The sequence below is a fragment of the Haliotis rubra genome, unplaced genomic scaffold, assembly GCF_003918875.1.
Source record: "Haliotis rubra isolate DU_JTF1 unplaced genomic scaffold, ASM391887v1 Scf186, whole genome shotgun sequence".
Classification (NCBI taxonomy): Eukaryota; Metazoa; Mollusca; class Gastropoda; order Lepetellida; family Haliotidae; genus Haliotis; species Haliotis rubra.
In genome coordinates, this window is record NW_025765847.1 from 1,506,957 (window position 1) to 1,632,302 (window position 125,346).

The following is a 125,346-nucleotide window of genomic DNA, read 5'->3' on the forward strand; positions in this document are numbered from 1 at the left end:
AGATAATGTACAAACCCGAACGAGAGATTTACACATGGGACAAACGTCCACGTGACCAGAGAACCAGTTAACCGTAAACAGGAGTCATGGGGAAATGTGGTCAACCGCTTCTTTCCTTTTGCATGACAAAGCAACGTCTTTAAGTTTAAATTTAAGTCCTTATCAATTGTTAATCATTTGTTTAACAGCTAACTGCTTCATTGTACGAACAGGGCGACTTTTGTTTCATCTGCTTCAGCTATAATTTACCAATCTCCTACTGCATGTCGATTTGCATCTTAGCGCGCATCAAACCTATTCATTTTGTCTTCCCTCTCTGTGGGGTAATGCACGTCTTTTACAACACACATTAGGCTCATGGATATTCATGTTTATTAAACACACTGAACGTTAAAAGTAATGATGGAAGCACGGAATGAATATCATTGAAAAAAATACAAGTTGTCAAATACATTTTTTTTCAAGAACATATAAAAAAATGTCCACAAGTAAATTGATTAAATCAGGTACTTGGAGCACGATCGTGACGTGTAAGTCGTGACGTGTAAGTCTCGGGCAATTTATTTTGTAAGATCACAGTATAACTGTCACACATTTTGTCAATATCGTATGTTCTCACCACCACTTCGAGAAAGCGATAACACGAGACGAGAAAGCGATATGCTCGTCTTGTAGTTTCGCTTTCTCACGGCCGTAACTGAGGGCCACCACTCAATCAAAGTGTTACGTAGGATTAAGTAGAAACATATTTCGTCTTGCATTCTTTCAATGTAGTCGTTTATATCTTCGTGTATGTAAACCTACACTCACCCTTTCGGGTCACTTGATAGTGGATCAACACTTACACGGTATAGATTTTAAACTCAGTACATTCCCAGAAGACATATCTTCGTATTTTCTCTGATTCTTCAATGCAGTCATGATAACGCAACCACAGGAACTCGTAACACTAAACACTGTCATCAAGTTATACAATGTATACTGTTATTGACGGGGTCATTTAGTATCCTTTTATGGGCATCATTTCTACTGTGTGATTCACCAGGGAGAATAGAAGACTGCTGTAGATCATCCCTGGTTTCACGTAGCCACCAATTTCTGGACATGGGTGGGTCGGTAGGGAAAAAAACAACAACGAAAAACTTAATTAAAACAAAATTATCTGAATAATGCTCTTGATTCTCATTTATTGTAGAAGCGCATTTCTGGTGTCCCCCGCCGTGATGTTGCTGGAATATTGCTAAAAGCGGCGTAAAACCAAACTCAGTCAGTCAGTCATTTATTGTAATTCCTATCACAATTTCTAGCGTTCTTTGGACTTGTGGCAGCGACTGATTATCAGAAAAGTATTTCATATGACGAGGCGGTACGTGTTAAGTTCGAGCAGTGATAATCTACTACGTTATATAGTCTCCCTGGTTTGAGTCGGCGGTGGGGGGTGGTGGTGTTGCAATAAAATTAGAAATGTCGGTAGGGCGATGAGAAACACAGAACATAAAATGCTAACTTGTCCTCTCAACTTGGCCAGATTCTGTCAAAACAGGTCTCTCACATAGCCAGAGTGGGATTCGGCTGACTCGGGTCAGTGTTTTGATAACACTTGGTCATAGTCTGTATCAACAATGTTCAATAAGTGAATGTTTGGGGAGGATTTGAGGAAGTGCTCAATTAGTGAGATTGGTGAAATTTATATTAAAGTGAGATACATTCATATGGTAATATTTGATTTTTTGAATTTTTTGAATGCTGCCCTATATACAGTAGTTCTAAAACCCCGCCAGTGACAGTATATAACTTGATGCCAATGTTTAGCGTTACAAGCAGTGTGCGAAATAGCCACTGGCTCGCTAGCCCGTGGCTAGAAAAATTCCAGGCGGGCTAGTAAATCACCATAGTCACTACTGGCCCAACTGGCTAGTGAATTTTCATGGGGTCATTTTGTACATATATCACTCTCTCCGACTTGTTAAGTTGTAATACACTTTTAAATCATGCAAGATTATGGCCTGATGAAAATGTTCATCATATTAGCAGCTTAATGATGAAACCCGTGTCTACATTCAAATTTCGGACTAGTGAATTGTTTTGTGGGTTAGTAACTTTCAGGCATAGCTACCCCGACTGGCTAGCAAAATTTGGAAACTATTTCGCACACTGGTTACAAGCCCCTGTGAACGTAACTTTAATGGGTAAAGTGTTCCCCGCTGACAATGCTGAAATATGACAGAAATAAAACAATCCACACTCACTCGCTGAATGCATGATTATGTGTCACTCAAGGACTGTCAAATAAATAAATCCTTATTCGGTCGAAAGTAGAGCCAATGTTATTTTTAACAAAACCAACCGAATGGCGCATGCGTATGACACGTGGAATAACAACTTCCGATGTACACATGTCGGCTGCTTCAAATGTGAGGTTCCTCGTCTAACACATATTTTCTGCATTGTGTGTCTTTCTGGGGGAGTCGTTTAGGTAAGGATATGCGATGAATCCAACAGTAAAACAGGTCGGTGTAGATGCCATTCATTTTGGATAGAACAATGATGATCTTCAGTTGAAGATGGAATGGTTAGCTGTAGGCAGTGGCACTCGGTTCTACCCAGCCCCCCCGACAGATAAGTCAAATGGGCTGCCGAGCCGGTGGTTTCGATTTGACTGGAGCATTCTATTTCCGTGTGATTTCACCAGTTGTTCCGTTAACTCAGGTAATTTCTGAAGCCGATTTCTAATAAAGTAGGGGAACCAAAGTAGTATATCTATTGATATAAGAGTTTGCAGTTATTGTTACCAACTATAGTTACCATGTTTTGAATACATCCTACATGCAGGAATAAATATATACGATCAGTATTGTCGGAGTACAATGTTTCCGGATATCATACGTTTTTGGACGGCAGTAGTTACTTGCGCTAGCCTATAACGAGTTTGCGTCACATAGACTAAGTACTCGCATGATGTCTTTGAAGATAAAGTTGCCTTTTGGAAGTTTGTGATCATATCATATTGAGAAAACAACCAATGTTCTCAAAGAGAAACAAAACTCCAACTGTTAGTCGTCCAGATGGCACCATTTTAATCAGCTTGTACATCATCATGATCATTATGATAAGAACTAATGCACATTTTCACACACTTGAGACACCTCTGTTATTATTTTTCTAGTCACACGAATGATATAAAACATCCTACTAACATATAAAAGATAACTTTATCCTAAACACAAGCCATTTTTAATTTTTTTTTATCAGACGATAATGTCATAACCACTTTGTGTATTCATCTCAAACTGTAACTCTTGGTTAAAATTTATTGCCAGGTTAACAAAAGAATCTCCATGCTTGAAAACAAACTTACACTGAACAAATGGAGTAAAATTAATTTACAATATTGTGTTATGATGGAATGAGCTGATACGAATTAAACCAGGGATAGAAAACAACCTGATTCACAAAACACGACTTAGGGAAAAGAAAACCACCAGGTTATGAGTTGACAAAATGGATATGAAACTACTGCGTCACATAACTAACAGGATACAAAATGACTTGTTATTGTGCATTTCCTGGGCTCAACTGTGTCCATTGGAGGTAGGCAGTCCCGTTCACATTCAAGGACATTACTATCATCCAAGATATTACATGTAACAATTATCAATGATGAAGAAGCTGGACTTAAGAAATCAAGGTAACATTCCAAAATGTCCTAATGACTGTTATTTTCTTTTGTAGTTAGGTGGTCGCATGCACAACTTTTGCACAAGGTGTCTGCTTTTAATTGGGTCCAAGCAGTGCAGCCTTGGCTCAGCTACTATTGTTCTGGCTTTTTAGAAGTTTTTTGTACTTGTTGCCTATTCAGAACACTCAGTAAGTTATGAGTTCAGTATGTGGTGGACCCGTGAAGGTCCGGGTTAGAATATTGGCCTTCAGTAACCCATGCTTGTCGTAAGAGGCGACTAACGGGATCGGGTGGTCAGGCTCGCTGACTTGGTTGACACATGTCATTGGTTCCCAGTTGAGCAGATTGATTCTCATACTGTTGATCACTCATTCATTGGATTGTCTGGTCCAGACTCGATTATTTACAGACCGCCGCCATATAGCTGGAATATTGCTGAGTGCGGTTTAAAACTAAACTCACTCACTCACTCACTCAATCAGTATGTGGTGCTGATAAGAGTAGGCATTGCATATCACAAAGTCGCAACAGGTTAGTCAGTTATATGCCACTGAAGGATTGACTGTAATGTAGACAAAATCATAATAGCATGAATTGATTTACTGATATAATGTGAATCAATTCATGCCGTCATGTTTTGCTTCTCATATTCTGTATGCATACCTTGGATTGATGACAAAAATTACCTTATTGTGCTCAGAAATTAGAAAATGTAGGTGCCAGGGCCTAAAGCCTTTTCAACTGAATGAGCAATTGCATGCTATTTAGAGCAATATTGATGTTTCAGAAGATAAATGGGCTGGCATTTAGTTCATCAGGGTTTGGCTAAGGCTTTATGATCAAGAATTTCATACTAAACTGTACTCAAAATGTTCTATCCTATTTTCGAATCCTCCATTTGTAACCAATCACATATAAACATATTTGTAATCAATATTCATCCAATTATGTATTTATTCATTTTTGTGCAATAATCAGTTTTCACTTGCAGTTTCTAGAGATTTCAGAGAAGAAAAAATAACTGAAAATTATATCAGCTGTAACAGACTGATTATAATCAGTGATAAAGTCCCACTCTTGGGGTGATTTACCTGTATATTAGAGACAACCCATCACTGCTATTTGTCAAGTTTTATGTACAGTTGGGACCTTGGTAACTGAGAAAAAACAAAAAATGTTATACAAATCAATACAACGTACTGCAAAGTAACTACATGTACAGAACACAATAGAGTGGCATTACACAATTCAGTGTCAGTACAATTACAATGGCAGCTTAAACTATAAGATGTTTAAAATATAATAGCAATGTAATAGCAATAGTATCAGTGATAATTAGAGCTGCGTAATATAACCGGTTTACCGGTATAAACCGGTTCAGACATGAAAACGATACGTATTGCGATACACTGATCGAAAACCGGTATTTTGACATGCATTCGGAAAACTTCGTAATACTAGGAAACCTTGATGATCGTGGTAATGGTGATGGGAATGATCGTGGTGAAAATTACATGAACTGAGAAAAGCAATATTTATGGATGTCAACTTCTATATTGTGAATGAAGTTGACATCCATAAATCTTGCTTTTCTTATGCATTCCACTTCTACATGCCCTTTAAAGATTTTACATTTAACTGGTTTGTTAAGTTTGGTTTTAAGTTGTGTTCTTAATTTTTGTTCAAGTGTATGCAATGTTTTGGATCAGAATGTTTTAAATATTTACTCATTAATGACCAATGATCACTGATATGCCCTGACCAGGTGAAGTTGCTGTCTAAACTCTCAGGGCTTTTTTTAGAGTGGAGAAAGTAGTTCAAACTAGTAACCACTCTGTTGTTGTTAAATTATTCTTTTCCTTGTTTCATTTGTGCCAGATATTATTTATATTCTTATTTTGTCATGATTGAAAGTTTTTATTAAAGCTTAATCAAGCATAGTGATTTTGTTGTGTATTTGCTTTATAAATAAGGCGTTAACTCGATTATAAGTAGTTTATTGTTAAAAAAACCCTTCTTGCAATATATTGCAATACATATCGCTATATATGCTTTTGCATCGCAATATATCGCAATTTGAAAATTCTCTGCAATACCCACCCCTAGTGATAATAATCTTCACCTTGCAGCAGCAGTGGTTAAAATAATCCAATACTGAACATTGGAAATGAAAATACAACCACTGGTCTTGGCAGAGGCATACACATGTCCCCATACATAGTCTTAAAAACCTTGGAAGTTATACACTATGACAGATTAATCAATGCTATTCTTGAAGATTCCAGACCCTCCGTGACCCCAAAAGTGTCTAACTATAGCAGCGCCCACATCACTGCCTTCATCAGATAGTAATACATTACTGACAAATAACTATTGTTAAACCCCAGCGTAATGAACTTCTGAATCTTAACAAGTATTCTGTCATACAATTACAACATTGTTTTCCTACCAAGTGCACTGCCAAATAACATACATAGAAGAAAATCTAAAGTTATGTCAGCTGTGAGTGTGTGAGTGAGTATGGATTTGTGCCGCTTTTAGCAATATTCCAGCAATATCACCTTGGACATCAGAAATGGGTTTCCCACATTGTACCATGTCTGAAAATGAACCCAGATCTTCAGTGTGACGAGCGGCCGCTTTAAGCATTAGAGCATTAGGCTACCCCACCACCCCTGTCAGCTGTGAAAGTTGAATTAAAGTCTAATTATATTTTAAAAGTTTCAACCTATTCCAAATAAGAATCTGAGGTTTTCTTCCTTAAATGGCACTTGTCAAGGCATTCACATTGTTCTGATATTGTTAGTGACAAGTGTTATATTTCCTGGCGCACATCTACATGTAACCGTTTGTCCTGGTGAAAAGTTAAAATAGCAGTACAAGAGGACCCTTTGTCTTTTAAGTGTTATCTATTGTTGTACACAAGTGTTCGAATGTCATGATGCTTTCATTGCATGTTCATATACCATCCTTAGCAACTGGCACAGGTGCATAGTAAATCAATAAATTACGTATTCTAAAATTACAGAAGGTAAGTAGATAGAGTGCAGACAAGCATTAATGTTGCAAATGAGTATAAGCATGATAAGTAGTGAATATTGTGTGTACAGTTTAGTGGTGTAACAATTCATCGATAGTATCGATGTTTGCATCATCAACTACGCGATACAAGTGCATCGATACAAAACACATTTAGGCAATATATCAGGATATTTATATCGCAAGGGTCCATGTTACATCGATGTGTCGCCACAAGAGACGATATATCCCGATACTACTTAAATACTTCTTAAAGTTGTAAGGAGTATTGCATTAGGATTAGGAACTTTTAAGGAAGGGATTCTCTTTGAAATACTTCTAAATTTTAAACACAAACTGAACCTTATAGGAATTTGTTTGTGAACATAAACCACGGAGTTGGTGTATCAGTGAAAGAATGTGAACATTTTTCAATCTCTGTGAACTGTAAAAGACTTGTCTTTAAGTAATTGAAACATGTTTTAGTTGTTTGACAACTAACACCATGTATTAACAACTATGAATGATGTCTTAGCTTTGTTATCAAATAGAAGATAAATTAAGAAACCATACTTAAGAGTTTTTTTCAGTGATTCTGGGATAAATAACCTTGTATTGTCTGTGAAAGCATTGGTGCAGAAACACGACTTTCCAAGGGAAACCTAGATCAAGGTATGCTGAATATGTTTGATTGTAAGTTCTTAAGCATTAAATGCTGAAACTTTATTAGATGAACAGCCTTTTAAGTGTGTGTGAATGTAACACATGTTCTACTGTATAACAAATTAAGATTCAGTCATTTTGTCTATCATATGTGTCTTGCTTTTAGAATCGTAAAGTATTGGGATACGTATCGTATCGCCATCACTGTATCGTGATGATAATCGTCTCGCAGTTTCATTGCCAATACTTTCATGATATATCGTCTCGCCTCATTAAACTGGTATCAGGAAATATCGTCTCGCCACTTAGGCACCGATACACAGCTCTAGTACAGTTTGTTCATTTTTAATTCTTTTCTTTGATTTGGTAAGGAGTACATTAATAATTATCACCAGGAAGTGTTAAATGTACTGATGTTTAAAGGTGGCCTCAGCACCATGACCTACTGGTGATTACCAGTGAATGACAGATATTGTAAATATTACTGGCCTCTGTGGAACTTGAGACATCACACGTGAATGTGTGAGTGAGTTTAGTTTTACGTCGCTTTTAGCAATATTCCAGCAATATCACAGCGAGGGACATCAGAAATAGGCTTCACATATTGTACACATGTGGGGAATCGAACCAAGGTCTGAAGAGCGAACATTATGTCCACTAGGGTACCTCACCGCCCCAACACTTGAGAAATTAAAGTAATTTTTACTGCTGACCTGACATACATCTTACACATGAGCAGGAATTTCCATGTTTACAGATCTGTGGTATATTTGGTCAGGACTATTTGCAGACTACTGTCTTACAGCTGGAATAATACCCACTGCATTTAGATAACAAACAACCAAAACAAAGCATTCAGTTAATCAAATTTGAGTTTTATTTACAAAGTGAGTTTTGAATGACTTGAACACACTAGGACTGCCAACAATTGGCCTCAGCAAGATCCTTATATAATGTGGCCATGATAACTTTCATTTATGGCCTCTGTGCGGGTTATATACTAGGCACATAAAGAAACTGTGCATACAAAAATTGAAAATCTAAATTTATCAAACCTGTGTAGACACATAAGGATTTAAACTTGGAGATTAGTGACATGTATCCAACATGCATGCACCTGCCATGTTCCGTGACGTCAGTGGGTTCGTCCTTGAAACGTGCAATACGTTGTTGCACGTGCATTCCGGGAAAGAGAAACAGAGCAAATGAATGCCACACAATACTGTCACTTTGGAAAGCTCAACCCCTGCCCTTGCGATCGTTCCAAAAATTAAACGCCTATTGAAACGCATAGCATGCCAAGGCTCACGTCTGCACAACGTCATGAGGCCATTGGGATGGTCCGTGGGGGAATGTCTCAACGACAAGTGGTTGCACATTTCCACTGCCACCGGAACACCATTTCTGCACTGGTGAGACGCTACCAGAACACAAATGACGTCATCGATTGGCCACGTGTTGGACGTCCACGTGTAACCACGCCAAGACAGGACAGATAGATAAGGGTTAAGGGTGACCCATCTTCCCCACAGGTTTCAGACTGCAGTGATGACTGCCTGAACCAACCCAGGACTTCGCCGTATCCACCCCAACACAGTTCGACAACGTTTATGTCATCACGGGATCAGACCACGCCGTCCCGCCATACGGCCTATCCTGACACGTCATTAACAAGCTCGCCGAATGTGGTGCCGAAATCATGTCCGCAGACCCTTGTTTTGGTGGAGAATTGTTGTTTTTACAGATGAGTCCAGGTTTAACATTTCACATAGTGATGGACGTCAACGTGCCTATAGAGGCGTGGGAGAATGTTATGCACTGGCCTGTGTCTTGGACAGGAATCGCTTTGGTGGTGGTTCCGTAATGACTTGGGGTGAAATAACAGCACGCCAAAGAACTCCTTTGGTGATTGTTCAGGGCAACTTAACTGGTGTGGGCTACAGGGATCAGATTCTTCGACCTGTGGCAATTCCTTTTCTGCAACGTCATGGCCCTGGGTTAACATTCCAACAGGACAATGCCCGCCCTCATACGGCAAGGGTTGCTATGGATTTCTTGCACCACAACACCACAACGTTGACGTATTGCCTTGGCCTGCAAATTCACCGGGTCTCTCCCCGATAGAGCATGTTTGGGACGAGATGGATCGACGTCTACGCCGTCTTCCTCATCCGCCAGATAACGTCCTTGACCTTGCAACAGAACTTGAGAGAATCTGGCGTGACATCCCACAAGCCTTCCTTGCACGTTTGATAGGCTCTATGCGTCGTTGATGCACTGCTGTTCTCAATGCCGATGGTGGACATACCCGTTATTGAGCTTGTGACATGGTCATTTGACCCCTGTCCCGCTTGTGGACTCGTGACGTCATTGTCATTGACTTTTCAATTGAGATTCTCCCGACTTGTTATGGTCTCATGATCCCTCCATTAAAGTTTATATGTACCTTTGACATTGCTATCGTTCTTATCAACTGGGATAATATTTTGACAATGCACAGTTTCTTTATGTGGCTAGTATATATTGCCAAACAAAACACATATTCATAGCGTTGTATCACATATTTCAATTTTTTATTCATTCTTTTTGCAATTTTTGTTTCAATTTGAGATTCTGGTTTGATGCTCCAGGCGACGAGACCTTGAAACAGAACCCAGTTCCACTGTGCCTTAACCAGGACCGATGGATGTGTCTCCTCTGTGTGTTTGGCTACAAGTTTGGCTTGTAGCTACTCTTGCTTTTGTCGACACAGTAACAGCAGAGGACTTCTATGAGCTGTTGGGAGTTGGCCGAAGTGCCAACACTAAGGAGATCAGGAAGGCATTCAAGAAAATTGCAGTTAAAGAACATCCAGACAAAAATGCTGTAAGTTTCCACATTGACTTGTTGGACCTGTAGTGCTTTGGGCCTAGCCTTTGGCTGAGACAATATGACTGAATTGGCATTATAGGGCTAAATCTTTTGAGACATTCAGGTATATGAGAGTTTATTATAGGCAGTGTTGAAATCCACATACGTGTACATACCAGATCAGGTCTTTGAGTGGCATTTAGAAGTGATACACATAAGGAAGAGAGTTTTTCATTGGAGTCCACCGCTATATATATCAGGAACCCACCTGCCCAGTGCCTGGGACTTATTGCTTTCATAATTGTTTGATTGTTATCGGTACTTATTGCTAATTATTTTGCTCTGGTTTTTCTATTTGTTCATTCTGGCCTCAATTTGTCAATCTCCATTGTGTTTATCTATTGGTGCTATTCCCTATCAGTTAATCCTGGCTTTAGCTGTCTACTGTTCATACACTATATAACTGTTACATGTTGGCTTCTTTTCAGAGCTAATTACCATTTGAGTTTGGTATCCATTCAGTACTAATTAACTGGTAGTACAGGCTTCCAATTGTTCCATTGTTTAACCTGCATCTTTGTTGTCTTATTACTTTTGTTGTCATTACATGTACATGTATATGCTCTCTTCCTCGTACTTTTCATTCACCTGATGAAGGAATAAGGATATACTCAGAAACGTTGTGTTCCTCATAATAAAGAAGTTGACATCCATACCAGATCAATGTAGTTCTTGGCATGCTTGTAAACAATGTGTGGAACTCTAGCACATTAGCAGAGTAAATGTGTTTGTTTGCCTTGTCCAGTACTGTTACAATCCAGCTTAAAGTTAATGGAGGTTAATGATTGTTATTGTCATGATAATGAGCAATGATCCCCGATGCCAGGGTACAAAGACACACAATCCTGACATTGCCGGATCTGTTATTTTGTTACCTTGTCCGTTATGGCAACCATTTGTTTCTTGTCACCAATTCTGAACTAGAATTCCCAGCAAAGTGAGTTGGTAAGGAATATTAATATTTCAGGATAGGATGTATAAACTGTCAGGGTAGGTTCTAAGTTGCTTCTGGCTGGTAACTTTGATATATATACTACTCACACTTTGCTAAGGATCACAAAAATTCACAACTTTACTTAAATGTAGATTTATATTTTGAAATTGTATCCATTTAAAACTGGGTAAATAATGATATGGTAACCCCTCTTTAGGCAAACATTCACTTTAATCTAACCTTATACACTTGATACATCAGTAACCATAAAAATGGTTTTCATGGCACCAATCAACCATTTTCCATATCATGGAACAAGTCATTGACAAGTACACAACACCTGTCAATAGCAGGTATTGGATCCACAAGATGAAATGACATACTGAAACCAGTGTTTAAAACTCCCTAAATTCCAAGCCAGACAGCCGGACGGTTAACTCTAATAAAATATAGTTGCAGGCAACGATGAGGGCTCCTTGGCTGTAGTTCTATCTATTGTATCTGAGGGCTAGAAATCATCGTCCAAAGCGGAGCCAGAACACGTTTTTGACAGGCGAGCGGATCTTCCAAATATAGCCGGGGTCGCGGGGGGTCATGCACCTTTTAAGAAGTTCCGGAGAAGAAATAGTTCCCTCTTTAAAAGGCTGTATCTCACTTGTTCTTGGGTCTACGGTCAAAACAATTAGTGTTCTGGAATCACCAAGACATCATCTATCATACTGGCACTTTTTGTGCAGAATTTGCACATTTGGGGAGCAAACTACTCAGAAAACTGCTGAAAAACATGGCCAAAAACTAAAAATAACTGCCAATCGGTACGTTTTAGCGACTTGACCCGTCCAGGCATAATTGTTGGGAATTCGATTGTGCATCTGTACAAGAGATTTGGAAGTGTTGGAACAATTAGTTCTTGAGATATTTGCTGTCAAACTTTGAAATTTTGGAATTAATTTTAAACTATCTCCCCTTTGCTATTGGGCCTAGAGCCTAGAGATTTTTAAGGGGAATATCTACACCTCGGTGCACATCTGTTTGATTTTTTTTGTAAGCGATTCGGAGCATTGGTTTAGGAGTTATGTTTGGTACAAAAATCAGCGGAATAATAAATAATGATAATAATCTGAACGATTACAATAGGTCTCCTGCCTAGAGGCAAGGAGCCCTAATTACCAGTCTGGATACAAACTTGCCTGTCCAGTTTTCAACAATAAAAAACTTTGACTGCTATTTCCAAGCTCCATTCACTGTTTGTAGGCATCGCAATGAACTACATAGCACTAACAGGCAATGCACCGAGTATAGATAAACTGAAAGTACATGATTGTGATTGGTTATCGTAACATGAACTTTCCAATCATAAGTAGTTTAACATAATTTTCATAATACCTTAAACACCTCAAACTGATGACAAGAGATCCTGTCTGATATTATGAATATTTACTGTTAGGGGTAAAAATATCTACCAGACCACCGGACAGGCTAATTTTGAAATTTGACCGTCCGAGATGAAAATAGACCGTTCCGGATGGTCGGGCAGGCGGGAATTTTAAACGCTGCTGAAACTTAGGATCCATGCTTACAATAAGCTTAGATACTTAAACCAAGTTTGACCCCAGATCATAGTTTTCTGTTGAATCCATGATTTAATCCTTAGCAAAGTGTGAATAGTTTATTTATAAGATCAGTTTCCACAGCTGTTGATACTTTTTAGTAGCTACCTATCTATATGAACTAGGGAACATTTTGTTTTTGAATTTTATTATATTTATTATGAATTTGTCCTTAAGTGGTGGGCACGTGGTCCTGTGCATAGCGCTCAGGTCACAAATCAGTTGAAGTTAAGCAACGTTGGGCTCGGACAGCCCTTGGATGGGTGACCGTATTGGCAGCTTAACTCCTGAGAGTTTCTAGGACTTCAGTCCTGCCCCACAACGAAGCACATGTGATACATGTGGTCTCACCTTAGGCAAGTGAGTTTGTTCACAATTGCCTTTGTTCACCCAGCAGGAAATGGGTACCCGGTGAAATAAGTCGTGAGACTATTAACCTTCTAGCGCCTAACAGGCACCTTGGGTTATCTGGGGTAATAATGATCAGACTGTGCGCTTTGAGCAGGATATCTAGCCTGGGAAAGGCGCGTTATAAATATTCTCATTATTATTAAGTCAATGAACTTAATCCTTATCTTTTTTCCCAATGAAGACCTTTGCTGGAATGTTTTTTCACGACCTTATTGCTAGCCATGAGAGCAGAACAAGTTTGAAACCTTCAGAGATTACGGATTAGAATTAAAAGAAACAACGTTGATAGATTGCATGGTCAGTCTTGATGACCTGGTTGATAGTATGATTCCCCAACTGTATTGTCTTGCTCAGGCTCCAGCTTGTACAGGCCACTGTCATATCTCGTATATTTTGTCATGCTGTTCGTTATATATATAAAGGGTCCTTAGGGAAAAAATGTGTCATAATTGTTACTAATATATGACATCTTGGCAAGGGATAGTTTTTCCTTGAAATGAATGACATTAGGCAATGTGCCTAAGCCAGTAATAGTATGTTTGGAGATATACCCATTTCTGTCCAGGATGATCCAAAGGCCCATGAAAGGTTTCTGCGGATCAACAGGGCATATGAGGTGTTGAAGGATGATGAACTACGGAAGAAGTATGACATGCATGGGGAGGAAGGTTTGGAGGACAAGCAGCAGGGCCGTCACTATGAGAGCTGGCAGTGGTACCAGGATAACTTTGGTCAGACTTACTTCCATTTCACACAGTCCGATAAACTAGTTGTGATCATAGGGTCTACAATTGTCCCCCAAAGAATTTATCACGATGATGTATAATTGTCTGCAAACACAAAACATTTTGGTACTATCTGGTATGATGCTAAATCAAAATTTTGTTCAACCTGTCGTCTATCTGCTCATCTAATAATTATTAAGGCGACTTGTAATAAGAGCTGAGTTTGGGGCTGTTGAAGGTTTGGGCTTACTTCCTTGTTTCACTTTGACTGTCCAGTATTAGTCACACCTCTAAACAACATTCCTCATTTTATATGTAACTTCCTATACAACAATGCAATGTACATTTTCATCACAGGTATCTATGATGATGATCCTGAAATAATCACTCTCAGCCGTACCGATTTTGGTAAGTATCGTGACTACATATTACACTGTATTACCAATACAGCAGTATATTGCAATACACAATACATACTGTCATACTGTGTTACTGTAGATTGGATGTTACACCGTGTTCCTGTAGATTGGATGTTACACCGTGTTGCTGTAGATTGGGTGTTACCCTGTGTTGCTGTAGATTGGGTGTTACACCGTGTTGCTGTAGATTGGGTGTTACACCGTGTTGCTGTAGATTGGGTGTTACACCGTGTTGCTGTAGATTGGGTGTTACACTGTGTTGCTGTAGATTGGGTGTGACACTGTGTTGCTGTAGATTGGGTGTTACACCATGTTGCTGTAGATTGGGTGTTACACCGTGTTGCTGTAGATTGGGTGTTACACCGTGTTGCTGTAGATTGGGTGTTACACCGTGTTGCTGTAGATTGGGTGTTACACTGTGTTGCTGTAGATTGGGTGTTACCCTGTGTTGCTGTAGATTGGGTGTTACACCGTGTGTTGCTGTAGATTGGGTGTTACCCTGTGTTGCTGTAGATTGGGTGTTACACTGTGTTGCTGTAGATTGGGTGTTACACTGTGTTGCTGTAGATTGGGTGTTACCCTGTGTTGCTGTAGATTGGGTGTTACCCTGTGTTGCTGTAGATTGGGTGTTACACTGTGTTGCTGTAGATTGGGTGTTACCCTGTGTGTTGCTGTAGATTGGGTGTTACACCGTGTTGCTGTAGATTGTGGTGTTACCCTGTGTTGCTGTAGATTGGGTGTTACCCTGTGTTGCTGTAGATTGGGTGTTACACCGTGTTGCTGTAGATTGGGTGTTACACTGTGTTGCTGTAGATTGGGTGTTACACCGTGTTGCTGTAGATTGGGTGTTACACCGTGTTGCTGTAGATTGGGTGTTACCCTGTGTTGCTGTAGATTGGGTGTTACCCTGTGTTGCTGTAGATTGGGTGTTACACTGTGTTGCTGTAGATTGGGTGTTACACTGTGTTGCTGTAGATTGGGTGTTACACCGTGTTGCTGTAGATTGGGTGTTACACCGTGTTGCTGTAGATTGGGTGTTACACTGTGTTGCTGTAGATTGGGTGTTACACTGTGTTGCTGTAGATTGGGTGTTACACCGTGTTGCTGTAGATTGGGTGTTACCCTGTGTTGCTGTAGATTGGGTGTTACACTGTGTTGCTGTAGATTGGGTGTTACACTGTGTTGCTGTAGATTGGGTGTTACCCTGTGTTGCTGTAGATTGGGTGTTACCCTGTGTTGCTGTAGATTGGGTGTTACACTGTGTTGCTGTAGATTGGGTGTTACACCGTGTTGCTGTAGATTGGGTGTTACACCGTGTTGCTGTAGATTGGGTGTTACCCTGTGTTGCTGTAGATTGGGTGTTACCCTGTGTTGCTGTAGATTGGGTGTTACACTGTGTTGCTGTAGATTGGGTGTTACACTGTGTTGCTGTAGATTAGGTGTTACCCTGTGTTGCTGTAGATTGGGTGTTACACTGTGTTGCTGTAGATTGGGTGTTACACTGTGTTGCTGTAGATTGGGTGTTACACCGTGTTGCTGTAGATTGGGTGTTACACCGTGTTGCTGTAGATTGGGTGTTACACTGTGTTGCTGTACATTGGGTGTTACACCGTGTTGCTGTAGATTGGATGTTACACCGTGTTGCTGTAGATTGGGTTAGAGAGAATAATAGGTTTGGTTATTATTTGTATCGGTTTACCTAAATGTTTCAGAAACTCAGTCGCAAGGGATAATTCCCTTTGAGATTCATTGCCATAACAAGAATCTGCTCTCATGTTGTTATCTCCCCTGCATCCATGCAAATGAACAATCCTAATAGTATTTACTTTGGTGTGTAGAAAATAGGATTTGTAAATGATCTGCATGTACAATCAGTGTCAATCACTGTTAGGTACTTAATAATACAGGTAACAATTCAGGTATACATCTGTATGACAATACATTGCAGTAAGTCTTTTGCCAATACACAGCCTTAATAGGTAAGTATTAAGTATAATGCCCTTGATTCTTGCTAATGTAATATTTGAAGCAAAGACACCAAATTATTTACCTTAAAACTCTGTCTCTTGACTACAATGCAGTACCCAGTGTTCCTGAGGGTTGAGGGGCACAGCCTGTAGGATGCATGGTCTTCTGTGTGGGAAATCTGCTGTGTTTGATGGTTTGGCAGTATGTCCTCCTTGATGGCTGTTTGAATTCCGGTTTACACTTATAATCTTTCAGCACAGTACCCATCCTTGTTAAATATCTGCACCCTATCACTATCATAGTGATTTAATTTGAGTTCTGTTGGAAGCAGATGTAAACCCAACTCACTCACTCATTTGGGAAAGTGACAAGGCTGTTTTCTATACTCATAACAATAGACCTACCTGAGCTTGACTTTGACAGTTAAACAGAGGTAAATGAGAGACTGTTTCAACAAGTACACAAATAACAGCTTTATGTAGATATGGAAATAATGACAATGGTGTAAGTAGTTGTGGAGGTAAAACTGTTCATGTGTATGTATCCTCCCTCTATTTCAGAGCAGTCAGTGGCTGGCACAGAAGACATCTGGTTCATCAACTACTATTCAACACACTGCTCCCACTGTCATGATTTGGCACCCACAGTAAGTACACCCCTATTACTGGACATGAATAGACTCTCAGTGACTGCTGCACATGACTCAGGCTTGCAGTCGCAGTACATTTTCATAATTCCCCAGTTGGAAAACAGGGTTTATTACCTACGAGGGCAAATATATTGGGGTTCATATTTTTCATACGATGCCCTAGGGCAAAATATCACTTGTCATGGTGACGTGATGTCATGAACAAGGCTATGACATCACCTTTCTTCTGTGACGTTGTGTTCTACATGCGGCGACAGTGGCGGTTAGCCTGTGTTAGAAAGTAGATTTGGTTTTATTTTCCTCAATTTGACAACTTCGGTAATAAACAGAATATTATGTTCGTGCCCATATCATACTATGTTTACGACACGAGTGCCTAAATGTTGTTATTTCCCAAGCACTCCTACATGGGCACTCATATAATATCCTCTATATATAGCACTCAGGATGTCAGTCCTTCCATCTATCTGTCTCTCCATGGTCTTTCCCATTTCCAGAGCAAAATTCCTAAACCAGTGAATCCAGCCCTATGTGAGGCTAATGGTGATCTGGATCCATATTTTAGTATTTAATTTTTGTATTTTATTTTTCATGACATGAACTTGAAGTTATACTAAAAATGGGGGTTGTGCTTGTTTCTCGATAAAATCTCCTAAACTGTTGAATATTTCTTATAGAAACATGCTACACAGATCAATTTTGTGGTGAAGTGTTTTCGTCACTGAACTGAAGGTATCGAATTCCAGTGAACCAAACATGGCCATGTGTAGCCATGCTGTAGTTGTGAATTGCACAGGACTGTGGGGATGTGTCATCTCATGATGACTCTTCTTTTGATGGTGTTTTCAGTTTTGCTGCTATTTCTCTCCTTAGTTTTCAAACTTATTGACATATAGCTTGAAGGCCTGATAAAGCAATTAATTATGCAATAAATTCATAAGTACCTAACATGTTCTTTAGTCTGTGAAAATTTCCATTTAGTGATAAATGAGAAGACTATGGTGCAATATTTCAAAATAGCTATTTACAAATAAGAATCGCCTTCCAAGTTGGTCCTTGTTAAAAAATACATAATGTAAATCTTGCATCCTTATCTACTATGCCATTTTAATTAGTTAAATCTGCTAGTACAATTATGTATCTCTTCTATTTTATGTATGCACTGAAAATGTTTTTTATGAATCTGTTTGTTCATAATAACATGACATTTAGTATAGTGAAACTGATATATTGTATTCCATTGGTGCCTTTGTTCTTGTTGTATGGTGAACATTCATATTTGTGCTTCAGATGTTGTTGCAGCACAGATTCTGACAATATTTGTGTGTTGTAGTGGCGAGATGTTGCCAGGCAACTGGAAGGCGTCATCCGCATCGGGGCTGTGAACTGTGAGGATGACTGGCAACTCTGCCGCATGCAGGGTGTCAGTAGCTACCCATCACTCATCATGTACCCACAGGTGAGTCTGTCAGTAGCTACCCATCACTCATGTACTCACAGGTGAGTCTGTCAGTAGTTACCCATCACTCATCATGTACTCACAGGTGAGTCTGTCAGTAGCTACCCATCACTCATCATGTACCCACAGGTGAGTCTGTCAGTACTACCCATCACTCATCATGTACACACAGGTGAGTCTGTCAGTACTACCCATCACTCATCATGTACTCACAGGTGAGTCTGTCAGTACTACCCATCACTCATCATGTACCCACAGGTGAGTCTGTCAGTAGCTACCAATCACTCATGTACTCACAGATGCGTCTGTCAGTACTACCCGTCACTCATCATGTACCTACAGGTGAGTCTGTCAGTAGCTACCAATCACTCATGTACTCACATGTGAGTCTGTCAGTAGCTACCCATCACTCATCATGTACCCACAGGTGAGTCTGTCAGTACTACCCATCCCTCATCATGTACCCACAGGTGAGTCTGTCAGTAGCTACCCACCACTCATCGTGTACTCACAGGTGAGTCTGTCAGTACTACCCATCACTCATCATGTACCCACAGGTGAGTCTGTCAGTAGCTACCCATCACTCATCATGTACTCACAGGTGAGTCTGTCAGTAGCTACCCATCACTCATCATGTACCTACAGGTGAATATGTCAGCAGTTACCCATCGCTCATGTACCCACAGGTGAGTCTGTCAGTACTACCTATCACTCATCATGTACCCACAGGTGGGTCTGTCAGTAGCTACCCATCACTTATGTACCCACAGGTGAGTCTGTCAGTAGCTACCCATAACTCATCATCTACTCATAGGTGAGTCTGTCAGTAGCTACCAGTCACTCATCATGTACCCACAGGTGAGTCTGTCTGTAGCTACCAATCACTCATCATGTACTCACAGGTGTGTCTGTCAGTAGTTACCCATCACTCAACACGTACCTAAAGGTGAGTCTGTCTGTAGCTACCTATCACTCATCATGTACCCACAGGTGAGGCCATTTGTAACAGGAAATACTTGATGCGTTTGTTCAAACTCGACTTATAATGTAATGGTTGTGTCAAATGTCAAGGTCACAGTGAAAGTCACAGACGTAATCTGTAAATAGTTTCATAAGTTAGTACAGTCAGTAATGAAATTTCATATTTATGACAAGGTTATTGTGAATTTGTTGTGAAAAAAGAATTGTGTACATTGGTTTTTATTATAGAAAATTGACAAAAGTTTAAGTGCATGATCCCTAGTCTGTCCTCATGGACATCAGCTGTAGGTAGGACTTGATTTGCAAGTTTTCTTGTTTGTGCAGCGCGAGAAGTATCATGGTGACCGCAGCACCAAGGTTCTTGTGAAGTATGCGATGCAGCAGCTCAGGGTGAAGGTTGTTGAGCTCTGGGAAGGAAATTTCAAGGCAGAGGTGGAAGACGATGAGAGTGGTCTCCCTTGGGTCATTACCTTTTGTGGAGAAGGGGGAGGTAGGCGTCTGTGTATTATGTCTCCGTTAACAATATTATTACATGTTCCCAGCTCTTGACAAAGTGTTTTCATTATTTTCAAGTAACAAACTTAATGTCTGTAATCAACTTTCAAAATATGTATTTCTTGCTTTGAAAAGACTTAAACCTGTTGTTTAGCAACATCATGTATAGATTGCATTGTCTTGCCATATTCTGTCATATGATGTATCAGTGACATGAATGATGATATTGATATGATGCCTGTAGTGTTTTTGTAAATCATAAGATATTAACAAATTAAAAAAATGATAATTCAAAGGACTCCTGACATTTTACAAAGTTGAATGTCAATAATTCAATTTTCAAACACTGTATTTGCAAATCAGGCACAATCAGTGTGCCACCAGCTGTCAAAAGCTAATATCGACTTACATCAGTAAGTTGTCACAGGTGGACAGCCAATTAGCTTATGCACCGTATGTTCCATAATATGAAATATTATATGGATTGGGAGTTCATAGATAATTATCACTTTTAATTATCAATAAATATTTTCTCATATCAATATGCGAATATTGTGAAAATGAAACATGGAACATTATGTATTTGCAGATTGCTTGGAGGAAAAAACCAGTTTGAAGTTGGCTGCCATGTTGGTAAGCAAGCTGGAAAATGATAGGCATTCCTTACATTCTGGGATTCAAGTGTATTTTGCTAATGATACAGGGATGAGAATTTTTCGAGGAACTGCAGAATTCTGGGAATTTCATAAGGCCAAGAGTCATTTTTGTGAATCGTCTAAATCCGATAGATGCTAGTTTTCAGATTTTTTCTCAAAACTTCATTCTCATCCCTGAATGATACCATGATGAGATGTAGGCACTATCTCTACGCAAACAATTAATCTAACATATGTATTTTTTGGGATTACACTTTCTTAGTAAAGTACAAATTCTAATACTATTTTGAGTCAAACTCATACCCTCAGAGTCAGGCACCTAATCGCCAGCACACAAAGTCAGCCGCCTAACCCGCTCAGCTACCGCGATTTCCACAAAAATGGAAGTCGGACAACTGGTAGTCTAGACGGCGGGCTTTGTGTACCTCCCACGGCCCAAAGCTGTGAGTTAGAATCCCGGATAGGGCTCAACTAAAAATAGTACTAGAATTTGTACTTTACTAAGAAAGTGTAATCCCAAATATAACATATGTTGCATTTAACCACTTTCTAAATTTCATTGTGTAATCACAAACAATTAATCCATTGGAAATGTCCATCCGTCTGTGAATGAGATTTTAATAAAGAGTGGGTTTCAATAGTTTTTGTGTTGAGGTACAGATATAAACAAATTGTGCTTACACTGTTAATCTTCAATTCTTGTTTGCACAAAGTGTGCACTTCAGTTGTTTTTACGTTTATGCTTCCTTAGAAAGATGTAATGAAGTCAGTTCTTACAAAATACAAAGTACATGATAATGCTAACTTCACTGACTGTATCTTATATGTTTAACACTCAAAGTATCAGTGACATCGTTCAGTGCAATAATACAACACAAGCCTCACCTACTCCATCAGCCGATCAGAAAACATTAGTCAGCTGGCGAGTGTGACCTATTCTTTTCGCTTTATAGAATCTTACATGCAATACAATGCTCAGATGCTTGATGGGCATTTAGAAGTTGGATGGTAACATAACAACATATGGTATGTATTTACAACTTCTTTATTATTTATAACACAATGTTTCTTGGCTACTTCTTGCCCACCTGATGAAGGGACAAGAAGTAGCCCAGAAATGATGTGTTGTAAATAATACAGAAGTTGTAAATCCATACCATACGTTATAATGTTACAATACAAAGCTGTTGTTCATGTTCTTGCAAAGTAATATCATGAGAACACTTAGCTGACTTCAATGTTTTTCTCCCAAGGCTACACTTCATAAATTTCCTATATTTTCCAAACTTAAAATGACAGATGGTAATATATAAAAGAGCTAACTTAAAATATTATGAGAAAATCACTTATTATGATGGTTATATAGGTCTAGCCAATATGAAGAAATGTTTTCAAATGCTTGCCAAACATTCATATTGATGATGAGTGAACAGGACAAAGGCACACACACATAGAGAAACAGAGACCCACAATCTGCAGGCACTTCAGTGCACAGTAGACACCACTTGGCCTTACTGTACCTGACCTTGGTAAGTCAGCTATTGACTCATCTCCCTCTTCATTGCCAGGAAGAACTAGTGAGGGTCGGCAGCATCAACTGCCACACAAGTGCGGATCTGTGTGGGAGTTTGGACCATGAGTACGGCACCTACTTCTATGAGGCAAACAATGTTGACATTAGCCAAGGGCTGGTGAGTACAACAGGCAAACAATGTTGACATTAGCCAAGGGCTGATAGGTACAACAGGGAAACATTGTTGACATTGGTCGGGGGCTGGTGAGTACAACAGGGAAACAATGTTGACATTAGCAAAGGGCTGGTAGGTACAACAGGGAAACAATGTTGACATTGGTCGGGGGCTGGTGAGTACAACAGGGAAACATTGTTGACATTGGTCGGGGGCTGGTGAGTACGACAGGGAAACAATGTTGACATTAGCCAAGGGCTGGTAGGTACAACAGGGAAACAATGTTGACATTGGTCGGGGGCTGGTGAGTACAACGGGCAAACAATGTTGACATTGGTCGGGGGCTGGTGAGTACAACAGGCAAACAATGTTGACATTGGTCGGGGGCTGGTAGGTACAACAGGCAAACATTGTTTACATTAGCCAAGGGCTGGTAGGTACAACAGGCAAACAATGTTGACATTGGTCGGGGGCTGGTGAGTACAACAGGGAAACATTGTTGTCATTGGTCGGGGGCTGGTAGGTACAACAGGCAAACAATGTTGACATTGGTCGGGGGCTGGTGAGTACAACAGGCAAACAATGTTGACATTGGTCGGGGGCTGGTGAGTACAACAGGGAAACATTGTTGACATTGGTTGGGGGCTGGTGAGTACAACAGGGAAACAATGTTGACATTGGTCGGGGGCTGGTGAGTACAACAGGCAAACATTGTTGACATTGGTCGGGGGCTGGTGAGTACAACAGGGAAACATTGTTGACATTGGTTGGGGGCTGGTAGGTACAACAGGGAAACATTGTTGACATTGGTCGGGGGCTGGTAGGTACAACAGGCAAACATTGTTGACATTGGTCGGGGGCTGGTGAGTACAACAGGGAAACATTGTTGACATTGGTCGGGGGCTGGTAGGTACAACAGGCAAAAAATGTTGACATTGGTCGGGGGCTGGTGAGTACAACAGGGAAACAATGTTGACATTGGTCGGGGGCTGGTGAGTACAACAGGCAAACAATGTTGACATTAGCCAAGGGCTGGTAGGTACAACAGGGAAACAATGTTGACATTGGTCAGGGGCTGGTAGGTACAACAGGCAAACATTGTTGACATTGGTCGGGGGCTGGTGAGTACAACAGGGAAACAATGTTGACATTGGTCGGGGGCTGGTGAGTACAACAGGGAAACAATGTTGACATTGGTCGGGGGCTGGTAGGTACAACAGGCAAACAATGTTGACATTGGTCGGGGGCTGGTGAGTACAACAGGCAAACAATGTTGACATTGGTCGGGGGCTGGTGAGTACAACAGGCAAACATTTTTGACATTGGTCGGAGTCACGCTGCAACGAGTAGGAGGGTCTCCGAGGTGAGCGTGGAAGTTTGGGGCACGAGTCTGAGTGGAGTGTAGTGATATTTCAGAAAATGTTCATGAAATTGAAAGTAATTGCGTGCAGACAATCTCTCCATGCTAAAATCATACTGTGTTTAACCTCAGACAATTGTTTTGTTGTGTCCAGGAACTGACTAGTCTGGTGGCACAGGAGTTGGCCCAGGATATCCTGTCTCAACTCCCCGATGTCACGCCGCTTGATGAGGAGACCTTCAAGGTGAGGAAGCAGCTTCAATGAAACATGAGATCTTTAGATAGTTTGTCTCTTGCTTGATTCATGAACATATCATAAGAGTTCAGATCTTAATGTCTGATGTGACCAAGAGGAGAATCCAACTTCTCAACTAGCATTAAATAGTCACAAGATGATAATCAAGTCATTGTGGCCAACCTAGATCCTGTATCTCCTGGCATCCAGTCTTTTCATTCTTTCTCTCTTTTCAGTATATTATATGTAAGCTGTACCCGACAATCTTTGCTGAGACAACGCTCATAATAAGCGTCTCAGGATAGCCTCAGTGTTGTCTTGTGACACAATATCATGATATTTAGATGATACATGAAGGTTAATGATTAATGGCATATCCCTTGGATATCTTCAGGGCTTCTGTGACCAAAAATATTAACCATGTGTACTACTCCATAAATGTTAAGGATCAAATTTTCATATTACTATAATTACTCAGTTGTGCTGTGATTCTTCCATATTACAACAGTTAGTATGAAATTCTTCAAAGGCATTTAGAAGTTGGTGTAGTAATACAAGACAAATCTTAATGATAACAACTTCTTGATTTATTTTACACAACGTTTCTGGGCTGGTTCTTGCCCCTTCGTCAGGTGGATAATGATCATAGTGAACAATACAGTATATATATATATTGATGTACAGGAAGCCAGATATGTAAATATGTATATACAAGCGCAAGGGGGGAAGGAGATATAATTAAGTATGTACAAACAATGCAGTGGGATGAAAGAGAAGAATACAATGATAGGGTATGTTTTTACAATAAGAACGAGTATGTTTTCACAGCAGAGTGGTTTGAGAGTCTATGATTTCTTGGTGATACACCAGGCGTTAGGGAGGTAAACCCCTTGATCCCTGTTGATCTCGGGTACTTATCTTCTTATTAATTGATTGATTCAAGAAGTTACTGATGGATTTCAGTGTGTTGCCAGTTGATGGACTGATTTGGATTTTTAATGATGTGTTCTGAGAGGGCAGATTTGAGATCAGATTTTTCAACTGAAGTTTTATGTTCTTTTAGCCTTATGTTGAACGGCCGGCAAGTTTCTCCAATATAGCTGCTTCCACAATCACAACAAATTTTGTAGATGCATCCTCTGGGATTGGGTTCGATCTGGTTGCTGCCACCTCTTCCAATCGCTCTCAGGATTGATTTCAAAGTTTTATCAGAATAAAATGTCACATAAACACTGGCAGTTTTTCTAAGAAGTCGGCTGATGTGATGACTAATCTGGCAGTTAGTATGTTTTGCCATGACACTTTCATATAGGTATAGCATACTATATATATGCTGTATGCTGTAGATATGCTATACTACCGGTATATCACAGAGTATAGTTTGTAGTATGAAAGAATCTGTTGGTTCTTTACTTCTTCCTAGTGCTATGCATGTTGTGCAGAGTATTCATGACAGGATGATCATTATGATCTGTGGTTTGTCAGCGTTATATTCATGTTCTTTTCAATGTCGCAAGGGTCCACCTTGGTCACTGAAGCCCTGAAGATCTCCAAGGGATCTGTCAACAAACATGTAATTTTTCAAGTAAAATTGATATTTTGATACTTATCCTGACTCATGATCTTTTGCTTATCTCCCTTTCCTTTTCGAATGGTAGTGGAACACTTGAATCCCTTGAAGTTCCTGAAGCGGATGTAAAAATACACTCACCCACGAGTTACCTCCCTTTTGCCCTTTTCCCGTGCAAACAGTCATGTGACCAGCCTTACTTGTCACTCTCTCATGATTTTCTGCCCATGCACTTGGATCTGCTGTGAAATTCAAAGTGTCTTCAGCGGGGAGGTTGGGAGGGCTTCTCGTCATGAGTCAGGATAAGTATAAAAATATCAAATTTACTTGAAAAATTACATATTTTTTTCTTATCCTGACTCATGATCTCTTGCTTATAGAATCTGACGGATTGGTGGTGGGTCAAGCCACTTCGTGGATTCATCAGCTGTCCTTAGATAGGTCCTGTATCCCCCCCATGGGAACTGCGAAACGGCATTTCCGTGATCCTATTCTTCCAACTTCCATTATGACTCGGGGGGACCACTTTCTTGTCTTACTTCAGTCTCAGACAAGTTGAATCATGTTGATTCATGTGGCTACAGATAAACTAGTATCTTCTTATTACTAGATATCTTATAACAATCGGGGCGGTGGGGTAGCCTAGTGGTTAAAGCGTTGGCTCGTCACGCCGAAGGCCCGGGTTCGATTCCCCACATGGGCACAATGTGTTAAGCCCATTTCTGGTGTCCCCCACCGTGATATTGCTGGAATATTGCTAAAAGCGGCGTAAAACTAAACTCAGTCAGTCAGTCTTATAACAATCCATAGATTATGATAAGATCTTTATCATAAATAAGTTGCGACCCCTTCACATACAGGTAAGATTTTTACCGGTACAGGATCTTTAATCACTCATGCCAGCCTGTCCTAGACTGTGCGCATGGACTTTCAAACTAATACTTTTCCCTTAGTAAAAGTTATCAACAAGCCAACGTGATAAAGGGTGAGATTTTCCAACTCAGTGCCATTGAGGAACGGTTAGTTGCTGTGCTACAACGAGAGGCCCAAATTGGTGAATGCCTGAGACGTCTTCAGTGGCTATGTCTCGGAGGTAGTGGTTGGCAAGCACTGTGTCTGACTTCCAAAAGCAGCCCTCAATAATTGTTGGTATAGAGCAATTTCCGTGCAGAGCCAGTGTTGACGCCAGTGCTCTGACTTCGTGTGGGTTGGAAGCTCTAGGAGGTTCTAGTCCTGCTGCTTTATAGGCTCTCAATATGACAGCTCTCATCAAGAACGATCGTCGTTCGTGAGACTTCTGCTGATGTCTCTGTTGATAATGGGATGAATAGGCGCTTGAATTTTTGTCTCCTTGTCTCAGTCTTTTGAAGATATATCTTCAGGGCTCTGACCAGACACAAGGATAGGTCTTCTATATCCTCTGGGCCGAGCATTGTAGATAGCGCTGGTACGTGGAACTGTCTATCTGGCTGACCAGGTAGTTGGTTCTTGGCAATGAAGTCCCATCTAAGTCCTAGATGAACTGCAGCATGTTGCCCCGTGTCGAATCGGTTCGACCAAAGTCCAGTGCATGTATCTCTGATATTCGAGCTGCCGTGGCTAGCGCAAGCAGGAACAGTCTTCTGTGTCAGCAGCTCGAAGGTAGTCTGGTCTAGAGGTTCGTAGGCATCACTCGTAAGATGACGTAGAATTACATTCAGATCCCAGAGCTCTGAACTTCTTTTGCTGGTCCTCCAGTTTAAAAGATCTCAGCAGAGCAAGTAATTCTGGTACTTTCGTCAACTTGATGCCTGTTTTCATGGTAATCACTGTACTGATGGCGGCGAGGTATATAGATAATGTCGTACCTTTCAGATGTCTGGTCTGTCTAAGATGACACAGGTATTCCACCACTTGAGGATGAGTAGCTTTCATCGCAGTGAAGCCTTTCCGCCTTCCATAAGTCTCAAACTTCAGCCACTTGTCATCATACAGGTTACGTGTAGATCTGCGTAACGCTATTGTTACTGCCTTGGCTGGCCTGGCGAAGTATCCTCTTTTCTTCAAACATGTTTTGATACAGTCCACACGTGTAGCTGGAACGCTGTCGGGTTCCCATGGACTTGCTTGGTGTGCAGATGTATGAGTAGGTTCGGCCAATCTGGTAACTTGATTGTTGGACTTCTGAGATCTTCTATTTGGTCTAGGAACCATACTCTTGCTGGCCAGTATGGCGCGACCAAGGTCAGTTGTAGCGCCTGTGTCTGTTTGATCTTCAACAGTACTTCTGGTAGTAATATCGGGGGTGGAAACGCATAAGTGTTTAGTCCTTCCCAAGATATGCTCAGTGCATCTGTTGCCCAGGCTTGAGGATCTGGAAACGGTGAGACAAACGTCTGTAGTTGTTTGTTGAACCTTGTGGCAAACAGGTCTATGCAAGGGATCCAATTTCCCTTATGATGAGCCAGAATGCTTCTGGATGGAGCATCCATTCCGTAGGTGACGGGTGCAGTGGTCGGGAGAGAGCGTCTGCAAGTACGTTCTTGGCTCCGGGTATGTGACACGCCTTTATCCAGATGTTTGCTTACTCCATGATATGGAACAACTGGAATGTGAGCTGTAGCAGGCTTGGAGACCTTGTGGATCCTTGCTGATTTATGGAGAATGCCACTGTAGAGTTGACCGTGTGGACCATCAGCATTTTGTTTAGCGAGCTCGACCATAGTTGTAAGGCGTTGATCACGGCATTCATCTCCAGCAGATTGATGTGAAGATGCTGCTCTATTTTGGACCACCTTCCTGATGCAACTTGATTGTTGAGATGCGCACCCCAGCCTTGTATCAAAGCGTCTACGTAGAGATGTGAGTCGAAGGCTGTCTCTTGTAAATAGGTCCCTCTGCAAACATTCGACCTGTGTGTCCACCATAGTAGATACCTCTTGAGGTTGTCTGGCAGCAAGATAAGGTCGACGCTGTCTAGATGTTTTGTCAGGAACCATTGCAGCGGTCTTAGTTGTAACCTTCCTGTGCGAGTCAAGTCCTGCGTCGAGGTTAGTAGACCGAGTAGAACTTGCTATGATCGTAGTGTTAACGGAGAGATGACTGCTGGTGGAATCATGGCTTGTTTCTTGACCCAACGATCTTCTGGGACGACAATACAATTCTGTGTTGTGATAAACCTTATCCCCAGAAGTTGCAGATCTTGTTTTGGTTCCAACTCTGACTTCATAAGGTTCACCAGCCATCCTAGTTGAGTGAGCAACTTGATCGTGAAGTTCAGCTGTAGTCTGAGTTGACTGGCATCTTGGTGAACCTGAATTCTGTTGTCCAAGTAGAAGGCATTACGTAGACCTCGATGATGTAGATATGCGTCTATAGGCTTGGTTACTCGCATGAATAGCCACGGAGCCGAAGATATTCCAAATGGTAGGACGTTCCATTGGAAGTGCTGCCCTCTGAATAGGAATCGTAGATACTTTCTTGATTTTGGATGTATGGGGATGTGTAGATACGCATCCTGTAGGTCTATGCTGGCCATGTAATCTGCTGGACGGACGAGTAGTCTGAGTTGAGGTAGGTGGATCATTGTGAACCTCTCTGGTTTCAGTAGATAGTCTTTGTTGAATTTGAGCATGTTGTAAATCGGTCTGAACTTCTCCTTGGAGTTGTTCTTGGGTACTAGAAATATTGGGGAGTAGATTCCTGGAGTGAGATGATGCTGATCTATTATCTCTAGCACCTCCTTCATAAGTAGTGAGTTGATGGCTTCTTGTAGTTTGTCTGCCTGCTCCTCTGCATAGTCGAAGACCATTGGGCTGAGGGTTAGCGGAGGTGTGGCCTTGAGTTGTACTCTGTATCCTTCTCTTTGTACTTGGGAGACGTAGTCGTCCTCTAGTATTCCCCAAATTTTCCAGTACCTTTGTAGACGTCCACCCACTGTCGACGGTTTTACAGGAACGGCTGGGGGTGGAAGACTCCAGTCGATCCAAACCTTGATATCAATGTCTAGTTCCTCTGGATCCTCTGGAAGTGCGTCCTCTCCCTGAGTTTACTCTGTAATTTCCGGATGGTCGACGAAAAGATCCTGTGCCGCCTCTGAAGCTGGAGTACTTCTTCTCCTTTACCTCCTGTATGCCGGAATATTTGGACTTTCTGTTATACTTTTGCAAAGTATGACGGATGACGTTGGCCAGAGTGTCTATGGATTTATCATCATAACTTCTCTAGAGTCGTGCGTAGCTTCCTTAGCTACATCGTCTATTTGTCCTCCAAAGATAGTAGGAGCCTCCCTTGTCTGCGTAGTAAAGTGAAACCTGTCGATATAGATGCCAGATGGTCCGATAAAAAGTATTGGTCCTTCTTCTGTGTTATGAGGGCCGAATTTATCATTCTATCCTCTTCCGAACTTGAGTTCTGGAATTTATTGATCAATGCTTCATTGATGGCTCTGGACCTGGCCAACCCAAAGAAGGATCTCCTTGTAGCAATATCCAGTTGATATAACTTTTTATCTTCCACTTTATACATCTTGTTTTGGGAGTCGTTGACTAACTTTATGTTATCATCCCATTCAGGCGTCTTTGTAAATGGATCCATATGATGTAAGGGGAATCTCTTCACATTAAATGATGGAAGATGCTGACTCTTTTTCTTGGATGCTTTTGCGAAAGCTGTGCGTAGGTTAGAGGGTACCTTGGATAAAGGTTCAATCGGCGGGATGGTGAAGGAGTCAAAGTCGTCGTTACGCATCATATAAGTGTAGATTTCATCTTTATCTTTAGAAGGAGACTTCAAGTTCAACCCGTTGGCAATCCACGCTGTAACCTCTGAGTCTGGGTGAAGTCTGCTTGCTGATCCAGAGTTTCCTGATTATTAGAGCTAGGCCTCTGCGACTCATCCATCTGCGAACCTGTATCCCTTCTCGAACCTTCATCATCCTTTCACGAACCTCTATCTGAAGATTCCTCCCTATGCGATCGTCTATCTTGAGAGTGCTCTCTTCGCGAACCTTTATCTGTAGATTCATCTCTTTGCGAACCTCTGTGATGTGAGCTATCTCTTCGCGTACGTCTGTTGCTAGATGTATCCCTTCGCGAGCTTCTTCGATGTGAGCCTTCTCTTTGCGAACCTCTGTCTCGTGATGAGTGACTTTGCGAACGTCTGTGAGAGATATGAGATCTCGATCTAGAGGGGCTAGGTGTAGGAGATGGATCCTTCCATGTTCTCGAACGTTGAGGGTTCGCGAATGTAGAACTGTGAGTAGGCATCTCATCTCTTCTATCCTCCTCTAAGATGACAGAGTCGTCTGACTGTGGAGATCTTCGCAAAGGTGTACGTTCGCCAACCTTTCTCTTGAGGCGTAGTTCTATGAGGAGTAGGTTCACGCAGGTCCGTAGGTTTGCACATGGTGTAGGTAGATGAGAGGCTTCGCCAAGCCTTTGCTTCTTCCTCGAACCTACGTTCCATCATGGCCATCATCTGGTTGGTGAATTGTCTCATAAATTCGCCCGGGTCGAAGTTCTGCGTTGATTGAAGCTGCTGCGGTGTAGACGAAGCGTTCTCGAATGCTGATGTGTTCTGCAACTCAACTTCGTTGAGAAGTAGGTGGTAGTTCGTTAAACAGCTGGCCTGCTGTGATCGTTGCAGGGGACGATCTAGTAGGTGTAGAAGTCGATTGAGTCGCTGATCTCGTAGGTACTTCGGGTAGAAGTAACGGGGGGTCATCAAAAACGTCTACTTCATGTGGAGGTAATATCTCTTTGTTGAAGGATTTCTGCTGCATTGACTTACTAGCATGCGTAGATTTACCCTCCGATCTGGTAACAGATGCTTTCTTCTGCGACGTAGAAGAAGATGACGTCTTTTTCTTAGCTTGAGTCGGAGTCAACTGCGTTGTAGCCGATCTCTTCTTGGCCCCCGTACCAGCAGACTGCCGGTTTGAAGATTTGAAGATTTGATAACTCAACACAATAAGTACAGCGCAAGCTGGAAGAACATGGTTTTCTGCATGAAGGGCACTGGGGGTGAGAATCAGCCACAGATAACCTGTGCCTGCAAACACTGCAAGATTTCATGAAATGTAAACAAAGTTACATTACGATGAATTTATGACATAAATACAAATATTTTACAAATAATACATAGTAGTTATTGCCAAATCCATATACAGCGTAATTTTGAAGAATAGGACCTAAATAAAAAGGATATAAAGCCGTATAAGGGACTCCAGTGCTCGCCCAACCATTCGCTTTGGCGAAAAGGTAGAGAATGACAAGTAAGGCTGGTCACATGACTGTTTGCGCGGGAAAAGGGCAAAAGGGAGGTAACTCGTGGGTGAGTGTATTTTTACGTCCGCTTCAGGAACTTCAAGGGATTCAAGTGTTCCACTACCATTCGAAAAGGGAAGGGAGATAAGCAAAAGATCATGAGTCAGGATAAGAAAAAATTCATACATTAATATTAAAATTGTGTTCAAAACAGCTTTAAATAACGGATTCACTAAGGGTGTTGAAGAGATATTTGTTACTGCTTACTAGGTTATCTTGCTTCAAGTTGCTATTGACCTTTAAGGAAATACGAGAGAAGTTGGAGACTGGGCAGGACCGGGCGTGGCTGATCCACTTCGTGGACCGAGAGGGACATCAGGATCTGGACCTGAGGAAGCTTCCGGCGATGTTGGCGGACTTCCATGTAGGTTTACATGTATGTCAGTCAGAGAACGTAGAGGCACTGCAAAACAAATACACGGAATCCTAGAAATGAATTGCTTTATTATTTTTAAGGAAGTTTGTAATAATAGGAGCACTATTGTCTACTTTTACTTTGGTTATGTTATTGTGGACTACAAGTGGTACATTACTGCAGTTATTGATGAGTAATAGAATTTATTCCACACATTGTACTTATTAAATAGTCTAATTACAAAGTCTACAATTATTTTCAACAATGAAAAGTTAAAACAACAATTTTACAACAATTTATGAACCTGCAGTTTGATACATTGTATATGCAAGTTGGCTGTTTTGAATATATGCAAGTTGACTGCCATTTGTTGACTACCTCTAATATATGCAAGTTGACTGCCATTTGTTGATTACCTCTAATATATGCAAGTTGACTAACCTAGTTGACTACATCCAGTATATGCAAGTTGACTGCCTCCAATATATGCAAGTTGACTACCCCTAGTTGACTACATCCAATATATGCAAGTTGCCTGCCTCCAATATATGCAGGTCAGTGTGTACTTTTTATGTGTAACAGATAGGGCGAGTGAACTGTGAGGTGATGAGGGAGGCCTGTAGGAAGCTGCACATCGTCAAGCGGCCCACCTTCATGGTGTTCAAGGAGAGCGGGGGATCCGAGATGTATTATGGTATGCATGGGTTGTACTTTTGATGTAGTAAACTTTGTGATTTTCCAACTTCGTTAGCTTGTGATGGCTGGTTTGATTCATGCTCTTATTTGGATCCTGTTTACACTAATGACCTGAGGGTGGCATGAGCGACCCATCCATCCAGGGTGAAGCAATATGCCCTGCTGAGTGGAGTCCTCAAAGGAATGCCAGAAACATGTGATCTGATGACTTGGTATAAAACAACATTCACTCTCAATCTGGAGTTGGTAGTGGAATATCATTATGTGTTAAAGGATGTCACTGGTATCACATTGTTCTGTTCTGGTTTGGGCGATGACATGACATTCATAGTGTGTGAGTTTAGATTTGCGTCGCTTTTAGAAATGCTCATCAATGTCACGGTGATGAACACCCATGTGCGGATTGTCTCTGGTTTGGAATGACGAGTGAACGCGTAATCCACTAGCTCACCCCACCACCTCATAATGTTCTTAACCTGAATTACTCCACCATGATGTGGTGGTATACTCAGACAAATAGATGAAAGACTGTTTTGTGACAGGTCGACTAACAGCACATGACCTGGCTGCCTTTGCCCGAGACAGTGCCGTCACAAAGTTGGAAGCCTTGGGGCCCCAAGACTTCCCTCAGAGAGTCGTGCTCAGCCAAGATCCCTGGTTTGTCGACTTCTTTGCACCTGTAAGTTTTTGTTACTTGTGATACAATGTGTAAAATGTGATTCCATATCATTGTCATACTGCAAATGATTATGTCGACCTTTAAGTTCATCATATCATGGAATGCTTTATGTGCTTGATGTGCATGGGTAACACACATTTGTTGTTAATTGTCTTATTGAAATACAGCAGTACATAGATCAATCCACAACTCATGAATAATGTATTTTCATGACTGAAATGACCACTCCATGTCTGTCAAACCCAGAAGAGAGGTGTGTAAAGGGAACACACATCATCTAACTTGTCAGTCCATGAAATAATATCCTGTTCCTTCTACCCTGTTCTTCCTTCTATTTTGCTGTTCCTTTAAACCTGTGCTTACTTCAACCCTGTTCTTCCAGTGGTGTCCACCATGTATGAAACTGCTGCCAGAGTTCAGGAAAGCAGCCAAGTCATTTAGTGAGAATGTGAACTTTGGCACCGTCGACTGCACCGTACATTCCCAACTCTGCAACAATGTAAGTGATAATTCAACAATTAATGTACACAATGATAAAGAAAATTTCAAAAACAATTTGTTAAGAATGAGGCCTTGTTATTTTCTCTCTATAACAGATTTGAATTATTTTTCTAATTCTCACTCCTGACTATTTGCTTCTCTCTCGCATTTTCCGAGATACAGTGGAAACATTCTGTGTTATATTCCCCCAAACAGTAAAAACATCTCACCTGAAGGCACCCCTCCACCACGCAGGTGCACCCACTGCCACATGACCAGCTGGGATGGTTGGGGAGACAATAAAAACATCTCACCCAAGGCACCCTCCACCACGCGCAGATGCCTGCCACATGACCAGCTGGGATGGTTGGGGAGACAATAAAAACATCTCACCCCGCCACATGACCAGCTGGGATGGTTGGGGAGACCTAAAAACACCTTCCACCACGCAGGTGCACCCCACTGCCACATGACCAGCTGGGATGGTTGGGGAGACAATAAAAACATCTCTGTAAGGCACCCTCCACCACGCAGGTGCACCCACTGCCACATGACCAGCCGGGATGGTTGGGGAAACAGTAAACACATCTCACCCGAAGGCACCCCTCCACCGTGCATGTGCACCAGCCCGCCACATGTCCAGCCGGGATGGTTGAGGAAATATTTTGTTATTCTATACTCCAAGCTGTCCTATCAAGATTATGAAGTTTGAAAAAAAATGGACTTGTATTATCTCTTTTGGTTTTTTATGCATCATATCTAACGATTGTTTTTCAATTTGATGTTTAATGTCAAGTCGAATACCTGTGGAGGAACTTAGTAAACAAGAGCCAGTTTACGACCTACACTTCAACACAGAAGTGACAGAAAGGCAGTGGTCTGATGAAGAGAAGTCTCTTCACTTCAACCAGCCTGGATTTAATGTGGTAATCAGAGCCCAAATCTCCCTGGGCTCAACAACTCAAGAACAAGTTCCTGATGATCCACACAGACAACACAGTTGTGGCCTTGTACATCAACCTACAAAGCACAACAAGGTCGGCTAATATGCGGTTGACTTCTCAACTGTATGAACTGACAGACAGTCTCAACTGAACAGCAAGAGCAAGACACATTCCAGGAGCTACAAATGTGATAGCAGCTGCGCTGTGCAGGACAAACAAGCTATTGCCAACAGAATGGATGTTACATCCATAAGTAGCTGTTGTCCACTGATAGACCTGTTTGCAACGAGATTCAACAACCCTCGTATCTCAAGTTCCTCATCCATTGGCATGGTCGGTCGATGCACTAGTGATATTCTGGGAAGGCATTCTCTCCATGAGTGCTCATTCCAAGAGTCACACCAAAGATTGCACAAACTGACTTTAGTTCCCAAGTCTGATGGCATCATCAGAAAAAACCAAGTCTAAAGCTTCCAAACTAGCCAAACTCATCCTTGAATGTTATATTTGGGATTACACTTTCTTAGTAAAGTACAGATTCTAGAACTTTTGTTGGGTTGAGTCCCATCCGGGATTCAAACCCACACCCTCAGAGTCAGGCACCCAATCGCCAGCACACAAAGTCAGTCACCTAACCCGCTCTGGGTGCCTGACTCTGAGGGTGTGGGTTCGAATCCCGGATGGGACTTAACCAAACAGAAGTACTAGAATCTGTTTTTTACTAAGAAAGTGTTATCCCAAATATAACATACGTTACATTTGACTACTTTCTAAATGGCATTGTGGTTTCAAAACTCATCCTCGCTCAAGGCAACCTCACTTAAGACATGAGCTCTTCGAACTTCATGTATGGACCATATCAAGAACTGTCAGAAGAGAATACTCACCTTGAGCTGACAAGGCTGTCTCTTTAGCCCTCAAAAGGTCTACTAGAAGTCTTTATGATTATAACTAGAAGAATTTTGACCAGTTCACAAGATTGAAGGGGTTCATAGCAACAAAGGGTACTCATCCTCAAGTTGCAGAATAGTTTTGTAACAGGGCGTGGAGTCATCCCACAGATGACATCTTTACCTTGTCAGCTTGCTGACGGGGTTAAACTCTTTGGTCATGCGGACAAGGCGTCAATCTTCAGATCAGAAGGTCCGTGGTTCGAATCCCAGCATGGGACTTGGAAATTTTATGGCCGTTACATTGGCGCCCGCCCAACGTGGGGCTGAGCACATTCATATCAAATTTGAGCAAAATAAGTCTCAGTACCCAACTATGCGGCTCTGGACGTGCCTTCTGTTAATGGGGGAGTATGTAGCAGGGCGTGGAATCATCCCACAGATGACATCCTTACCTTGTCAGCTTGCTGACGGGGTTAACCTCTTTGGTCATGAGGACAAGGTGTCCGACTTCGGATCAGAAGGTCCGAGGTTCAAATCCCAGCACGGGACTCGGAAAATTTATGGCTGCTACATTTTTGTCATCTGAGAAGTACAAGACATCTCAAAGGTTCTACTTTAGCCACTTCTTTAGTGGTTATTATTCAGCCTTGATGATAGATAGAGGACTTAAATATAGTCCTTCAACCTCTTCAGCAAGTTTTTAACTCAGAAGACTCTAATTCTTGTGGCGTTTGATATAGCAGCAGAATGTCAGAATTCTTTTTCAGAAGAAGTCCTCCTTGGGGTACATATAAGCATTAAAATGTCCATTTTAAATCCTACGACAGTTGTAACTATATTTTTAATAAAATATTTACAAAACAAAAAACTCGTTTTGTCTTGTGAGACCACCCCTACAGGGCCCCACCGGACCAACACAGCCAAGAGCAGGTAACTCTCGCCGTCTACCTCGTACCTCACTTTTCATGCTGTCGTTCTGTTGAATAGACGTGCGTGGTGTTCGTTTCGAGTTTGCTCTCCTACCGATACGATGAGTGTAAAAGAGTCTCAATCTGTATGTATGGTTCCTTTCTCTACGCACGGGCGTTAGATGGACGTCATATGTGGATATTTTCATTCATCTTTTGTTGTAACTTTGCCGTGGGTTCTCTGTTTTCCAGCCATGTGGCAGGCAAAATGGCGGACCGCGCGATCGTGGTTTCCTTGCTATATGTTCTTGGTAGCTTGTAGTAGGGAGTTCATATATTATGTTTGCATATTATATGGTAGGCTTGCCTAAATTCTCTTTCTTTTCAGCGAATTTGTGGTAAGTCGTTGTTGAGTAATTTTGATAGTGTTCGTTTCGTATCACTCAACTTTACTCTATCACTAGTACACGCAGGGGTGGCTAGCCTTTTTTCTGCTTTGCATTGTATGTTTAGTATTTAAATGGCTGTAGCTTGTAGCATTTATATATCGCCCGTGCGGATTATTCTTGCTATTACTTGTGTTTATGTGTTTGCTGCTTCACAGTTCCTGCTAGTAACACTGGCGTGGTTCTGTTTGTTGCAGTTTAAGCCCTGTGCGTTGTGCCATGCACACTACCGCCACAGGATGGTTATAAAGTGTGCCTCCGGTGTTTAGCCGAGGACGCTCACGACGATCAAGGATGCTCATAATAAACGCCCTTGCGTCAATATTCCTGTTACATTATGTTGTATTATGATACATATTTCATACGTTTACACACAACGTGGCTCATAGGCCGAGGTTGTGGTTTTTGTCTGGGTTTCTGCGCCTCACGCGCATTCTTTCCGACACGCAGATTTTATGTTTTTCACTAATCTGCTTCAGGCGGGGGATAATATTTGATAAAAGGTTTCTAAGGAAATCCCTTTATCGTTTCCCCCGCAAACAATGTTGCTGACTTAAATATGACTCAATTTGCTTCACTATTGCAGCAACATATTCTTCAACATAATGTCAATTCGATGATTGATAGCGCGATGTCCGGGCTCCGTAAGGAGCTCGGCTCGCAAAGTGTTGATCTCGAAGGTAAGTTCACCAGGTGTCGTCTGTGGTGAAATTCCCGCCCCGATTGACACGGTGCTGTCTGGGTTCCGCAAGGAGCTCAGCACGCCTGTCGTCGGGGGTGGATCGGACGCATCTGGGGGGGGGTTGGCTGCGGCCCGAGCTCTGGCTCGGAGAACGCGCCTCCTCCCAGGCAGCTTGATCCTGGCTTCGGCTCAGGTGATGGTGTGCCTTCGGCACCTTGTGGCGACCTAGCTTCGGGCTCAGGTTCGTCACGGGCGCCTGGCGCCGGCGATGCAGGTTTTGCCCTGTCTTCGCCTGGTGCCCTGACTGGCGGTCGCCTAGGCGCAGACCAGCTCGGGGACACCTCGGCGCCACGTGGGCTCGAGGACACCTCGGCGCCCGGCACCTTGTGGCGACCTAGCTTCGGGCTCAGGTTCGTCACGAGCGCCTGGCGCCGGCGATGCAGGTTTCGCCCTGCAGGTTTTGCCCTGGTGCCCTGACTGGCGGTCGCCTAGGCGCCGACCAGCTCGGGGACACCTCGGCGCCACGTGGTCAGTCGGGGTTGCCCGGGAAACCTGTATATCGGCAGGTTCCTCTCGGCGCCCCGGTCTGGGTTCCACTGAGCTGCCGATCACCTCGGCGCTCCTAGGTCTACCTGTGTCCACCAGGGGCAACCTGCATTGCCAGGCTACTCCCTTGTGTCTCGGGACTGCAGATCGGACTAGCACCGACCTGGGCTTCGGCCCCGGTACGGAGCAGATCCCCGGCGCTGTTAGCTCAGGTCTCGGCCTGATGTCTATCGATGCCCTGGCCAAGCGGCCGTTGAGTGTGACGAGCTGCCGATCACCTCGACGCGCCGAGGTCTACCCGTGCACTTACACCAGGGGAGCCCTGCATTGTCAGGCCACTCCCATGTGTTGGGGATCGGGGTTCGATCTCGAACCGCCGACCCGAGCACTGACGTACATACATGTGTGTATGTATGGGTATTTATATAGCGCTATAGGCTATGTTTGACTATACGCTCAGTGCGCTTTTGGAGAGCTGAACAAGTTTATAGAGGTACTGTCCTTCAAGATGGAGACACCGCGCTCGGTGATCTCATCTGCCGAGACAGGGGATTGGCGCACGTCAATCGACCTCGAGGTCGCGTACCTCCTTGTTCCATTGCACCCTGATTTCAAGATTTACCTTCGGTTTCTTGTTTGACGGGACGTGCTACCAGTTTCGTGTGCTCTCCTTAGGCTACATTACGGTGCCAAGGGTGTTCACCAAATTGAGGTTTATTACAGCTCAGATAGCCAGATCGCAGTGCCGGTGTTGTCACCCGTACATAGGCGACTGACTCATCGTGGTTTCAGATAACTGTTGAGTCTCGGGACCTCACGATCAGTTACGAAACTGGGCGGAATTGTCAACCTCACGCAGTCAGATGGACAGACGTCAGGCGTCTCTCCGAGGGTCCCCACCCCTGGAGACACCGTCGCTCTCAGTCCAGCCAGATACATCCCTACCGGGTTAGGGCGATGTTCTGGGTGACCGGCAGCCTCTTGAGACGAAGTCACAACCTGCACATCAATGTGCTGGATTTGACAGCAGTCAGGTTGGTGTTCGATCCCGCACGCCGGGATTCGAATTACCTCTTCGGCCAGACATTCTCACTCTGCACGGGGCGCCACACCCGAATCCTCGGATTCACTGGGTGGCTTGGCCTCTGTCGGGTATAACACACGGAATTCCTGCAACCGTTGCAGACACAATTCTGCCTTGGATTCGACACCCGTTCAGTGTGTTGATAGGTGGGGCGCGCTGGTGTGCAGATAGGGGGATTTCATAATCCCTATTCTGCGGACTTAGTTCGGATATTGGAGTTACTATAACCTCGTTTTGGTTGAGAGCCTTATGACCTCCACCATTGCCGGGTACTCCATGGCTATTTCCACGTTTCACACCTCGTTCGATGGTGCTCTGCCTAGGCAGCATCCTCTCGTACATCGCGTCGTAGCTGGCATGAACAGGGTTCGACCGCCTCGTCGGCGACCCCAGCCCACCTTAAAATTGCCACTTATTCACAATTGGCTGTCTGGCCCTAATTTTTCAAGTATATCGTCTCTCTCACTTCACTTGTTGACGTGGAAGACGACTTTACTTGTTGTGGTGAACTCTGGTAGAAGGGTCGGGTACATCCATGCGATTCCCACTGACCCGACACTGACAGTATTTTATACTGATCATGTCCGTATTCGACTCCCGGATACCTACCACTCTCAGTGCGATATTGCTTTCCACGTGACTGCTCATATCGCACTTCCACCCCTTACCCAGCCTTCCGCACTGGGGACCAATCTTTCGATTGCTCACCCGTGCCTGTCACGAACGAACGAACAAAAGGGATCCGTACGGGTACCCATGTGTGCTGTTTGGTGGCGGGAAGACTGGGGAGTCTGCTAGCAAGCGCACTTTATCTCGTTGGCTTGTTTCCGTAATTGTATGGTTACAATGATACGGTTTACCTCCCCCCGAGGGGTTGAAGGCAGACTGGGTAGGGCAGATGCCGCTTTGTTGACAATACACAGCGGCACTGCTCAATGAAGAGATCGGTTCTGTCGCTCTTTGGAGCCAGCAGAACGCCTTCATTCGCCATTACCAACTTGACACGCATTCTAAGGATCGTGCTCGGTTCGGTCTTTCGGTTCTCTCCAGTGGAGAGTGACCTGCCACCCTGACCAAGTTAGTAACTGGTCATTGGTATCGGTTCTGTGTTCAATGTCGATATATTTCATATCACTACATCGTATTAGCCTTACCATCCTTTCGGGTTGGGTCGGGTTTGGGTGTACATACGTCCCTTACGTCCCCTTCAAGAGGGCGGGGTCCGTTTTGAACGCTTTAACCAGTCATATGCTATTAACCCGTCTTGCGACGGAATTGGGTGCGAACCCCCCACGGGGCACTGTTTGGTATGCCTCTCTTCGAGCCGCATGTCACGTGACCAGGTTAGTGTAATGGTGAGCCAACATATGTTCGGCTACGCTTTTCGCTATTCAGGGGATTTTTGTACGCTTACAGTTTTTCCCTCTTCCCGAGCCTTCGGTATTTGGGAGTCTGTGTTAATCAGCTTTGTGGGATGGTGGCCTACACTTACCCTCCTCACGCCGAGAGTGTTTGGTGGGGGTGTTTTTCACTCGTACAATGCATGGCGTTTGTACTCGTTCGATTTCCTCAGAAAGTTTTAGCGAGGCTAATAATTTCTCTGGGTTTTATCGAGGTCCCGGCTAGCCCTCTTCCAAACAGGGGCTGCATTCGAGCATTAGTTTGCAGTACTTATTAGCTCGACTCCTGGGTTATTGGCTTTGTAGCGTTTAAATTTTTTTACGCTTTCCCTACCCTTATACCTCTCGCCACGATTGTCTGGCTGGGGCTATATTAGGGTTGGGAGTTGTTTCGACATGTCCCCATACATTCCTTCCATTGTAATGGTTGGGGGCGGGGTTTTATGTCATTGATATTGAGCCAATTGACATATAAGCTTGGGCTCTCTAGTTCCCGCCCCCGTCTGATTGACATCAGCGGTCAGGTGGCTCGGTGTTTTCTATTTCCGTATCGGTTGTAGATTTCACTCCACCACGGGTTTAGTTGTTGCCAGACAGAATGCCACTCCCGTCTCAAATATCTTTGGGAGTCTGTCATATGCTTATATGTACCCCAAGGAGGACTTCTTCTGAAAAAGAATTATACAAACCTGTAGAGGTTATGAATTCTTTGAAGAAAGTCCTCCTTGGGGTAAGGCCACCCGCCTCCCCTCATTCTGTCTGACACGTTCAGCATGAAAAGTGAGGTACGAGGTAGACGGCGAGAGTTACCTGCTCTTGGCTGTGTTGGTCCGGTGGGGCCCTGTAGGGGTGGTCTCACAAGACAAAACGAGTTTTTTGTTTTGTAAATATTTTATTAAAAATATAGTTACAACTGTCGTAGGATTTAAAATGGACATTTTAATGCTTATATGTACCCCAAGGAGGACTTTCTTCAAAGAATTCATAACCTCTACAGGTTTGTATAAATCATCTGGCCATGTGGGAGGCTGGTGCACTGTAGAGGTGCATTCAGGTGAGATGTTTTTACTATTTTGGGGAACACAGAATATTTCCCCTGTATCTGGGGTTAAGGGAGAGAAGAGCAAATAGTATGAGTCAGGGTTTGTCTGTTTCAGTACAACATCAGGTCGTACCCTACCACCATCTTGTACAACCAGAGCAGGCCACACCAGTACCATGGCCACCACAGTGCAGACTCCATTGTAGAGTTCCTACAGGTCACTACCCACTTCAGGCTGTCCTCAACAGTGTTAGACCTTCATATGCAGTGTTGCCTTATCAGAATGCTCTTCTAGCCCTGTTTTAGCAACTCTGGTTGTGGTTGTGTAAAGTAGTCTCTGTATACTAAATAGAAAATAGGTAACTTTATGAAAAATTAGAGAAAGACATTAACGCAGACATTTTCATTACTTTTATGTCATCGAGTTTTCTTCCAAATTTAACCGTGAACAAGCAATGGTTTTGAATAATATTATTTTTTCTTATCCTGACTCATGATCTTTTGCTTATCTCCCTTTCCTTTTCGAATGGTAGTGGAACACTTGAATCCCTTGAAGTTCCCGAAGCAGACGTAAAAACACACTCACCCACGAATTACCTCCCTTTTGCCCTCTTCCCGCGCAAACAGTCATGTGACCAGCCTTACTTGTCACTCTCTCCCTTTTCACCCAAGCGGATGGTTGGGCGAGCACTGGAGTCCCTTATACGACTTTATATCCTTTTTATTTAGGTCCTATATAAGGATTTAGCAATAACTACTATGTATTATTTGTAAAAAAATTGTAAAAATTATTTGTATTTATGTCATAAATTCATTGTAATGTAACTTTATTTACATTTAATGAAATCTTGCAGTGTTCGCAGGCATAGGTTATCCGTGGCTGATCCTCTCCCCATTGCAATTCGTGCACAAAACCATGTTCTTCCAGCTTGCGCTGTACTTATTGTGTTGATTTATTTCAAATCTTCAATTTAATCAATATTTGTCTTATATCTGTAGACGTGCCATGGATCGGGTGAGGAAGTCATCTCAGGTCACGGCTGATAAAACAGGAGATCAGCCTACAAGCCGTATGTTGCTTGCTACTGCTGAAGTTCATAATACTGGTGCTATGTTAAGTACGTTGCAGGGGCAGTCGGCTGGTACGGGGGCCAAGAAGAGATCGGCTACAACGTAGTTGACTCCGACTCAAGCTAAGAAAAAGACGTCATCTTCTTCCACGTCGCAGAAGAAAGCATCTGTTACCAGATCGGAGGGTAAATCTTCGCGTGCTAGTAAGTCAACGCAGCAGAAATCCGTCAACGAAGAGATATTACCGTCACATGAAGTAGACGTTTTTGATGACCCCTCATTACTTCTACCCGAAGTACCTACGAGATCAGCGACTCAGTCGACTTCTACAACTACTAGATCGTCCCCTGCAATGGTCACAGCAGACCAGCTGTTTGATGAACTACCACCTACGACGACTTTGACTCCTTCACCATCCCGCCGATTGAACCTATATCCAAGGTACCCTCTAACCTACGCACAGCTTTCGCAAAAGCATCCAAGTACCAGAGTCAGCATCTGCCATCATTTAATGTTACATCATATGGATCAATTTACAAAGGCGCCTGAATGGGATGATAACATAAAGTTAGTCAATGACTCCCAAAACAAGATGTATAAAGTGGAAGATAAAAAGTTATCTCAACTGGATATTGCTACAAGGAGATCCTTCTTTGGGTTGGCCAGGTCCAGAGCCATCAATGAAGCATTGATCAATAAATTCCAGAACACAAGTTCGGAAGAGGAATAGAATGATATATTCGGCCCTCATAACACAGAAGAAGGACCAATACTTTTTATCGGACCATCTGGCATCTATATCTGCAGGTCTCACTTTACTACGCAGACAAGGACTACTTGCATCCTGTTCATGGAGTGACAGATTCACCCAACCGCTACTGAGAGCTCCATGGTAGGCGCCTACTATCTTTGGAGGACAAATAGACGATGCAGCTAAGGAAGCTATGCACGACTCTAGAGAAGTTATGATGATAAAATCCATAGATACTCTGGCCATCGTCATCCGTCATACTTTGCAAAAGTATAACAGCAAGTCCAAATATTCCGGCATACAGGAGGTAAAGGAGAAGAAGTACTCCAGCTTCAGAGGCGGCAAAGGATCTTTTCGTCGCCCATACGGAAATTACAGAGGAAACTCAGGGAGAGGACGCACTTCCAGAGGATCCAGAGGAACTAGACGTTGATATCAAGGTTCGGAACGACTGGAGTCTTCCACCCCTAGCCGTTCCTGTAAAACCGTCGACAGTGGGTGGACGTCTACAAAGGTACTGGAAAAACTGGGGAATACTAGAGGACGACTACATCTCCCAAGTACAAAGAGAAGGATACAGAGTACAACTCAAGGCCACACCTCCGCTAACCCTCAGCCCAATGGTCTTCGACTATGCAGAGGAACAGACAGACAAACTACAAGAATCGATCAACTCACTACTTATGAAGGAGGCGGTAGAGATAATAGATCAGCATCATGTCACTCCAGGCTTCTACTTTCCAATTTTTCTAGTACCCAATAAGAACTCCAAGGAGAAGTTCAGACTGATTTACAACATGTCCAAATTCAACAAAGACTATCTACTGAAACCAGAGAGGTTCACAATGATCCACCTACCTCAACCCAGACAACTTGTCCGTCCAGCAGATTACATGGCCAGCATAGACCTACAGGATGCGTATCTACACATCCCCATACATCCAGAATCAAGAAAGTATCTACGATTCCTATTCAGAGGGCAGCACTTCCAATGGAACGTCCTACCTGGAATATCTTCGGCTCCGTGGCTATTCACACGAGTAACCAAGACTATAGTCGCATATCTACATCATCGAAGTCTATGCAATGCCTTCTACTTGGACGACAGAATTCAGGTTCACCAAGATGCCAGTCAACTCAGACTACAGCTGAACTTCACGATCAAGTTGCTCACTCAACTAGGATGGCTGGTGAACCTTATGAAGTCAGAGTTGGAACCAAAACAAGATCTGCAATTTCTGGGGATAAGGTTTATCACAACACAGAATTGTATTGTCGTCCCAGAAGATCGTTGGGTCAAGATACAAGCCATGATTCCACCAGCAGTCATCACTCCGTTAACACTACGATCATAGCAAGGTCTACTCGGTCTACTAACCTCGGCACAGGACTTGACTCGCACAGGAAGGTTACAACTAAGACCGCTGCAACGGTTCTTGACGAAACATCTAGACAGCGTCGATCCTATCTTCCTGCCAGACAACCTCAAGAGGTATCTACTATGGTGGACACACAGGTCGAACGTTTGCGGAGGGACCTATTTACAAGAGCCAGCCTTCGACTCACATCTCTACGTAGACACTACGATACAAGGCTGGGGTGCGCATCTCAACAATCAAGTTGCATCAGGAAGGTGGTCCAAAATAGAGCAGCATCTTCACATCAATCTGCTGGAGATGAATGCCGTGATCAACGCCTTACAACTATGGTCGAGCACGCTGAACAACAAAATGCTGATGGTCCACATGGACAACTCTACAGTGGTATTCTCCATAAATCGGCAAGGATCCACAAGGTCTCCAAACCTGCTACAGCTCACATTCCAGTTGTTCCACATCACAGAGGAAGCAAACATCTGGATAAAGGCGTGTCACATACCCGGAGCCAAGAACGTACTTGCAGACGCTCTCTCCCGACCACTGCACCCGTCACCTACGGAATGGATGCTCCATCCAGAAGCGTTCAGCTCATCATCCAGCTCATCATAAGGGAAATAGGATCCCCTTGCATAGACCTGTTTGCCATGAGGTTCAACAAACAACTACAGACGTTTGTCTCACCGGTTCCAGATCCTCAAGCCTGGGCAACAGATGCACTGAGCATATCTTGGGAAGGACTAAACGCTCACGCGTTTCCACCCCAGATAACTACCGGAAGTACTGTTGAAGATCAAACAGACACAGGCGCTACAACTGACTTTGGTCGCACCATACTGGCCAGCGGGAGTATGGTTCCTAGACCTAAAAGTCCAACAATTAAGTTACCAGATTGGCTGAACCTACTCATACATCCACACACCAAGCAAGTCCACGGGAACCCGACAGCGTTCCAGCTACACGTGTGGACCGTATCAAACATATTTAAAGAAAAGAGGATACTCCGCCAGGGCAGCCAAGGCAGTAATGCTAGCGTTACGCAGATGTACTCGTAACCTGTTTGATGACAAATGGCTGAAGTTTGAGACTTATGCAAGGCGGAAAGGCTTCACTGCGATGAAAGCTACTCATCCTCAAGTGGCGGGATACCTGTGTCATCTTAGACAGACCAGACATCTGAAATCGACATTATCTACATACCTCGCCGCCATCAGTACAGTGATTACCATGAAAACAGGCATCAAGTTGATGAAGGTACCAGAATTACTTGCTCTGCTGAGATCTTTTAAACTGGAGGACCAGCAAAAGAATTTCAGAGCTCCGGCCTGGGATCTGAATGTAATTCTACGTCATCTTACGAGTGATGCCTACGAACCTCTAGACCAGACTACCTTCGAGCTGCTGACACAGAAGACTCTGTTCCTGCTTGCGCTAGCCACGGCAGTTCGAATATCAGAGATTTATGCGCTGGACTTTGGTTGAACCAGATTCGACACGGGGCAACATGCTGCAGTTCATCTAGGACTTAGATGGGACTTCATTGCCAAGAACCAACTACCTGGTCAGCCAGATAGACAGTTCCACGTACCAGCGCTATCTACAATGCTCGGCCCAGAGGATATAGAAGACCTATCCTTGTGTCTGGTCAGAGCCCTGAAGATATATCTTCAAAAGACTGAGACAAGGAGACAAAAATTCAAGCCTATTCATCCCATTATCAACAGAGACATCAGCAGAAGTCTCAAGAACGATGATATCGTTCTTGATGAGAGCCGTCATATTGAGAGCCTATAAAGCAGCAGGACTAGAACCTCCTAGAACTTCCAACCCACACGAAGTCAGAGCACTGGTGTCAACACTGGCTCTGCACGAGAAATTGCTCTATACCAACAATTATTGAGGGCTGCTTTTGGAAGTCGTACACGGTGTTTGCCAACCACTACCTCCGAGACATAGCCACTGAAGACTTCTCAGTCATTCACCAATTTGGGCCTCTCGTTGTAGCACAGCAACTAACCGTTCCTCAAAGTTGAGTTGGAAAATCTCACCTTTTATCACGTTGACTTGTTAATAACTTTTACTAAGGGAAAAGTATTAGTTTGAAAGTCCATGCGCACAGTCTAGGACAGGCTAGCATGAGTGATTAAAGATCCTGTACGGGTAAAGATCTTACCTGTACGTGAAGGGGTCGCAACTCATTTATGATTAAGATCTTATCATAATCTATGGGTTGTTATAAGATATCTAGTAATAAGAAGATACTAGTTTATCTGTAGCCACATGAATCAACATGATTCAACTTGTCTGAGACTGAAGTAAGACAAGAAAGTGGTCCCCCCGAGTTATAACGGAAGTTGGAAAAATAGGATCACGGAAATGCCGTTTTGCAGTTCCCATGGGGGGGGATACAGGACGTATCTAAGGACAGCTGATGAATCCACGAAGTGGCTTGACCCACCACCAATCTGTCAGATTCTATAAGCAAATATCATGAGTCAGGATAAGAAAAAATATGTAATTTTTCAAGTAAAATTGATATTTTTATACTTATCCTGACTCATGACGAGAAGCCCTCCCAACTCTCCGCTGAAGACACTTTGAATTTCACAGCAGATCCAAGTGCATGGGTGGAAAATCAGGAGAGAGTGACAAGTAAGGCTGGTCACATGACTGTTTGCGCGGGAAGAGGGCAAAAGGGAGGTAACTCATGGGTGAGTGTATTTTTACGTCCACGCGGGAACTTCAAGAGATTCAAGTGTTCCACTACCATTCGAAGAGGAAAGGGAGATAAGCAAAAGATCATGAGTCAGGATAAGTATAAAAATATCAATTTTACTTGAAAAATTACATTAACATTCCCACTTAAATGAATCCCAAAGTGTATATTTCCATGTCAAACTCTGTCAAAAAAGTTTGATTTTGAACTAATTATGGTCTATTCAGTTCAATGTAGTTTTTATGTCAGTGATATATTAGTGTTCTGTGTTAAAAAGAAATACCTTGGTATTTTATAGATGTTCTGATTTGTCACTAGGAAGGCAGCCCTTGTCTGTTTGATAGTGAGAAGAAATAAGATTGGAAACACAATAAACTGAAAGTGATGATAGAGATTTGGTAGTTAATTAAAGGAAATGAAAATATTTTGGGATAACAACTGTTCACAGTTTGTAATATTTCCTATTCCTAACTTGTTGCCTATTGTTGAAAAACAATAAAAAACAATAAAAAGGTTATCTTCAATTAACTTCTCTATTTTGAATTACAGGATATTTCTTTACTTCTAATGACCAATTTTGAAGTTTGAATTTTTTTCGTTCTATTCCACATTTTTAGATTTGTCTGTCGTTCATAACCAAGTTTTAAAAACCTGACAAACACCTAACTAGTGTTCCATCTGTGTAGGACACACTGAACCCTCCTGTGATGCAGCTGAACCAGCAACAGTTCAGGGAACATGTGGCCCAGAAGAAGGTGAACGAGGTGGTTCTGGTTGACTTCTTTGCCCCCTGGTGCGGCCCTTGTCAGCAGCTGGCCCCAGAGTGGAGGAGACTCGCGAAGGTTAGTGAGGAAGTGGGTGTGTCATGTGTAATTGTGTTTGTGTGATGACAGTAGCTGGCCACAGAGTGGAAGAGGCTCACAAAGGTTGATAAGGAAGTGGGCGTGTCATGTGTTTTTTCGTGAAAGTGCGACAGATGGCATATATCACATGCAGTTTTAGTTTAGTTTATACCAAACTGATAGGAGAGAGACAGGGAGACACAGGTTCTCAATTTCATTGGGTGGTCCGGCTCTCTGACTAAACTCACTCACTTACTCACACTCAATTTCATATCGGTCCAGATGACATATTTCCTCTGTAACAGAGTGAGCATTTATTGATAGATCACACCCCGTATTTCACAGGGTATTTTTCAGTATACTGCACTCGCACTTAAGCATCCCTGTTGCATGTGTAATGAGTCAGTTTGTTTGCAGATGGTGAAGAATGTGAATAACCTCAAAGTGGCCCAGGTTGACTGTGTGGAAAACAAGGGCCTTTGCCAGCAGGAAAGTATCACCTCCTACCCCACCATGAGGCTGTACCCAGCAGGGACGTCTGGGTCAGGCAGCTTCCAGTAAGTTCAGTCAGATCCCATCCTGATTAGAGTAAGATCAGTCATCTCCCATCCAGCATCCAGTAAGATCAGTCAGCTCCCATCCAGCATCCAGTAAGATCAGTCAGCTCCCATCCAGCATCCAGTAAGATCAGTCAGCTCCCATCCAGCATCCAGTAAGATCAGTCAGCTCCCATCCAGCATCCAGTAAGATCAGTCAGTCTCCCATCCAGCATCCAGCTCCCATCCAGCATCAGTAAGATCAGTCAGCTCCCATCCAGCATCCAGTAGAGATCAGTATGATCAGTCAGCTCCCATCCAGCATCCAGTAAGATCAGTCACTTCCCATCCCATCCAGTAAGATCAGTCAGCTCCCATCCAATCCAGTAAGATCAGTCAGTTCCATCCAGCATCAGTATGATCAGTCAGTTCCCATCCAGTAAGATCAGTCAGTAAGATCAGTCAGTTCCCATCCAGCATCCAGTATGATCAGTCATCTTCCATCCAGCATCCAGTAAGATCAGTCAGTTCCCATCCAGCATCAGATCAGTCAGTTCCCATCCAGCATCCAGTAAGATCAGTCAGCTCCCCATCCAGCATCCAGTATGATCAGTCAGTCCCATCCAGCATCCAGCATCCAGTAAGATCAGTCAGCTCCCATCCAGCATCCAGTATCCAGATCAGTCATCTCCCATCCAGCATCCAGTAAGATCAGTCAGTTCCCATCCATCCAGCATCCAGTAAGATCAGTCAGTTCCCATCCAGCATCCAGTAAGATCAGTCATCTTCCCATCCAGCATCAGTAGATCATCAGTTCCCATCCAGCATCCAGTATGATCAGTCAGCTCCCATCCAGTAAGATCAGTCATAAGATCCAGCATCCAGTAAGATCAGTCAGTTCCCATCCAGCATCCAGATCAGTCAGTTCCCATCCAGCATCCAGTAAGATCAGTCAGCTCCATCCAGCATCCAGTAAGATCAGTCAGTTCCCATCCAGCATCCAGTAAGATCATCCCCATCCAGCATCCAGTAAGATCAGTCAGTTCCCATCCAGCATCCAGTATGATCAGTCAGCTCCCATCCAGCATCCAGTAAGATCAGTCAGCTCCCATCCCATCCAGCATCCAGTAAGATCAGTCAGCTCCCATCCAGTCCAGTAAGATCAGTCAGTTCCATCCAGCATCCAGTAAGATCAGTCAGTTCCCATCCAGCATCCAGTAAGATCAGTCAGTCTCCCATCCAGCATCCAGCATCCAGTAAGATCAGTCAGCTCCCATCCAGCATCCAGTAAGATCAGTCAGCTCCCATCCAGCATCCAGTAAGATCAGTCAGCTCCCATCCAGCATCCAGTATGATCAGTCAGTCCCAGTTCCATCCAGTAAGATCAGTCCCATCCAGCATCCAGTCAGCTCCCATCCAGCATCCAGTAAGATCAGTCAGCTCCCATCCAGCATCCAGTAAGATCAGTCAGTTCCCATCCAGCATCCAGTAAGATCAGTCAGTTCCCATCCAGCATCCAGTAAGATCAGTCAAGCTCCATCCAGCATCCAGTAAGATCAGTCATCCATCCAGCATCCAGTAAGATCAGTCATCTCCCATCCAGCATCCAGTATGATCAGTCAGTTCCCATCCAGCATCCAGTATGATCAGTCAGCTCCCATCCAGCATCCAGTAAGATCAGTCAGCTCCCATCCAGCATCCAGTAAGATCAGTCAGCTCCCATCCAGCATCCAGTAAGATCAGTCAGCTCCCATCCAGCATCCAGTAAGATCAGTCAGTTCCCATCCAGCATCCAGTAAGATCAGTCAGCTCCCATCCAGCATCCAAGATCAGTCAGTTCCCATCCAGCATCCAGTAAGATCAGTCAGCTCCCATCCAGCATCCAGTAAGATCAGTCAGTTCCCATCCAGCATCCAGTAAGATCAGTCAGTTCCCATCCAGCATCCAGTAAGATCAGTCATCTCCCATCCAGCATCCAGTAAGATCAGTCAGTTCCCATCCAGCATCCAGTAAGATCAGTCAGTTCCCATCCAGCATCCAGTAAGATCAGTCAGTTCCCATCCAGCATCCAGTAAGATCAGTCATCTCCCATCCAGCATCCAGTATGATCAGTCAGTTCCCATCCAGCATCCAGTAAGATCAGTCAGCTCCCATCCAGCATCCAGTAAGATCAGTCATCCAGCATCCAGTAAGATCAGTCAGTTCCCATCCAGCATCCAGTAAGATCAGTCATCTCCCATCCCATGATCAGCATCCATCCAGCATCCAGTAAGATCAGTCATCTTCCATCCCATCCAGCATCAGTCAGTAAGATCAGTCAGTTCCCATCCAGCATCCAGTAAGAAGATCAGTCAGATCAGTCAGCTCCCATCCAGCATCCAGTAAGATCAGTCAGTCATCCAGCATCCAGTAAGATCAGTCAGCTCCCATCCAGCATCCAGTAAGATCAGTCAGCTCCCATCCAGCATCCAGTAAGATCAGTCATCTCCCATCCATCCAGTATGATCAGTCATCTCCCATCCAGCATCCAGTAAGATCAGTCAGCTCCCATCCAGCATCCAGTATGATCAGTCAGTTCCCATCCAGCATCCAGTAAGATCAGTCAGCTCCCATCCAGCATCCAGTATGATCAGTCAGCTCCCATCCAGCATCCAGTAAGATCAGTCAGCTCCCATCCAGCATCCAGTAAGATCAGTCAGCTCCCATCCAGCATCCAGTAAGATCAGTCAGCTCCCATCCAGCATCCAGTAAGATCAGTCATCTCCCATCCAGCATCCAGTAAGATCAGTCAGTTCCCATCCAGCATCCAGTAAGATCAGTCAGTTCCCATCCAGCATCCAGTAAGATCAGTCAGTTCCCATCCAGCATCCAGTAAGATCAGTCAGCTCCCATCCAGCATCCAGTAAGATCAGTCAGCTCCCATCCAGTATCCAGTATGATCAGTCAGTTCCCATCCAGCTGAACAGTCACAGTCACAGGTGAATTGAGAAGGTGTCACAGGTGAATTGAGAAGGTGAACAGCTAATGAGATAGTGAAACCTAGTGTTGATTTTTCAAAATTTGCCTCATTTTCGTTGAGAAATAGCTGATTGTAACACAAATTAACCTGTGTCTCATGTAATAATGTTTGTGTCACCAGCATGTACAATGGGTGGCATCGAGACGCTGGATCCCTGCGTGCCTGGGCCTATGAGTTCCTCCCCAGTAAGGTGCAGACACTACGGCAGTACAACTTCAGGAAGATGGTTCTGGAGAGCAGGGAGTCTTGGATCGTGGAGTTCTACACTCCTTGGTGTGGCCACTGCCAGGTGTTTAAACCAGAGTTTGAGAAGGTTGCTGAGGTGAGTGGGTTTCACTAGTCAGAGAGTTATGCTTTTAACAAAATTAAGAACATATTTCCAAGAAAGTTTGATTAAACCATCATGTTTTTGTGTCTAAAGTTGTAACTCTTGCAGCACACAATTTAAGGAAACACTACAGTTTTGTATGTGTCCACTGTGTTGGCTGTGTTGGTCATTTGGACTGATATTTTCTCCACCAGCAACTTGAAGGTGTAGCACATGCAGGAAAAGTGGACTGTGATGCTGAACCTTGGCTCTGTCAGGAAGTTGGTGTTCAAGCTTACCCAACCGTCAGGTTCTTTCAAGGGGCAGACAACTCACATACTGCTCAGGTGAGAAGAGGCCAGTAGCTGTCACATGCGTCCCTGTATCCTCTTTCTCAGTACATTATGTCACCCTGGTGTCTGTGTCCTCATTCTCCTGCATCTCTGTCACACATACCTGTGTCTGTGTAACCATATCCCTGTGTCTCTGTAACCGTATCCCTGTGTCTGTGTAACTGTATCCCTGTGTCTGTGTAACTGTATCCCTGTGTCTGTGTAACCGTATCCCTGTTTGTGTGTAACCGTATCCCTGTCTCTGTGTAACTGTATCCCTGTGTCTGTGTAACTATATCCCTGTCTCTGTGTAACTGTATCCCTGTGTCTGTGTAACTGTATCCCTGTGTGTGTGTAACCGTATCCCTGTGTCTGTGTAACTGTATCCCTGTGTCTGTGTAACTGTATCCCTGTGTCTGTGTAATCGTATCCCTGTGTCTGTGTAACTGTATCCTGTGTCTGTGTAACCATATCCCTGTGTCTGTGTAACCGTATCCCTGTGTCCGTGTAACCATATCCCTGTGTCTGTGTAACTGTATCCCTGTATCTGTCTTGTAACTGTATCCTGTGTGTGTGTAACTGTATCCCTGTGTCCGTAACCATATCCTGTGTATGTGTAACTGTATCCCTGTCTCTGTAACTGTATCCCTGTGTCTTAACTGTATCCCCGGTGTATCCCTATACCTGTCTCTGTAACCGTATCCCTGTGTCTGTGTAACCGTATCCCTGTCTCTGTAACTGTATCCCTGTGTCCGTGTAACCATATCCCTGTGTCTGTGTAACTGTATCCCTGTATCTTTGTAACTGTATCCCTGTGTCTGTGTAACTGTATCCCTGTGTCCGTGTAACCGTATCCCTGTCTCTGTAACCGTATCCCTGTGTCTGTGTAACCATATCCCTGTGTCTGTGTAACTGTATCCCTGTGTCTTTGTAACCATATCCCTGTGTCTGTGTAACTGTATCCCTGTATCTTTGTAACTGTATCCCTGTGTGTGTGTAACCGTATCCCTGTGTCTGTGTAACTGTATCCCTGTGTCTGTGTAACCGTATCCCTGTGTCTGTGTAACTGTATCCCTGTGTCTGTGTAACCATATCCCTGTGTCTGTGTAACTGTATCCCTGTGTCTTTGTAACTGTATCCCTGTGTCTGTGTAACCGTATCCCTGTGTCTGTGTAACTGTATCCCTGTGTCTGTGTAACCGTATCCCTGTGTCTGTGTAACCGTATCCCTGTGTGTGTGTGTAACTGTATCCCTGTGTGTGTGTAACCGTATCCCTGTGTCTGTGTCACCGTATCCCTGTGTCTGTGTAACTATATCCCTTTGTGTGTGTAACTGTATCCCTGTGTCTGTGTAACCGTATCCCTGTGTGTGTATAACTGTAATATTTCATTGCACTGTATTGCTAACTGTGAAGGGGACGATCTTGCTTCACTGTAGCTTGGTCAATAATATACAGTCTTTGTTTTGCCAAACACCATTGATACCATAATACTTCTCAAACAGCAGTTCATCAATAATTAGACTTCATGCTAGTATACCACAGGTTCCATGAAACTGAATGCAGTACTCATCTATACTTACTCGGTGTGTTACAATTGCTGTTTGACAATATGTGGTTGTACATAATGTGCAGTTTTCTCCATTTCAGCATGCTTATGGTTGGGACATCCAGAGTCAAAATGCAGATGAAATAATAAACTTTGTGAAACAGAATTCTAGAAAAATGGTGAGGTTTTATGCTGAAATCTTTTTTTATTTCATTGATCTTTTGTATGTAGTTTAATTACCAAATTAAAACTAACAATGGGTTGAATGAGGTGTTGTACTGGTTGAATTATGGTCATTGGTCGAATGAGGTGTTTACGGTTTGAATGGTGGTCATTCGTTGAAAGAGTTGTTGTACTGGTTGAATGATTAGTCATTTAGGAGATAATCCTATTGTTTACATTTTGGAAGTGATTATAGTTAGTTGAACGCTGCTAAATGTCACTGAAAACCGAATGCGTTAGCGTGAGGTTTTAAATGAAACATTTAGCAGCATTCAACCAACTATAACCACTTCCAAACTGTAAACACAATAGGATTATCTCCATTCTACCATGACATATGCACCATGAATAAAACGCGTTTTAAATATGCACATATTACCCTTGCGTAGTGTTTTGACACTACGCGCAGTGAACCGGCTCTCAGAAGTGGTTATTGAAAAAATTTCCCTTCTAAATTTTAGTGACAGCCAATCAAAAACGAACATACTTAAATGTCCTGGTAGAATGGTTGAATTAGGTGTTTTACTGGTTTCACATTTGACCACTTTTTAAAAGGCATTGTATATTCAGAGACATTTTCTGTTTATATGAAGTGATTACTGGTTGAATAAGGGTTTCTAATGACTGACTGACTGATTCAGCCAGTGGTTGGAGGGTTTAATGCATGAGTGTTTTTAAGAAGTGATTTTCCCTGTGTGTATGTTTGTTGGAGTATGAACCTTCACAGAGTGAGTGCTAAACTGTATGAATGTTTGCTCCTTACTCTATGATGGTTCATGCTCCAATAAACTCACACAAAGTGGAAGTCAGTTCTAATAATTGTTTAGACCTCTATTTTTTACCTTGAGGAATGCATTACACAATTTCATCTACTATGTGTGACTTAGTGTTTACAAAGACAGCCATACAACACCCTACTGTAATGCTGAATAAAACTGTTCTTCATAAGAAGATGGGTACATGAATGTATTTCTGCTCAACTTGCTCAGCAGGAACATGTTCTGTTGGTGGGTTACAACGTAAAGATTCAAATAACACCACCCATGCATGGATGAAACCTTACTCAGTACCTCAGTATGTCAGTCAAAGTGACAGTACATCATAAAACATTTACATCATACACAGGATGTCAAAATGGCCAACATGATAGACATGTTGTGAGAGATATCTGAAGTAGCTCTCGATAGAAGTAGTCCATCTCTGTTATTTCATGAAAAATATGAGCATCAAAATGTGTCAGTCATGTCAATAGTCATTTTTGTGTTCTGCATGAATTGTTTGTCTGAGCCATGGACATATGAGATGATTAATGGTGATATATTCTGTAACATGCCATGCATTGCTATTTGTTGTAGGGCCTTGTGAGGTGATTAATGGTGAAATATTCTGTAACATGCCATGCACTGCTGTTTGTTGTAGGGCCTTTTGAGATGATTAATGGTGATATATTCTGTAACATGCCATGCACTGCTGTTTGTTGTAGGGCCTTGTGAGATGATTAATGGTGATATATTCTGTAACATGCCATGCACTGCTGTTTGTTGTAGGGCCTTGTGAGGTGATTAATGGTGATATATTCTGTAACATGCCATGCACTGCTGTTTGTTGTAGGGCCTTGTGAGGTGATTAATGGTGATATATTCTGTAACATGCCATGCACTGCTATTTGTTGTAGGGCCTTGTGAGGTGATTAATGGTGATATATTCTGTAACATGCCATGCACTGCTGTTTGTTGTAGGGCCTTGTGTGAGGTGATTAATGGTGATATATTCTGTAACATGCCATGCACTGCTGTTTGTTGTAGGGCCTTGTGAGGTGATTAATGGTGATATATTCTGTAACATGCCATGCACTGCTATTTGTTGTAGGGCCTTGTGAGGTGATTAATGGTGATATATTCTGTAACATGCCATGCACTGCTGTTTGTTGTAGGGCCTTGTGAGATGATTAATGGTGATATATTCTGTAACATGCCATGCACTGCTATTTGTTGTAGGGCCATGATGAGTTATGATGTCAGACGACCAAAGACAGCAATCCAGATTAGAGAACTTCGCCAAGATATAATCTCAAGGCAGATTTCAACAGTCAGTCTGACCCTGCTTCACCTCAAGCCTTACAAGTCCTACACAGTGGTCTATCTGCTCACTGAAACCTTGTGAATCCATTCCAGCACTCCAGGACTCCAGGCAACCAAGTCTAGACAGTGTTATACAGTGACATCGCATTGGACCCTGTTAATCTGAAAGCCGTCCTTCTGAATGATTGGTTTAAAAAATGAAATGTGGAATTAAGGGACATTACAGTCTCACATTAATTTTCAGTCCAGTCATTTGAACAATGACTGGATTATTTATATAGACAGTAACACTGGAAATGGTACTGTCTGGATTAACATAGCTTCACTGTAGTACACTTTAGCCATGGATCGATAATCTGGATGATGTAAGTGGGAATGCAAGTATCATGATTATATGGTTTGACTGCATCTTGATTGGTGCAATGAATTTTCTGATGTATTGTGTAATGATATAAGTTATATCTCCTTGGGGATTCTAGTTACAAATATCGGTCCCCAGCTACAAACTGAATATAGCTGAAGGTGGACGTTAAAGAACAAACCAGAAATGGTTATGCTGCAGGACAGACAGATTAACTATCACAAAACAATCTGTGTTGATTTGCTATGTTTGAGTAGTATTTATAAACATGTGCTTACTCACATGTATTTGTTTATATTCATACATGATTTGCTGATCTGAAACAAATGTTGCTATGATACCTGGGTGGACTGTTTCAGCTCTGATGTTTGGTACATGTCGCATATATTCAGTACTATTTCTTTAAATGCTGGGTCTGTTTGTAGTGACCAGTGCATCCAGATCCTGCAGGACTTGAACTATTTTGTGAGAGGAATCTCATATCTTATGTCTTCATTGCACAAGTTGATTGACAGAATACATTATCAGAAAACCATGAACAGAAAATTCTTAACATGGTGTTGATAATGTGAAGCTATTTTATTAAAGGTTTGAACACATTTTAAATGATCTGAAGTGGTAGCTAAATTGTGGTGTTAGATGGTGGTATCATGTGAAGATATTGTGTACCGGTAATATTTATGGGGAATTGACACCTTGAACAAAAGAAGGGAACATTTTAAAGAAATAGTTCCCTATGCAATTTGAGTCAATGGATTAGTGTATGAAAGGTCATTGAAACAGTTCCCATGGTTTTAGAATGTCAAATATTCTTCACTGTGTCTTCTATAGTTTTCCTTCAGCTTCAACAAACTGTAGCTAATGTACATGTAAATGTATTGGATATGTCACATCTAGTAACTTGTTTGAATTCAAGATTTGAAAGATATTTTGTACCTGTTGTTCTGTAACAGACTTTTGTAACATATACCAGTACAACAGATACCAGACCTTTTAATATACTTTCTACATGTGTGGGTTTTAGCTTGGTTATTCATATTAAACTTGATGCTTTTAATGCTGTATATTGTACAGCCTATTCTGGCTGTTCAGAGGTAACTGTACAATCGGCTGGAGAGTAATGTTTTTCTGTACTATCTTTTGTCACAGCAGTATGCGGGCAGTCTTTATGTTGTGCAATAGCATTATATAATATGGGTCGTTTGTTTATTGTCCCAGTGTTTCTATAAATTGGAAAACCAGAAACATAATACCATCTGTTGATGACAGACTTAGACTTCAGAATAAAGAAGTCGTTATTTATGAAAAGCCTAAGTTATATAAAACTTTGCAATGCAGCTTAGAAGTTGTGATTTGTTAAATACAATAACTTGTATTGCTGCAGCTGCAAGAGGTGATTGCTATGTCTGTATGTCACTTGAGACTGATCCCTTCATTTGTAATGAAGAAACTCAAGGAGTCTGTTGATTATGCACTTTGAGAAGAACTGAGTTAACTGAAGTCAACATACCTCATTGCTAGCTCCAATATACTTTTTCAAGTACGGTACATCATTTAGAAAAATGTTGGTTTCATTTTGTAACATGCAATAAGAGATCAGTATAATTGCTACCCTGATATGACATTAAATCAATAATGATTCCTCTGAAAACAATCTAATGGTTATACTTTCCAAAATTAAATGCCCAACATCCATGGTAATATATGAGAATCTGTCAGGATTACGAACCCAATATGTTTTGTATTTCTGTGATATTGTCAGCAGTCTGGAACCACCAGAAGACATCCCTGCGAGGCAGGTGCTTGTGGTGATGCCAGCTACTGGGAACTGGTGTATGTGTTGTGGGGGAAACACTGCTTAGTTAGTCGGGTACTGCTTACATTGTTCAGGTAACGGATTGTGTCAGAGACGGGTTCTGCTTCCTTCTGTCAGGTATACCTTGCATTGGCTATTATTAATATTTACTGTCTATATTGTTTGTGATTGAAAATGAAAAAAGTAAATGATATCAGTGACACAGTTTGATACTGCATTATGAAGATGTGAGGGGCATTCATTCATAGAACAACTACAGGTTCTTAGGGAGAGTAGTGATGTCAAGTGGAAAGTGTCCCGTGTGTCACTGACTTTGCTAGCTTCGGTTTAAAGCTTTGTATAGCCAGGCATTGGTGTAGATTGAACATCCCCCTGTGTAGTGGACTTCTTCAGTGGTCCTTGAGTTACATGGTGGCCATGTTCCAGAAACAGATTGGTAATATTGCTGTTTTGGGCAGAATGTTTGTTCTGAATTATCATTAATTACTCCCTTATATGTAGCTAATGTCAGCCTGGGAATTAAAACGTTACAGTTTTATGTTGGGTATATCTTAATGTTCGGGTATTCCTTGGTCAGTGGGTATGAATTTCAGAAGGCACAAGTGTGCTGTCCGCTATGGACAGACAATGATTAGGTGAAATGGTTGTTACTTTGTAACATACAGCCTTATTGACTGACATTTGTGATTTTATGTATAATTTAAATTTATGAAGTGATATTAAGATGTTGCTCCAAGGTATGATAATACATGGATGACAATGCTGTCTCTATGCAGGCCTTTGTACTTAAACCATTCATCTCTTGCTGAATCAATTTTTCAATTTATACATGTCATTTGTCACTGTATACTACTTCTGTCTCAACTCACCCCTTAATATATCAATGTTAATTTGGGATTACTCTTTCTGAGCAAAGTACAGATTCTAGTACTTTTGTTGTGTTGAGTCCCATCCAAGATACAAACCCACACACTTAGAGTCAGGTTGAGGCTGAGTGGGTTAGGTGGCTGACTTTGTGTGCTGGCGATTAGGTGCCTGACTCTGAGGGTATGGGTTCAAATGCCAGATGGTACTCAACCCAACAAAAGTACTAGAATCTGTACTTTACTGAGAAAGTGTAATCCCAAATTAACATGTTACATTTGACCACTTTCTAAATGGCATTGTGTATTCATCACCCCTTAATAGCCCAACGAGTTTTGTTCCAAGCAACATTCTGTTGGTCAGACTTGGTGACTTGGTTGATGGCAAGTCATTGTGCCCCAAAGAACATGGAGTGCTGTTCACAATGCCATCAGTGATGTTGGATTGGACAGGCATAGCTGCTTGTTAGAGTGCTGTTTGTATTTGTTTTTACATTACAGTAGCAACACTGAGATGAAAATAAAATAAATGATCTACTCATAATCATGAGCAAGATAGAAATAAGAAATACGAGCACTGTAAAGTCTGCTTCTGTTGAATGTGCCAGTTGTTATTGTACTGGGTTTGAGCCCCCGATTTGTGATGTTGGTCTGTGAACACCATTCCCATGATCCTGTTCAACCAGAGGTCTCAATGGCCAGTGTCATTGCTGGCTGCTTACCACTTTAACCTCATATGCCAGAATACAGCTCACCCACCCACCCACTGCAGTCTACAGAGATGTCAACCATTTTGATTGTAGTGTTATAGTTTTAATTTTAAGCCTATGTATGATCACAAATGACAATTTTTAAATTATTTCATGCAAAAGATGTATACTCTTAACAAAAAGAAACTTGACATGTTGTTTTGGAGTTTACTTACTGAGTGCATATAACTGATTCAAACATGACATCATTGCTCAGTTACAGTAAAATCATCACTTTACAAATTTCCAAAACATGATTATCCAGAGAGTGTTTGGTAAAACCACAGAGGGCTATTAAAGCCACTTGGTCAGAGAAAAATGTCAGTGTCTGGTGTGACCACCATGAGCATCGATAACAGTTGGCAGCGGTGACCCATAGAAGAAAGGAGATGCTGAGTGCTGTCTTGAGGAATGTTTTGATACTCTTGCTGAAGTGCTGTGTGCAGTTCTTGAAGTGTCTGAGGTGGCGGATTACGCTTGGACAAGCGTCGATCAAGAATATCCCATTGATGTTCAATGGGGACAAATCTGGTGATCGAGAAGGCCAAGGTAACAAGTGAACATTGTTTTGCTGGAGGAAGACCTGTCAAACACATGCAATGTGAGGTCGAGAATTGTCATACTCCAAAGATCACGTTGATGAGGTAACGATGTGATGTTGAACTGGTCTTCTGGCAAAAAGTCTGGCTTTCCATTGCCAATTGCGGAGATTCTGGTCGGAGATTCTGAGCAGTCCAGAGATTTGAATTGTTGTGGATGATGGGGCTGTGGTGTTTGAACGAAAATGTCTCAACCGGATGTAGCGATCCTGGGCGGCGATGGTAACTCCAGGTCGACCTGACCTGGGTGTCTCATTAACACTCCCAGTATTTTTGTATCGGGTCCATAGGTTTGAGATGGTCTGTCTGGACACACTGAAGTGCCTTGCCACCTCATGCTGCGATGTCCGTCCTTGTAAACGGCTGATGGCATTGTGTCGTTGAGCCTCTGTCAGTCTTTTCATTCTCTTGTCGTCTATAGTGGCTTAAAGCAATGCTTGTGGAGTACCATTGATGTGGCTTTTTTAAAGCCTGCTGTCATAGGCTTCAGCTCAGGGTCATACACAATTTCATGGTTCTAGTGATTCACTACAGACGTGAGTGTAACATTACGTTTTTGTTAAACGTTTCTTTTTTCAAACGTTTTGGCGTCGGCAACCATTCCTCCACATGCTGGGATTCAGCATGGATTGGTTTATGTCCAATATTTTCCTGAAATTCAAATTTGTCCAGTCAAGTTTCTTTTTTTTGAAGAGTATATATCAGAGAATTTATCGTTGATTCACCAATACAATAGCAAGTAACTTTGTGAATGTATCTTAACAGGTACAGATAGGAAACTGATTGCATGTACTCTAATGTTACTTCAGAACATTGTCTTTCTGCAAAACAGTGTCACATGATGGGTGAGTTTTAGCATTAGACTTGTTCATAGGAAATGAGATCTTTAATTAGGCTAGGCATCTCTGCAGACTGTTGAGGACAGTTTCATGTACTTAATTCGATTTATGTGTCTTTTTCATCTAGATTTGCATCACACGAAAGCTTTGTATTCTGCACACTAGTAAAGATGGAGTGCCCACCTACCCACAGTGTGACCCTAATGTGCTATTCACAGCAATTATAGTTTGAAGCTGAAAACATCACCTGCATTTATTTCTGGTCATATCTTGTTTATGTGAAAATGGTCAATTTATGATGATATATCTAGATCTACAGCAAGTATATCATAGCATGATGTATTATGTTGACTTTACTTTAGAAACTTACTGCATGTTATTATATCAATAGAAATGCATTCTAGATGTGTAGATGTGTGTGCTACTTATTTAACCCTAACCCTCACATTTGCATTGACATTAAGGGCCATATGACTTCTGTCACCACAAGTCATTTGCTACTTACAGACCTGATTGTTTAACCCTTACATGTATTTCAACGTACATCAGGGGTAGTGGGGGTAGCCTAGCGGTTAAAGCGTTCGCTCGTCACGCCGAACACCCAGGTTCAATTCCCCACATGGGTACTATGTGTGGAGCCCATTTCTGGTGTCACCCATCATGATATTGCTGGAATATTGGTAAAAGTGGCGTAAAACTTAACTCACTCGCTCAGGTACTCCAACTTGCCCTATAGAGTTTTATCCTTTAGCTGCCGAATGATGAAACCCCTTAGTACCATACTTATACTTTGTATCCTTTATGTCTAAGAATTCTGTTGCTGCAGAAATTGTTACATCTTTAACTGACAAGCTCTTATATCACTGAACTAATGTTCAAATAACCAACCCCTGTTCAGTAACTCACACACTCATCTTTTTTCTTTCTCATTGTTAACAATCTAGTTGCAATGTTACTTACGTTTTTCAAAATTAAGTAAATACCAGTGAATGGAAGATTAAATGTCTTATGTTTTTCAACACAGTAGTGATGTAATAATGATTAATTCAGGAAGGCTTAATCAAGAGAGGTTCATGTTTGACAATCATCTCATTGTGGACTTAAGTTGTTGCTTCATGACTTGACCTTGACTTCAGCTGTTAACAGTTGTATGGTATGCATTAGATAGACCTGTGGGGAATACACTACAAAACTGGACCCAAGCTGTCTATGATGGACAATAGAGCTGGGTTAACGTTGGTCAAGCTTGATGAATTGGTAGATGATGTAGAAACTTAGACTGTCAAGTTCAATTAGTGGCTTGTCTGGTGCCTATACCATTAGTACCAAGCTGTTGTCATATGTTGCAATTTTGCTTACAGTCCGTTTGAGTCAGAAACGGACCAATGAATTGCAAATTTTATCATTGTACAAAATTGCCACATAAATATAAATAGTACACATGTTTATCATTTACTAATACCCAACAGCTTTCTTATATTTGAAAATTTTCCCCAGCACAGCACAGGCTAATGAATCAATAACTTGGTGGGCACTTGTGCACGTGCTTCTCTAACACCTGGCTGTCCCTTTCTCTGCACTCCTCCCTTGTAACAAATAGTGAACTGTGTCAAAAACATTTGGTGGAGTCCGGAAAATTTTCAAATATAAGAAAGCTGTTGGGTATTAGTAAATGATAAACATGTGTACTATTTATATTTATGTGGCAATTTTGTACAATGATAAAAAGTGCAATTCAACGGTCCGTTTCTGACTCAAACGGACTGTAGTGTGGCATTACACCAAACACACACCCGTGTGCATAAGAAAGCATTCTGTTATACAATCACCACTGCTGTACATGATATACATACCATTAAGTGAAATATATTTATATTTTGTATTCATCACGTGTGTTGTAAATATATTTCAACAGTTAAACATTATGAAGGCCTGTTCATAGCAGTGGAGGTGTTGCAATAAAGAATTATCTATTTCACTGAAGCTCTGTTACCTTCATTCAATGTTTGTTTCTAGAGGACCCCGAAGCAAAGAACCTCATCAACTCAAGGCAACATATTCACATTGCCTTCAAAAGTGCGAAGTGGTGTATTTCTAAACTTGTCCTACCTCATGTCTTGTTCTTATGTTCGACAGCTGAGTGGAAACAAACTGCAAACAAAGTTTATGGCCTGTCTGAACAGCTCGCTCGACCCATCACGTTTTTCCAGCCCGAGTTGAACCAGATATGTACATACCAGAACAGGGTTCAATGGTGTTAAAACTCTGCGATTCCCACCACGGTTTGGTTGGGTCTATGATGGCTCCAGTGATCAATGAATAGCACTCATGGGTACTGTAGGTGTCACTTCCGAAAACGGTTCATTCATTTTTTTCTTCGCATTTAACCATGGCAGTTTATCAATTATATATACTTTGGTTAGGCGATTAGGTAAACGTAGTAAGTTTTTGTCGATACACCCGGCAGGGGACAGTCCTTTCTCGTGCGACCCATGTTGGAGAATGAAAATGTTTTCAATCATCGAGAAGCAGTGAAAAGAATGATTATAGGTTATATCGATGCCCATTTTATCCATATAGTCAATAGGTCGTGACGTTCGTATACAAAAAGTGTCCCTTCGTGTGGCCTCCGAGATTTCTCATTTACCCCATGTTGAGGTATCCGACGTACGTATGCTCATTCCTAGTCCCGAGGTTTCCCATCAGCTCATCTCTCTGATCTCTTTACTTAATGTCCATAGGGTAATGTATCCAGATCAGGCTGGATGACCCCTTTAGTGTACACTAAACGAAATGTTTTCTCTTCAAATCTGTTTGGCAGAGTACTTATTTTGACACGTTTAGTAATGTCCAGAGTTTGATCACGGAAAGAAGAAAGCATCATATCTTTCACAGAGTCTAATCTGGCTGTTCTTATTATTCAGAGTGTTATTTGTGTGAAAAAGTTATCAGACAGAAAGTAACTTTGTGACAAAAAATCCACAAATGTTTGGAATGCGGTGAAAATGATTGTCATGGACCAAATAGACGAATTTTTCTGTCATCTCGAAGCCCTTTGGTGGGAAATTTTTGCCTAATGTGGCACTCACGACCAACACCGGACAATTGAGAATAGCCTCGAACTGAGTAAGGTTGGCAAAACTCGCTGACTTGGACACGGAATGAGCCCTAGCAAAACAGACGGGTAAAGCTCGAACCAAACACATGTGTTGTAGTTATCCATGATAATCTAAGAGAAGATGTACAAAAATGAACCTCATTACGAATTATTTAATTCGCGAGTGACTTTATTGAGAAAATAGATAAATTTGTGAGGAAAATGACTGAGAAGAAAAAACTTCATTTACAAAAAACATGGCCATCATTTTGGATATATAATGCTTAGTGTTAAAAGGCTAAGATATGTAAACCATATCTTAGATAAGAAAAATGAATTAGACACTAATTAAATATACACAATACAAACTCCTTTGATAGGAGGATCAGTGTTTTTAGACCATTACTGAAACGGACTGTCACTAAAGCATCTCGGCTGTTTCAATAGTGTTTTCCCTGTCTTGCTCACACCCCCAAGCTTACCTTTTAAAAAATAATATAGTCTGTTCCACGTTTCCCGCACATCAGCTGAGAGAGGACTGAGCTCTTCAACCCCCCGTTGTGGACCTGGGGGTATATTTGGTCCACCAACCCGTTTGCCGTGGGTTGCGCCCCTGTGTTGGTGGAGGAAGGGATTCTGGTGGTTGAGGGCACTGGTTCCAGGAACAGTGTTCCTTTGCCCAACACACCACTTCGGCCCTGACTTCACCTAGACGGATGGTTGAATGGGCCCGGTTCAACCAATCGGCTGGTCATGCCGAGCCCTGAGCACTAAAACTTTCATTGCTCTATCATTATTGTGCTTGGATTTTAGAAACATTATTGACTTGTTTGTTGTTATATATAATAAGCTAAATGAATTTTCAAACTTAAAAAAACTGCCTAGATGCTGGTGCCAGAAGGCAATGACTCATGGGCCAATCTGGTAGGACATATCTTTTCGAGATATTGTCCTGCTCGAGTATACCCTTCTGGTATCCCTGGTGTCGTCTGTTGGAGACCCACAGACATGGGACATCGTCCTTGTTGACAATCCATGGTGGGTAGGGAGCTAGGAGGGTGAATCATATATATTTCTATCATGGCACCCCCACTTAGAAAACGTTCCTACGAGTCTGATGGTTCGTTCTCGTCGGAGGATGAGACTCCAGCTGCTCTCATCAATACTGATAATTGGCCTCGCTTCATTGTCATGTCTTCACCGGATGGTGGTCCTATTAAGCTGAATCCTTTGCGAAGGTTTGGCTGGTGAAGTAAATGAAGTGAAAAAACTACGATCTGGTTCTCTGTTGATCCAATGCAGGAAACAGATCCAATCTCAGATTCTTCTCTAAACAAAACGTTTAGCCAATGTTCCTGTTGAGGTTTCCCCACACAGGACATTGAATAGCAGCAAAGGCATCGTCCGTGACAGGACGTTGCCTCTCAGATATGGCTGAAGCTGACATCATCAGAGAATTACGCTCCCAAGGAGTTACTGATGTCAAACCTTTCTCTGTTATAAAGAATGATGGCGTCACAAAAATGAATACTTATCTGTTCACGTTTTCTCTTCCGACACACCCACAATCACTGAAAGCTGGTTTTGCATCTTAAGGGTCGATACATTTATCCCTAATCCCTTGAGGTGTTACACCTGTCAAAAGTATGGCCACGGATCTAAATCGTGCCATAACCCAGCTGCTTGTCATCGGTGTGCTGGAACATGTGACAACAGTAGTCTTTGTGTCAAACCTCCCAGCTGTGTAAACTGTTCTGGTAACCATCCTTCTTCCTTCAAGGATTGCCCGACGTGGAAACTACAATCAAAGATATCCAAACTGAAGCATGAACGGAATATTCCCTTCCCAGAAGCGAAGAAGATTATTCTCGCACAAGAACAGTCAGGTCCGTTATACTCAACCACTGTTTCTGCATCTCTCCAGGCTTCAAAACCAAAACTTGTATCTGTAGGTTGCCAGACAGAGTACACATGGGCAAGGACTTCCGCACCCACGCTACTGTCTACTGAAGTTAAGGCGAGGCCTCCACAAGTGAGCTCTAGTTCACAAACTTCGACGATATCAAAAGGTGCTATTCAATCCAAGACATGTTCTGAGATACATCAGTCCAAATCTCAGAAACATTCATCGCACTCGGACACAATATTAGTGAAACAAACTTCTAAATGCAAATAAATCAGTGAAACATCAAAACAGAATCAAAGTGACAGAGCCCCAAAGGGGGCCAAAAAACCGATCCAAATATTTAATAAGTTTGGATCCCTTGACGACTTGGATGTGTCCGACCAAAGCCATGGTAGGACACATAGCTCGTCGCCCTCAAGGAAGGTGAGGGGTAGATCTCCAGTCCATCTTCCGAAGACATAATGTCCTCACCTATAGTACAATGGAACTGTAGAGGACTGAGGACTAATTTAACCGATTTACATTTATTAGTCCAAGATTATAAACCTTCAGCGTTTTGCTTACAACAAACTTATCTGAAACAGACAGATAATTTTGACCTACTTCAGTTTAATGCGTATCATTCTTTTTCTCCTCCTGGTGATAGAGCTTCTGGTGGATCATCAATCCTGGTGAGGAGCAATGTTATTCATAGAAGTGTTCCTCTTAAAACGAATCTTCAAGTTGTTGCAGTTCGACTTACATTACAGGTTGCTTTTACTTTGTGTTCTTTGTATATCCCACCTTCAACAGCTGTTCAACTCACGGATCTGCAAGATCTCTATGATCAATTACCTAACCCTGTTTAATCATGGGGGATTTAAATGGCCACAACCCACTCTGGGATGGTAGTAATACAAACGCCAAAGGTAAATTACTGGAGGATTTCATTTCAAATAATGACTTATGCATTTATAATGACGGTACAAATACTTATTTACATTCTGGCACAGGAACCTATTCTGCTCTTGATTTATCTATTAATGACTCCAACTTATTGAGTGAATTCGAATGGTCAGTCCACGACAACCTTTGTGGGAGTGACCATTTCCCAACATTATTAAAACCCGTGATTCCATCTGATGTTCCTCCTTCATCAAGATGGAATTTTAAAAAAGCTAACTGGCCTTTATATGAAACTCTTTATGCTGACAAACTAAAACCTGAACAATTTAATGATATTCCTGATGCCATAAAATGTTTTTCAGAGGAACTAAATAACATAGCTGACGAGTGTATTCCAAAGTCCTCTTCAATTCCTCACGTCCGAAAAGCATGGTTTACAGATGATTGCAAACAGGCTAGGAAGGCAAGAAAAAAAGCAGAAAATTATTTTCGTCGCCATCCTATGGTCCACAATTTAGACAAATTAAATTTTTTTAGCGCTAAAGCACGACGTACTTTCAAGCAAAGTAAACGCCAATCTTGGCGGAACTATGTCTCAAAAATTAATTCACGCACTCCGATATCGAAGGCATGGAACATGATCCAGAAAATCAAAGGTAAGGGCTCTAAATCCAGCATTCACCATCTGAAAGATGGGAACTAGTTATTGACTAATAAATCAGATATTGCAAATAAACTTGGTGAGACGTTGGCCAAACATTCTTCCTCATCTAATTATGTACCTGAATTCCAAAAATATCAAAAAACAAGAAAATAAATTAATTTCAATTCAGATAATGGGGAAGACTACAATAAAACCTTTTCGATACATGAGCTACATACTGCTCTTGATCAGGCTCATGATACTGCTTCAGGGGCTGACATACATTATCAACTCCTGAAGCACTTACCTGAATCATGTTTAGAGACGCTCTTACATATTTTTGATGACATTTGGACATCTAGAAATTTTCCTTCGTCGTGGCGGAATGCTATTATTGTTCCCATACCTAAACCTGGACGTGATCATACTGATCCCTCTAATTATAGACCAATTTCACTGACTAGCTGCGTTTGTAAAACCATGGAACGCATGATCAACAATCGACTTGTTTGGTATTTGGAAACCAGTAACCTTATAACTAATATACAATGTGGTTTCCGTAAAAACCGTAATACCATCCATCATTTAGTGCGTTTAGAATCTTTTGTGAAAAATGCCATAATTAATAAACAACATGCAGTGTCGATCTTTTTCGATTTAGAAAAAGCATACGACACGACATGGAAACATGGGATATTAAAAGATTTACATGCCTTTGGATTACGAGGCCGTTTGCCTCAAATTATATCCAACTTCTTAAATGACAGCCAATTTCAAGTCCGAGTGGGTTCAACCCTGTCTGACCATTACAATCAGGATCAGGGTGTCCCGCAAGGCGGTATATTGTCTGTAACATTGTTTAGTATCAAGATCAACAGTTTATCAAAGGTTTTAAATGATTCAATTGATGGATCACTTTTTGTGGATGATTTTAATATTTCTTGTCGTGGTAAAAATATGCATGCAATTGAACGGCAAATGCAGATGTGTTTAAACAAAATAAATAAATGGTGTCTTGAAAACGGCTTTAAATTTTCTAATCCAAAACTAATTGTATACATTTCTGCAGTAAACCGCATAAAGACCCTGAACTATCTCTAAATGGCACACCCATCAAAGTTGTGAAGGAGGCTAAGTTCTTGGGTGTTATTTTCGATTCACATTTAACCTTTCTGCCTCATATTACATCCCTTAAAGCTAAATGCCCGAAGGCACTTGATCTGTTAAAAAATTTCCAACTCAAAGTGGGGAGGGGACCAAACTACCCTCCTACACTTATACTGATCACTCATCTAAACTAGATTACGGCTCCATCGTATATGGTGGAGCCTGCAAAAGCAACCTAAAACTATTAGATTCCCTGCACCACCAAGGTCTAAGACTTTGTCTTGGGTCTTTCAGAACTTCTCCTGTTGACAGTCTCTGTGTTGAGGCCGGTGAGCCATCTCTTAACCAACGACGTATCGAATTATCTTTACAGTATCTCACTAAACTATACTCAAATAAGCCTAACCCTGCATATACCTGTGTCTTAATCCTCTCTATGAGGATTTGTACAACAAAAAGCCTTCTCTTGTTCCACCTCTTGGGCTATGAATTATACCATTCATTTCTGCTGCCGGCATTGAGCTGGAAAATATAGCTCCTTCCCGTTTTCTTTCTTCTCCTCCTTGGCAATTGGTAAGACCAGAAGTTGACCTAACACTGACAACGTTTAAAAAATCAAACACCAGTGGATTACCATATAAACAAGAATATAATCAATTAGAAAGTAAATATAATACATACAAATCCTTATTTACGGATGGGTCCAAGGATGGTGGCGCAGGTTCTTGTGCCACTGTCATTGGATCCAGAACAATCTCTTCTAGATTACCAGGCGATAGTTCTATTTTCACAGCTGAAGCAAATGCCATATTAACAGCGCTTAAATATATTAATAAACATCATAAATATAAACAATATATCATTTTTTCAGATTATCTTTCTTGTCTTCAGGCTATAAAAAATCTTTCTTGTAAACATCCACTTTTATTAGACATTATTGAATTATATAATGATCTTGCTACTGGCCAATGCGACCTCGTCCTTTGTTGGTTACCCAGCCACGTTGGCATTTCTGGGAACACAATAGCCGATTTTGGTGGCAAGGCAGCACTCAAATTATCTGTGACACCACTTCTTATCCCGTACTCTGATTACATAGCTAGCATTAGAACCTACATCCGTGTTCTGATGCAGAAGAAGTGGGACACCCAAGTAGGTATCACTAAATTACATGAAATAAAACCCTATATTGGTTACACCTACTTGGGTTGTCAGTCCAGATTTGAGGAGGTCATCATGCGACGATGTCGTATTGGTCATACGAGATATACTCATGAATACCTATTGAAAGGTGAGGATCCTCCGTTTTGCATCCCTTGTGATGAAAGATTCACGGTCAAGCATGTCCTGCTTGACTGTATTGATTTTTCCATTACAAGGGATAAGTATTTCAATGTCAAAACAGTTAAGGATCTTTTTAATGTTAATTATCATTTAATCATTGAATTTTTAAAGGAAATAGAATTACTAGATAAATTTTGATAAATGGTCTGTAAATAGATAAATATTATATTATTGGTAGTTTAGATTAATAACTGCGATTGTTAATGGCTGTACCCCCAAAGGGGGTTGAAGTATTGTAAAATTATTGTCCTCCTGGGAGGGTACGTAAGTCCCAAAGCATTCAATGTAAATTTAAATCTACTATTATTTTTAATCGTAGAATATATGTTATGTTTTTAATTTGTGTCTTGAATATCCAAAATTGCTAATAGCTGAAGGGATGGTGTAAATCCAGCTAGGGTCTATGCAGGAAGCAAATGTACTGTAAGTCCCCATGGTCCCTAGTATGGTGATCTACCTTCAGTTATTGGCAATCTATAGCCCGTTTTTATATTGTATTGTCACCTATAGTTAAACTGTTTTAGATTTAATTACTAGTTTTAATTTCGTCTCTGTGATAATCTAGTTATTTTACTGTCCTTCGTAGACAGGTTTTTATAATTTACTATTACTTACTATGTATACCAATTAATTGTTCTCGTCACAATATGGCTGAAATATTGCCGATGTGACGATAAATTTTAACTCACTCACTCACTCATTTATACGAATATAATATCAAAAGTACCTTTTGCGGTGGGATCATTTCGGCAAAATACCGTCTGTGTTACCATGACCTGATGCAATGAGACCAATAGAAAGTGTTGAAAATGATTCCAGGTTCAATAAGACCAATAATAAAAGAGTTCTTTTTTCAATATTTCTACGTATAAGCAAAATTGTTAGGCATAAACGCATTTTTCATACAAGATGACATCGACGGAAGTATCCATGTTTTTTACGTATAAAATTAATATTGTTTATATATATTATACTCGTCACGAAGTTCATTTTCAGTTCTCTTTACGTGGATTATAATTTTTCTATTCGTTTAAGGTATAAAACAATTTCTATTTGTTCATTTATTAACTGTATATTGTATTCGTTACATTTCTGTTTACAGATCACCAATCATTATCCTAAATTCAATACCCGTAGAGAGGGGGTTAGGCCTCTCCATCAGCGATTGTTTGGGACGGGGTCAGAAACCAGTCCGCCCCCTAGTGAATGGCAAGTCCCTTTTATTGTTTTATCCCGTGTCAGAACTGTGTACAACATTTCAAATGTACCTATCTGACTATTGTAGATACATCCTACATCTAATACGTATCAAGTGCATGATTCTACTGGAACATCACTAATCTAAATAAGGTACGAACCCGGAATATTGTATGTCTACTAGAAACAGATGGGATCATTTCGCTAAACGAAACCACTGCGCACTTAGGTGTCACAGTACCATTAAGGTACTATTATTGTGGTTAACACATTTTCCGTTTTGTTTTAGGAGTGAGTGAGTTAAGTTTTACGCCGCACTCAGCAATTTTCCAGCTATATGGCGGCGGTCTATAAACAATCGAGTCTGGACCAGACAATCCAGTGATCAACAGCATGATCTACGGAATATCTGAGCCAGCGAGCCTGACCACCCGATCCCGTTAGTCGCCTCTTACGACAAGCATTGGTTACTGACGATCAATTCTACCCCGGATCTTCACGGGTTTGTTTTAGGACCCCGACTCCATGATAGATACGCCCTGTAAAGGGTGTTAGACCTTAAAGGCCAAGGTACCACATATATATTCTTTCCTTATTTACATGGATCCTATGGCCTACGGATCACTTCCTGGAAATAAATACGAAAGGACTCTTAAAAATATTTTCGCCCCCAAATGATCAAGGCTTCGCTTTTGACAGATTTTTGTATCATAAATTTGCTGTTAATGTAAGTTGGAGAGTTTACGCTCTCATTCATTTTCTCATTAGTTTATTTTATTTTCACCAGATAAATTACGTTTGGTAAACTTACATACTTGATATTTAGGATACATATCACATATACATATTTAATCAACATATATGGAACCCTAGACTTGGGTTCATTTAATATGAATTGAATTAGGCGAACGTTTCGTTAATGTATTGTTTTTTGTTGTCTTTCAGATAGAGGCCATAAAGGTGATCCTCACATAGTTATTCTCCCTACAGACAAAACAAATAAAATGTGTACGGGGAACGTGCTGTGTTTCCGAGTTGTTGTTTTGTATCCTAATGGATCCACTGCATATATTCACTATATTCATATTTGATTACGACATCTGTGGAAGGAGATACAACGATAAAGTAAATGTATGATTTTCAATCTGCTGCAGAGTAAATGGAATGTCTTTAAAATACCATCGTTGGTTCTATTTGCTAGTGTAGTGTAATGACGCTGTGAAATCGCGGGTAAAATGCCGTCACACAGGCGTACATCATGGGCCGCCTGATAATAACCCAACAGGAACGACTCATCACGAACAGACATCCAACTTTCAGCGCTGCCATGCCTTTTCCTTTACGAAACCTCACCAAGAACACATGTACTTCATTGACATACTTCTGGGTGGGTCTGTTCCCAGCATGGAGAGAAATCAAGCTTTAAATGGATCTCGGAGGTTTTTTAACCAGTCAGGAAACAATGCCCTGTACCGCCCTGTCTCCCGGGTACCCGTAAGTACATTATTTTAGGTGGAAAGTCTCGAAATAGAAAAATGCAGGAAACAAGTCCTTTTATTGTTGAAGTATAAATATTTTCACAAGGATAGTAATATTTCCGGAAATGTTCCCGTATGGAATAGCTCGTACTCAATTCTTTTTACATATTCGTTAAATACTTGCCATGCTTGTTGTTAAGGATCGGTGTTTCCAGAGCATTTCGAGAACAGTCGGTCGCTGTGACTCTTGATTGCAAGTTTGGAATGAATTTTCTCACACTTCGAAGACCTGTAGCAACTTTTTGAAAATTTCGAAAACTTGATTCTTGCTTTTACCACGTCCAATACAAATAAAAAAGCCAAGAAAGAAAATTCCATGAGAGCTTAATATATTTCTTATAGCCTTGTTCAAATGATCTCCAAATTTTATCCCAGGCAAGAATTCGTGAGATGAACACGTTGTATCAGCAAGCATCATCGCCTACAACTATTCAAGAAATTACTGGGCAAACACAAACGCCACACAACAGAGTAAGGTGATTTTCCTCTATCCACACAAGGGGGCACGCAAGGATGTGTGGTTGCTCCGTGCTTTTTCACTCGCGTAATCTTTAACTAAGAAACTAAATAGTCAAGAAGTGGAATCATGGGTGAAGCAGCGCAGGGATCGACAACGTCAACATCGCCATGTTTGTCATTTCACTGGAAAAACACTGGAACAAATACAGGACCTGTCCTGTCGTCAGATTGTTTTTCAGTCGTGAGACTGACTGGAGATATTGTCTGCTTTACTCTTACAGGGACGACGCGTGGACGAAAAAGGCTGGATTTGCTTCCCTCGTTATCAGGTACACTCTCTTTTCTCTCTTGGCACGGCTTGCTGGTCGATCAATCAATTTTATTGTTCTGTGGGATTTATATAACTATGAGAAAATACTAGATATGTTGCAGTGAGGGTGCTACTGACAGTATTGACTTCCGATTATCGTATGTTTGTAAATTGACTATGCCTTGGCTACATACGTGTTTCTGTCATTCGAAACTGATTTAACCCTAGATATAATCTCTGACCACGTTGAACTGAGATATATGAATCCAATACAAATACCATGCGTGGTTAACTAGTGCAACTACGGGTGCAGTTCATGTCAGTTTTCAGGTAGACCCCCCAAAAATGGAGAAGTTCAGGGATTGGCCAGCTAAAGAAACTCATCATTGTCTAGCTCTAGCTGAACCTAGACATTATGCAATGTTCAGGTAGTGCTTGTGACCTAGACATTATGCAATGTTCAGGTAGTGCTTGTGACCTAGACATTATACATTGTTCAGGTAGTGCTTGTGACCTAGACGTTATGCATTGTTCAGGTAGTGCTTGTGACCTAGACATTTTACATTGTTCAGGTAGTGCTTGTGACCTAGACATTATGTATTGTTCAGGTAGTGCTTGTGAGCTAGACATTATGCATTGTTCAGGTAGTGCTTGTGACCTAGACATTATGCATTGTTCAGGCAGTGCTTGTGACCTAGACATTATACATTGTTCAGGTAGTGCTTGTGACCTAGACGTTATGCATTGTTCAGGTACTGCTTGTGACCTAGACATTATGCATTGTTCGGGTAGTGCTTGTGACCTAGACATTATGTATTGTTCAGGTAGTGCTTGTGAGCTAGACACCATGCATTGTTCAGGTAGTGCTTGTGACCTAGACATTTTGTATTGTTCAGGTAGTGCTTGTGAGCTAGACACCATGCATTGTTCAGGTAGTGCTTGTGACCTAGACATTATGCATTGTTCAGGTAGTGCTTGTGACCTAGACATTATGTATTGTTCAGGTAGTGCTTGTGACCTAGACATTATGCATTGTTCGGGTAGTGCTTGTGACTTAGACATTATGCATTGTTCAGGTAGTGCTTGTGACCTAGACATTATGCATTGTTCAGGTAGTGCTTGTGACCTAGACATTATCCATTGTTCAGGTAGTGCTTGTGACGTAGACATTATCCATTGTTCAGGTAGTGTTTGTGAGCTAGACATTATGCATTGTTCAGGCAGTGCTTGGGACCTAGACATTATCCATTGTTCAGGTAGTGCTTGTGACGTAGACATTATCCATTGTTCAGGTAGTGTTTGTGACCTAGACATTATACATTGTTCAAGTAGTGCTTGTGACCTAGACATTATCCATTGTTCAGGTAGTGTTTGTGACCTAGACATTATGCATTGTTCAGGCAGTGCTTGTGAGCTAGACATTATGCATTGTTCAGGTAGTGCTTGTGACGCAGACATTATGCATTGTTCAGGTAGTGCTTGTGACCTAGACATTATGCATTGTTCAGGTAGTGCTTGTGACCTAGACATTATACATTGTTCAGGTAGTGCTTGTGACGTAGACATTATCCATTGTTCAGGTAGTGCTTGTGAGCTAGACATTATGCATTGTTCAGGTAGTGCTTGTGACCTAGACATTATGCATTGTTCAGGTAGTGCTTGTGACCTAGACATTATGCATTGTTCAAGTAGTGCTTGCGACCTAGACATTATGCATTGTTCAGGTAGTGTTTGTGAGCTAGACATTATGCATTGTTGAGGCAGTGCTTGGGCCTAGACATGATGTATTGTTCAGGTAGTGCTTGTGACCTAGACATTATCCATTGTTCAGGTAGTGCTTGTGACCTAGACATTATGCATTGTTCAGGCAGTGCTTGTGAGCTAAACATTGTGGATAGCTCCGGTAAGGCCCGTGATATTATATCCTGACAACCTTTAGCAGCAATATCACTGATAGATCGACACAACCTGTAACAGCAATATCACTGATAGATCGACACAACCTGTTGCAGCTATATCACTGATAGATCGACACAACCTGTAGCAGATATATCACTGATAGATCGACACAACCTGTAGCAGCAATATCACTGAGAGCTCGACACAACCTGTAGCAGCAATATCCCTGATAGATCGACACAACCTGTAACAGCAATATCACTGATAGATCGACACAACCTGTTGCAGCAATATCACTGATAGATCGACACAACCAGAAGCAGCAATATCACTGATAGATCGACACAACCTCGTGCAGCTATATCACTGATAGATCGACACAACCTGTAGCAGCAATATCACTGATAGATCGACACAACCAGAAGCAGCAATATCACTGATAGATCGACACAACCTGTAGCAGCTATATCACTGATAGATCGACACAACCTGTAGCAGCAATATCACTGATAGATCGACACAGCCTGTAGCAGCTATATCACTGATAGATCGACACAACCTGTTTCAACAATATCACTGATAGATCGACACAGCCTGTAGCAGCTATATGACTGATAGATCGACACAACCTGTTGCAGCAATATCACTGATAGATCGACACAACCTGTAGCAGCTATATGACTGATAGATCGACACAACCTGCAGCAGCAATATCACTGATAGATCGACACAACTGTGTAGCAGCAATACCACTGATAGATTGATACAACCTGTAGCAGCAATATCACTGATAGATCGACACAGCCTGTAGCAGATATATCACTGATAGATCGACACAACCTGTAGCAGCTATATCACTGATAGATCGACACAACCTGTAGCAGCAATATCACTGACAGATTGACACAACCTGTAGCAGCTATATCACTGATAGATCGACACAACTTGTAGCAGCTATATCACTGATAGATCGACACAACCTGTAGCAGCAATATCACTGATACATCGACACAACCTGTAGCAGCAATATCCCTGATAGATCGACACAACCTGTAACAGCAATATCCCTGATAGATCGACACAGCCTGTAACAGCAATATCCCTGATAGATCGACACAGCCTGTAGCAGCAATATCACTGATAGATCGACACAACCTGTTTCAGCAATATCCCTGATAGATCGACACAGCCTGTAACAGCAATATCACTGATATATCACTGCAGATTGCATTCAGCAGTATTACTGTCACGTGTCCGCAGCCTGCAGTCAGCAATATTATTCATATATCACCGACACCATCGACGCATATCACCATCACTGATGCAGTCCTGTGGTCTTTATTCGACAGCATTAGTGATATATCTATGCAACCTGCGGGCAGCAAATTACTTATATATCATCGTAACATGCAGTCATCACTATTATGCATGTATTACCGCAAACTGTCATCAGTATTATTGATATATCATCGTAACCTGCAGTCATCATTATTACGCATGTACTTCCGCAAACTGTCATCAATATTATTGATATATCACTGTAACTTCCAGTCATCATTATTATGCATGTATTACCGCAAACTGTCATCAGTATTATTAATATATCACTGTAACTTCCAGTCATCATTATTATGCATGTATTACCGCAAACTGTCATCAGTATTATTAATATATCACTGTAACTTCCAGTCATCATTATTATGCATGTATTACCGCAAACTGTCATCAGTATTATTGATATATCACTGTAACTTCCAGTCATCATTATTATGCATGTATTACCGCAAACTGTCATCAGTATTATTGATATATCACTGTAACCATGCATGTATTACCGCAAACAGTCTGCACTATCATTGATGTATCACTGTAACCTGCTGTCAGCAATATTACAGTATCACCATGGTCTGTAACAGCCACTTCCTTCCTATAACACGCCTACATGGGACAACTAAGTACAATATCAGCGGATTAAGATTATTGAGATTTGCTTCAAAACTAGATATTAGTCCTAGTTTGTTTTCCAATAATAGAAGTTTGTCACTTGAGAGCAAACACTGAGTAGTACTGTTTTACTCACGATAACAGCACGTTTGGAAAGAAGTACTTTTGATATGGGGGAGATTCTATAGAAAACATACAACATATCACGAAATAATTGAATATATTTCATCAGAACCGCTGTGTTAAAGGCACAGTGTAATAACCCTGACGTCATGGGAGAAAGATGGTGCTGGTGAGGAACTCATTATATAAAAGATTCCTTGGAATATACTTAAAACTAGGTTTAGCATACATCTGGACTGGTTAACGGAGACTGCAGACGTTGTCGAACCCGACATCCCAGATAATCCCATATGTGTTCTATCGCCGACATGTCCGCAGATATAGCTGGTCACGGCAGGACGTTCACGTTGTTGGCGTTTAATATGTTCCTTGTGACAATAGCTGTGTCCTATGGAACAATGTCGGAGGAACGGCATTACAACGGGTCGCAAAGCCTCAACAACATACAGTGGAGCAGTAAGATTCCCATCAGTAACATCCAGATCAATCTTCCTGGCCTCACAAATGCCTCCCCAAACCATCACACGCCAACCTCTATACGGCTCCACTTTATGAATGCAACAACGTGGCGTACTTCACCACGTCGTCATTGGACATGTTCACCGCCATTATGTTTGTTGAGTTTGAACCTGCTTTCGTCTCTGGAGAGTATCCATCGGCAATTTAGCTGTTGCCACTCACGAACCGTCCTGCATCATCTACGTCGATGTTCAAGCGTGAGCGGCATGTCCTTGAACGGCCGATAGGTTCGGGGATCATGTTGACGGAGTCGTGAGGACAACGTCCTCCTGCTCATTGGATGACAAAGTCTGTTTCCGGCGGATGTTTACAGTGTTAAACCTGTTACTCAAGGGAAGCACCATGACAAGACGATCTACCTGTAGGGTTGTGACCCTTGGTATTCCGGCCCTAGTCCTGTCTAATGTTCGGTCAGTTTGGCAGGGTTGTGACCCTTGGTATTCCGGCCCTAGTCCTGTCTAATGTTCGGTCAGTTTGGCAGGGTTGTGACCCTTGGTATTCCGGCCCTAGGCCTGTCTGGTGTTCGGCCAGTTTGGCAAGGTTGTGACCCTTGGTCTTCCGGCCTTTGGCCCGTCTGGTGTTAGGTCAGTTTGGCATTTGTGACCCTTGGTCTTCCGGCCCTTGGCCTGTCTGGTGTTACGTCAGTTTGGCAGAGGTGTGACCCTTGGTCATCCGGCCCTTAGCCTGTCTGGTGTTAGGTCAGTTTGGCAGGGTTGTGACCCTTGGTCATCCGGCCCTTGGCCTGTCTGGTGTTAGATCAGTTTGGCAGGGTTGTGACCCTTGCTCATCCGGCCCTTGGCCTGACTGGTGTTAGGTCAGTTTAGCAGGGTTGTGACCCTTGGTCATCCGGCCCTTGGCCTGACTGGTGTTAGGTCAGTTTGGCAGGGTTGTGACCCTTGGTCATCCGGCCCTTGGCCTGTCTGGTGTTAGATCAGTTTGGCAGGGTTGTGACCCTTGGTCATCCGGCCCTTGGCCTGACTGGTGTTAGGTCAGTTTAGCAGGGTTGTGACCCTTGGTCATCCGGCCCTTGGCCTGACTGGTGTTAGGTCAGTTTGGCAGGGTTGTGACACTTGGTCATCCGGCCCTTGGCCTGTCTGGTGTTAGGTCAGTTTGGCAGGGTTGTGATCCCTTGGTCTTCCGGCCCTAGGCCTGTCTGGTGTTAGGTCAGTTTGGCAGGGTTGTGATCCCTTGGTCTTCCTGCCCTTGGCCTGTCTGGTGTTAGGTCAGTTTGGCAGGGTTGTGACCCTTAATATTCCTGCCCTAGGCCTGTCTGGTGTTAGGTCAGTTTGTCAGGGGCTTGATCCCTTGAGTTTCCGGTCCTAGGCCTGTCTGGTGCCCGGTCAGTTTATTGGTAGACTGCGACTAGTCTGGCCATGGTACAGTTCTCACATCCCAACACAACACGGTCAAGTGTTGCACCCATCCAAATCTCTGCTCTGCGGCGATGTTCGTTGTGTCAAGCTGATGGTAGTGAAGAAACAGGACAGTTCTGCCCCTTTTTTTCTACTTGATTCTCATACGGTTTTCTGCACATCTTGTAAGTTTCAGTGAATACATTCAGTTTATTCGATAAAACACGCAACAAGTAGTTCTCTTCTCAATCGTTATGATTGTGGCGCCCGTGGCTGCAAGTCAATATACTGATGTTGAATGAATACATTGTTACTTTTGGTGGCGTTTCTTTTGCCCCTGAGTGTACATAAACAGATCAGACCAGAAATACGTTTATGAGATGACTATTGTCGATGATAACATTTACTCCTGGTGATGCATGTTTACATGGAATGACATTCTTCACGCAACAAAATATTTTGCAAAATAGGTAACACAATGAAGTATTTTCTTAATAAATGGTCAGATCTTTGTGACCTATTGAGAAATCTAAATAGTATCAAGAAGTATCTAAACTCCATGATCATTACAGCTTATTACCACGGCTTGTGTCCAACATGTATATCCTTGGCTTTGTTAACAATGATACGTAAATCTATACATTGCAATACACCTTGTATCCACTCATGAAGAGGGTAGCCTGGTCCTCACGGCGAAGACCCGGGTTCGATTCCCCACATGGGTACAATGTGTGAAGCCTATTTCTGGTGTCCCCCGCCATGATGTTGCTGGAATATTGCTAAAAGTGGCGTAAAACCAAACTCACTCACTCCCTCATGAAAATTCAGTGAATGAAATCCTGAGATCTTCTTTAAGCTTGTCCGTCCTCACTGCAATGTCTACAGGGCCGCCGTGAGAAGTCTTGCACCCATCTCTCGAAGTCTTCACGCAACATTGTCTTCAGGGTCTTAGTTTTTAAGAATGAAATATTCATATGGCTCCTCGCTGAAAATGTCTTTACTGAACAGAACTTCATTTTTTTGTGCCTTGAAGAAGAACAAGATGTCCATGCTAAACCCAGCATTTGTTTAGACTTGTGTGTACTCAGCAGCGCGCTGGTCACTATTTGTTTAAGTGTTCGCGTTGCAGTGTTCTGAACCTGTTAATGTTCTGCAGAGAAGTGTGGTTGTAATCAGGTATGGCGTATGGCACTGAAACCATTGTATTTTTCTGATTTGCAAGTTAAGTCAGTGCTTTAAACGTTCGCTCGTAACACCGAAGGACCGGGTTCGATTCCCCACATGCGTACACTATGTATATGTTAAGTCAGCAAATAGCTTAGTGGTTGTTGTCGACAGGGGCAGAATGGATATCTATACACTCCTCATTGGTATATTATCACAATACTCGAGGAAAACACTTGATTACTCCCCATTGTAGACATGTTGATGTCTCTGATAACTGTAAGTAATACGGGTTGAGGGCAATTATAACTCAGACTATCGTCTCCATGTACAAGGCAGGGGTTTCACAGAAGTGTCGTTGTTCAGTCGTGATAAGACGGGGATCACACACTGACTTGATGATTATCATTTAACAGGCGTTGCTAATATGTATGTATGCTTGTTGATGTTCGAAAGGTAGATTTAACTTTCGATTATTGATATGTAAACTTTAGAATTAATAATAATTTGATGGTGATTATACATCTGTGTTCGATGTCAAAGCGTTAGTTCGACATTCCTTGTCGTTTTACATGCCATAAACCATAAACAAACAATGACGACTTTGTCACGCAATGAACACATGTTAGATGTGTGTTACGGCAATACACGCGGCAGTTTGTCTTTTACCTGACATGTTCTGATTTATATCCCGAGTTAAAAGTTCTCCTTGGCTGACACTGGTTAACGCAAGTTGGATCTAGTAAACCTAGGCTGTGATAAATGTGATAACCTGGTTCACTCAGCCTCCTCACATGTTAATGGTCGAGCTGAAGAAGATAAGCACAAGGTATGTTACGCAAGTGTACGGTGAGCGCCATGAATGTTTCACGTGTAAGCCACGTTAACTGTCCAGAGCACACATTGTCAGGGGGTCTTTATCTACACTGATTGAACAGCTGAGTGTGTGGCGGTCAGTATGTGTACAAACAATACTCCCAGTTTGTCCAATACAAACACGCGTTACGTTTAGAGAGCCACGTTAGTGTTGATTCGGATATTATGACTTGTTTACAAACACATGAACCCGACTGTAATGTAGTTGAAATGTAGCATCCATTATATATATATATATTTACAGTCAAACACATATAGAAAGACATAAACATTCCCTCTCAATTGTGATTAAACCATCTCTCATACCGTATCACAATCTTAATGTCGGACGACAGCAAACGTTCAAACTTTATGCAATGTATATTTATAACTTTACTACCGTAATTGTGAAGCATGATACCTGGATTTGTTTACTGCTACAAACATTGGAACTATGCACCATGTATGTAACCAAGTGAGCGCTTTCATGAAATGAACTTTTCAATTAATTGAGCGATGGGTGATAGCAATCACAATGACATACGTAGACCTAACAGCCGGGCGATGGGTAATGGAATTGACAGACGTAGACTTAACAGCCGGGCGATGGGTAATGGAATTGACAGACGTTGGCTCAGCAGCCGGGCGATGGGTAATGGAATTGACAGACGTTGGCTCAGCAGCTGGGCGATGGGTAATGGAATTGACAGACGTAGGCTCAGCAGCTGGGCGATGGGTAATGGAATTGACAGACGTAGGCTCAGCAGCTGGACGATTGGTAATGGAATTGACAGACGTTGGCTCAGCAGCCGGGCGATGGGTAATGGAATTGACAGACGTTGGCTCAGCAGCCGGGCGATGGGTAATGGAATTGACAGACGTTGGCTCAGCAGCCGGGCGATGGGTAATGGAATTGACAGACGATGGCTCAGCAGCCGGGCGATGGGTAATGGAATTGACAGACGTTGGCTCAGCAGCCGGGCGATGGGTAATGGAATTGACAGACGTAGGCTCAGCAGCCGGGCGATGGGTAATGGAACTGACAGACGTAGGCTCAGCAGCTGGACGATGGGTAATGGAATTGACAGACGTTGGCTCAGCAGCCGGGCGATGGGTAATGGAATTGACAGACGTTGGCTCAGCAGCCGGGCGATGGGTAATAGAATTGACAGACAGATTAATTGCAACGTTGGGGACGTATTTTCAAGTCCCATAAAATAGCGAATGGCCCTGTGATGCACTGCATTTACCTCTGATATACTCATGCCAATAACGGTTGTCACCCCTCTCCCCACCCCAACCCTCCACACACCTCACCCCCCACCCACACCCCTCCAATTAAAAAATTGAAGGGGGTGACAACCATTATTGGCATGAGTATATATCGCAAGCACCCTAGATAGCCGCACCATAGCTTAACACAGACCAAACCATACTGTTATATAATTTTTAATAAGTACTAAAGTACTAAAATGTACACTAAACGCCAAAAGAAACGTTACCCTCCTACATTCATAAAGATATTTTAGAAGGTATAAGTTTACAAGAAAGCTTAACAAAACAGCTTTGCATCTTTTTCAGAAGATTTAAATTGTCTTTCTTTCGTCCATGCCGAAATAAAACCAATAACAGTGATTTAGAAACAATTGTTGTAAACTGTGTAAAATTGAATAATAATCATTTCTATGATTTCAGTCTTTTAAAACATTTTCTGCTGATTTGCATTAATGAAAACAGGTAAAACGTGTCTTTGATATTGTGAAAATATTTTTAGGAACATCCAAAATTATCTTTGCTTGCAAAGTAACATTTTTCCATTTTCTGTTTACACATAGCAATTTCATTCGCCAAAACGTAGCAATATTCAAGCAGTATTTGCATCCATTTCACATGTAGAATGATTCTACAGGGTATAAAGAGAGGCTAGAATGCATGATATGATACACAAGTACGAGAAATATGCCACGATTAACAGCTGAAGAGAGAGAAAGAGCCACTGTAATGGTGCAGATGGGGTCGACATACAATTCTGTTGGCAACGCCCTCGGATGCCATCGTATCACGGTTATAAGCCTTATTCGGGGCTTCAGACAGACTGGGATCACCGTAGACAGACCAAGAAGTGGTTGTCCACGCATCACAGCGCCAGCTGAAGATAGGTACCTCCGTCCTTAAGGAAGGAGGGAAACGTTTCGTTTAACGTTTAGTGTATATTCCTAACACTTTTAAACTTCATACAACACACTTGATATGGAAGTGCAACTTCTTTATTATTTACACACGACGTTTCTGAGATAATACTTGCCCCTTCATCAGTGTGAATTCACCTGAGGAAGGGGCAAGTAAGTATTAGCCCAGAAACGTCGTGTGTGTGAGGTGAGGTGAAATTGGGTTTAACGTCGTGCTTGAGAATATTTCGCTCATATGACGACGTGCATGCGTGTGTATGTGTATGTGCGGCGGCTTGTACTAGCCCAGACTGAAGCTGGTTTTATAGTGCTAGCCCACTGAGATACCATGCCGCAGTGAAGCATGAATACCCCACTCAGACACATTATACTGACTCCGAGCCGACCAGTCCCTGTTTTACCCATTAATGCCGAGCGCCAAGCAGGGACCAACAAGTACCATATTTTATACGTCTTTTGGTATGAAGCGGTCGGGGATCGAACCTGCGACCTTCCGCTCTCCGGGCGGACGCTCTAACCACTACAACGTCGTGTGTAAATAATAAAGAAGTTGCACATCCATATCAAGTGTGTTGTATTGCCCAACTAACTTGTTAATGACTATCAAACAACTTTTATACTTAGATATTTAGAGGCCTAAAGCTCTAATAGCTGATTTATCGGCCGCCCGGGACATAGCAGTAAAGTTCAGTAAAAAGTAAACCAAGAAAGTTATAACTGTCTATCTAGAACATTATTCTCCAGGTATATCCTTGTTTTAGTCCACGATTCACTGCAAACCAGGAGGTTTTGATTCCATTCACACAACACTGAACGTCTTTCGAGATCTCTAGATAACTTACCCGTGAAAATCCGGGGAAGAATAGGTCTTCAGCAACCCATTCTTGTCATAAAAGGCGACTATGCTTGTCGTAAGAGGCGACTAACGGGATCGGGTGGTCAGGCTCGCTGACTTGGTTACCACATGTCATCGGTTTCCAATCGCGCAGATCGATGCTCATGCTGTTGATCACTGGATTGTCTGGGCCAGACTCGATTATTTACAGACCGCTGCCATATAGCTGGAATATTGCTGAGTGCGAAGTAAAATTAAACTCACTCACTCACTCACTCTCTAGATAACTGATGTTCGGTTATGCAGTGAACCGCTCACCACTCTGACTGGTTTCTCTTTGTGCTTGCGCAGGATCATGTTCACAGACTGGGTTTCTTGACGTCATCTGTTCCGGGCGCACATGCACAACGCGATTTAGTGCTAAGACTATTGTAGCTCTGTGTAAGGGTATGGGAGTTGCAATCACCTTGTACACGTCTTCTGTTCCGAGAATAAATACAAACAAAACTATTATACTTATCTTTACGTGCAGCAGTAGGTTTATACTTATGATATTTGATATCAAATATTTAATAACATCAACACCAATAGGGGTCATTTGTTCATCCGGGCATACCGGCTCCTCACTCATTAGTTGGTGGAAGAAATGTTCGAAGAAAATAGTATTCAAACAATGAATAGCATGGATCCACATGTTTCCACGAAAATATCATGTTGATTTCCCGAAGATGGGCAAATATACCAAACCATAAAATACTAACTTGTAACGAATCTATTAAATGTAGGCGACAAGATTAAGGCACAGATTTTGAGATGGCCCCCGGCTGACCACATATCAGGTACATGCTTAATTGCTGATGTACGTGTGGTCATATTTTATACATGTATGGACAGGGAGCTAGGAGCACTGTCAGAAGCTGCTGCAGTCGCTGACACTCGCCAGAGATTCCACACACGATACAGGTATGTTCTGCTTTAGACATTTTCGCTGATCGTTAGTTATTCTGGATATACGGCTTTACAGCACACTAAACATGCAGATACTGATGGTAATACGGTTATAGGGATATATCGGACTGTAGTGTGTATAACCCATCATTCCCTGGAATACATCTAACTATCGTCATCTTGTTAATAGAGCGGTTCCTGATAGGTTACAGACGTTGATTGACAATAGGTTCTGTAAGGGTTCTCTGGTACATTATCGTCCTCTTCCCTCGATGGTGATATTGCCAAAACACGGAGCTGAGTACAGACTGTGTAATGTCCATGATAAAACCAAATAAGTTTGAAATTAACGTCTCATGCTAGCATTCCTTCACTTGCAGTCAAGTTTAACGTGACATACCAGTATTAAAAGGACTTCACTTGAACTCAGATTTATATACCAGTATTAAAGTTACTTCACTTGCAGTCAAGTTCAACGTGATATACCAGTATTAAAATGACTTCACTTGAACTCAGATTTATATACCAGTATTAAAGTTACATCATTGGAGTCAGGTTTAACGTGACATACCAGTATTAAAGTTATTTCACTTGGAGTCAGGTTTAACGTGACATACCAGTATTAAGTTAGGTCATTGGAGTCAGGTTTAACGTGACATACCAGTATTAAGTTACGTCACTGGAGTCAGGTTTAACGTGACATACCAGTATTAAGTTACGTCATTGGAGTCAGGTTTAACGTGACATACCAGTATTAAGTTACGTCATTGGAGTCAGGTTTAACGTGACATACCAGTATTAAGTTACGTCATTGGAGTCAGGTTTAACGTGACATACCAGTATTAAGTTACGTCACTGGAGTCAGGTTTCACCATAGACGTTTACCAGTCCTGTGAACCAACAGGCAGGGCGTTGACCCAGAAGTGCCATAAAGGATGTACGCAGACTGTCTGCAATACGTCTGCAGTATGTGTATAGACCGAATGTACATAGATAGACTGTCTGTAATACGCTACAGGGGGTACATAGATAGACTGTCTGTAATAGGCCACAGGGGGTACATAGATAGACTGTATGTAATACGCTACAGGGGATACACAGATAGACTGTCTGTAATACTTTACAGGGGATACATAGATAGACTGTCTGTAATACGCTACATAGTGTACATAGATAGACTGTATGTAATACGTTACATAGTGTACATAGAAAGGCTGTATGTAATACGCTACATAGTGTACATAGATAGACTATGTAATACGCTACAGGGGGTACAAAAACAGACTGTCTGTAATACGCTACATATCGTACATAGATAGACTGTCTGTAATATGCTACAGGGGGTACATAGATAGACTGTCTGTAATACGCTACATAGTGTACAAAGATAGACTGTCTGTTATACGCTACAGGGGATACACAGATAGACTGTCTGTAATACGCTACATAGTGTACAAAGATAGACTGTCTGTAATACGCTACAGGGGATACACAGATAGACTGTCTGTAATACGCTACAGGGGGTACATAGATAGACTGTCTGTAATACGCTACATAGTGTACATAGATAGACTGTCTGTAATACGCTACAGGGGTAATACGCTACATAGGTACACATAGATAGACTGTCTGTACATAGATAGACTGTAATACGCTACAGGGGGTACATAGATAGACTGTCTGTAATACGCTACATAGGGTACATAGATAGACTGTCTGTAATACGCTACATAGGGTACATAGATAGACTGTCTGTAATACGCTACATCGTGTACATAGATAGACTGTCTGTAATACGCTACAGGGGTACATAGATAGACTGTCTGTAATACGCTACAGGGGGTACATAGATAGACTGTCTGTAATACGCTACATAGTGTACATAGATAGACTGTCTGTAATACGCTACATAGTGTACATAGATAGACTGTCTGTAATACGCTACATAGTGTACATAGATAGACTGTCTGTAATACGCTACATAGCGTACATAGATAGACTGTCTGTAATACGCTACAGGGGGTACATAGATAGACTGTCTGTAATACGTTACATAGTGTACATAGATAGACTGTCTGTAATACGTTACATAGTGTACATAGATAGACTGTCTGTAATACGCTACATAGTGTACACAGATAGACTGTCTGTAATACGCTACATAGGGTACATAGATAGACTGTCTGTAATACGCTACATAGTGTACATAGATAGACTGTCTGTAATACGCTACACGGGGTACATAGATAGACTGTCTGTAATACGCTACACGGGGTACACAGATAGACTGTCTGTAATACGCTACAGGGGGTACACAGATAGACTGTCTGTAATACGCTACAGGGGGTCTGTAGATAGACTGTCTGTAATACGCTACATAGTGTACATAGATAGACTGTCTGTAATACGCTACATAGTGTACATAGATAGACTGTCTGTAATACGCTACATAGTGTACATAGATAGACTGTCTGTAATACGCTACATAGTGTACATAGATAGACTGTCTGTAATACGCTACAGGGGGTACATAGATAGACTGTCTGTAATACGCTACAGGGGGTACATAGATAGACTGTCTGTCATACGCTACATAGTGTACATAGATAGACTGTCTGTAATACGCTACATAGTGTACATAGATAGATTGTCTGTAATACGCTACATAGTGTACATAGATAGACTGTCTGTAATATGCTACAGGGGGTACACAGATAGACTGTCTGTAATACGTTACATAGTGTACATAGATAGACTGTCTGTAATACGCTACACGGGATACACAGATAGACTGTCTGTAATACGCTACAGGGGGTACATAGATAGACTGTCTGTAATATGCTACAGGGGGTACATAGATAGACTGTCTGTAATACGCTACATAGTGTACATAGATAGACTGTCTGTAATACGCTACACGGGGTACACAGATAGACTGTCTGTAATACGCTACAGGGGGTACACAGATAGACTGTCTGTAATACGCTACATAGTGTACATAGATAGACTGTCTGTAATACGCTACATAGTGTACATAGACAGACTGTCTTTAATACGCTACATAGTGTACATAGATAGACTGTCTGTAATACGCTACATAGTGTACATAGATAGACTGTCTGTAATACGCTAAATAGTGTACATAGATAGACTGTCGGTAATACTCTTCATAGTGTACATAGATAGACTGTCTGTAATACGTTACATAGTGTACATAGATAGACTATCTGTATTACGCTACATAGTGTACATAGATAGACTGTCTGCAATACGCTACAGGGGGTACATAAATAGACTATCTGTAATACGCTACATAGTGTACATAGATAGACTGTCTGTAATACCTTACATAGTGTACATAGATAGACTGTTTGTAATACGCTACAGAGTGTACATAGATAGACTGTCTGTAATACGTTACAGGAAGTACGTAGACTGTCTATAATACACTACAGAGTATACGTAGATAGACTGTCTGTAATACGCTACAGGAAGTACGTAGATAGACTGTCTGTAATTCAACACTAAACTGGGTCCATCGGAAGGATTTATAATGTAAACAATGCTGTTGACAGATGAGCATAACTAACATTAGAAACTTAGTCGTCCCTTGGTTCACATCCGTTACTGATTGTGAACATGTTCTGAGATACGTAACTCGTACTCCCTGCCAGCTGGTAATGACGTGAGAGCACATTAACGCCTTGCCTATTGATCATATGGATTGCCCAACAGGTCACGTACCACCTCTGCTATAAACATTACTTATTTATCCCGAGCATCGTAAGCTGATATCCAGCGCTGTGGATGAGAACATGCCATTAGTTCTCATAGATAATATTAACCCTGTATAATGGTTCACTTCGGGCTAGGGTTTGCGAAGCGTAGGTAGGTGACAGGTAGTTTTATATTTCTGTTACCTAGTCGACAACATACAACCACAAAAATCTAGAACATAATTTCTATTCATTTCTATGCATACACAGTTAAAACAAGTACATAGTCAGTTTGGGTATACTGGAAGACAGAGACATGTCTTTAGAGCTGATTTCAAGATAGTTGTTGCCATTGGTGATCTGAGAGATAGAGGAAGATTGATCATCAATACACATTCTCCTGCCATATATGTCAGACACTGTGATGTTGTTGAGCAGAGGTTACACAAGGGTTGGCCATTTACACTACAGTAGTCCCGGTGTAAAGTGTATCCATATCATTTTAACACTGCAGTAGTCCCGGTGTAAAAGTGTATCCATATCATTTTAACACTACAGTAGTCCCGGTGTAAAGTGTATCCATATCATTTTAACACTACAGTAGTCCCGGTGTAAAGTGTATCCATATCATTTTAACACTGCAGTAGTCCCGGTGTAAAGTGTATCCATATCATTTTAACACTACAGTAGTCCCGGTGTAAAGTGTATCCATATCATTTTAACACTACAGTAGTCCCGGTGTAAAGTGTATCCATATCATTTTAACACTACAGTAGTCCCGGTGTAATGTATCCATATCATTTTAACACTACAGTAGTCCCGGTGTAAAGTGTATCCATATCATTTTAACACTACAGTAATCCCGGTGTAAAGTGTATCCATATCATTTTAACACTACAGTAGTCCCGGTGTAAAGTGTATCCATATCATTTTAACACTACAGTAATCCCGGTGTAAAGTGTATCCATATCATTTTAACACTACAGTAGTCCCGGTGTAAAGTGTTCCATATCATTTTAACACAGTCCCGGTGTAAAGTGTATCCATATCATTTTGTAACAGTATCCGGTGTAAAGTGTATCCATATCATTTTAACACTACAGTAGTCCCGGTGTAAAGTGTATCCATATCATTTTAACACTACAGTAATCCCGGTGTAAAGTGTATCCATATCATTTTAACACTACAGTAGTCCCGGTGTAAAGTGTTTCCATATCATTTTAACACTACAGTAATCCCGGTGTAAAGTGTATCCATATCATTTTAACACTACAGTAATCCCGGTGTAAAGTGTATCCATATCATTTTAACACTACAGTAGTCCCGGTGTAAAGTGTATCCATATCATTTTAACACTACAGTAATCCCGGTGTAAAGTGTATCCATATCATTTTAACACTACAGTAGTCCCGGTGTAAAGTGTTTCCATATCATTTATCTGTTTATATCGCAACACTCCAATGTAACGTAATATGTATATTAGACAGAGGATTCTCCCTTGTCAACTGTTTCTAAAATTAGAAACACGATAAAGATTGAACTGAAAGAGAAAGTTTGAATCCGGACGAATCATGAGAGCAGGATTAGCCATGATTCAGCACAACGAACTAAATCAAACATGCTCGTAACACGAAGCAATCCTTTTAATGACTTCTGCCATTAAATGTTTACTGTGTAATCTAACAGCCGGATCCAACAGTAGCAGTTGTATTTCCATAGCAACGCAATTATCGTATTTGTTATGCATGATTGCAGAAAATATAACCAGTTGAAAGCATTATGCCCTTTCACCACTCAGTATATTCCTAGCAAATAGCCCATGGTCAGTTCGCATGATGACCATCGATGTTTGGCCTTTCAACGTTTTATGGAATCAGTTAGTGCAGAGATTCCACGCCGATTGTTCTGTGGCGTTGTCAATGTAGAATTAATGCCTCGGATCGAGTGAACCTCGGATATTCTCGAGGTAGAACCCTTCATTCTCAAATGATGGTGTCGGGGTTTGTTCAGCTGAGGTAGAAAGATCCAATGATGCTAGATGGTGCGGGTTTCAGTGACCTCACTCTCTCACAGGTTCAAGCATGTTTGTGAGATTCTAATGATGCTAGCCATAGCACTGAAGTAGAGGAAGACCAGGGTGTCAAGATAGACCAAGGGAGTAAGATAGACCAGGGTGTCGAGATAGACCAAGGGAGTAAGATAGACCAGGGTGTCGAGATGGACCAGGGTGTCAAGATAGACAAAGGGGAGTAAGATAGACCAGAGTGTCGAGATAGACCAAAGGGAGTAAGATAGGCCAGGGTGTCAAGATAGACCAAGGTGAGTAAGATAGACCAGGGTGTCAAGATAGACCAAGGAGTAAGATAGACCAGGGTGTCGAGAGATAGACCAAGGGGAGTAAGATAGACCAAGGGGAGTAAGATAGACCAGGGTGTCAAGATAGACAAAAGGGAAAAGAGAGACCAGGGTGTCAAGATAGACCAAGGGAGTAAGATAGACCAGGGTGTCAAGATAGACCAAGGGGAGTAAGATAGACCAGGGTGTCGAGATAGACCAGGGTCTCAAAGATAGACCAAGGGGAGTAAGATAGACCAGAGTGTCGAGATAGACCAAGGGAGTAAGATAGGCAAGGGTGTCAAGATAAACCAAGGGGAGTTAGATAGACCAGGGTGTCAATAAAGACCAAGGGAGTAAGATAGACCAGAGGAGTCGAGATAGACCAAGGGAGTAAAGATAGACCAGGGGGTGTCGAGATGGACCAGGGTGTCAAGATAGACAAAGGGAGTAAGATAGACCAGAGTGTCGAGATAGACCAAAGGAGTAAGATAGGCCAGGGTGTCAAGATAGACCGAGGGAGTAAGATAGACCAGGGTATGAAGATAGACCAAAGGGAGTAAAGACAGACCAGGGTGTCGAGATAGACCAAGGGGAGTAAGATAGACCAGGGTGTCGAGATAGACCAAGGGAGTAAGATAGACCAGGGTGTCAAGATAGACCAAGGGAGTAAGATAGACCAGGGGTGTCAAGATAGACCAAGGGGAGTAGGATAGACCAGGGTGTCAAGATAGACCGAGGGAGTAAGATAGACCAGGAGTCGAGATAGACCAAGGAGTAAGATACATCAGGGTGTCGAGATAGACCAGGGTGTCAAGATAGACCAAGGAGTAAGATAGACCAGAGTGTCGAGATAGACCAAGGAGTAAGATAGGCCAGGGTGTCAAGATAGACCAAGGGAGTCAGATAGACCAGAGTGTCAAGATAGACCAAGGGGAGTAAAGATAGACCAGGGTGTCGAGGATAGACCAAGAGAGTAAGATAGACCAGGGTGTCAAGATAGACCAAGGGGAGTAAAGATAGACCAGGGTGTCAAGATAGACCAAGGGAGTAAGATAGACAAGGGAGTCGATATAGACCAAGGAGTAAAGATAGACCAGGGTATCAAGATAGACAAAGGGGAGTAAGGTAGACCAGGGTGTCGAGATAGACCAAAGGGAGTAAGATAGACCAGGGTGTCGAGGGCAGACCAAGGGAGTAAGATAGACCAGAGTGTCAAGATAGACCAAGGGAGTAAGATAGACCAGGGTGTCGAGATGACCAAAGGAGTAAGATAGACCAGGGTGTCAAGATAGACCAAGGGGAGTAGGATAGACCAGGGTCTCAAGATAGACCAAGGGATATAAGATAGACCAGGGTGTCGAGATAGACCAAAGGTAGTAAGATAGACCAGGGTGTCAAGATAGACCAAGGGGAGTAAAGATAGACCAGGGTCTCAAGATGAGACAAAGGGGTAAGATAGACCAGGGTGTCGAGGATAGACCAAGGGAGTAAGATAGACCAGGGTGTCAAGATAGGCCAAGGAGGAGTAAGACAGACCAGGGGTGTCGAGATAGACCAAAGGGGAAAGATAGACCAGGGTGTCGGGGATAGACCAAGGAGAAAGGTAGACCAGGGTGTCAAGATAGACCAAGGGAGTAAGATAGACCAGGGTGTCAAACCAAGGGATAGACCAAGGGGAGTAAAGATAGACCAGGGTGTCAAGATAGACCAAGGGAGATAGACCATAGGGGAGTAAGATAGACCAGGTGTCGAGGATAGACCAAGGGGTAAAATAGACCAGGGTGTCAAGATAGACCAAGGGGAGTAAGATAGACCAGGGTGTCAAGATAGACCAAGGGGAGTAAGATAGACCAGGGTGTCATGATAGACCAAGGGAGTAAGATATACCAGGGTGTCAAGATAGACCAAGGGAGTAAAAGATAGACCAGGGTGTGAAACGATAGACCAGGTGGTAAGATAGATCATGGTGAAACGATGGACCAGGAAGTAAGATAGATCAGGGTGTCAACATAGACCAGGGTGTCAAGATAGACCAAAGGGGTTAAGATAGGCCAGGGTGTCAAGATAGACCAAGGGAGTAAGATAGACCAGGGTGTCAAGATAGACCAAGGGAGTAAAGATAGACCAGGGTGTCGAGGATAGACCAAGAGAGTAAGATAGACCAGGGTGTCAAGATAGGGTAAAGGGAGTAAGATAGACCAGAGTGTCAAGATAGACCAAGGGGGTAAGATAGACCAGGGTGTCGAGGATAGACCAAGGGGTAAGGTAGACCAGGTTGTCAAGATAGACCAAGGGAGTAAGATAGACCGGGGTGTCAAGATAGACCAAGGGAGTAAGATAGACCAGGAGTGTCAAGATAGACCAAGGAGTAAGATAGACCAGTGTGTCGAGGATAGACCAAGGGAGTAAAGATAGACCAGGGTGTCAAGATAGACCAAGGGAAGTAAGATAGACCAGGGTGTCAAGATAGACCAAAGGGAAGTAAAGATAGACCAGGGTGTCAAGATAGACCAAGGGGTAAAGATAGACCAGGGTGTCAGGAGGGTAGACCAAGGGAGTAAGATAGACCAGGGTGTCAAGATAGACCAAGGGAAGTAAGATAGACCAGGGTGTCGAGATGACCAAAGGAGTAAAGATAGACCAGGGTGTCAAGATAGACCAAGGGGATGTAGGATAGACCAGGGTCTCAAGATAGACCAAGGGATATAAGATAGACCAGGGTGTCGAGATAGACCAAGGTAGTAAGATAGACCAGGGTGTCAAGATAGACCAAGGGGAGTAAGATAGACCAGGGTCTCAAGATAGACCAAGGGGAGTAAGATAGACCAGGGTGTCGAGGGATAGACCAAGGAGTAAGATAGACCAGGGTGTCAAGATAGGCCAAGGGGAGTAAGACAGACCAGGGTGTCGAGATAGACCAAGGGAGTAAGATAGACCAGGGTGTCGAGATAGACCAAGGGAGAAAGGTAGACCAGGGTGTCAAGATAGACCAAGGGAGTAAGATAGACCAGGGTGTCAAGATAGACCAAGGGGAGTAAGATAGACCAGGGTGTCAAGATAGACCAAGGGGAGTAAGATAGACCAGAGTGTCGAGATAGACCAAAGGGAGTAAAATAGACCAGGGTGTCAAGATAGACCAAAGGGAGTAAGATAGACCAGGGTGTCAAGATAGACCAAGGGGAGTAAGATAGACCAGGGTGTCATGATAGACCAAAGGGAGTAAGATATACCAGGGTGTCAAGATAGACCAAGGGAGTAAGATAGACCAGGGTGAAACGATAGACCAGGTGGTAAGATAGATCATGGTGAAACGATGGACCAGGAAGTAAAGATAGATCAGGGGTGTCAGCATAGACCAGGGTGTCAAGATAGACCAAGGGGAGTAAGATAGGCCAGGGTGTCAAGATAGACCAAGGGGAGTAAGATAGACCAGGGTGTCAAGATAGACCAAGGGGAGTAAGATAGACCAGGGTGTCGAGATAGACCAAGAGAGAGAGTAAGATAGACCAGGGTGTCAAGATAGACCAAGGGGAGTAAGATAGACCAGAGTGTCAAAGATAGACCAAGGGGAGTAAGATAGACCAGGGTGTCGAGATAGACCAAGGGAGTAAGGTAGACCAGGTTGTCAAGATAGACCAAGGGAGTAAGATAGACCAGGGTGTCAAGATAGACCAAGGGAGTAAGATAGACCAGAGTGTCAAGATAGACCAAGGGGAGTAAGATAGACCAGTGTGTCGAGATAGACCAAGGGGAGTAAGATAGACCAGGGTGTCAAGATAGACCAAAGGGAAGTAAGATAGACCAGGGTGTCAAGATAGACCAAGGGAAGTAAGATAGACCAGGGTGTCAAGATAGACCAAGGGGAGTAAGATAGACCAGGGTGTCGAGGTAGACCAAGGGAGTAAGATAGACCAGGGTGTCAAGATAGACCAAGGGAAGTAAGATAGACCAGGGTGTCAAGATAGACCAAAGGGAGTAAGATAGACAAGGGTGTCAAGATAGACCAAGGGGAGTAAGATCGACCAGGGTGTCAAGATAGACCAAGGGGAGTAAGATAGACCAGGGTGTCAAGATAGACCAGGGGGTAAGATAGACCAGGGTGTCGAGATAGACCAAGGGAGTAAGATAGACAAGGGTGAAACGATATACCAGGTGATAAGATAGATCATGGTGAAACGATGGACCAGGAAGTAAGATAGATCAGGGTGTCAACATAGACCAGGGTGTCAAGATAGACCAGGGGAGTAAGATAGGCCAGGGTGAAACGATAGACCAGGTGATAAGAAGATCAGGGTGAAACGATAGATCAGGAAGTAAGATAGATCAGGGTGTCAATATAGACCAGGGTGTCAAGATACACCATGTACCTAACCATCAGAATAACCCCACTGGTAAACGGGAATCTAAACATCTGAACAAAACTCCTCTCAGCGGTTATCCTACTATTTCTTAAAGACAATCAACAAGACCGTCAAGATGTCCATACCATGACTCAAACCTTCTCCATTGCCCATCAGAATCACCATTCCGTACTTAGTCCTTTTCAACGGTGCAATCAACTTTTAGTTCGACTCTTAACCTGAAAACATGTCTTTTGTATTACTGGGTCCAGCAAAATGTACCACCAAATCCCTGTCTCAAAGATCGACCATAGCCCTTAATACTACCAAGGAAGGACTTTCTAGATATTCACAGAAAGTATTTGAGACAAGCGGAATAAGTACCATGTAGATTCTCAAAACCCCAAAGACCTGCTTTTATCTTTACAATCTCAGAGTTCCATTCTGTCAAAACATTTGATTTTTCAACGTTATGTACCACTATCCCACATAACAAACTTAGGGAAAACGTCATTCCTTGATCCATGAGGCATTTGTAAACAAACGAGGTGAACATACATATATACATACATACATACATACATACATACATACATACATACATGCATGCATGCATGCATGCATGCATGCATGCATACATACATACATACATACATATCCAATTTTGGTCTTTCCCATTGATAAGACCTTTGTTAGAATTAGAGGTAAAACATTTCGACAAGGGCACCACCAATTGTGCTCCCCTCCTTGCGGATCTGGTTCTTTATGTTTATGTATGAATCAATTGTTTGATCGGTATTCTAGAAGTTGGTGAGTCAAACATGAAGCATATAACTTCATGGATGACAACTTCTTGTTTATTCCATAGAGCGACGTTTCCATACAGATTGTTACACCGTTATTAATCTAAACGTGTAAGAATATACATCGAAACGTCGCCCTATGCAATAAAACAAGAAGGTGTCATCTATAACGTTGTATGCTGTATATGGATCCGAATTTCTGCTCCTGTTGGCAAATTGAAAACAGGTAATTTGTGTAAGAAGTGTAACTCAAGCTTCAGGTATATCGATGATGTAATATCATTCAATAACCAATGAGCCAATTCCCTCTCACTGATTTACCCATCTGAACTGAAGGGAGACCGCCTCAGCTTTTCATATTTAGATCTATGATTGAAGATTCAAAGTGTCTAAAAACTGTACACAAGGCTGAATGACAAAAGGGATGATTTCAACTTCTCAACAATCAACCTCCCTTTCATGTCGTGCAGTATTCCAACAGCACCAGCCAGTGTTCACACCTGGCCACTTTGAGGTACAGTCGAGCTGCTCTTTTACCAAGATTTCAAAGAGACTCATACCACTTTTGCTAAAATATTGATCGATCAAGGTCATAACATTTAAGACCAAATTAAAGCTTTTGAAATGGTAGACACGAGGGAACAGTTCCAACCCTTAGTTTCCCGAAATTAAGCTACACGAAACATACATCCATGACTGATGGTGACTACAATTACCAGAAGCCAGAAATGGTCAATGATCGATGATGGCGTATCTCACGCGGGTTTTATGGGTATGTTGTGACCTGAAGTTTCTAGTTCCAGGGTCTGTTTTCAGCCTAGACACGTTTTAACTTCTTTGAGAGGCATTTTAGAAGTTGTACAGATGAAGGAAAAGCAAGTTCTATGGATAGTCAATTTATTTATTGCAATGAGTGCGACGTTTCGGTGTAGGTACTTACACCGTTATCAAACAAGTTATCCGTTTCGGTGTAGGTACTAACACCGTTATCAAACAAGTTATCGGTTTCGGTGTAGGTACTAACACCGTTATCAAGCAAGTTATCCACGTTTGATAACGGTGTTAGTACCTTACACCGTAAAAACGTCGCACTTATTGCAATAAAGAAGTTGACTATCCATAGAACTTGGTTTTCCTTAGAATGGTTTAGATAACGTGTGTAATTATATGGTCAAAGATGGCTGTTAATGTGTACCATGTCCGGCGATGAGAACTCTAGTCCAGTTTGAAGAAATAACATTTTATTTTAATCATATATATCTGTTCTGACAAGAAAATGTTCCTAAAACAAGAGATGAGCGTTAACGTATGGTACAGAACGTGTTAATCCAGGTGTTTCTCTGGGAACACAGGGAAAACAAATAGTAGTGGAGGCTTCATGTGGAGGTCGGCTGTGGCTGTGCTACCTCAACGGCTGCTATTAATTTATCTAAATCAAATACACCGCTCAGAAAGAAACTAAACGATCGAACGCTTCTATTTACCTTGTATCAAGCTGTTATATCTCAACGTTGTGCGTAAACCACTCCCAGGAGTGACTGCCAAAGGTGTTAGTTATTTTGGTGTGTATCTCTTCACCGTCGTAGTTACATACAATAGGGCCCGTAAGTCTCGCGAGGCGCTACTTCCGCTACTAGATTTCCGGTGACAAGCGACTACGCAAGAACCAGTTGTGGTGCCAAATTGCGCGACCGCCTAATAGGGCCCGTAAGTAGGTCACGGCACTTCGCGAGAGATTACGTTGTTTAGTACTTCCGGTGACAAACAACGTTTTTCCTCAATGGCGATAACACTGTTACATAGGGTATGCCGTGGATAATCATACTCGACACTGGCTGTGTGAATTAGAAACCTATGCCATGTAACAGACTATGGACTGCTAAAGCACTAAGGCAATGTTGCATGAATAGCACGTGGATATTTGCCAAATAGATGCAGAGTTGTCACAGCGTCGTCTTCAGGCTGGCCCATTCATTAGTCGAGGTAAGTTTGTTACATGGATTTCTTTGTTTTCATTTAAAGGCTGGTATTGTTTAAGCATGGCACGCACAGTAAGGGTGGAGTTGACATGTGTGCAGATTGGTGAATCGTTTGATTGCATTTGATATCTTACAGTGGTATTTTATTGTCCTCCGGAGAGGGGACCTAATAAAATATGGCAGGCAGGTATCCGGTAAAATGTACCCACAAAACTGTGTTAATAAATAAAGTATCTTGCAGTTGGAATTATCCAGAAGATAACTTAATGTGCAATAAAAATCCAGGTGTAATTCTAAAAAAATAAATGTAATGAATTAAATAATAATTTAATAGCGCGTAAACAATGATGATTATAGTATTATATCCACTCTTTGATAACAATAGCTCTGAATAGGTGTCTCTCACAAATGTATTCTGTAATATGAGCTTGATTAATATATTATTACAACCCCATTTAGCATTTGGTTATGGTGCAGCATGTTCAGTTAAACATAACATCCACATGCTTAATTTATCAATAATATCTTGATGTCAACATTGTAAGGAACTGTTTACATTTTATTAAGTATATCATACTTGGTCTCACGTGTGTTATGTATTTTTTTCAGTTGGAACAGATGCACATCTTTAAGAGGAGAAAGAAGGAGGAATAGATTTCTTTATCACCACAATTACCATTGACATCAAGAGCAACACAAACTGAAACAGATCTTCAGATTTCTTTTAACATCTGGTGGTCAAGCAATATACATTGCTAATGAAGAAACAGCAAGTCATTGAAGTGTTGTATATACAGTTATAAAACATATTAAAGCCCTACACAACATCCTTTGGACACTTGCTGGAACAGGAAATGCTTGTAACCAGCAAGGTGTTGTGGAAAGTCTTGTGACATCTTGGGACTCTCAGATAATTCAGTGAGAATTTAGATGAGTGACCATGAAAGAACATTTGTATTCAAGATGATACTGTTACAGTATTATTTCAGGTTTCGCATCTGGGCAATGCAAAGAATGTTTGATATGTTATGAGGAATTATGTCTTTGGAATAAAATTGCAGAATAGTTATAAAACTTGTTTATTGTTTTTTAAGTGTGGATAAAGCAAGCACAAATTGAATGGTTTGGAAGATTTCTGCTTTTAGCCATGATATTGATTTGACAGTAAAGATACGACGATGGATGTAGGAGATTAGATTTTCAGTGTATATAGCAAAGGTTTCCAAGTGAGAGAGTTGGGTTTTACACCGCTTTTAGCAATATTCCAGCAACATCATGCTGGGGAGAGCAGCAATGGGCTTCACACTTTGCACACATGTGGGGAATCAAACCCGGGCCTTCAGTGACTGTGTGACAAGTGTCAACAGTTTAACCACTAGGTTACCCTACTACTCCAGTTTCCATGAAAAATATGCTTACCAATGAAAAGTTAAACTTAATCAATGGCATAGGCATGTGATTCTACATGACATGGAATTTTGTTACAACACTGGTTCATAGCACAATAACCAGTACACATTATTCTTTTCCATTATTTTAAATCATATTGGTCTAACTGTATAGTGGAAAATATGGAATGCCAGTTACCAACCTTGGCCTCAATGGCAGAATATTTGGAATATATAAGTTACTAAAAATGGGTGAAAAGCACTATATTACATGACAAGTAATCATACTCATGCTGCTATCAGCCAATGTCTGCAGAATCTACAGTCATGACATAGTATATATGCACATTTAGTTTCCCCATGTATTCATCAGTATATTTTACAATACAGGAAATGTCTTTGAGTGATTACCTCTTATTTTGAGTGTATTTGGTCTTGCATTTTTGCCAATTGTGACTTGAAGGTGCTGTGTGCTGCTTCATATTTTGCTTACAGCATAGCAGAACCTCACCCCTGCATAACCAAGAACTAAGTAACACTCATGTACAGTAGATCATAGTACATAGTTCACTCACTCCAAGACATCTAGTACAAAGTGTAATAAATATTGTCCAACAACCAGTTTTTATATATCACCTCTAAAATAATGTTTACATAATGTGATAAATAATTGTTTCATGATGAATATTCATATGGCTGGGGTTTCACATTTTGTTTTGAATATCTGACAGTAGTAACCGAAATAATTGTAACCATGCCATCAAGGTTATTTTGTCGAGCTGTTGATTGATTTGTGACACTATGACTTCTTGTGTGAATAGAAACGTCACCATAAATGGGAAAGTTCATATATTTATAAAAAAAATTATAATGTTACAAGAACTGCTATTTATTCCAGGCATTTGGAAAGACAGGGGGCCATTTGCACATTAGAATAAAAATGCCCCATTAATATTTTGAAGTTTACAATTGATACAAGGGCAGTGGCCCATTCTAAATTCAGAAAATGGCTAATAATCCTGAAACTGTCGAAGGTCTCCATCCCAATCCCTGTATTCAATATATCATTATCAGTATATTTACAGCATGGCAAAGAAACAATTTAATACATGCAGATCCCTGTCATCTATCCAAAGTAAAATTTATAATGCATTTTCTTTCACATTTGCAAAACAACAAACAATTTATTTCTTGTATCTTTGAGTCATTCTGTCACCTGAACTTGCATACAGTCATCCCTTGGACTTGGAAGAGAGTAAAATTATTAAGCCTACCAACTAGTTTACAAAGTATTTATATTAGTACCTCAAGTATTTATACACATGCATTTTACATTGCATGAAGCCAATTGTCTCTATTGAATATTTTGTAACTATTCCAAATTAAAAAACTATTTTTTACTTATCAATATTGATATTTGTTAGAAACTATTTGATCTCAAATAGTTCCTAACAAATATAAATATATTGAATATGTAAAAAATAGTTTTTAATTTGGAATAGTTACAAAATATTGCTGCAGCATAACAAATGTATTTAGAAAATAAATAACAAATTAAACAAAACAAAAATATTCTAATTTGGAATTACATACTTTAATTGAAAAGGGAAATGACAGAGTCAATGTTGCCAAATATGAATAGAACATCAACTTGATAAAGTTGGTAACACATGGCTGTTTTATGAATAGCAGTATATGACCTTACTAGACCGGACCAAGTGTACTATCATGCTTGGCTGTCACAGCTGTGACAGTCGTAATAATTGATCATTTGGGGACGATAAGATCGAAAAATTATTATTCCTTCAAGGATTATCGGTTCCTTACAGACAACCGACAACCATGAGTCAATTCGAAAACATATGAGTACCTTTCTTTAGCTATAATATATTTTGACAACCAGTGCAGTTCTATCGCTAAACGTGTTTCTTTTCAGTATCACGGACAGTGTTTGTCACAAAACATATTTCGGGAATCAATGATATGGTTAACGTAAAATGCATTTGAGTAATCTGTATTTATATTGAATTAATAAAACTATTAATTCATATACTGCTATTCATAAAACAGCCATGTGTTACCAACTTTATCAAGTTGATGTTCTATTCATATTTGGCAACATTGACTCTGTCATTTCCCTTTCAATTAAAGTATGTAATTCCAAATTAGAATATTTTGTTTGTTTAATTTGTTATTTATTTTCTAAATACATTTGTTATGTTGTAGTTAATATTTTTGTAACTATTCCAAATTAAAACTATTTTTTACATATTCAATATATTTATATTTGTTAGGAACTATTTGAGATCAAATAGTTTCTAACAAATATCAATATTGATAAGTAAAAAATAGTTTTTTAATTTGGAATAGTTACAAAATATTCAATAGAGACAATTGGCTTCATGCAATGTAAAATGCATGTGTATAAATACTTGAGGTACTAATATAAATACTTTGTAAACTAGTTGGTAGGCTTAATAATTTTACTCTTCCAAGTCCAAGGGATGACTGTATGCAAGTTCAGGTGACAGAATGACTCAAAGATACAAGAAATAAATTGTTTGTTGTTTTGCAAATGTGAAAGAAAATGCATTATAAATTTTACTTTGGATAGATGACAGGGATCTGCATGTATTAAATTGTTTCTTTGCCATGCTGTAAATATACTGATAATGATATATTGAATACAGGGATTGGGATGGAGACCTTCGACAGTTTCAGGATTATTAGCCATTTTCTGAATTTAGAATGGGCCACTGCCCTTGTATCAATTGTAAACTTCAAAATATTAATGGGGCATTTTTATTCTAATGTGCAAAATGGCCCCTGTCTTTCCAAATGCCTGGAATAAATAGCAGTTCTTGTAACATTATAATTTTTTTTATAAATATATGAACTTTCCCATTTATGGTGACGTTTCTATTCACACAAGAAGTCATAGTGTCACAAATCAATCAACAGCTCGACAAAATAACCTTGATGGCATGGTTACAATTATTTCGGTTACTACTGTCAGATATTCAAAACAAAAATGTGAAACCCCCAGCCATATGAATATTCATCATGAAACAATTATTTATCACATTATGTAAACATTATTTTAGAGGTGATATATAAAAACTGGTTGTTGGACAATATTTATTACACTTTGTACTAGATGTCTTGGAGTGAGTGAACTATGTACTATGATCTACTGTACATGAGTGTTACTTAGTTCTTGGTTATGCAGGGGTGAGGTTCTGCTATGCTGTAAGCAAAATATGAAGCAGCACACAGCACCTTCAAGTCACAATTGGCAAAAATGCAAGACCAAATACACTCAAAATAAGAGGTAATCACTCAAAGACATTTCCTGTATTGTAAAATATACTGATGAATACATGGGGAAACTAAATGTGCATATATACTATGTCATGACTGTAGATTCTGCAGACATTGGCTGATAGCAGCATGAGTATGATTACTTGTCATGTAATATAGTGCTTTTCACCCATTTTTAGTAACTTATATATTCCAAATATTCTGCCATTGAGGCCAAGGTTGGTAACTGGCATTCCATATTTTCCACTATACAGTTAGACCAATATGATTTAAAATAATGGAAAAGAATAATGTGTACTGGTTATTGTGCTATGAACCAGTGTTGTAACAAAATTCCATGTCATGTAGAATCACATGCCTATGCCATTGATTAAGTTTAACTTTTCATTGGTAAGCATATTTTTTCATGGAAACTGGAGTAGTAGGGTAACCTAGTGGTTAAACTGTTGACACTTGTCACACAGTCACTGAAGGCCCGGGTTTGATTCCCCACATGTGTGCAAAGTGTGAAGCCCATTGCTGCTCTCCCCAGCATGATGTTGCTGGAATATTGCTAAAAGCGGTGTAAAACCCAACTCTCTCACTTGGAAACCTTTGCTATATACACTGAAAATCTAATCTCCTACATCCATCGTCGTATCTTTACTGTCAAATCAATATCATGGCTAAAAGCAGAAATCTTCCAAACCATTCAATTTGTGCTTGCTTTATCCACACTTAAAAAACAATAAACAAGTTTTATAACTATTCTGCAATTTTATTCCAAAGACATAATTCCTCATAACATATCAAACATTCTTTGCATTGCCCAGATGCGAAACCTGAAATAATACTGTAACAGTATCATCTTGAATACAAATGTTCTTTCATGGTCACTCATCTAAATTCTCACTGAATTATCTGAGAGTCCCAAGATGTCACAAGACTTTCCACAACACCTTGCTGGTTACAAGCATTTCCTGTTCCAGCAAGTGTCCAAAGGATGTTGTGTAGGGCTTTAATATGTTTTATAACTGTATATACAACACTTCAATGACTTGCTGTTTCTTCATTAGCAATGTATATTGCTTGACCACCAGATGTTAAAAGAAATCTGAAGATCTGTTTCAGTTTGTGTTGCTCTTGATGTCAATGGTAATTGTGGTGATAAAGAAATCTATTCCTCCTTCTTTCTCCTCTTAAAGATGTGCATCTGTTCCAACTGAAAAAAAATACATAACACACGTGAGACCAAGTATGATATACTTAATAAAATGTAAACAGTTCCTTACAATGTTGACATCAAGATATTATTGATAAATTAAGCATGTGGATGTTATGTTTAACTGAACATGCTGCACCATAACCAAATGCTAAATGGGGTTGTAATAATATATTAATCAAGCTCATATTACAGAATACATTTGTGAGAGACACCTATTCAGAGCTATTGTTATCAAAGAGTGGATATAATACTATAATCATCATTGTTTACGCGCTATTAAATTATTATTTAATTCATTACATTTATTTTTTAGAATTACACCTTGATTTTATTGCACATTAACTTATCTTCTGGATAATTCCAACTGCAAGATACTTTATTTATTAACACAGTTTTGTGGGTACATTTTACCGGATACCTGCCTGCCATATTTTATTAGGTCCCTCTCCGGAGGACAATAAAATACCACTGTAAGATATCAAATGCAATCAAACGATTCACCAATCTGCACACATGTCAACTCCAATTCTTACTGTGCGTGCCATGCTTAAACAATACCAGCCTTTAAATGAAAACAAAGAAATCCATGTAACAAACTTACCTCGACTAATGAATGGGCCAGCCTGAAGACGACGCTGTGACAACTCTGCATCTATTTGGCAAAATATCCACGTGCTATTCATGCAACATTGCCTTAGTGCTTTAGCAGTCCATAGTCTGTTACGTGGCATAGGTTTCTAATTCACACAGCCAGTGTCGAGTATGATTATCCACGGCATACCCTATGTAACAGTGTTATCGCCATTGAGGAAAAACGTTGTTTGTCACCGGAAGTACTAAACAACGTAATCTCTCGCGAAGTGCCGTGACCTACTTACGGGCCCTATACAGACAACAAACAAATTCCCCAAAACGTGAGTACTTTTTATAAAATATTTTCTACTATACAGTTTTGGACATAGTTTACAATTTTGCAATATTTTGTCAATGGTTTTCTGGTCATCGGGCTCGATGTTTTTTAATAGTAACACTTTGTTTTTAACATAAATGATACATTAATATATTTCTCAGTTTTGTGACGTATGCACATATCCCTGTTTGTCTCAGTAATGGACGTGTTTTCACTTTGAAATTGTTACAGATCCCCAGTAGCTAAGATCGTTGTCACAAAATGGTGGTCAAGTCAGGGTTTTTCACACAAGTAATCAGTTTTACGTTGAAAGATCGTTTTATATTTGATTAAAACTGTGTGATTCGCCTCGACAATTCAACAACACGGATAATCTTTTCAATGACTACTGAATTCACTTTTACGATCTTCTATTTTTTAAAGAGTGACGTGAAGGGTAATATATTTTATTATGATATTAAATGCATGTCAGCTTGATGCCCATTTACCATGCCCTATCGGTGTATCAGATCTGATCACTAGACCTGCTGTCGGGGTAATGTACCGTGTCTAGTCTGCATGGAATATTCTTGTGTATTTCCGATTATGGTCTATTGATGGTCAATAGCATCACTGTAGGCGTGATGTGTCGCCTAATGGAGACGCTTTGTTAGATGGACCAAGAAATGACTCGCTAATGGTTGGTTGATAGCGACAGCAAACGAACTATTTAAATGAGCTTGAAACATAAGGTAGAGATAATTGATATTTTTAGGATATAATTATGAAATTGTATGCCCCCAAAAGCATTATCACACGGAACTATTCATGATCTCAAGGTATTGTTTTTCACTACTTTGCTTGTTTGCATGACAGCTGTCCTTCGTATCTGATATTTAAATCAGGGCCCATAGACCGTTTCATTAACCCGTCAACATCCTCTGAATCGTCGAGGAACGCGATGCGCTGACGTCGTACCTGCCTACGATGTTGGTTAGTCACAATCAAAACGCTTTTAAAAGATACTCATGGAAACGAACGAATAAAGGGAACACATGAAAGTGCAAGTGTTCTGTTATTCTTTCCAGGTTTCTTCACAAGGTATGTGTATTGCATTGTGGGTGAAATGCTGGGAATGAATAAAGGAACACTTGCAGTTTCATATGTTCCTTATTCGTTTCCATGAGTATATTTACGTTGCTCTTTTCGAAAATAATCCCCAAATACCAGGTGGGTACTTTATTTTCTTCGTCAGTTTACGTGGTGGGAGGAGGGTTAAATCCGATAGATCCTACAGTGTACAACAGTCATGATCTCTCATGGTGCTGTGTCTACATGAGGAATGTAACGGCTGACATCACATCATGTCATCCACCAGCTGTATGTCGAGTGTTGGTCAGTGAGCATAGTTCCCCTCCGACAACACAGTCTGTCTACTCCCAAGAACTCACGTTCTGGTCAGCTTCACGAGACTGTGACGCTGCGACTGACGATACCTCCACCCTCCACTGTCTATATTTCCAGGTGCATCTCGACTGAGGGTACAGTCCTTGTGTAGCCACCACAGGTCACTGGGGAGGTCCGGCAATGTGTAGTGGGGAGACTGGCCACAGCTCCTTGTGCTGGACGCTGATGAAACCTCACACACGGCGTTCGGCGATGATTTTCAAACAAAGGAACTGCTTTCTGTGGTAGGTTGTGCAAATCGTTGGTGTGTATATAGGGATGGTGTATAGATCGCTGAGCATGTGTGGGATTGGGGTTTCTGCTGAAATAAGGAGCAAGTGAGTGAGTTGGTTTTACGCCGCTTTTAGCAATATTCCAGCAGTGTCATGGCGGGAACACCATATTATGGAAATCGAACCCGCGGCCGGGTCTTCGGCGTGACGAGCAATCGCTTTAACCACTAGGCTACTCCCCGATGTAAGGATTGTTGTATGATATGGTTCAAACCGATCCAGAGTTGAACGAATGTGTAATCTCGAACATACGAAAAGCATATCCTGGCAGAGAAGGGAGGCAAATTTTCGTTGCTAAAGCTTAGGTAACTGGGTCCTTTAGAGGGTCGGGCCAATTTTGTTAAAGTCGTTTGAGCAGAACTTGTGTTATATCACATGTGGCGTGATACGTTTATGAGACATTTTTCACTTTCCAATCTCATTAAAATCAGAACCATTTACTCCGATACGATGCTCGAAGGATCAGGATCACCGAGCAGTCTTTAAGGCTCAGTCAACATTCAAGATGGCCGGGTTTATGAGTCAATCAGATATTCGCTTTCCTAGCATATAAAACCACACTTGTGGTTGAATACAACCACCAGAGATCACCCACTACCCCTTTGTAGTTAAAAAACACACTAGAGATCACCCACTATCCTTTTGGTGGTTTAATAAAACCACAAGAGATCACCCACTATCCTTTTCGTGGTTTAATAAAACCAACATACATCGACCCACTACCTCCTTTGTGGTTTAATAAAACCACCAGAGATCACCCACTATCCTTTTTGTGGTTGAATACAACCACCAGACATCACCCACTATCCTCTTCGTGATTTAATACAACCACCAGAGATCACCCACTATTCTTTTTGTGGTTGAATACAACCACCAGAGATCGCCCACTATCCACTCGTGGTTTAATAAAAGCACCATACATCACCCACTACCTCCCTTTGTGGTTTAATAATACAAGAGATCACCCACTATCCTTTTTGTGGTTGAATACAACCACCATAGATCACCTACTATTCTCTTTGTGGTTGAATACAACCACCAGAGATCACCTACTATTCTCTTTGTGGTTGAATACAACCACCAGAGATCACCCACTATCCCCTTGTGGTTGAATACAACCATCAGGCATGACTCACTATCTTTTCGTGGTTTAATACAACAAGCAGAGATCACACACTATTCTCTTTGTGGTTGAAGACAACCACCAGAGATCACCCACTACCCCCTTTGTGGATGAATACAACAACCAGATATCACCCACTAACCCGTAGTGGTTGAATACAACCACCAGACATCACCCACTATCCATTTGTGGTTTTAGTAATACCACCATACATTACCCACTATCCTTTTTTCTGGTTGAATACAACCACCAGAGATCACCCACTATCCATTTGTGGTTGAATACAACAACCAGACATCATCCACTATCTCTCTGTGGTTGAATACAACCACGAGAGATCAACACCTATCCCCTTGTGGTTGAATACAACCACCAGACATCACTCACTATCCTTTTTCGTGGTTTAATGCAACCACAAGAGATCACCCACTATGCCCTTGTGGTTGAATACAACCACCTGACACCACTCACTATCCTTTTCGTGATTTAATACAACCATCAGAGATCACCCACTATTCCTCTGTGGTTGAATACAACCACCAGAGATCACCCACTATCCCTTTGTGGTTGAATACAAATACCAGACATCACCCACTGCCCACTTTGTGGTTGAATACAACAAGCAGAGATCACCCACTATCCCTTTGAGGTTCAATACAACCACCAGATATCACCCACTAACCCGTTGTGGTTGAATACAACCACCAGAGATCACCCACTATCCCTTTGTGGTTGAAATATAACCACCAGATATCAACCACTAACCCGTTGTGGTTCAATACAACCACCAGAGATCACCCACTATCCCCTTTGGGGTAGAACAGAACCACCAGATATCACCCACTAACCCGTTGTGGTTTGAATACAACCACCATTCATCAAAACTCTTCCCTTGTGGTTGAATACAACCAGAAGATATCACCCACTATTCTCTTTGTGGTTTAATGCAACCACGAGAGATCACCCACTACCTCCTTTGTGGTTGAATACAACCACCAGACATCACCACTACTATCCATTTGTGGTTTAATAATACCACCATACATTACCCACTATCCTTCTTGTGGTTGAATACAACCACCAGAGATCATCCACTATCCTCTTTGTGGTTGAATACAACCACGAGAGATCAACACCTATCCCCTTGTGGTTGAATGCAACCACCAGACATCACTCACTATCCTTTTCGTGGTTTTAATGCAACCACAACAGATCACCCACTATCCTTTGTGGTTGAATACAAATACCAGAGATCACCCACTACCTCCTTTGTGGTTGAATACAACCACCAGACATCACCCACTATCCATTTGTGGTTTTAATAATACCACCATACAATACCCACTATCCTTTTCGTGGTTTAATGCAACCACAAAGAGATCACCCACTATCCCCTTGTGGTTGAATACAACCACCTGACATCACTCACTATCCTTTTTTCGTGATTTAATACAACCATCAGAGATCACCCACTATTCTCTTTGTGGTTAAATACAACCACCAGAGATCACCCACTATCCCTTTGTGGTTGAATACAAATACCAGACATCACCCACTGCCCACTTTGTGGTTGAATACAACCACAAGAGATAACCCACTTTACGCTTTGTGGTTGAATACAACCTCCAGATATCACTCACTAACCCGTTTGTGGTTGAATACAACCACCAGAGGTCAACCACTAACCCGTTGTGGTTGAATACAACCACCAGAGATCACCCACTATCCCTTTGTGGTTGAATACAACCACCAGATATCACAACTATACCCTCTGTGTTGGAATACAACCATCAGAGATCACCCTCTCCGTTTCGTGGTTTAATAAAACCTACATACATCACCACTATCCATTTGTGGTTGAATACAACTACCAGAGATCACCCACTATCCCTTTGTGGATGAATACAATCACCAGAGATCACCCACTACCCCTTTGCCGGTTGAATACAACCACCAGACATTACCACTATCCGTTTCGTGGTTTAATCCACAACCACGAGATCACCACTATCCTTTGTGGTTTTAATGCCAAAACCACCATGCATCACCTTAATTATCCTTTTGTGGTTGAATACAACCACCAGAGATCAACCACTGTCCCTTTGTGGTTGAATACAACCATCAGACATCACCTACTTACCCCGTTGTGCCCAGATACAACCACCTGAAGTCATCGCTGCTATTCGCGGTTAACCGTTGAGATACAACCCAAGATATCATACTATACCCTCTGTGGTTGGATACAATCACCAGAGATCACCATCTTCCCGCTTTGTGGTTGAATACAGTCCCACCAGACATCACCCACTTGGCCCGTTGGTGGTTTAATGCACAACCACCAGAGATCAACCAACTATCGCTTTTCGTCTTTTAATAAAGAAGCAACCATGCATCACCCACTACCTCCTTTGTGGTTTAATAAAAGCACCAGGATCACCTTAATTATCCATTTTGTAAGGAAATGCAAACCACCAGAGATCACCCACTATTGTCTTTGAGGTTGAAGGAAACCTTCACCACCAGTGAGATCAGACACTATTCTTTCTTTGTATGGAATACAACCACGAGAGATCACCCACTGGGTCCTGTCAGATGTTGAATTACAACCACCAGACGTCACTCCACTAAGTCCTTTTCGTAAGTTTAATACAAAGACCAGAGATCACCCATCATTCCCCTGTGCTGGAATAACATAACCACCAGACATCGCTATTTGGAAGCCCAGGCTGAATGCAACCACCAAGAGACCATCAACTTTCGCCCAGATGTTTGTAACAATGCACCATCCATCACCCACCACCTCCCTTTGTGGTTTAAATGTGTGCCACCTCAGAGATCACTCACTATTATCCATTTTCAGGTTGAATCTAACCACCAGAGATCACCCACTATTGTCTTTGAGGTTGAATAGATCCACCAGAGATCAGACACTATTCTTCTTTGTGTATAAATACAAAACCACCTGTAGGATCACCTTACTATCCCTTTGAAAATGAAATACAAATACCTCAGACCATCACCCATCGTTCAATTTTGTGCATGAGGAAGGAGCAAACTGCCAAAGAGATAACCCACTATACGCTTTGTAGTTGAATACAACCCTCCAGATATCACTCACTAACCTGCCGTGGGTTGAATACACAACCACCAGAGGGTCAACCACTAACCCGTTGTGGCTTGAATATGCAACCACCAGAGATCACCCGCACTATCCCCTTTGTGGTTGAATACAACCAAACAGATATCAATAACTATACCCTCTGTGGTTGAATACAACCATCAGAGATCACCCACTCTCCGTTTCGTGGTTTAATAAAACCTACATACATCACCCACTATCCATTTTGTGGTTGAATACCAACTACCAGAGATCACCCACCTGGTCCTTTGTGGGATGAATACAATCACCAATGGTAGATCTCCCACTACCTCTTTGTTGGTTGAATACAACCACCAGAGCATTCCACTTTGACCTGTTTCCTGTGGTTTAATACAAACTACCTAGAGAGATCACCCACTATCCTTGTATTTAATAAAACCACCATGCATACATCACTATCATCTTGTGGTTGAATACAACCACCAGAGATCACCCACTGTCCCTTGTGGGTTGAATACAACCAATGTGATATCACCTATTTAGCCTGTTGGTAGCTTTAATACAAACTAACAACAAGTCACAACTATTCCCTTTGTGGTTGAAATACAAACCACAAGATATCACCCACTTTATACCCTCTGTGCTTTCAAAGGGCACCACCAGAGATCACCCATTACCTTTGGCCGGCTGAATACAACCCACCCTGTACATCACCCATCTTCAGCCCGTTGTGGCTTCAATACAAGCCACCAGAGATCACCAACTATCCTTTTTCGTCTTTTAATAAAAGCGCCATACATCGCCCACTACCTCCTTTGTGGCTTAATAAAAGCACCAGAGATCACCCACTATCCATCTTTTGTGGTTGAATGCAAACCACCATAAGTCACCCTACTATTGTCTTTGAGGTTGAATAGAACCACCAGAGATCAGACACTATTTCTCTTTGTGGTTGAATACAACCACGAGAGATCACCCACTATCCCGTCAGATGTTGAATACAACCATTCAGGACGTCACCCACTATCCTTTTCGTGGTTTAATACAAAGACCAGCAGAGATCACCCACTATCTCCTTTGTGGTTGAATACAAACAACCAGAGATGACCAACTTTCTCTTTTCAAGGATTTAATATGTAACCACCAGAGATCACCTACTATCCCTTTGTGGATGGGCATCACCAGAAGATCGCCCATTGTTCTCTGTGGTTGAATGCAACCAACAGAGATCACCCAGTATTCTCTTTAGTGGTTGAATGATCAACACTATCCGTCGTTGGACCACCACCGGAACAACACCCTATCCTTGTGGTTGAATACAACCACCATCACCCACTTTCCTTTTCGTGATTTTGTGGTTTTAGTATTCTCTTTGCGGTGAACTACCACCATACATCACCCACTATTCTTTTGTGGTTGAATACAACCAAGTAGATCACCTTCAACTATTCCATTTGTGGTTGAATACAACCACCAGAGATCACCCACTATCCTCCTTTGTGGTTGAATACAACCACAAGAGATCAACCACTATTCCCTGGCTTTGTGGTTGAATACAAACCACCAGAGATCACCCACTATCTCTTTGTGGTTGAATACTTTACCACAAAGGATCACCACTATGCCCCTTGTGGAGCTGAATACAACCACCAGACATCACTCACTATCGGTTTAGCCGCTGAGTGGTTACCCATCATGCAATACAACCACCAGAGATCACCCACTACCTTTTTTGTGGTTGAATACAACCACCAGAGATCACCCACTATTCCCTTTGTGGTTGAATACAACCACCAGAGATCACCCACTATCCTCTTTGTGGCTGAATACAACCACCAGAGATCACCCACTATCCCCTTTGTGGTTGAATACAACCACCAGATATCACTCACTAACCTCTTTTTGTGGTTGAATACAACCACCAGAGATCACCCACTATCTCCCTTGTGGTTGAATACAACCATGAAGACAGCAAACCATTATCACCACGGATCTGTGGTTGAATACAACCACCAGAGATCACCTTTTCCTTGTGGTTTAATACAACCACCAGAGATCACCCACTATCCCCTTGTGGTTGAATACAACCACCACCAGATCACCCACTTTCCTTTCGTGGTTTAATACAACCACCAGAGATCACCCACTATCGCCTTGTGGTTGAATACAACCACCAGAGATCACCACACTTTTGTGGTTGAATACAACCACCAGACATCACCCACTATCCTTGTGGTTTAATACAACCACCAGACATCACCCACTATCCTTTTTGTGGTTTAATGCAACCACCAGAGATCACTCCACTATCCTCTTTGTGGTTGAATACAACCACGAGGAGATCACCACTATCCCTTTCGTGGTTTAATACAAACCACCAGAGATCACCCACTATCCTTGTGGTTGAATACAACAAGATCACCCACTATCCCAGAGGATCACCACCAGATATCACCCTTTCCTTTTCGTGGTTTAATACAAACTGCCTCAGAGCCATCACACCACTATCCATTTTTCGTGGTTTAATACCACCAGAGCACTCCACTATCCCCTTTCGTGATTAGAAATACAGGAACCACACATACCACTATCCTTTGTGGTTTAATGCAACCACCAGAGATCACCACTACCTCCTTTGTGGTTGCCAAATTACTTTAAACTCAACTACGCAGACATCACCCACTATCCCGTTTGTGGTTTAATACAACCACCAGACATTACATTTCAGTAGGTTTTAATAATACCACTATCCTTCTTGTGGTTGAATACAACCACCAGAGATCATCCACTATCCTCTTTGTGGTTGAATACAACCACGAGAGATCAACACCTATCCCCTTGTGGTTGAATGCAACCACCAGACATCACTCACTATCCTTTTCGTGGTTTAATGCAACCCACAACAGATCACCCACTATCCCTTTGTGGTTGAATACAAATACCAGAGATCACCCACTACCTCCTTTGTGGTTGAATACAACCACCAGACATCACCCACTATCCATTTGTGGTTTAATAATACCACCATACAATACCCACTATCCTTTTCGTGTGGTTTAATGCAAACCACAAGAGATCACCCACTATCCCCTTGTGGTTGAATACAACCACCTGACATCACTCACTATCCTTTTCGTGATTTAATACAACCATCAGAGATCACCCACTATTCTCTTTGTGGTTAAATACAACCACCAGAGATCACCCACTATCCTTTGTGGTTGAATACAAATACCAGACATCACCCACTGCCCACTTTGTGGTTGAATACAACCACAAGAGATAACCCACTTTACGCTTTGTGGTTGAATACAACCTCCAGATATCACTCACTAACCCGTTGTGGTTGAATACAACCACCAGAGGTCAACCACTAACCCGTTGTGGTTGAATACAACCACCAGAGATCACCCACTATCCCTTTGTGGTTGAATACAACCACCAGATATCACAACTATACCCTCTGTGGTTGAATACAACCATCAGAGATCACCCACTCTCCGTTTCGTGGTTTAATAAAACCTACATACATCACCCACTATCCATTTGTGGTTGAATACAACTACCAGAGATCACCCACTATCCCTTTGTGGATGAATACAATCACCAGAGATCACCCACTACCCCTTTGTGGTTGAATACAACCACCAGACATTACCCACTATCCGTTTCGTGGTTTAATACAACCACGAGATCACCCACTATCCTTTGTGGTTTAATAAAACCACCATACATCACCCACTATCCTTTTGTGGTTGAATACAACCACCAGAGATCACCCACTGTCCCCTTTGTGGTTGAATACAACCATCAGACATCACCTATTTTACCCGTTGTGCTTGAATACAACCACCAGTCATCGCAACTATTCCCTTGTGGTTGAATACAACCACAAGATATCACCCACTATACCCTCTGTGGTTGAATACAATCACCAGAGATCACCCACTACTCCCCTTTGTGGTTGAATACAACCACCAGACATCACCCACTAGCCCGTTGTGGTTTAATACAACCACCAGAGATCACCAACTATCCTTTTCGTCTTTTAATAAAAGCACCATACATCACCCACTACCTCCTTTGTGGTTTAATAAAAGCACCAGAGATCACCCACTATCCATTTTGTGGTTGAATGCAACCACCAGAGATCACCCACTATTGTCTTTGAGGTTGAATAGAACCACCAGAGATCAGACACTATTCTCTTTGTGGTTGAATACAACCACGAGAGATCACCCACTATCCTGTCGATGTTGAATACAACCACCAGACGTCACCCACTATCCTTTTCGTGGTTTAATACAAAGACCAGAGATCACCCACTACCCCTTTGTGGTTGAATACAACCACCAGACATCACCCACTAGCCCGTTGTGGTTTAATACAACCACCAGAGATCACCAACTATCCTTTTCGTCTTTTAATAAAAGCACCATACATCACCCACTACCTCCTTTGTGGTTTAATAAAAGCACCAGAGATCACCCACTATCCATTTTGTGGTTGAATGCAACCACCAGAGATCACCACTATTGTCTTTGAGGTTGAATAGAACCACCAGAGATCAGACACTATTCTCTTTGTGGTTAAATACAACCACCAGAGATCACCCACTATCCCTTTGTGGTTGAATACAAATACCAGACATCACCCACTGCCCACTTTGTGGTTGAATACAACCACAAGAGATAACCCACTATACGCTTTGTGGTTGAATACAACCTCCAGATATCACTCACTAACCCGTTGTGGTTGAATACAACCACCAGAGGTCAACCACTAACCCGTTGTGGTTGAATACAACCACCAGAGATCACCCACTATCCCTTTGTGGTTGAATACAACCACCAGATATCACAACTATACCCTCTGTGGTTGAATACAACCATCAGAGATCACCCACTCTCCGTTTCGTGGTTTAATAAAACCTACATACATCACCCACTATCCATTTGTGGTTGAATACAACTACCAGAGATCACCCACTATCCCTTTGTGGATGAATACAATCACCAGAGATCACCCACTACCCCTTTGTGGTTGAATACAACCACCAGACATTACCCACTATCCGTTTCGTGGTTTAATACAACCACGAGAGATCACCCACTATCCCTTTGTGGTTTAATAAAACCACCATACATCACCCACTATCCTTTTGTGGTTGAATACAACCACCAGAGATCACCCACTGTCCCTTTGTGGTTGAATACAACCATCAGACATCACCTACTTACCCGTTGTGCTTGAATACAACCACCAGTCATCACAACTATTCCCTTGTGGTTGAATACAACCACAAGATATCACCCACTATACCCTCTGTGGTTGAATACAATCACCAGAGATCACCCACTACCCCTTTGTGGTTGAATACAACCACCAGACATCACCCACTAGCCCGTTGTGGTTTAATACAACCACCAGAGATCACCAACTATCCTTTTCGTCTTTTAATAAAAGCACCATACATCACCCACTACCTCCTTTGTGGCTTAATAAAAGCACCAGAGATCACCCACTATCCATTTTGTGGTTGAATGCAACCACCAGAGATCACCCACTATTGTCTTTGAGGTTGAATAGAACCACCAGAGATCAGACACTATTCTCTTTGTGGTTGAATACAACCACGAGAGATCACCCACTATCCTGTCGATGTTGAATACAACCACCAGACGTCACCCACTATCCTTTTCGTGGTTTAATACAAAGACCAGAGATCACCCACTATCCCCTTGTGGTTGAATACAACCACGAGAGATGACCAACTTTCCTTTTCGTGATTTAATACAACCACCAGAGATCACCTACTATCCCTTTGTGGTTGAACACAACCACCAGAGATCACCCACTATTCTCTTTGTGGTTGAATACAACCAACAGAGATCACCCAGTATTCTCTTTGTGGTTGAATACAACCACGATTGATCACCCACTATCCCGTCGTTGTTGAATACAACCACCAGACAGCACCACTATCCCCTTGTGGTTGAATACAACCACCAGAGATCACCCACTTTCCTTTCGTGATTTAATACAACAAGTAGAGATCACCCACTATTCTCTTTGCGGTTGAATACAACCACCATACATCACCCACTATTCCATTGTGGTTGAATACAACCACAAGAGATCAGCAACTACCCCGTTTGTGGTTGAATACAACCCCCAGAGATCACCCACTATCCCTTTGTGGTTGAAAACAACCACCAGAGATCAACCACTATTCACTTTGTGGTTGAACACATCCAGCAGATATAACCCACTATTCTCTTTGTGGTTGAATACTACCACGAGAGATCACCCACTATCCCCTTGTTGTCGAATACAACCACCAGACATCACCACTATCCTTTTCGTGGTTTAATACAACCACCAGAGACCACCCACTATCCCCTTGTGGTTGAATACAACCACCAGAGATCACCCACTACTTCCCGTTTGTGGTTGAATACAACCACCAGATATCACTCACTAACCCTTTAAGGTTAAATGCAACCACCAGAGATCACCCACTATCCCTTTGTGGTTGAATACAACCACAAGAGATCACCCACTATTCACTTTGTGGTTGAATACAACCACTAGAGATCACCCAATACTCTCTTTGTGGTTGCATACAACCACGAGAGAGATCACCCACTATCCCCATGTGGTTGAATACAACCACCAGACGTCACCCACTAACCTTTTCGTGGTTTAATACAAAGACCAGAGATCACCCACTATCGCCTTGTGGTTGAATACAACCACCACAGATCAACCACTTTCCTTTTCGTGATTTAATACAACCACCAGAGATCACCCACTATCCCTTTGTGGTTGAATACAACCACCAGAGATCTCCCACTATTCTCTTTGTGGTTGAATGCAACCACGAGAGATCACCCACTATCCCCTTGTTGTTGAATACAACCACCAGACAGCACCACTATCCTTTTCGTGGTTTAATACAACCACCAGAGATCACCCACTGTCCCCTTTGTGGTTGAATACAACCACCAGAGATCACCCACTTTCCTTTTCGTGGTTTAATACAAAGACCAGAGATCACCCACTATCCCCTTGTGGTTGAATACAACCACCAGAGATCACCCACTTTCCTTTTCGTGATTTAATACAACCATCAGGCATGACTCACTATCCTTTTCGTGGTTTAATACAACAAGCAGAGATCACACACTATTCTCTTTGTGGTTGAATACAACCACCAGAGATCACCCACTATTCTCTTTTGTTGTTGAATACAACCACCAGAGATCACCCACTATCCCTTTGTGGTTGAATACAACCACCAGAGATCACTCACTATCCTTCTTCGTGGTTGAATTCAACCACCAGATATCACCCACTAACCCGTTGTGGTTGAAATACAACCACCTGAGATCACCCACTATCCCTTTGTGGTTGAATACAACCACCAGACATCACCCACTATCCATTTGTGGTTTAATAATACCACCATACATTACCCACTATCCTTTTGTGGTTGAATACAACCACCAGAGATCATCCACTATCCTCTTTGTGGTTGAATACAACCACGAGAGATCAACACCTATCCCCTTGTGGTTGAATACAACCACCAGACATCACTCACTATCCTTTTCGTGGTTTAATGCAACCACAAGAGATCACCCACTATCCCCTTGTGGTTGAATACAACCACCTGACATCACTCACTATCCTTTTCGTGATTTAATACAACCATCAGAGATCACCCACTATTCTCTTTGTGGTTAAATACAACCACCAGAGATCACCCACTATCCCTTTGTGGTTGAATACAAATACCAGACATCACCCACTGCCCACTTTGTGGTTGAATACAACCACAAGAGATAACCCACTATACGCTTTGTGGTTGAATACAACCTCCAGATATCACTCACTAACCCGTTGTGGTTGAATACAACCACCAGAGGTCAACCACTAACCCGTTGTGGTTGAATACAACCACCAGAGATCACCCACTATCCCTTTGTGGTTGAATACAACCACCAGATATCACAACTATACCCTCTGTGGTTGAATACAACCATCAGAGATCACCCACTCTCCGTTTCGTGGTTTAATAAAACCTACATACATCACCCACTATCCATTTGTGGTTGAATACAACTACCAGAGATCACCCACTATCCCTTTGTGGATGAATACAATCACCAGAGATCACCCACTACCCCTTTGTGGTTGAATACAACCACCAGACATTACCCACTATCCGTTTCGTGGTTTAATACAACCACGAGATCACCCACTATCCCTTTGTGGTTTAATAAAACCACCATACATCACCCACTATCCTTTTTGTGGTTGAATACAACCACCAGAGATCACCCACTGTCCCTTTGTGGTTGAATACAACCATCAGACATCACCTACTTACCCGTTGTGCTTGAATACAACCACCAGTCATCGCAACTATTCCCTTGTGGTTGAATACAACCACAAGATATCACCCACTATACCCTCTGTGGTTGAATACAATCACCAGAGATCACCCACTACCCCCTTTGTGGTTGAATACAACCACCAGACATCACCCACTAGCCCGTTGTGGTTTAATACAACCACCAGAGATCACCAACTATCCTTTTCGTCTTTTTAATAAAAGCACCATACATCACCCACTACCTCCTTTGTGGTTTAATAAAAGCACCAGAGATCACCCACTATCCATTTTGTGGTTGAATGCAACCACCAGAGATCACCCACTATTGTCTTTGAGGTTGAATAGAACCACCAGAGATCAGACACTATTCTCTTTGTGGTTGAATACAACCACGAGAGATCACCCACTATCCCGTCGTTGTTGAATACAACCACCAGACAGCACCACTATCCCCTTGTGGTTGAATACAACCACCAGAGATCACCCACTTTCCTTTTCGTGATTTAATACAACCACCAGACGTCACCCACTATCCTTTTCGTAGTTTAATACAAAGACCAGAGATCACCCACTATCCCCTTGTGGTTGAATACAACCACCAGAGATGACCAACTTTCCTTTTCGTGATTTAATACAACCACCAGAGATCACCCACTATCCCCTTTGTGGTTGAACACAACCACCAGAGATCTCCCACTATTCTCTTTGTGGTTGAATACAACCAACAGAGATCACCCAGTATTCTCTTTGTGGTTGAATACAACCACGATTGATCACCCACTATCCCGTCGTTGTTGAATACAACCACCAGAGATCACCCACTATCCCCTTGTGGTTGAATACAACCACCAGAGATCACCCACTTTCCTTTTCGTGATTTAATACAACAAGTAGAGATCACCCACTATTCTCTTTGCGGTTGAATACAACCACCATACATCACCCACTATTCCATTGTGGTTGAATACAACCACAAGAGATCAGCAACTACCCCGTTTGTGGTTGAATACAACCCCCAGAGATCACCCACTATCCCTTTGTGGTTGAAAACAACCACCAGAGATCAACCACTATTCACTTTGTGGTTGAACACATCCAGCAGATATAACCCACTATTCTCTTTGTGGTTGAATACTACCACGAGAGATCACACACTATCCCCTTGTTGTCGAATACAACCACCAGACATCACCACTATCCTTTTCGTGGTTTAATACAACCACCAGAGACCACCCACTATCCCCTTGTGGTTGAATACAACCACCAGAGATCACCCACTACCCCGTTTGTGGTTGAATACAACCACCAGATATCACTCACTAACCCTTTAAGGTTAAATGCAACCACCAGAGATCACCCACTATCCCTTTGTGGTTGAATACAACCACAAAGAGATCACCCACTATTCACTTTGTGGTTTAATAAAACCACCATACATCACCCACTATCCTTTTTGTGGTTGAATACAACCACCAGAGATCACCCACTGTCCCCCTTTGTGGTTGAATACAACCATCAGACATCACCTACTTACCCGTTGTGCTTGAATACAACCACCAGTCATCGCAACTATTCCCTTGTGGTTGAATACAACCACAAGATATCACCCACTATACCCTCTGTGGTTGAATACAATCACCAGAGATCACCCACTACCCCTTTGTGGTTGAATACAACCACCAGACATCACCCACTAGCCCGTTGTGGTTTAATACAACCACCAGAGATCACCAACTATCCTTTTCGTCTTTTAATAAAAGCACCATACATCACCCACTACCTCCTTTGTGGTTTAATAAAAGCACCAGAGATCACCCACTATCCATTTTGTGGTTGAATGCAACCACCAGAGATCACCCACTATTGTCTTTGAGGTTGAATAGAGAACCACCAGAGATCAGACACTATTCTCTTTGTGGTTGAATACAACCACGAGAGATCACCCACTATCCGTCGATGTTGAATACAACCACCAGACGTCACCCACTATCCTTTTCGTGGTTTAATACAAAGACCAGAGATCACCCACTATCCCTTGTGGTTGAATACAACCACGAGAGATGACCAACTTTCCTTTTCGTGATTTAATACAACCACCAGAGATCACCCACTATCCCCTTTGTGGTTGAACACAACCACCAGAGATCACCCGCTATTCTCTTTGTGGTTGAATACAACCAACAGAGATCACCCAGTATTCTCTTTGTGGTTGAATACAACCACGATTGATCACCCACTATCCCGTCGTTGTTGAATACAACCACCAGACAGCACCACTATCCCCTTGTGGTTGAATACAACCACCAGAGATCACCCACTTTCTTTTCGTGATTTAATACAACAAGTAGAGATCACCCACTATTCTCTTTGCGGTTGAATACAACCACCATACATCACCCACTATTCCATTGTGGTTGAATACAACCACAAGAGATCAGCACTACTCACCCCGTTTGTGGTTGAATACAACCCCCAGAGATCACCCACTATCCCTTTGTGGTTGAGAAACAACCACCAGAGATCAACCACTATTCACTTTGTGGTTGAACACATCCAGCAGATATAACCCACTATTCTCTTTTGTGGTTGAATACTACCACGAGAGATCACCCACTATCCCCCTTGTTGTCGAATACAACCACCAGACATCACCACTATCCTTTTCGTGGTTTAATACAACCACCAGAGACCACCCACTATCCCCTTGTGGTTGAATACAACCACCAGAGATCACCCACTACCCCGTTTGTGGTTGAATACAACCACCAGATATCACTCACTAACCCTTTAAGGTTAAATGCAACCACCAGAGATCACCCACTATCCCTTTGTGGTTGAATACAACCACAAGAGATCACCCACTATTCACTTTGTGGTTGAATACAACCACTAGAGATCACCAATACTCTCTTTGTGGGTTGCATACAACCACGAGAGATCACCCACTATCCCCATGTGGTTGAATACAACCACCAGACGTCACCCACTAACCTTTTCGTGGTTTAATACAAAGACCAGAGATCACCCACTATCGCCTTGTGGTTGAATACAACCACCAGAGATCAACCACTTTCCTTTTCGTGATTTAATACAACCACCAGAGATCACCCACTATCCCCTTTGTGGTTGAATACAACCACCAGAGATCTCCCACTATTCTCTTTGTGGTTGAATGCAACCACGAGAGATCACCCACTATCCCCTTGTTGTTGAATACAACCACCAGACAGCACCACTATCCTTTTCGTGGTTTAATACAACCACCAGAGATCACCCACTGTCCCCTTGTGGTTGAATACAACCACCAGAGATCACCCACTTTCCTTTTCGTGGTTTAATACAAAAGACCAGAGATCACCCACTATCCCCCTTGTGGTTGAATACAACCACCAGAGATCACCCACTTTCCTTTTCGTGATTTAATACAACCATCAGGCATGACTCACTATCCTTTTCGTGGTTTAATACAACAAGCAGAGATCACACACTATTCTCTTTGTGGTTGAATACAACCACCAGAGATCACCACTATTCTCTTTGTTGTTGAATACAACCACCAGAGATCACCCACTATCCCTTTGTGGTTGAATACAACCACCAGAGATCACTCACTATCCCTTCGTGGTTGAATTCAACCACCAGATATCACCCACTAACCCGTTGTGGCTGAAATACAACCACCTGAGATCACCCACTATCCCTTTGTGGTTGAATACAACCACCAGACATCACCACTATCCATTTGTGGTTTAATAATACCACCATACATTACCCACTATCCTTTTGTGGTTGAATACAACCACCAGAGATCATCCACTATCCTCTTTGTGGTTGAATACAACCACGAGAGATCAACACCTATCCCCTTGTGGTTGAATACAACCACCAGACATCACTCACTATCCTTTTCGTGGTTTAATGCAACCACAAGAGATCACCCACTATCCTTGTGGTTGAATACAACCACCTGACATCACTCACTATCCTTTTTCGTGATTTAATACAACCATCAGAGATCACCCACTATTCTCTTTGTGGTTAAATACAACCACCAGAGATCACCCACTATCCCTTTGTGGTTGAATACATAAATACCAGACATCACCCACTGCCCACTTTGTGGTTGAATACAACCACAAAGAGATAACCCACTATACGCTTTGTGGTTGAATACAACCTCCAGATATCACTCACTAACCCGTTGTGGTTGAATACAACCACCAGAGGTCAACCACTAACCCGTTGTGGTTGAATACAACCACCAGAGATCACCCACTATCCCCTTTGTGGTTGAATACAACCACCAGATATCCACAACTATACCCTCTGTGGTTGAATACAACCATCAGAGATCACCCACTCTCCGTTTCGTGGTTTAATAAAACCTACCATACATCACCCACTATCCATTTGTGGTTGAATACAACTACCAGAGATCACCCACTATCCCTTTGTGGATGAATACAATCACCAGAGATCACCCACTACCCTTTGTGGTTGAATACAACCACCAGACATTACCACTATCCGTTTCGTGGTTTAATGCAATGGCCCGAGAGATCACCACTATCCCTTTGTGGTTTAATAAAACCACCATACATCACCCACTATCCTCTTTTGTGGTTGAATACAACCACCAGAGATCACCACTGTCCCCTTTGTGGTTGAATACAACCATCAGACATCACCTATACTTACCCGTTGTGCTTGAATACAACCACCAGTCATCGCAACTATTTCCTTGTGGTTGAATACAACCACAAGATATCACCATA

The 125,346-nt window shown here is 41.8% G+C and overlaps 1 protein-coding gene and 1 long non-coding RNA gene across 3 annotated transcripts; one reads left to right on the forward strand and one right to left on the reverse strand.

The window, feature by feature from the left end:
- Positions 1 to 2,382: 2,382 nt before the first annotated feature.
- On the forward strand, positions 2,383 to 60,246 carry LOC124273963 (dnaJ homolog subfamily C member 10-like). 2 transcript variants are annotated; one of them, XM_046709303.1, is made up of 21 exons: positions 2,383 to 2,476; positions 9,991 to 10,225; positions 13,791 to 13,956; positions 14,308 to 14,358; positions 16,898 to 16,983; positions 18,320 to 18,445; positions 19,751 to 19,916; positions 20,511 to 20,554; positions 22,146 to 22,268; positions 23,780 to 23,869; positions 31,980 to 32,099; positions 32,673 to 32,784; positions 33,329 to 33,465; positions 33,848 to 33,964; positions 42,006 to 42,107; positions 48,491 to 48,646; positions 49,064 to 49,203; positions 52,322 to 52,523; positions 52,724 to 52,855; positions 54,489 to 54,566; positions 56,607 to 60,246. In XM_046709303.1, the coding sequence occupies exons 2-21, from the start codon at positions 10,043 to 10,045 to the stop codon at positions 56,622 to 56,624; spliced, it is 2,349 nt and encodes a 782-aa protein (XP_046565259.1). In that variant the 5' UTR covers positions 2,383 to 2,476; positions 9,991 to 10,042; the 3' UTR covers positions 56,625 to 60,246. The 2 variants fall into 2 exon arrangements, with proteins under 2 accessions (XP_046565259.1, XP_046565260.1); XM_046709304.1 differs by lacking the exon at positions 2,383 to 2,476 and adding an exon at positions 2,495 to 2,709.
- A 2,748-nt stretch (positions 60,247 to 62,994) lies between these two features.
- On the reverse strand, positions 62,995 to 63,894 carry LOC124273964. The gene is made up of 2 exons (XR_006897797.1): positions 63,682 to 63,894; positions 62,995 to 63,271 (listed from the first exon to the last, which is right to left on the reverse strand). It is a non-coding gene; the product is annotated as an uncharacterized LOC124273964 (long non-coding RNA).
- Positions 63,895 to 125,346: the final 61,452 nt, after the last annotated feature.

Bases quoted from the DNA above. Each gene is read 5' to 3' on its own strand.
- LOC124273963 (XM_046709303.1), top strand. From the start codon at position 10,043: ATGGATGTGTCTCCTCTGTGTGTTTGGCTACAAGTTTGGCTTGTAGCT. The intron at 16,984-18,319 runs GTAAGTACACCC...TGTGTGTTGTAG, and splicing joins GTCATGATTTGGCACCCACA to TGGCGAGATGTTGCCAGGCA. The intron at 42,108-48,490 runs GTCACTACCCAC...CCATCTGTGTAG, and splicing joins CCATTGTAGAGTTCCTACAG to GACACACTGAACCCTCCTGT.